Source organism: Macaca mulatta, chromosome 15 (assembly GCF_049350105.2).
Source record: "Macaca mulatta isolate MMU2019108-1 chromosome 15, T2T-MMU8v2.0, whole genome shotgun sequence".
NCBI classification, from domain to species: Eukaryota; Metazoa; Chordata; class Mammalia; order Primates; family Cercopithecidae; genus Macaca; species Macaca mulatta.
In genome coordinates, this window is record NC_133420.1 from 11,929,034 (window position 1) to 12,073,212 (window position 144,179).

The following is a 144,179-nucleotide window of genomic DNA, read 5'->3' on the forward strand; positions in this document are numbered from 1 at the left end:
GAAAAAGTTCTAGCTCTAGAAGCCATCTGGGCAATGGTTTAATGTCTTTTTTCTTTTTTCCAGAGAGTTTTAAAATACAGGAAAACGTGTGTGTTCATTTGGCTGCTCTGTGCCCGCACACGTGCAAACTGTGCTAACAGGTTTTTCCATGTTTTGCTGAATTTGCCAGCTTGCCATAAACAGGCTTCCATGTCTTAATTGTCTATAAAGAGCACAGACACACAAAAATGCAGATCAAGACTAGGACAGACACGTCCTTTGTTCTTTGAGTAAATACTGCCAATGCCCAAAATACTTTCTCCATCACACTATCAATAAGGAATTCAAGTTCCTTCCAATACCATGAGTAACGTCAGTGATAGACTATGTTTAGCCATAATGACCCATTAGCATTCTTTTTCCTCTAAAATGTTGAAATAGTAACATTGAGTGTGCACTCACGAGGTGCCAGTCTCTGAGTTTGATCTCATTTGGATCTCGTTGAAATCCTTTAAGATCAGTGCCATATTCTCTCATTTTTCATAGATGAGGAAACTAAGGCAGAGAAAGGCTAAGTAAGTTGTCCATGGTCACAGGTATTTAGGAACTCTTCTCTAAACTTTCAAAAGTTAACTACTCCCACTATTACACATGGTTTTTGTTTGTTTTTGTTTTTTTTGAGACAAGGTCTTGCTCTGACCAGGCTGGAGTGCAGTGGCGTGATAATGGTTCACTGCAGCCTCGACTTCCCAGGCTCAAGTGATTCTCGCACCTCAGCCTCTCCAGTAGCTGGGATTACAGGCATGAGCGACCACACCTGGCTAATTTTTTAATTTTTATTTTTTGTAGGGATGGGCTTTCACCATGTGGCCCAGACTGGTTCCAAACTCTGGGCTCAAGAGATTCTCCCAGGTCGGCCTCCCAAAGTGCTGGGATTACAGGTGTAAGCCACTGTGCACAGCCCTACAAATGTGACTTGTACAAAGTCAGAGCAGTGAGCAGGAAGAGAACAGAGACTTCAGCGAGTCTCCTGCCTGTGGCAACGCCATATCCCTCCTCCATACCGTAATGTGTCTACACCCACCAAGCTCCTAGACGTTGAAGGCAGGCCAGCTCAGAGACGAAACAGCAGTCAAGAAAGAGAAGATGCAGACATGCGTCTTGATTTCGGCTCGAGCGTGCCTCTCTGCCCTGCAGCTGCACAGGCAGAAACCAGGGGCCGTGAGTCTCAGGCAGCGTGTTTGGTTCCTGGCTGGTAATTTTTTGGGAGACCATCCCATACAATTAGTGTTACACTTCTCAAAAAGGAAGTGTGAGTTTTATAGAAAAATCGATTCCATTTGGGAGAAAGGCCTAATAAAACCACAAAAGGATAGCACATTCATACAACAACAAATTCAATTCATCTGTCACAAACTGAAATCCCAAAGCCCTCTGGGCACACAGCTGTTTTTCTGAGCTGAAATTCAACTCCAGTTGAGAAACAGGTCAACTTTTCTAAAAAGATTCTTTTTCACATGCCTTCAATAAAAATTCCTTTCCCTCACTTGTCATTTTCCAGATTTAATGACTCTGTTGGCCTTTCTCTCATTTAGGCCATGAACACTGACTGCATGTCTGCTACGGCCCGGACTCCAAGGGAGGCACCCTAGGGAACACAGATGACCGCAGCACAGCGACAACCTCAAGGAGCACACACGGGAAAGGCAAGATGATACAATCGAAGACTTCACACAGAAAAGAACTTGGCATCCATACCCCGTCCCATTTCTAGAAAACAACGATGCTAACTTAGGAACATTTACCGAACAGCCTGCAGTGTAGAGGCAGCACGAGGGGGCTCCATGCAGGGAAGAGCACCTTCAGAAGGGGGCGTGCAAGCAACGTGGAGGCAGGAGACGCCCCCATGCACAAGGGCCAGCCTGGGGGCCTGCAGAAATGGCCATGCATCTGGGAAGAGGGAGAGAGGACAAGATACTTAAATGCTCCAAAACGAATAGAAGCCTCCCAAGAACCTCCCCCGAAATGGGGCAGGGATTTACAAAAACCAAACCGAGCATGCGCAGTTACCTGAACATAGCGCCACCAGAGCGTGCTATCAAGGAAGAAACAGGGTCACTAGAAGCCTGAGCCTCTACTCCCAGCTCTGCGACTCATTCACCCGATGACCTTGGTGAAGGCTCTTAGCTTCTGTGAGCCACAAGAGAATCACAGGAAAACAGAAGATATGAAAGTGCTCTACCTTTTTCACAGAACTGCTGAGGGAATAAAATCAGATAACGGATTTTAAAATTCTCTGTGAATTACAAAGCAAAATGCAACCGTATGAAATCATTCTTACCATTAATAACAGCACTGTCAAATTAAGAGAAGAGTTAAGACCACAGCATTTTCCATCCCCCGACTCCCGAGAGAAATAGTGAGTCCAGCCAATGTATTTGGGCAACCCCAGTATCTAGGCTTTGAGAGTCTCAAACAGCTCATGAACTCTGACAGTATCACTCCAGCCCAGTGCTCATTAAGTTCTCCAAGACAGACAACTGACATAAAATACTACAGCTTTTTCAGCTGGACTTGAAGCCCTCCAAGCTCACAGCACAGCTCAACAATGAAGAAGAGGTTTTCTGCCACTAGACTCAAAAGCTGGCTTTTGTAGATTCCCATAGAAAGAACATTCAAGGCCAGGCATGGCGGCGCATGCCTGTAATCCCAGTAATTTGGGAAGCCGAGGCAGGAAGATCACCTGAGGTCAGAAGTTCAAGAACAGCCTGGCCAATATGACAAAGCCCCATCTGTACTAAAAATACAAAAATTAGCCGGGCATGCTGGCGGGCACCTGTAATTCCAGCTACACAGGAGGCTGAGGCAGGAAAATCCCTTGAACTCAGGAGGTCGAGGTTGCAGTGAGCTGAGATCACGCCACTGGACTCCAGCCTGGGTGACAAGAGCGAAAGTCCATCTCAAAGAAAAAAAAAAAGAAAGAGCATTCTTTTTTGCTGATGTTAAATTTCCTGTGCTTAACACAGAGAAATCATACCACACTGAAATCCTGAAAAGCATATCATAAAAAGCATTTAGTGACTGAAAAGACATTCAATATAACCTGTAACAGTGAGTTCCCCTCCTCTTTCCAGCCTGCTCCACTAACGCTGTGACCCTTAACAATGCTTTCACTAACACAGAGGAAAATTAATAGGACCGCTTACCCCTCTCAGCTGACAGCTAAACCACTGTTTCTCCCTGGGCTCACTAAAGATGACCTTTACCCAAAACCAGGCTGCAACGACCCTGTAGATGTTGACTAACAATTTCAAAATTCCCATATTCTTTGTCCACTCCTAAGGAAGATGAACTGAAGCCAGGTGTCTCCAAGTCAGAACTAACAGAGGCCTTAAACATCAGATGGCCCATTCCTTTCTTTGACAACCGGGGGATCTAAAGCTGAGCTTATGGAAGAAAACAGCCTGTTTAGTAACAAAGCGAAAACCAAAGCCTAGTCACCCAACCTCTGGTCCGGAACTCCTGCAACAACCCAGCACCCATACAGGATGAGTCTCCCTAACCAGAAAGTCCAAAATCCACAACTTTTGAGTGCCGACGTGACGCTCAACGAAATGTTCATTGGAACAGCTCAGACTGGATTTTTGAATTCAGAATGCTCAACCAGCAAGTATAATACAAATATTCAAAAATCCAAAAATGTAAAGAAATCTGAGACACTTCTGGTTCCAAGCAGTTTGGATGAGGGATATTCAACGTGCATTTTTTTTTTTTTTCCTCTAATGAAGGAAATTAAAAACGAGGCCCAAGCAAAGTCATTCAATCCATACTAAAGTCATTCAATAGTTTAATTAGTACCCATTTAAAGTGAAGTTCTACCCGCAGATATTTAAAAGGATGAATACATACATGCCTATAATTCCAGAACTTTGGAAGGCCGAGGTGGGAGGATCACCTGATGTCAGGAGTCCAAGACCAGCCCGGTCAGCATGGTGAAACTCCATTTCTACTATAAATGCAAAAATTAGCCAGGCGTGGTGGCACACACCTGTTATCCCAGCTACTCGGGAGGCTGAGGCACGAGAATCGCTTGAACCTGGGGGAAGCACGTTGCAGTAAGCCGAGATCACACCACTGTACTCCAGCCTGGACCACAGAGCAAGACTCTGTCTCAAAAAAAAAAAAAAAAAAAAAAAGAAAGAAAATTTAAATTGTGTTTTCACATGGAGCCCATGTTCCCAGAACACAAACCGTGCTCTGTGCTCCAAGGGCATGCAGGGTGCCCCTTTATCTTAATGCTCACCATATTCCATGGCAGCCATTGGCACGTGCCCTCCATCACACTAGACTTCCTGTGCATGAGGCAGGGATCATATATTATTACCTTTCTGTCCCCAATGTCTGGCCTAGAAGACACTCAGTAAATGATTCCTGAACTAAGTCAGTTACTAAGATATGTTAAACTTGTATTAACAAAATTGATTTAATAAGTTTGCCAATGCAGCGTTCATACCACACAGCTTAAATCTCAACCTGCGGATTTATCTTGTGTTCTGCTAGATTATCACCTATTAACATTCAGGAAGCACCTAGTATGTGCTAGGCATTACTAATTGCTGGGGACCTAGCAGTGACAAAACAACATTCCTTGTTCAAAGACAAGTTCTAGTATAAAGAGGAATAGAAGGAACAGGCTAGATTGATGAGAGAGCTAAGAAAAGAACAGGCTGCCATGGGAAGCACCTGGTCTTGTCTGGATGGTACACAGTTAACAAAGTCTGAGTGCTTCGTATAGCGTAAGATCATCTCCTCCAAAGAAGCGAATGAAGCTTTGATTCCCCAGTACCAGAAGTCACCATAAAGGTGTGCACAGCCACATGCTTAGTGTAGGAAGTGAAACCAAACGAACAAACAAAGCTCCAACTTCCAGAGGCAATCGTCCAATTATGAAATCCTCTGGCTACGTTCAATTGAAATTCAAGATATTCAAGAGGCCAATATTTAAGGGATAAATTAACCCAACCACTTAAAACTAAAGTAGTCAAGGGGTAAAGGTATAGTACCTTTTACCAATTTATTAGCTCTTAATATTTACATTTAAATATGACGACGATGGTATAATAACTTTATTAACTAGTTATTATGTGTTAGGCACGAAACTAAGCACTTTACACACACATTTGCACGATCCTGTGAGATGATAATGACCTTTTGTCATCCCATTTCATAGATGAAAGTTAGTTTTATATAAGCTTAAAAACTTGCCCCAAATGACACAACTACTTAGCAAAACCCAGGCAGCCTGGCTCCATAGGCCTTGTTTAAAGAAGTAATATTTATAAACTGTCCAGCACAGCGGTGGTACAAACAAGAGTTCAATAAATGCCTAAAGGGTACTTCATACCCAAAATCGTTTCCCGCCAGTCAAACTAGACTTACTCTGGTTGTGCATAACCAACTGTCAAATTATTGTTCCATGAAGAAAAGGTGGAATCGGTAGAGATCAGGAAAGAGTGAATAACTGCTAAATATACTTGATGGCAGGTAGTAACAGGAGGTGGCATTTAGGCTGTTTCCACATTTGTTTGGGTAACGCTTTTTTTTCACAGTTCTAAAGCACAAGACCCATTCTAAGCTGGTGAAAGCATAAGGCATGTCTATGATCCAGGACTCCAATTCACTGTGGATCAGTGGATCTCAACCTTTACGGTATATCAGAACCATCTGGGGGTTTTTAACAGCACTAGAGCTGCCCAGGCTCCATTCCTACAGATTCTATTTCAACTGGTCTGGAGTAAGCAAGCATGCCTTTTTCACAGCCCCCAGGAGCAGCTAGGTTTGCAAACCACTGTCCAAGATGCTCTCACACTTCCACTCAGTTCAACACACACTCACTGAGATTCTAAGCACTATGAATCGGGCTAAGTTAACAAGTCAGGCTCCACTCCCTAATAATATTGGCAAGGAAACCAACATCAGAGATATATTCCAGTCCAAACCAAACAAATTGCCGGGTGAAAAAAATGCCCTGGCATAGTTTGCCATACAGAGCAGCTTCCTGTATCTTCCCGGTCAGTAGCCTAGAGACTGACTCTGAGCCATGAGAATTCAGAGTCAGAGAAAAATGCCAGTCTGAGGCACCTGCCATACTTCTATCACACCCCCAAAAGCGCCCAGCTACATTTCACATCCACTGTCCTAACAGGGGTTGAAACAGGGAAGAGCAGTGCAATACAGAAAACAGAGCCTGCTGGGCATCAAAAGGCTGCAGAATTCCAGTCCTAGCCCTGCTATCAATCGGTCTGGTCACTTGTCTCTGGTCCTGGTGTGGCCAACAGTTACGTGAGAGGGTGAGGCATAAAAACAGATGTCAGGCAAGCTCCAGCATCCAAAATACATCGAAATTAAAAAGCATTAAGGTGATATCAAGGAATGTATGCCATCAACCAGAAAAGTAACGGAAATATTCCTTTTCCCATTCTTAAGAAATCAAAAGTGGAAGCAGAAAATTGAGCAATCAACCTACTAAGTTGACTGCGGCAACAGAATACACTCACGTATTCTGTTCACAAAAGGAGGGGTGACAGACCAAAAGGAGAACGGCAGAGCGTCCCTCTCTCCTCTGTCCATCCATGACACCAGCACGTGAGTGCGTCCACACGCAGCGCCCAGTCTCCTGTCCCACTGGCGCCAGAGTCCACTTACCGCAAGCCTACTAAGTGCCACATGTGCTAGGATGCTCCCTCATCTCATCACCATAGACATCCCTGCTGGACGTGAGTATGTGACAGACGAAAATCACGGAGGCCTAGGGAAGTTGAGATCCGCATTCCCACTGCGGTGAGGGCGTGCTTGAGAGGGACCCCACGGCTGGGCCCTCCATGCCGCTCTCCTCAGTAATCACTCCCAGACCAGAGCAGCGAGGGGGAATTTTCTTCCTCTCACTATTTTCAGCCCCTTGGCTGACCCAGCATTCCCCAGAAAGCTATCGAGTTCTGGCAGCTCTGAGGCCACAAAGCCACAAAGGCACGGGACACACAGCCCATCTGTCTCTAACGGGTCTTTTACTTTGTCATGCTGATCATTTCTAAGAGCAGATGGGTTAAAAAAGACTTGGCAAGTTACCACGAAATGACCCCTCCACTCCTTCCTGGGGGAAGGCTGACTAGTGAGCAGTCAGGCCGGCTTTCTTCCCCCACTCCCTGCATTCCTGTCCCCAAGGAGCCACAGACAATCCCACCAAATAGAGGCAGGAGACAGCCGCCTCCTTCCTACAGCTGGAGGGGGGAAGGGTCCTCTCGGGCCTTTCTAACTGCATGAAAACCAAACTGTGAGCTGTACTGACCCGGGCCTCACCCATGTTGCAGGCATGTACAACACAGGTGCCCAGTGCTATCATCAGGCAGAACTACGAATGTGCTTTCCATCGTTTTCATACAATGATTCCAGAACCGTTATCCACACAGCTCCACTTCTCACACATACGACGTGCTTCACGGATTACACAGCATGGTCACCATGCCCCTCATCCGCTTCTCCCAGCAGCCTTGTGTGATCCCTTGGGTATGCTTCCTCATACTGAGGTTTGAAACCAAAATTTTCCCAAGAACATCCAGCTAGTGTTAGAACCAGGATATGAGGGCTTCTGATTCTAGAACCGGTATTTGTGCCACTATTCCACATGGGCCCCTCCAGGGATTTCTGCCTGATCTGAAAATGCAGACAGCAAATCCGTCTCTCTACAGTCCTGGGGTTCCCTATAGACAAGAAGTCAAACTTCTAACAGAAAGCTTATACTTATTTGGAAGGCTACCTGGGATATTTCTTTTAAGTTAGTTTGTTCATGTTTTGGAAAGATTTTTCCAATGGCAATGTGGGGCATGAAGTGTAGAAAGGATTCCATGATGAGACAGAGAAACAATTCGGTGGCTCTTACAACCGTTCAAATGAGGCATGAGGTGCAACCAGAAAGGACAGAGGGAAAATGCATTGGAAAGAAATGCAAAATGAAGTCCATTCAGACCCAGGATGGAAAAAAGGGGATTAAGCATGATGGTGGTTTCTAGTTTGAAAGACTGATGAACAAGGATGTCATTAACTACTGCAGAGTGGTATCTGGGGCCTGGGTGCACCAGTTTGTTTAACCATTCACCTGCTGAGCAGTCTCTGGGCTGTTTCCAGTTCCTAGCCTTTATAAATAATGCTGTGATGAACAGATACATATAGGCTTTTGTGTGAACATAAGTCCTCATTTCTCTGGGATAACAGCCCATGAATGTGAATGCTGCCTCCTACGGCAATTGCACATTTAGCTTTTTAAGAAACTGTCAAGCTGTTTTCCAGAATGGCCCTACCATCTTCCATTCCCACCAGCCAAGTGTGAGTGATCCGGTTTCCCTGCATCCTCACCAGCATTGGTCTTGTTACTACTTTTTATTTTAGACATTCTGATAGGTGTATAGTGACGTGGCTTTAGTGTGCATTTTTCTGATGGCTCATGATGTTGCACATCTTTTCATGTGCTTATATGTTATCTGAAATGTCTCTTCAGGTCTCCTATTCATTTTCAAACTAGATGATTTGGTTTCACTGCTGAATTTTGATAGTTCTTTATATATTATAGATATGAGTCCTTTATCAGACATGTGGTTTGCAAATAGTTTCTCCCAGTCTCTAGCTCCTCCTTTCATCTTTATTTTGTATTTCACGTTTTAATCCATGATCTATTTTGAGTTAATTTTTGTACGAGGTATGAGGTTTAGAGCAGAGTTCAGGGTTTTTTTCGTATGAATAATCAGGTAGTCAGTAACTTTTTTTAAGAGACAAGGTCTCACTCTGTCACCCAGGCTGGAATGCAATGACAAGATCAGAGCTCACTGCAGCCTCGACTCCTGGGCTCAAGTTATCCTCCTGCCTCAGTCTCCTGGAGTAGCTGGCACCACAGGCAGGTGCCACCGTAACCAGTTCATTTTTTTAGTTTTTGTAGAGACAGGGTCTTGAGCCATGTTACCCAGGCTGGTCTGGAACTCCTAGGCTCAAGTCATCATCCCACTTATATGGGGCCAGGCAGTGGCACATGCCTGTAATCACAGCACTTTGGGAGGATGAAGCAGAAGAATCACTTGAACCCATGAATTCCAGACCAGCCTGAGAAACAGAGGGAGGCCCTGTCTCTGCAAAAATTTTAAACATTAGCTGGGCATGGTGTTGTACACCTGTGGTCCCAGCTACGTGGAAGGATCTCTCGAGCCTATGAGGCTGAGGCTGCAGTGAGCCATGATCGGACCACTACACTCCAGCCTGGGAGAAAGTCAGACGCTGTCTCCAAAAAAAAAAAAAAAAAAAAAAAAAAATCCTAGAGCATCACCCATATTAAAGACAGGTATTGTCTTTTTCAAATTTAATTACTGTTATATAATGGACATGTAAAATGTCCAGTTTGAAAGTTTGAAAATATATAACTCTAAGTATTCTTACCTTAAAATTCTGATTCCTACCTAAGATATTGCATACTGTTTACATAAGTATCACAATGCCTGGACAACAACTAAAAATGTGTAAGAGTAAGAAAAATGAGCATGTATGCCTATTAATTAAGGTATATTTCCCCCTTATTACATAAAAAAGTCATCACTGCAAACCCCTATGACCGTATCGAAAGTAAACCTACAGTTTTACTTCTCTATATTATAAAATGCAAGGTTAAAACTCAAATACTAAACATTTCCTGAAGCCAAGGGTAGTTTACTTAAAATAAATGCCTAGGGTCTATATCAAAAATATGAAAAAGCTAGCTACTTCATATCCATTCCAATCTAAGTTCAGCTTTTTTTAATTGACACATAATTGTGTACTGTACATATGTATGGAGTACACAGAGTGATGTTATAATACATGTTATGTATGTGATCAGCATAATTAGCATATCCACCATCTCAAACATTTATCATTTCTTTGTGTTGGTAACTTTCAATACCCTTCCTCCAATTATCTGGAACTATATATTCTTTTTTTTTTTTTTAAGACAAAGTCTTGCTCTGTTGCCCAGGCTAGAGGGCAGTGGTGTGATCTCAGCTCACTGCAATCTCCTTCCCAGGTTCAAGCTATTCTCCTGCCTCGGCCTCCCTGGTAGCTGGGATTACAGGCACCCACCACTATGCCGGCTAATTTTTGTATTTTTAGTAGAGATGGGGTTTCACCACGTTGGCCAGACTGGTCTCAAACTCCTGACCTCAGGTGATCCACCCACCTCAGCCTCCCAAAGTGCTAGGATTACAGGCATGAGCCACCGCGCCCAGCCTGAAACTACATGTTCTTGTTGACTATAGTCATCCTATGTTATAGAACACTAGAACTTATTCCTATCCAGCTATAATTTTGTATCCTTTAACAAATTTCTATCTCCCTCTTCCCCCACCCTTCTCACCCTCTAGGATCCTCTGTCTACTTTCAACTTCAATGAGATCCACTCTTTTTTGCCTTCCACATAAGAGAACATGTGCTGTGTAACTTCCTGTCCCTGGCTTATTTCATAATATCTTCCAGTTCCATCCATGTTGCTGAGAATAACAGGACTTCATCCTGTGTTATGGCTGAATAGTACTCCATTGTGTATAAACACCACATTTTCTCTATCCATCATCTGCTGTTGGACACCGAGGCTGATTCCATATCTTGGCTATGGTGAACAGTGCTGGAGGAAACATAGAGGTGCGGATGCCCCTCTGACACTGATTTCCTTTTCTTTGGGTATCTACACTGTAGTGGGACTGCTGGATCACACTGTAATTTCATTTGCAGTTTTCTGAGGAACCTCCATACTGTTTGCCATAGTGGGTGCCCTAACTTACTCTTACTCTTTTTCTTTTTTCTCTTCGAGACAGAGTCTCACTGTGGCCCAGGCTGGAATACAGTGGTGCAATCTCGGCTTGCTTGCTGTAGCAGCCGCCTCCCGGGTTCCAGTGGTTCTCATGCCTCAGCCTCCTGAGTAGCTGGGATTACGGGCACCCGCCACTACACCTGGCGAATTTTTGTATTTTTTAGTAGAGATGGGGTTTCACCACGTTGGCCAGGCTGGTCTTGAACTCCTGGGCTCAAGTGACCCGCCCACCTCAGCCGCCCAACAGTGCTGGGATTACAGGTATGATCCACCGCTCCCAGCTAATTTTTGTGTTTTTAGTAGAGACGGGGTTTCACCATGTTGGTCAGGCTGGTTTCCAACTCCTGATATCAGGTGATCTGCCCGCCTCGGCCTCCCAAAGTGCTGGGATGTCAGCGTGTGCCCCACGCCCAGCCAGCTGCTCTAGTGTATACCCCCCTACAGTGTGTAAGAGCTCCTTTGTCTCCATATCCTCTCCAGCACTTGTTACTTTTTGTCTTTTTGATAATACTCATCCTAACAGGTGAGATGATACCTCACTGCGGTTTTGATTTGCATTTCTCTGATTATAAGTGATGCTGAGCATTTTTTTCACATATTTTTTGGCCATTTGTTTGTCTTCTTTAAAGAAATGTCTGTTCGATTGGGTGTGGTGACACAAACCTGTAAGCCCAGCACTTAGAACGCTAAGGCAGGAGGACAGCTTGAGCCTTGACCAGCCTGGGCAGCATAACAAAACCCTAGCTCAAAAAAAAAAAAAAAAAAGGAAGAAGAAAAAAGAAATATCTGTGTTTGTTCAGCTATTTGACCTCCAAAAACTAAGAGCCCATTTTGGAATCTAACAACCTGCCTGATTCAGAGATAATCTGTGTTTGGTTCTACTCTGCTACTTCTTATGTGACTTTGGGAAGTTCCCTTAGCCACTTTGAGCTCAATTTTCTCAACATTAACCAGGAATAAGTACCACCTGCCTCTGCTGGTTAACGCTGAGGACTGAAAGGCGAACCCCCACAACGCCACATGACAATGCCGCCTGGCGGAAGCCCCTCAATGCGGGACTGGTAGGATCATCTGAAGCTAAGTACAACTTTCCTTTCCACTGTCCCAGGCTCACTCTGCATACGATTAGCAAGGAATAGAGAATAAAGGAAACAGAAATAATTGCTTAATTTTTAATAAGAAATTTTTAAAAAGTTGAGGTGGTGGAAAAATAGGAGGGAGAGGAGGGGAAGGAAAAGCAGTCGGTCACAAGTTTTAGTCCAGGGATCATACCTGGCTTCCTCACTCAGGCAATCACCAGTCCCCACCCCCTGGGGAGGGGTACTTTCTCGGCTGGCTTCACCCACATGGAAGGCACTGCCACAGGTGTTCAGAAACCAGGAGCACCTTGAAATGGGCAATGTGCTTTGGGTAGGAGACCTACAATTTCCCCAAAGAAACCACGGCACAAAAGTGACCCACATAGGAGGCACCAAGGGCTGTAAATACTTGGTGGCAAAAACTGATGTCATACCTGCTGTACAGGAGACACACACCCAAATAAATCTTGCCAAAATAGCAGAGAAAAAAATACAGCAGACATCCAGTGCCATTCTGTTACAGAAATATTTATATCCCAAAGCCAGGGACCTCTCTGAAACACTGTGTTTATTTCCACGTTTCATGGAAGTTGTTTGAGTGCGCTCACGTGTGTGTCAACAAACTTCCAGTCCCTGCTCTAAACCCTGTGGCTCCTCAGCAAAACCCAAAAACAAATATCAGTTTTCCTTCCAAATGAGAAGTTTCCTGACTTAGCGAAACCAGCATCAAATCCACTTATTATGAGATAGCTGATTACAGGCGAAGCCCTCTAGTCCCAGGATGACTCCCCTCCTGCAGGAGCGGGAAGGATGGGCATAGCACTGGCCTGCCAGACCACATCTCCAGGCAGTTTGAAACCATTGCTGCTCAGGTGAACCATGATAAAAATCAAAACCAAGTATCTCTGAAAAGTGTACATGTCAAGAACCAGACCTCGGACCAGACTCAGCAGAAATGGATGTTGCAAGGTTTGTTCAGAGACCTCCTCTCCATGCCCCCTCTCCCCGGGACCTCCCTCCTTGCACTAGGGGCCCAGGGCCAATGGACCTCTCCCTTATCTCTAGCCCAGTGCATTTTCAGGAACAGCTCCCAGACTCTACCAGACCCTGAAATGTATTCACTGAATGCACTATTTCTTCAAATGATCATAAATCATCTATAACAATTGTTTTAAAAGTGTTCTCTCTCTCTCTCTCTCTCTCTCTCTCTCTCGGGAATTCTGTCATGAGTTTGAGCAAGCAGCTTTGCTTCTCTCTACTGCAATTCTATCATTTGCAACATGTTAACAATTACTGTGTTCACCCATAGCATTGTTGTAAAAAGCCTTAAGACCCACTTCATGTAGCCTGCCTGGAGCACAGACGCTGTCACATGGTAAATGCCCACTGACGGTGAGTTATCTGTAGCTATTATTACCCGCCACTCCAGCGAACGAAAGGAGTCGATCAGGTCTCATCGTATCACCATGAAAGGATGTCCATGTAGACTGCGCAGTGGGAGTAGGGGGACTCAGTGTTTATCAGGTACTATTTTGTTTTTTACAAAGTGTACATATATATTTGTAGGTACACTGGAAAAGATCTGGAAGGAAATACACCCAGTGTTAATAGTGACTACCCCAAAGACACATTCATCCAAACACACAACAGAAAAACACTATCTTTCTGCCTTCTATATCATTTGAACTATTTTCAATAAGCATCTATGGCTTTTGTAAAGTTTTTGAAAGGAATTTATTGCAATTTTTTCTGGAGAAACAAGCAGGAGCATGAAAAAGGTGGAAACAGAAGGTAAAATGGAATGGGACTTAATGGAATTGAGTCCAAGCCAGGCTCAGCAGGCACACGAAACACGCACCTCTCACTACAACTCAACACCAGCTCTCTCTTCTCTTGGTCCAATGGCCCAAGACTTAGAGATAAAATGTTTATTGTGATCACATCAATCACACCAAGGAGCTTGGAACCACCCTTCCAAACTCCTCTGGTTCTGTGTACCTGCCCGGGGCTGTTAGTTTTTCTCCTGTGTCTTTGCTGGACTGTAATCCCCTAGTGGTGGAAATGCACCCTGACACTCAGCCATCATCCCCACAACACTCAGCACTGCATAGAGACCAGGGCAGTGATGTCCACTCGGACTGTGATTCCACTTATAAAGCAAAGGACCAGGGACCAGATGCGACTTGTCTTTGGTAACTCACCAGCTGTGGCTTGAACCAGAACAAAGCCAGGTCTCCTGATGCCCAGAAAAGAGCTAGTGCCTGTCCCACTAGAAACGCGGTAAAAATGTTTTGCTTGCTGTGAAAAGATGCACTACTGGAGAAGATGGGTGTAACTTCTCATGGAGGCATTCAGCCCAGATCACCAGGAAACAGAGCTGCCGGATGAGACACTCGGCGCAGACCACCAGGAAACGGGCTGTCGGATGAGAGACTCGGTCCAGATCACCAGGAAATAGGGCTGCCGGATGAGACACTCGGTCCAGGTCATTAGGAAACAGGGCTACCCGATGAGACACTCGGCCCAGGTCACCAGGAAACAGGGCTGCTGTAAGAGACACTCGGCCCAGGTCACCAGGAAACAGGGCTGCTGGATGAGACACTAAGCCCATCCACTGGAAAGGAAATCTGGCTGGGCAGTGGAGGGAAATTCACACAGCCCAATGGCAGCAACAACATGAACAAAAAATACCTGCCTGGAAAGCTATAGCCTGGCTAGCAAATTCGAAACAGAGCCGCAATCCTAGCAGCACACATCACTGCAACACAGGGCTTCAGTCAGTGTGCGCACACTTTAAGTAGAAATGTAAAATGTCCATGTTTTATGGAACAAGGGGGCTATTTGTGTGTGTGTGATGTCAAAGAAAACAGCTGAGAAGAAACTGTTGGCAAGGAAATAGAAATAGGCGCCCTTACACATTGACAGTGAGACAACGGTATGGCCCTAACAGAAGGGAATCCAGCAACACCCATCAACATTTAAAATTCGCAGAACACTGGATCCCACAATTCCATTTCTAGCAATGCATCCTATGAACATATTCACGCAAATATGCAAGAATTATGTACAACTCAGCATTGATTAATCCAAACGGTTGGGAACAACCTAAATACTTACCGGTGGACAACCGTGTTTATCTTATGCCAACATCTGTGTTTTTAAAAACAAGACACATAGGCTGGGCACAGTGGCTCACTCGTGTAATCCCAGCACTTTGAGAGGCTGAGGCAGGTGGATCACTAGGCCAAGATATCCAGACCATCCTGGTCAACATGGTGAAACACCGTCTCTACTCAAAATACAAACATTATCTGGGCGTGGTGGAGCACACCTGTAGTCCCAGCTACTCAGGAGGTTGACGCAGGAGAATCGCTTGAAGCTGGGAGGCGGAGGTTGTAGAGAGCTGAGATCACGCCAGCCTGGTGACAGAGCAAGCCTCTGCCTTGGAAAAACAAACAAACAAAAACTGGCAAGAGTGGTCACAGAGCAGTGATGGGAGTAGGACTGCCTTTCACTCTCCAGGACCTTTTGAATGTCGCTCATATTACGTATTCAAAATATATGACTATAGCAAATATTTTCAAAGTAACTATGAAAAACTGGGAGAATAATAATATCTAACACACAGGACTGCTGTATAATTAAAGGATGAAAAACATTAAGCACTATCAGAGTTCAAAGGAAGAAGGATTAATTCTAGCTTGGATGTCACAGCGGGGATCATGTAAAGGAAGCGAGTATTTCAAGTCTTGAAGGATGGAGAAGATATAAAGAGGCAGAAGTGTGGAGACGATGTCCCAGATGGAGATAAGAACATAGGCGAAGACGATGGCCCAGATGGAGATAAGAACATAGGCGAAGACGATGAAGAGATGAGAAGCTACAAATCCTAAGTGCAGCTCTCAGGCTGCGCTTCAGAACAGGGCCTAGGAAACAAGCTGGAGCGCAAGGCTCATGGCGGGAATGGAAACACTGAAACCCAAACTTGCATATCACGACCTGATCATGAGCCTTGAATGCCAAGCCAGGGAACCTGTCCTTGATCTTAACAATGAAAAATCACTTGGCCGGGTGTGGCAGCTCAAGCCTGTAATCCGGTGCTTTGAGAGGCTGAGGCGAGAGGACTGCTTCAGGCCAGGAGTTTGAAACCACTCTGGACAACACGGCAAGACTCTATCCTTAAAAAAATTTAAAAATTAGCTAGGCAGGATAGCACACCTGTAGTCCCAGCTACTCAGGAGGCTGAGGCGGGAGGATCACTTGAGCCCAGGAATTTAGGGTTACAGTGAGCTGTCAGGGCACGCCTGCATTCCAGCCTGAGCAACAGAGCAAGGGCATGTCTCAAAAATCAAATAAAATGAAATAAAATCACTACAAGTTTGTATAGACATAAAGTATAAAATCATACCCTATATGATTTAATCCAGATATATAATATAAATTAGAGAGGGAGAAGAGAAATTAGGAAGCTATTATAAGAAAACGACACAACTAAGACACAAGCAAGGGCCCTGGGCTCACGGCGCTATCTTTATATAAAGGAATGAACTACCACGTTTATTTTCATGGCATCACCAACTTAGATACAGGATACAGTATTCTGGAACCATCTCTGTATCAGTCAAATCAGATGGCCATAATACCGTAGGCAAATACCATAAAAAACACCATAGGCTATGTGGTTTAAACATTAGTTTATTTCTCACAGCTCTGGAGGCTGGAAGTCCAAGATCAAAGTGTCGGCCAACTCAGTTCCAGGACAGGGACCTCTTCCTGGCTTGCAGACAGCCACCTTTCTTCTTGTTTCCTCACACCAGCGCAGTGGGAGCTCTCTGCTTTCTCCTCTATTTTTTTTTTTTTTTTTTTTTTGAGACAAAGTCTTGCTCTGTCACCAGGCTAGAGTGCTGTGGCACAATCTCAGCTCACTGCAACCTCCGACCCTCTGGTTCAAGCAACTCTCTGCCTCAGCCTCCCGAGTAGCTGGGATTACAGGCACGTGCCACCACACCCAACTAATTTTTGCATTTTTAGTAGAAACACGGTTTCAGGATGGTCTCAATCTCCTGACCTCATGATCTGCCCACTTCAGCTTCCCAAAGTGCTGGGATTACAGGTGTGAGCCACCACACCTGGCCTGGTTTCTCTTCTTCTAAGGGCACTAATCCTGTCAGACCAGGGCCCATGCTCATGACCTCATCTAACCCTAATCACCTCCCAAAGGTCCTACCCCCTAATACCATCACACTGGCAGTTAGGGCTCCAGTACAAGAATCTGGGGGAGACATAAACATTCAGTTTATAACAATGTCTTTTCAATCCTGTTGAAAAAAACAACCAAATGAGTAGGCGACAAAGTACCTTATATATGTAAACAAGTCGGGACTTTTCATATTTCTGCTAACACATTAAGGTCAATTTAAAATGTCTTATAACAAGAGTCAGAAGCAGAGATAAATGAAAGTTAGTTACTCTGCATTTTAGGCGCACATTGAGCTGTCTTTCAATGACATTGTGGTACAAGGAACACTGCTTTCTATTCCTGGTTTTGTCACCAAAAAAGCTGGAACATTTCCCTGTATTTCCATTTATCTTGAAAATCACTGGGCTGACCTAGCAGACCTCCAAGGTCCCTTCCATTCACAAATTCCACAAATAACTTCCTACCAACAGATACTACACAAATAAACCACACTGACGAAGGGGAAAGCTAACACTAGCAAACAATGAGATGCACACAAGACAAGACGTATAGAGAAGTGGATCAACCACAAACTGGTGGACGATGAGCCGGCGGTGGATGAAAACACATTCCCTATCGATGGACAGACAGGCAAGGGCGCCGAGGTAGTATTGTTGAAGACTTCCTATTTTAAACCTTCAAGATAAATGGCCCAATTGTTTATATTCATTCTGATTAAATGTGAACGTGAAAACTTCCTCCAGGGGACACAGACATCCCAATGTATCCAATTTGTCCTTTGATATTTTTACTGACAAGAAAAATGAGGGACTGAATATACAAACAGATCATGCCTGATCATATGTAGAAAGACAGAACTCAGACCACAACCTGTAGCTGCCCACCCAGGAAACCAATCCCCTATCTACAGTAAACAGCCAGGAGGCCAGCCAGGCTAGCACTTCAGACAGGAAGCCAGACTGCTCTCTATCCACAACCCAGAAACTAAGAAACGACTCTGTCCTAGGTGGCCAGGACTTGACTCAAAACTAACAGCCACCCTAACTTTGGCCCCTGTTTCCAGTTAGGATCATTCAGAGAAAGCCAAATATACCCCTAATCAACCAAGGACAGTCCGCTTCTGCACAGCCGCCTCCAGCCCTCACAACAGCCTCCACTGGGAGCTGTTCTTTTCCATCCTGAAGCTTCCCCACTCCTCATCCACCATTCACTTGCATATCAGTCTGTGCCACACGCAAGTGATGGTGCCAACTCCCTTGCCACAGCAGTTCTGAGAAAGTCGCCTCTGCCTGTCTCATGTGGGCAGCCTTCCATTACTTCCCCCAAAAAACAAGTCTTAAATGAGGGGCTTCTCTCTATATGGCCACGCTATACAATTCAGAAGCCCAGCATGGCAGATTCCAAGCCTGGAAAGACCATACACCCCTCAGGTCCTCTTTCCACAAAACACAGCTTCCTTAAGTTCTTCAGTCACTCCCACCAACCAGGGAAGGAACCACGTGTTATGGAAAGATCAAGGGCCTTGACGTCAAACTTCTGGGTTCATCAAGTACTTCATGTTTCCACTTAAGAAATTACATGGCCTCGGCCAGGCATGGTGGCTCACACCTGTAATCCCAGCACTTGGGGAGGCTGAGTCGGGTGGTTCAACCGAGGTTGGGAGTTCAAGACCAGCCCAACCAACATGGAAACACTCCATCCCTACTAAAAATACAAAATCAGCCTGGCATGGTGGTGCATGCCTGTCATCCCAGCTACTCGGGAGACTGAGGCAGGAGAACCACTTGAACCTGGGAAGTAGAGGTTGTGGTGAACCGAGATCACGCCATTGCACTCCAGCCTGGGCAAGAGCAAAACTGAGTCTCAAAAAAATAAAAATAAAAATAAAAATAAAAATAAAAAATTGACGTGACCTTGAACAATTTTCTTAACTTCTTTAAGCCTCTATCTTCATCTTCAATAAAATAATTTTACCTCCAAGATTGCATTAAATGGAATCCCACAGGAAAAACAGCTGACAAATTTAGGGGCCCAACAGCTGTGCACTCCTACTGTCGCCCCACTTTACTCCAAGAGAGAAGCGGAAGATGTCCAGAAAAAGCCTGTTGATCCCTACACCTCAGCATCCTGTGTTCACACAAGGCGCAGTGACATCCAGACTTACCGGGGTCACCCAAATACAAGACATGTTTTGATTTTTCAACTTAGGTACACATGACTTCTAACGTTCACCATATATGATCCATAATTTAGAAGAGATTTTCCTACACTACCCCGTGGTTCTATTTTAGCAGACTTAGATATGCCATAATAGCTCACTCTCTTAAGCCCTCTTCAGTGTCAAAAACAAAACTTTAATCTGTAACACAGTTATCAGCAGTGAAAGTGGAAAAGGTACCTACGAGTCAAAATGACCCTCCGCCCCGCCCCGCCCTACAAAAAGCTGTTCAGGAGGATTTGGGCTGCTTATGAGAATGCTGTCTGTATTCCCAGGGACAGACAAACGCCTACCCTGGTTAGAAGCTGCGCTGCTCAGCCTCCAGGCTAGAAAGCTCCGCACACCCTCTACCCAAGGAGAAGAGAGGCAAATGGGGTGGCCAGGCTCCAGGATGTGCACTGTTTAGTGTGGTTTCTGCAGTCCAGGTCACCGCCATGGGTGAAGCTCTTCCTTCCTTCTTTTCCACCCAAGTGGCCAAGGTCCTACGGCTGCTGTGGGGCCTCTTCCCTATGAGTCAGCCTAGCCATTCCCCTTCCCCATTGTTCTTTTTTTTTTTTTTTTTTTTTTTTTTGAGACGGAGTCTCACTCTGTCACCCAAGCTGGAGTGCAGTGGCATAATCTTAGCTCACTGCCACCTCTACCAACCGTGTTCAAGCAATTCTCCTGCCTCAGCCTCCCAAGTACCTGGGATTACAGGCACCTGCCACCACGCCCAGCTAATTTTTATATTTTTAGTAGAGACGGAGTTTCAACTTGTTGGTCAGGCTGCTGTCGAACTCACGACCTCAGGTGATCCACCTGCCTCGGCCTCTCAAAGTACTGGGATTACAGGCATGAGCCACTGCATCTGGCCGAGTCAGCCCAGCCATCCTGACTTTTTGTTCTGGTAAAATTACTGTCTTCCACGTCTACCTTCCAAGTAGCTCAATCAGAGATCTGGCCCTTGGAGCAGGCTTGAAGAATCCCTGTTTTTGGTCCTCAAGAGGTCCTACCAGGGTCTGCGACAATTCCAAGACTTGTGTTCTTAAAGAGGAAAGAAACCTCACATACACGGCTCTCGCAGAGCTCAGGCGAGCCCGTATCGGAGGCAAGGCTTGGGAGGCGGCCCTAAGGTTTGGGTGTGCCATCTATGATAACAGATAAGAGATCTGAAGCCAGCTGTCTGGGTTCAAACCTCAATTCCAACAGCACCGGCTGTGTGATGTTAGACGACGTCCCCAGCCTCTCTGTGGTTCAGTTTTCTCACTGTAAAAGGGCCACAATAATAGAGCTGCTCTAAAAATTAAGTGAATTGGTGCATATAAGGTATTCAGAACAATGCTTGGTACATGGGGGAGTTCAATAGACACGTATTGAACAGAGTAACTTAGCAATTAGTAAATATACTCATGCAGGCCAGGCGCGGTGGCTTATGCCTGTAATTCCAAAACTTTGCGAGGTTGAGGCGAGACGGTCACTTGAGCCCAGGAGTTTGAGACTAGCATGGGCAACACAGCAATATTCCATCTCTAAAACTGTGTGTAACATACATGTCTATATACACTCAAATGTTCACAGTGTATTTATAGTATACAAAATAGCTGGAATACAGAGTTAACTATTCACAATGGTTACTTCTAGAGAAGGCGGAATGCAAATTTCAGCTTTTTACCCCACACGTATATTCTCGTATCATCTGAAATATTTAAGCAAATTGTATGTATAAATTTGCCCCGAAACACATAGCAGAATAATGTAGTTTTGACTCAAAAATCTTCATATCATGATGGAATTGTCCTGTGAAAGTAAAGTTAGAGAGATGAAAAGCCTGCCTCCAGCCTAAATGCTCGTTCATATGACCTATATTACACAAACCAATGCAGACGCCCCAATCCTTTCCCCACTGTCATAAGAATTTTTCAGTGAACTGCATTCCCCTTTACAAACTAGATGATAGTTAGAGTTACCAGGCAAGAACGTGGATCCAGTTCTGCTTTTTCAAAGCCCAATGTTCCTCCCATAATAGCAATGCATTCTTCAACCGGTCAACTGCCCCCAACACCTGAGCTCTCTGTTGTACACAACTCAACGAGGCCTGGGAGAAAGCAGGTGCAAATTTCACTTACTCAGTAACAACACATCCCACCTGATTCCTCTGCTGGGCTAGTTCTCAAGTCATCTTTTTCTAAGCTTTCATTCGGCTCTACCACACGTACCTAGGCTGGGTAAAACACTTTACCAAGTTTTTTTTTTCGAGACGGAGTTTCACTCGGTCGCCCACGCTGGAGTGCAGTGACGTCATCTCGGCTCAGAAGCCAGCGCCCGGGTCCATGCAGTCCCCTCCGCGGCAGACGCGGGGAGCCGGGGAGCAGTGGGGACCGGCCCCCACCCGCAGGGCGACAGGGACCCCCGCGCAGGCCCACGCGGTATCGCAGCAGGCGCGAAGCCCCCGGTGCCACACGAGGCCGAGACAAAGCCCAGGCGCAAGGACCTCGGATCCCGACTTCGGACCCTGTGGAATCCAACTCGGAGCCGCCACGCCCGGCGTAGAGAACCCCGCCCGGTCCGCAGACTCCGTCACCCGGTCTCACCTCAGGCCGCCCGCTCACAGGGCCCGCTCCTCGCCGCGGCGCCTGGGCCGACTGGAGCGCAGCTGAGCAGCCTACAGAGCGGAGGCAGCCTCAACAATGGAGTCCTGGGGCGGGGCCGCCGCCGCCGCTTCAGCGCGTGTTCCCCGCTCAGGATCCGGCTCGGAGCAAGGAGCTGCAGCTGGCGCGGGGCTGCGGCCGGGACACACACCCTGCAGGTGCACACGGCCCCGCCCGCCGCCCGCCACCCCGCCCCCAGCGGAGGCGGGCGCCCAGGGCCCGCCCCCCGGCCAACGGAGAGCGAGCTGCACGGAGAGGGCGGGGCCTGGGGGAACAAATGGAGGCTGGGCGGGGCGGTGCTGGGACTGGGCGTACCGGGTCCCGCGGGAGGACTGGACCCAAGAGCTGACCGGATCCTGGCCTTCTAGAAGACCCAGCTCAACGTCCACCTGCAGTCTGGTCTACAGGACGCGCTCATCTCAAGCCCAGAACTCAGGCTTTTAGGGCAGAGAGCGAGAGACAGGCTTGCTTTACAAAAAAGGAAACTGAGGTCCAAGGAATAGGATTGCCTGCTACCGGAAGTCACGTAGTCCCATTCACTCGTTCACCTTGTCATTCAGCAAACATTTGGAAGCACGTATGGTGGGCGTTAGGACTGAAGAAGGGCCGGGCGCGGTGGCTCGCGCCTGTAATCCCAGTACTTTGTGGGGCCGAGGCAGGTGGATCACTTGAGGCCAGGAGTTCGAAACCAGCCTGGCCAACAAGATGAAACCCCATCTCTGCTAAAAATACAAAAACTTAGCCGATCGTGGTGGCGTGTACCTGTGGTCCCGCTACTGGGAAAGCTGAGGCAGGAGAATCGTTTGAACCCGGGAGGTGGAGGTTGCAGTGAGCTTAGATCGTGCCACTGCATGTGCTCCAGCCTGGGCGACAGAGTGAGACTCTGTCTCCAAAAAAAAAAATTAATAGATGGGAAGTAGAAGCGAACTTAGGCCTTCCCTGAAGGAGCTCGGCCAAGGAGTACCTGAAATGTCTCTGCATCTCTTTAAGGTCTGATAAAGGAACCAGGAGCAAGCACTAATCACTTCCCTTTCCTGCCTCAGAGCTTTCATGTGTTTGCTGTTCCCCACCCGAAATGCCAAGTACCAATGGTATTTATTTATTTATAGAAATGGGGTCTCCCTATGTTGCCCAGGGTGGTCTCAAACTCCTGGCCTCAAGCTATCCTCTCGTCTCAGCCTCCCAAAGTGTTGGGATTACAGGCATGCACCACTGTCCCCAGCCCTGATCGTCTTTAAAACCTCTTTCCTCATCTTATTTGAGATTCCTGCTTCATGTGCCCCCACACCCTTGGTTTTTCTGTACCTCCATAGCTGCTCTGCCCAACTTGTATATGTCTGGGCTCAGGCCAAATGCCCTTCCATTTGCAGTGGGCACTGCCACAGGAAATCTCATGCCCTTCCGGGCTTCACAAACCATCCACATGCTCTGCTGCCAGCCAGAGACATCCATCCCAGTCAGATGCCCAGCCCTGACCTTTCCCAAAGCCCCAGTTGGACACAGGGAAGCATCTCCAATTTTCCGCGGGCCAAAACAGAGTGCTTTATTAGTGCCCTAACCTGCTCATCCACATTCTTGTGATTCTCTGTAAACAGCCCCTCCATCCACCCAGCTGCTCAGGTGAAAATCTCAAATCCTCCTCCAGTCCTTCCTCCCCGAACCTCTCATGCAGCCCTCTGCCTTCCTAGGACACTGAGCACCCCTCACTCCCAGCAACAGCTGGGGTGCTGTCTGAGTCGCTGCCACCCACTTGGCATGAAGTGTGACCTCTCGCCCGGTGTGGTGGCTTACGCCTGTAGTCACAGCACTTTGGGAGGTTGTGGCGGGCAGATCGGTTGAGGCCAGGAGACTGGGACCAGCCTGGTCAATACAGTGAAACTAAAATACAACAATTAGCCAGGCATGGTAATGCGTGCCCATCGTCCCAGCTACCCTACCCAGGAGGCTGAGGCAGGAAAATTGCTTGAACCTGGGAGGCAGTGGTTGCAGTGAGCCAACATCACACCACTGCATTCCAGGCTGGGCAACAGAGTGAGACTCTGTTGCAAGTTAAAAAAAACAAAAAACAAAAAAACCCAAAAAAACACACACCAAAAAACCATAAAAAAACAAAAAAAAAACAAAAAACGAAGAAGAAGGAGAAGTGTGACCTCTCTGAGGCAAGGCAGTGTCCCACTCTGATTCACTTCCATGTGCAAAACAGGACCTGCACCCTGAAGGCACTCACTCAGGGAGGCTGCTGGGATGGGTGGATGCACAGTTAAGGTCTTCATGGTGGCTGGGGCTGACCCCATCCCCATCGCTTTTCCCACAGACACCTGTACACTCATCACTCCCACACTCTGAAAGCCTGGCCCCTAATCTGATTTGCCTAACAAGCTCCCCAGATGAACAACACATGCTTCCCTACCTCTCCCCTGCTAGGGCCCCACCGTGTTCTGGGATATACTCAGGGATCAGGAGAACAAAACCTCAGGGAGTGAAAGGACATTCCAGGATGCAGGCCTCTGCATCCCCCTCCATGCCCTCACCCCTGCCTGACACACCCTCACCCCTGTACCTGGCCAGCTCCTACCAACCCTTAAATTCTCACCAAGTTCAGTGGTGGCAGCCACACCCTAAAGTGACTGACTTCCCAATAACCTATGCCCTTGCATAGTCTTCCTGACCTTGGGTACGAGCAAAACCGGTGACTGGCTTCTAACCCATAGAGCCTGGCAAAAGCAATCGGATGTCACGGTGCATCACCTTCGCACACTAGAGGGGAAGGTTCCGCCTGCAGACGCTCCAGGAAGGAGATGCTGTGCTGAGAAAGGACCTTTGGAGGGGCTCCCGTAGGCAAGGAAGCAAAAAGCTGGGCCCTTGCCAAGCGGGTCTGAGGAAATGAATTCTGTCAGTAACCTCAGTGGACCTGGAAATGGATTCTGCCCTGGTGGAGCCTCAGATGAGGATGCCTCCCAGCTGCTTGGCGTGAGATCCCAAACACAGGATGCGCTAAAATGTGCTCAACTACTAGCTTGCCAAAATTGGCTTAAATGTGTGTTTTGTTTTAAGCTTCTCAGTTTTTAGTTATTGCCTACAAAAGTGTTAAAATGTGAGACAATAACTTAGGTCCCCTCCCCATCACACATTCTTCTTTCTGGCATTCATCACAATTCTACTTATTGATTTAAAATCTCCCTCTTGACTGGGTGCAGTGGCTCAGGAGTTCCAGACCAGCCTGGCCAACATGGTGAAACCCCATCTCTACTAAAAATACAAAAATTAGCTAGACGTGGTGGTGCAATCCTGTAATCCCAGCTATTCTGAAGGCTGAGGCAGGAGAATTGCTTGAATCCAGGAGGCAGAGGTTGCAGTGAGCCGAGATGACACCATTGCACTCCAGCCTGAGTGACAAGAACAAAACTCTGTCTCAAAAAAAAAAAAAAATTGTCTCTTGCCACTAGCATGAAGGTCCCATGAGAATAAAAATGGAAACTCTTGCTCATAACAGTGTCCCAAATGCCCAGCACGGTGTAGTTCTAGGGCAGTGGGTCGATGGTGGACACTGCTGGTTGGAGGACCCAGCTGGCCCTCCCAGCTGCCTTCTCCCTGGTCAGGTTCCATTATAGAGAACAGAATAGTTTCTTGCCTTTCCAGAGTCCCTCTTAGTGGGGATCGGCCAAGTGACATTGTCTTGCCCCGGGACACATAATTGGAAGTTGGCTGAAAGGTTTCTAGCCGTGGTGTGCTGGGGTGATTTGAACCAGGACATGAAAGCTGACCATCCATTGTTCAGGAATTCTGCAAGTTGATTGTTCAACACATTCAGTACTTAAAAATATCAAATAATATGAACTCGCAAATTAAAAAATGCATTAGACCAGATGCAGTGGCCCACGTCTAACACATTGGAAGCCTGAGGCAGGAAGATCACTTGAGCCCAGGAGTTCAAGACCAGCTTAGGCAAAAAAGGAAGACCCTGTCTCCACAAAAAATTATAAAATTAGCTACGCATGGTGGTTTGTGCATCCAGTCCTAGCCACTCAGGAGGCTGACGTGGGAGGATCCCTTGAGCCATCTGTTCAAGGCTCCAATGAGCTATGATAGTGCCACTGCACTCCAGCCTGGGTGACAGAGCCAGACCCTATCTCAGAAATAAACATATTTCATATATTAATAAATTTATAATAAATGTATATTTATATACACATTTATGTATTGTAATTATATATTTAGACATAAATACATATTTCTTGCTTTATTTATTTATTTATTTATTTTGAGACGGAGTTTAACCCTTGTCGCCCAGGCTGGAGTGCAATGACGCAATCTGGGCTCACCGTAACCTCCACCTCCGGGGTTCAAGTGATTTTCCTGCCTCAGTCTCCTGAGTAGCTGGGATTACAGGCACGCACCACCACGCCTGGCTAATTTTTGTATCTTTAGTAGACATGGGGTTTCTCCATGTTCTCAGGCTAGTCTCAAACTCCTGACCTCAGGTGATCTGCCCATCTCGGCCTCCCAAATTGCTGGAACTACAGGTGTAAGCCACTGTGCCCAGTCTATACGATATATTTATATATTATAATTATGTATATTAATTTTATATAATTATATATAAATATACAAACTTCCTTCCCTTCTCTTGTTTCTACCTACAGTCAGTCCCATGACTTCAAATACTATCTACATGTAATAATTATAAATGTATATTATATATATACATATATATATATTTTTTGAGACGGAGTCTCGCCCTGTCGCCAGGCTGGAGTACAATGGTGCAGTCTCAGATCACTGCAACCTCTGACTCCCGGGTTCAAGCGATTCTCCTGCCTCAGCCTCCCAAGTAGCTGGGCTTATAGGCACCCACTACCACGTCCAACTAATTTTTGTATTTTTAGTAGAGACAGGGTTTTGCCATGTTGGCTAGGTTGGTTTTGAACTCCTGACCTTAATTGATCTCCCGCCTCGGCCTCCTAAAGTGCTGGGAATACAGGCGTGGGCCACCTTGGCCAAAATATTTTTCTGTTTACAAGCATTTTACATGAGAGGAAAGTGCAGAATAAATCATCTGACACTCTACTGTAAAAGAAATCTTTGTGCCTCTCTTCTTTTCATCTTTCCTAAGTGTACATATTACCAAAATGTCTTTAGGTTGAGGTCCCTCCGTGAAAACTTTACAGGGTATTGTGTCCTCAGCCACCCTCCTGTCTTTCTCTAGTCGTGGAATTTTAAAACTGTCTGGGGATGACCCAGGATACCCACAGTGGCCATGTCTATTGGAGGGTCTAGTGACTATCAGCCCCGGGGTCATCTCATCGCCAAGGACAGCCTGAGGTAGGGGGTAGAGTCTCTCAGGGGAGCAGCTGGATGCTCTTGGCCTTGGAGGAATCTCTTGGTATAGTTTTATCTAACATGGTGACCCCTTGGGATTATTAAAATTTTAGGACATTAAAATGAATGGACAATTCAACGTAATGTCATTAAAGTTAGGTCATTAAAACTGTTCCTCCAGCAGGAGCTTTTATTCCTCGGAGACACATTGATGGTCTGCCAATGGGATACTGATATTGAGAGGAAAAGGCAGAAATGATTTCTGCTCTCTAGATTGTCTCAGACTTGTGAAGAGAGAAAAACTGTCCCAAAGGACAAGGAAAACCCACCCCAGAGAGGATGTGCAACAACCTGAACATGAAAATGCACTGAAGGCGCACAGGAGGACAAAGAGCAGTGCCAGTGCCTCCTACGTGGTCACTGAGCACTTTACTGAACAGGATGGGTGTGCCGGGGGACTAGAATGGCTGCCGTGACACTTAGAAAGCTCTGTGTTGGAGTCAGCACTGCCTCTCCCTGAGTTTGTTACCTTGAAAAGGCTTGTCCGCTTATTTGTGTTTCAGTTTTTCATTGACTGTAAGATACATTTTATCAGTACAGTTTGAAAGATAAACATACTATTTCCAAAGAGGCAAGGTAAAATGGTGTATTTTATTTGCTAAAAATTCGTATTTATTTCTTCCCCAGAGTGAGTGTAGTAAGTTTTAAAGGTCTGTTCTTTTTAAGGGTAATTTCAAATGGAATTGTAGGACTTAGCTTTATCAATGTTACTGGTGAAATAAAAGTGTGATAGATAAATTGATCATTTACAAAGATTCACCAAAATGTCAGTTTCCCTCTTGTAGCATGGTGAAGAATTAATGACAGTGGACACATCTGTATCCTCTTATCTGGATATTCGAGGGTTTTGTTTTGTTTTGTTTTCTTTTGTTTTTGGAGACACTGTCTTGCTCTGTAGCCCGGCTGAAGTGCAGTGGCGCCATCTCTGCTTACTGCAACCGCCGCCTCCCGGGTTCAAGTGATTCTCCTATGTCAGCCTCCCGAGTAACTGGGATTATAGGCACCCACTACCACACCCAGCTAATTTTTGTATTTTTAGTAAACAGGGGGTTTTAGGCCTGACACAGTGGCTCAGGTCTGTAATCCCAGCCCTTTGGGAGGCCAAGGTGGGCCGATCATGAGGTCAGGAGTTCCAGAGCAGCCTGACCAACATGGTGAAACCCTGTCTCTACAAAATATACAAAAAAATTAGCTGAGCCTGGTGGCAGGCATCTGTAATCCCAGCTACTCGGGAGGCTGAGGCAAGAGAATTGCTTGAACCCGGGAGGTGGAGGTTGCAGTGAGCCAAGATGTTGCCACTGCACCCCAACCCAAGCGACAATGTGAGACTCTGTCTCAAAAAACAAACAAACAAACAACAGAAAGACGGGGTTTTGATATGTTGGCCAGGCTGATCTCAACCTCCTGACCTCAGGTGATCGCCCTCCTCAGCCTCCCAAGCTGCTGGGATTACAGGCATGAGCCACCATGCCCTGCCCATTGTATTTTCTTTTTATTCCCTAAATTTTAATATGTTTGAGTTTGTCTGTTCCTTTATCACTGTTTTCTTACATAAAAGAAATTCTGCCTAATCCTTCATAAAAAAAAATCTTCCTGTAACTTCTGAAAGTGTTCCGGTTTTATCTTTCATATTTGAATGTATAATAAGTTGATTATGGCTCACGGAATAGAGAAGAATGCAATGCATTTTCCCAAGTAGATGCCAGCCTGGTTTGCCTCATATTTTAAAGTGCATGTGATTTCTTTTTCTATTCTACGGTGCCTACTCTATCATTCCTTAACTTTCCATATAAATGCTGGGTCATTAAGACTTTCTTTTCCCTTGGTCTGCTTGCTCATCTCTCTGCTAATACTGTGCTGTCCTGAATATTTTCGTTTGAAAATCTTAGAAGTATGTTAGACAAGCCATCACTCTTTTTTTAGATGGCTAAAAATCATTAGACATTTGTCATTTTTACTACGTGTGAAAAAGTAGTTTTTCTTGCCTAAAAACAACCTGATTTGGGAATTTATGTGATTTCATAGGAATAGCATCTGGAAGTGATGACATTAATGTCATTTTTAAAAACGTGTGTCGTATTTCCTCTTATTCTTTTCTGCCTTGACATTGTGCAATAGAAATTTTTAAAATTGTTCTATTAGTATTGTCAAATATCAATTATTGGTTTTATTTACTACTCAATTAAATTTAACGAGCCTACTCTGTCTTGGTGTAATCACATGGAATGGGCTCAACTCCCCAGTTAACAAGTGACAGCACGTGTAAAATATTGTCTACCAGGGAAACTCATTGAACACTTAGTGTTCAGACAGTGTTTTGGTGTCTGGTTCCCTAAGCACCACTGCAGTGACACAAAATAATAGACCTTCAGCAGAAAAAGTTTTGGCAAATACATTGCATAAGCCATTTACATGCAGTGAGTCATTCTTATTAGGGTTGGTGGAATCCCTTTCAAAATGTAAGTTACTAATACAAAGATGGAACTTTGCGAGCAGACGTTTTTAAGAATAAGTAGTCTCAGGACTGATAATATTAACTTTCTTATGCACATCAGGTAGGACTTTATTATGACAGATACTAGAAATGTACAAAGTGAAGTTAAAAGGTAACTCCTAGCAGCACATCTTACTCCCTGGATTCTCTAATAAGATGGGTGTTTCTACTTTGCTGTTGCCTTTTTGAATAGTTAGATTCTAGCATTAGTACTGCTGTATGGGAGGGAGTATGTGTGAACAGAGTAAGAGTTGTGACAATCAAGGCACAAAATAAATGCTTGGAAATTTTAGAATCATGCAAACAGCTTATGGATTGAGTACAGATTCCCAGTGCTGTCAGTCTCACCCATCCTTCTATCCCCATGTGTGGAATGTTCTAGGACTCCATGGCTTTTGAGGATGTGGCTGTGAACTGTACCCAGGAGGAATGGGCTTTGCTAGATTCTTCTCAGAAGATTCTCTGCAGAGAAGTGATGCAGGAAACTTGCAGGAACCCGGTTTCTGTAGCTGAGAATGACAACACATTTCACTTAATTACAGAAGTATTTCCCTATCATCAGTGCTATTTGTGATTTGGAATGTGGCAAGGGAATGATTTGGTGAAGAAATCAGGCATGGGCACTGTGTACAATGAACATTAAATCTAGTAATGTTTCTATAGTTTGTAATAATTCATGATAATTTTGTGGGTCTGTATTTTAGGAAACAAATGGAAAGACCAGAATATTGAAGATCACTTCGAAAAACCTGGGAAAGAGATAAGATAACTTGCACTGAGAAGAGGAAATAAAGTCCTCTGAAGGAATCTTAGCTTGTCATGAACTTAAAAACAAGCGATCAAAACAAATGAGAGTCACTTGAAATTTATTTCTTTTTAGAAAAATTTCACCCGAAATGCAATGTACTTCAGTGTAGCAGTCAGTGTTTGGAAAACAGTTTACTTGAAAATAATACTACAAAATTGTGTACATGAATGTTACTAATTTGGTCATAGCCATGCAAGTGGTAGCTGTGTTTTCAGTAGTAACCCATTTACTTTCAAATAATTCAGTCATGGCAAAAAAAAAAAAAAAAAAAAAGCATTTTCCTTGGTATTGGTAGCAGTGTAAGTCCAAGACCTATTAGTAAGTAGAAAGTTATTAAACCAAGCAATAATTACGTGCTTTACATTTGTTTTTACAGAAATCATATGATACAGAGACTGTGTGAAAGCAAAGACGGTAGTCAGTATGGACTGTTGTCAGCCAAATTCCAATGCTTGATCTGAATGAGAACATTTCTGCTGGATTAAAACAATGTGAATGAAGTATTTGTGGAAAAGTCTTTGTACGTCATTCTCTCCTTAATAGGCACATCTTAGCTCACTCAGGATACAAACCATATGGAGAGAAGCACTATAAATGTGAACAGTATGGGAAACTCTTCATTTCTGTTCCAGGTGTTAGAAGACACATGATAATGCACAGTGGAAATCCAGTTATAAATGTACGATATGTGGGAAAGCTTTTTATTTTCTCAATTCATTTGAAAGACATCAGAGAACTCACACAGGAGAAAAACCCTATAAATGTAAACAATGTGGTAAAGCGTTCACTGTTTCCGGTTGTTGTCTAATACATGAACAAACTCACACTAGAGAGAAACCCTACGAATGTAAGAAATGTGGAAAACATTCAGATTTTCTTGTTCTTTTAAGACGCGTGAAAGGACTCACACTGGAGAAAGACCCTATAAATGTACCAAATGTGATAAAGCCTTCAGCTGTTCCACTTCCCTTCGTGACCATGGAAGCATTCATAGTGGAGAGAGACCCTATGAATGTAAACAATGTGGCAAAGTCTTTAGTCATTTGAGTTCCCTTTGTAACCATAGAAGTACTCATACTGGAGAGAAAGCCTATGAATGTAAACCATGTGACCAAGCCTTCAGTCGTCTCAGTTCCCTTCACCTCCACGAAAGAATTCATACTGGAGAAAAATCCTATGAATGTAAGAGATGCGGTAAAGCCTACATTCGTTCCAGTCATCTTACTCGCCATGAAAGAAGTCATGATATAGAGGCTGGGTGTAGTGACTCAGCCTATAATCCCAGCACTTTGGGAGGCCAAGGAATGTGTATTGCTTGAGCCCAGGAGTTCATAACCAGCCCGGATTAAAACAGCGTGAAACAACCTGGGCATCAAGGTGAAACCCTGTCTCTAGAAAAAATAAAATAATGCCAGGCACGGTGGCTAACACCAGTTACTCGGGAGACTGAGGCAGGAGAATGGCGCGAACCCAGAAGGCAGAGCTTGCAGTGAGCAGAGATCGCACCAGTGCACACCAGCTTGGACGACAGAGCGAGACTCCGTCTCAAAACAAATAAATAAAAATAATTAGCTGGGCATGGTGGCACATTTCAGTTGTCTTAGTTCTTTTTCAAGGACATAAAAAGCAACGTTGGGTTGGGGAAAGCCCTGTGCATGCGGATCACGAGGTCAGGAGATCGAAACCATCCTGGCCAACATGGTGAAACCTCGTCTCTACTAAAAATACAAAAAGTAGCTGGGTGTGGTAGCATATGGTTGTAATCCCAGCTTCTCAGGAGGCTGAGGCAGGAGAATCACTTGAACTCAGGAGGCGGAGGTTTCAGTGAGCCGAGACTGTGCCACTGCACTCCAGCTTGGCGACAGAGTGAGAATCCATCTCAAAATAAACAAACAAATAAATAAAGCCCCTTGAATGTAAGAAATGTGGTAAAACATTTACTCTTTCCCATTCCCTCATAAACATGAAAAGGCTAACACTGCAGAGAAACCTTAAGAATGTAGGAAATGTGGCCAAGCCTTCAGATTTTCCTGTTTTGGAAGATTTGGGAGGACTCAGAGTGGAGAAAAGCCTTTTGAATCTAAATTTGTGGTAAGGCCTTCAGTTGTGTTAGTTCCATTTGAAGACATCAGCTCATTCCTGAGAAAAACCCTATGAATGTCCAGAATCTGGGAATGTTTCATTTCTCTCATCCTCACTCAAGGACAAATGAAAATGCACACTATAGCTGGCTGGACCTTGTAAATACAAGAACGTACACAGGATTAAAACTCTAATAGTTTAGAAACTGCAAGAATATTTTCAGTTTTCACATTTACTTGAAACGTCATGTGAAAACTCCCACAGGAAAGAAGTTCTATAAGTGAAGCTTTTCTAATTTGGAAAGCCTAATGCAAATTAGTTATCGTGTAGTGCTTGAAAAAATGTATGAAATGTTACACAAGTTACAAGTATATTGTTTTTTCCGTGACTCATTCTTAAAGAGTCTTGAGAATGCATTTCACCTTGTTTTGCAGGGAAACCTTGAGGTGAGAGTTTTGTAAATGCTCTTTAAGCAGTAGTACTTGAGTTTCATAGATAATGATATTAAGTTTGTTGGTAGAATTTTTGTCTATTCATTTGATAATGTGCTGGATTCATGGTTGAATTTTGATGTTTTTCTAACATGGAGGTAAGTTTAATTTTTTTGTTTCATTATTATCTTTTTTTTGAGATGGAGTCTCACTCTGTTGTCCAGGTTGGAGTGCAGTGGTGCGATCTCAGCTCACTGCAACCTCCACCTCCTGGGTTTAAGCGATTCTCCTGTCTCAGCCTCCTGAGTACCTGGGACTACAAGCGCCCACCACTACGTCCAGCTAATTCTTTGTATTTTTAGTGGAGACAGGGTTTCGCCATGTTGGCTAGGCTGGTCTTGAACTCCTGACCTCATGATTTGCCCTCCTCGGCCGCCCAACATGCTGGGATTACAAGCATGAGCCACCACACCTGGCCAGGTAAGTTTCATTTGTATGTATTGCCCTGTGATTAATGGACCAGTGAATAATGATTGTCAATTGTTGGGATAGTCTTACTAGCCTCATTTGGAAAATTTTGATTATCTCTTGTTCATTATACACATTCCACCTTTCCTTGTTAAAGGAAAAAGTACTCTTGATGTAAAGATGTTTATTTTTTGCTAATACTGAGTTGGTATTAATTCCTAAGTACATAAAGTTTACCATAGAGTATCATCTTGTGAGTTCTTTGCATCTGTTGCCCTTTATTCTTTATTATTTCTGTCTGTTATTTGGATCGTTCACTTTGAATGAAGGAGAGAGGACTGTGATAGGAGGATATGTTGTAACCAATCTGAGGGAGGAAGCATTCAGTCTCTCAGTCACATATGATAGCGTTGGGCTTTTCATCGATGTCTTTGGTATTGTAGTAGATCGTATTACACCATTATGGTATGATGGTTTATATATTGTATTTTAGAGTATTACAGTCTTACCAGTCAGTGTCACATGATTCAGTTCCCTACCAGCCAACAGACAAACCAATCACGTACTCCTGTAGGAACAAAGGAACATCCTCGGCCTGGCGCGGTGGCTCACGCCAGTAATCCCAGCACTTAGGGAGACCGAGGCGGGTGAATCACAAGGTCAGGAGATCGAGACCATCCTGGCTAACACGGTGAAACCCCGTCGCTACTAAAAATACAAAAAATTAGCCGCGCGTGGTGGTGGGTGCCTGTAGTCCCAGCTTCTAGGGAGGCTGAGGCAGGAGAAGGGCATGAACCCGGGAGACAGAGCTTGCAGCGAGCCGAGATCACACCACTGCACTCCAGCAAGGGCGATAGAGCGGGATTCTGTCTCAAAAAAAAAAAAAAAAAAAAGGAAATTCCTCACTTTTTTAATGTGATACCACTCTCTGCTCCCAAGTTAATCCGTGTTTGGGCCTGTGGGAACTTACACCATTCTCCTATATGTAATTAATAACTGATGACTGGTTTTTCTGTTTAGTAGGAGATGTTATGTGTTTAACGGTGCCAGTAAAAGTAGGGTGCGAATTCCTTCCTCACCAGTGGGGTGCATGAGACGGTATTGAAACAATTGACAACACAAATGGAATGGACCAGCCCTCATGAAGGACACCTGCTCAACTTGACCTACCTGCTGTCGGCTGATGGTTCCGTAACACATCAGCAGTCACCTGAGTCAGAACCGTGAGCTGATGATGGGCCTTCCGTTTGGTCTGCACAGTGTTTTGTTTTCTTCAGGTGTTGTCATCTTCTCCCACACTAAAACGCTCTCATCTCCTAGACATGAATGTTTAATTGCACCCCAGCATGACATTGGACCTGTGCTTAGCAGGCGGTTTTGAGGCCCTGGCTTATTAATGCACGGAAGCACAGCAGATAAGCCGACACTTCAGTCCTAATTAGCAAGAATCCGGCTGTATCTCTGTAGTCCCTGCATCTACTCTGGTCACCATCTCTGTATGCTGAGGGCAGCCATGTGAACATTATTAATTATTGTACACTCCAATCAATAGTTATTATGTAGGCAGAAGTAGTGGCCTTGTTTGTTTCTTGTGCTGCTGCTCCCCTTGCCGCTGTCCGCTACACCCTCCTGATCAGGTGTACATCCATGGTGCCTCATGGTTCAGTCACTGATGAGTAATGAAAATGGGAAGAAAGAGTTTGATATTAGCCACTATCGAAGCATATGAAGAAGCATCTCAGCTGCTTGCATTGAAAAATTCCTAGCCAGTGTGTGGGCTTTTCTTATCACTGCTGCTTATCAGCATGTCAAAAGTTGAATCTTCGGATTGCAAGTCTTGCTGGCCTTAGACATAATGGCCTTACTGCATGTGGAGCTAACCCCAGGAAGATGGAGTGACAGTCTCTGGAGGATTAGGTGGTCTCCTCCAATGTGGCTTGATGGGCTCCTGAACTCTTTCCTGTAACTATACAGAGAGTCTACACTGCCAGCGATCGTGTGCCTCAACTCTGTAGATGTAGAAATTAAAAATATTCAAAATATTCTGAAACAGTTTCCATTGAAAGGAAAGAGAAAAGCAGTCAGGTGCCATGCTCTGGTCAAGAGAACTAGTAGATGGCTCACAAGAACACTCTGTCGCTACTGTCTGTGCCTCTGTCACAACAAATATCCTGATCCTTCAGTTTGAAGGGTGCAGGGCCATTTTCCTCCCTTTCCTACTGGTAGTTCTCAAGATAACTGTATGATATGCTGGGAATGCAATATCCTGATAATCTGGTGACATTGGTCAGAACAGCCCAGGCTCTGTTAGAGTCCCTGCTCGAAACAGAACGGCCTTTAACGCTTGTGTCCAGCAAACCACATCGTAGGAGAAAACCCAAGATGAGCTGCTTTCTGGGGTCCCTCAGTTGTAGTGCAAGTGAAGCATTTACAGTCAAAACTCCATCCATCTGCTCTGGATAGCCTTCCTGATCTTGTGGTAGCGGTTCATATTGAATCCTGGACTTCTGTTGTCTTTTGTTTGCTATTTGTAAGTAATAAATTCACTTCATGGAATTTACGTATGAATGTGTTTGGTCTCATTGTACTCAGAAAAGTTGATAGCCATTGCACAGTGAACCCGCTTCATAATTGGTGAAAACACCTATGGCCCCCTTGTGCCACAGCAAGGAGGTTAATTCAGCCAAACATAAACTTCATGTTCGAAAAACCCTGTAGCACAATTATTACCATGTGGGAGGCCTTTAACAATGGTGATGCTGATTTGGAGAACTCTGAAAGAAGAAATTTACACAAATGGATTGGGTACACAGGAGTCCCTCCTAACTTAAAGCAAACCTTGCTCCCCTCTGCCTAAAAAGAGTGGAGAGGCCAAGCACGGTGGCTCAGGCCTGTAATCCGAGTACTCTGGGAGGCTGAGGGGGGCAGATCACAAGGTCAGGGGTTCAAGACCAGCCTGACCAACATGGGGAAGCCACATCTCTATTAAAATACAAAAAGTAGCCACGCATGGTGGTGGGCACCTGTAATCCCAGTCACTTGGGAGGCTGATGCAGGAGAATTGCTGGAACTTGGGAGGCGGAGGTTGAAGTGAGTCAAGACCATGCACTGCACTCCAGTCTGGGTGAGAGGGCAAGACTCCGTCTCAGGGGGAAAAAAAAAGTGGATAAGAACTGAAACAGGTTAAAATTTCACCTAATTGGAAATACAAAGTTTACAAAAATAATATTTCAAATAAAATGCTAAATGAGTGCTCATTGAATTTTATGCCTCCACAAAGTAGGTTGTGAATTAACTTCCACATCTGTTGAAAGCCACCAAAGTTGGGCAGCCTCCGTGTCTGAAATTCACATGTGGCCCAAATAAGAATTATACCTGGGGATACCCAAAAGTTTAAATATGGTATCCACTGTGATATTATGAGGAATTACTGTACATAAAACAGGTTGCCTTCCTTTAACTCTGTAAATAATATTATCTTGCCTAAATTCTCCAAAACGCATCGCTCTGAGTATCCTATAATGGACATAGGTTTCCTGACCAATGAGCAGTAAAAGTAAGTGTGTGCGACTCACCTATGTTCTTATCAAAATGGAAATCTCCGAATCCCACCAGTTAGAACAACATGACAGAATGTCAGATTTTTGGAATATATAGGTTTTCTGTAAGGTTATTAGGTACTGATTCCATTTTTAAAATAGATATCAATATATTTAGATAACCTATTTCTCCTGTGTTTTAGTATCAATAGGTTGTGTCTTTTAATTCATTCAGTTGGTCTAAGTTATAACTTTGCGGTTATGGAAATTGTAATATTCTTTATTATTTTATCATCCATGGGCTTTCTAATATAAAGGCCTCTTTTAATTCTTCTATTATTAGGTTGGTGCCAAAGTAATTGTGGTTTTGGACCGTGAATTTTAAATTTTTATAATTAGACTGCAACATATCTTTATTAATCAAAATAGAACCCATTACAATGGACTGGGCACAGTGGCTCACGCCTGTAATCCCAGCACTTTGGGAGGCTGAGGCGGGCGGATCAGGAGGTCAGGAGTTTGAGACCAGCCTGACCAACATGGTGAAATCCCCTCTCTACTAAAAATACAAAAAGTAACCGGGCGCGGTGGCATTTGCCTGTAATCCCAGCTACTCAAGAGGCTGAGGCAGGAGAATCTCTTGAACCCAGGAGGCAGAGGTTACAGTGAGCTGAGATTGCACCTTTGCACTCTGGCCTGGGCGACAGAGTGAGACTAGGTCTTTAAAAAAAAAAAAAAAAAAAAAAGAAACCATTACATTGAACACATTTTTGCCAAAGAGAAATAAACTTGTTTATTCCATGCTTTCAGGGTTCGATGAACTCTTGGAGAGCATTTTCTGCACCCTGCTGGTTGTGTAAGTGTTTTCCCTGCAAAAAGTTGTCAAGATGCTTAAAGAAGTGGTAGTTGGTTGGCGAGAGGTCAGATGAATATCGCAGATGAGACAAAACTTCACAGCCCAGTTTATTCAACTTTTGAAGTCCTGGTTGTATGACAGGTGGTCACGCGTTGTGGAGAACCGGTCCCTTCATGTTGACCAGTGCCAGCTCCAGGTGCTGCAGTTTTCCATGCATCTCATCGATTAACTTGGCATACTTCTCAGATGTAATGATTTCACCAGGATTCAAAAAGTGTAGTGGATCAGAAGACCGGCAGCTGACCACCAAACCGTGACCATGACCTTTTTTTGGTACAAGTTTGACTTTGGGAAGTGGTTTGGAGCTTCTTCTCAGTCCAACCAGTGAGCTGGCTGTTGGATGAAATCCACTTTTCGTGGCATGTCACAATCTGATCAAGAAATGGTTCAATGTTGTTTCATAGAACAAGAGAAGATGACACTTCAAAAGGATGATTTTTAAAATATTTGCTCAGCTCATGAGGCACCCACTTATCAAGATTTTTCAGCTTTCCAATTGGCTTCAAAAGCTGGATGACCATAGAATGGTCGACATTCAGTTCTTCGCCAACTTCGCGGGTATGTGTAAGAGGATCGAATTCAGTGGTTGCTCTCAATTGGTCGTTATCAACTTCTGGCCCAGAGCCTGGGGCTGAGGCTGCCATGACCACCCTGTTCTCTTCCTTCTGGAGTCCCAAGGAAGCTCCCAGGACTGAATGATCCCCATAAAACACAGTGTACAGGATGGGAGGGCTGGAGGTCAATTACGCCCAACACCTACCACCACAACCAAGAGGCCCCCATAGAGTTTGGCCCTGAGCTGTGTGTCCCTGTGGGATGCAGGCTCCCACGGATACCTCAGGGGATGAGCATGGGTCCTCCTGGCTGACAGAGCCTGGTGGGCACTGGGTGTGTGGGGCCTGTGTAGGTAGGTTGGACAGCACTGGGCCTAGCCAGGGAGCCAGGGACTGGTGTGGCCAAGTTGGGCAACAATATGTTGCCAGAACCGAAACTACAGTGCAATCAGCCCAGCTGGTAGGGAGAAGGAGGCCTGCCTGCCTAGCAGGACCATCCACCCCTGTACTGGCCCCAAGTCCAGACTGCCTGCCTGTACTGGACATTGCCTTGTCCAGGAGGCCTGGGCATGATGGTCAGGTGGTATGTCCCTGGGTTCCAGGCCTTGGTGGTCCCTTGGGAGCTGAGCATCCTCTGGGCAGGAGGAGGGCCCGCGGTCCACTGTTTGCATCGGCCCCTGGGGGTATGCCCCCACCCCAGCTCCTCAGTGCACATGGGGACGTGGCCAGGGCTCCTCACCTGCTCTGTGGCTCCAGCTCTGAGCAGCTCATTGGGTGACTCTGACAGCTTCCTCCCCAAAGCTTGGGTCCTCATCTGTGGGAATGGGGTGTCCCAGGCCCCCTGCAGGCAGGAACCCACCCCCAGCACCTCTGGTGGGCCCTTCTGGGCTTTCTTACCTACTGGCTTGTGAGACCCGGTTGGCCAAACTTGGTGTCCTATTTTTATTTTGGCCTTTTTGTTAGTGTGTGTTTTCTGTAACTACTGCTGTGTAGATCTTCTATTTGAGTTTTAGGTAGAGAATCTTGCCCACCCAGAGGTCCCCCACCCCAGAGAGCCTTCACTTCTCCCGCCACCGGGCTGGCCCTGCCTGTGCTCCGCTTGGTGTGAATGTTGAGTGTGATGGATCCACACGGCTGCTTGACCCTGCATCTCCCTTCTTCTTGCTGAGGCCGGTTCTGTTCTCTCTTTCTCCACCTGAACTGCACTTGAAGCCAAGATGAAGGATGAGAAGTGGTTGCTACGAAGGACCCTCCTGCAGCGAATCTGCTGTGAGGAGGCCGCGCTGGCCCAGCCTGTCATTTCCTTCTGTAAGCTCATTCCAGAGGTCGGCAAGGGGTGGCCTGTCCCTGCCTGCTCTTGTCGCCTGTGAATCAAGAATGGATTTTACATTTCCAACTGGTTGAACAAATAAAAAAATAACACTTCATGACACTGAGAAGTTTCCATGTCCATAAGTAAAGTTTGATGGGGGTGCAGTCATGCCCATCTCTTCACAGGCCACCTGCAGAAGGCTGCTGTTGTGCAGCCATGGCAGAGTTGCATCCTTGAGGCAAAGGTCAGTTGGCAAAGCTGAAAATATCGACTCCTAGCTCTTTAGGGAAACAGTTTCCAGTCCCTGGTTTAAGGGTTGTGTGGCAGAACCCCAGGATCTTGGTCAGTTTGTTCCTCACTCAGGGCCTGCTGTGGCCTTCGCTAGTATGTCTGCAAAGTCTGTGTGTTATGGTGCCTCTCATGGGGCGTTGAGCTCTGTTGTGCTAAATTTCAGGGTGTCTGCCTCATAGTCACCTGTCTCACCAACAGAGACCCTGTGGCCAGATTGAAACTAGTAGGAACTGTTGGTCTTTGGCAGCAAGGATACCTTAGAGCTGAGCTTCCACCCACCCTGAAGTGGTCCCATGACACTCAATGTCTGGGTCAAGTTTGGGGCAGGGCTGGTGTCCTGAACTGCCCTGCGATGTGGATCGTAATAGCCAGTGGGGAGAGGGGGATGCTATTACTCCCCATATCCCTCCTGCAATGTGTGTCCATTCTTAGCAGTCTCTTGTTTTCAGGATATTACGAACAATTTCAAAGGTTGTGTGTAAACAGCCTGCGATAGGAGAACGAATACCATCCTCTGCACCTCCGGATATTAGGAACCATATCACACAATGAGTGTACACTTTTTGGGAGATTTGGGATAATGTCGTCCTGTGTTTCCCTGAATATTTGGAGAAATATCACAGGGTGGCAGTATAGCCACTACTTCTTGGCTGGAACATCATACTTTACCTACTGGAAATTAGGAGCAGTATCACAGACTGGGTGTCAAGCCACTGTCATACTGGAAGTAATATCATGCTCTCCCCCACAAGTCATGAGGAACAATATCACAGCGGGTGTGTACCTTCTCCGGTAGTGGGAGTAGTATCATCATCTCTTCCTTTAGATGACAGGAACAATATCACAGGGTGGGTGTACAATCTGTGTGTTTTTGGAAGCAATGTCATTCTCTCTTCTTCTAGGTTTTACTACTCATATCACAGGTGGGGTGTACACTCCTTGTTATATTGGATGGAATCTCATCCTCTTTCAACCTGTAACTTTAGAACGATATTCCATGGGGTGTGTCCATCCCTTCAATATTGGTACTAATACCATCTTCTCCTTTCCTGGATATGAGAAACAATATCACAGGAGGGTGTACACCCCTTGCAATGTTGGTAGTAATATCACCTCTCCCCTGTTGTTATTGAGGACAAAATCCCAGGGTGGCTGTACGGTTCCTACTTTATTGGGAGTAATATCAACCACTTACCCCCTGGATATCAGGAACCATATCAGACAAGAGGTGTCCACCCCCTTCGATATTGTCAGCCATATCATCTTCTTCCCGTCTGCATATTAGGAATGATACCCCGGTGCTGGGGGCGGTGTACACCCTCTGCGATATTGAAAGTAAAATCAGCCTCTTTCCCGCTAGATATTAGGAACTATATCACAGGTGTGTGTGCACCTTCTGGGATATTGGTAGTACTCTCAGCCTCCACCTCGCTGCATATTAGGAACAATATACGGGGGGCAGGGTGGTTACACGTCCTGCAATGTTGAGAGTAATATTCTTCCCTTTCCCCTGTACGTTAGGAACTACATAACAGGGGTCTGTATGCCTTCTGCGATATTGGGATTAATGTTATCCTCTCCCCCACTGAATGTCAAAAACAATATCACAAAAGGGTGTACACCCCCTGCGATATGGCCAGTAACATCATCGTATCTACCTTTGGATACTAGAAACAACATCACAGAGGGTGTGTATACTCCCCTGCAATATTGGGCATAATGTTATCCTCTCTTCCCCTGGATATTAGGAATGATATCCCTGGTGGTGGGATGTGGAGTACATTAAGAACAACATCACTGGGTGGGTGTACACCCCCTGCGATATTGGGTGTAGTATCATCCTCTCTTCCGGATATTAAGAACAATAACACAGGAGGGGTGTACAGCCCCAGCCCCTGCGTTATTGGGAGCAATAGCATCTTCTCCCCCTCTCGATATAAGGAACAATATCCCAAGGTTGGTGTACATCCCCTGGGATATTGGGCATAATGTCATCATCTCCCAAAGTGGATATTGGGCGTAGTGTCACAGGGGGGTGTACGCCTTCTTCGATATTGGGAGTAATATCATCCTCTCCCCTCAGGATCATAGGCAAAATATTGAAGGGGTTTCACCACTCCTGTGATATGGTCAGTAATATCATCCTCTCCCCACCTAGATGTTAGGAACTATATTACAGGCGGTTGTACACTTCTTGTGATATTGGGAGTCATATCATCCTCTCTCACTCAGGATAGAAGGAACAAGATACTGAAGGGATGGACACCCACTGTGATAGTTTCAATAATGTCATCCTCTATCCCCTGGCTATTAGGAATAACATCATAGAGGGGTGTACACTTTCTTCAATATTGGGAATAATATCATCCTCTCCCAGCTGGATATCAGGAACAAGTCTATTAATTATTAATATTAATAAATATAGTAAAAATTAATAGCAATCATCGATATTAATAATCACAATATAGTATAAAGTAATACTGGTAAAAAATATTAACGATTAGTATAACCATCATAATATCACTATTAACAATAAAATGATATCAGCAATTAATGTTACTTAAATCAATACTAAGTGATGTAGGTAATAAAATAATAATTAATATTAAGAACTAATAATATTGTTAAATGACATTAATATTACTAATTATTTTCAAGCGTCCATAATCATATATTTAAAATAATTATCCATAATTAATAATGGTATCCTATTAATAGTGTCATTGATAATTATTAAAATCGACATAGATGTTTAATAATTAATCATATTATTACTCCTAATACTGCAGGGGGTGTACACCTACCTGTGATGTTGTTCCTAATATCCAGGGACAGAGAGCATGATTTTAGTTTTAATATCATAGTAGGTGTGCACTCACCCTGTGCCACTGATGCTAATATCTAGGGGGTAGAGTATGACATGACTCCCAACATAGCAATGAATGGAAAGCCACCCAGTGATATTGCTCTTAATATTCACGGAAGAAGCCTATGATATTACTCCCAATATCGCAGGGAGGGTACAGCTCTTCTGTGATATGGTTCCTAGTATCCAGAAGGGGAGAGGATGATAATAATTCCAGTATCGCAGGCTGTGTTCACCCGCCCTGTGATATTGTTATTTATATCCTGGAAGGGAGAGGATGATATGACTCCCCATAGAGCAGGAGGCATACACCCAGCCTGGGATATTGTTCCTAATATCCATGGAGAGGAGAGGCTGATATTACTTCCAATATGGCAGAGGATGTACATCCACCCTGTGATATTCTTCTTAATATTCCAAGGCCGAGAGGTTGATATTACTCCCAGTATCGCAGACACTGTACACCTCCGTGTGATACTCTTCCTGATATCCAGAATAGGAGAAGATGGTTTTAATGCCCATATCGCAGGAGGTGAACACCCACTCTGTGATATCTTTCCTAGTATGCAGGGGGAGAGAGGATAATATTATTCCCAATATTGCAGAAGATGTACACATGTCCACCTGTGATATTGTCCTTAATAATCCAAGGCACAGATGATGATGTTACTCCCAATATCACAGAAAGTGTACACCACCCAGTGATGTTGTTCCTATGATCCAGGATGGGAGAGGATGATATTACTTTCAATATCGCATGGAGTGTACACGCCCCTGGTGATACTGTTCCTAATTTCCACCAGGGAGAGGATGATACTAGTCCCAATATCACAGGGATTAAAAACATGGGGGTATACAGTGTCTGTGATACTAGGAGTAATATCAACCTCTCGGCCTTGGAATATAAAGAAGAATATCACAGGGTGGATGTACACCCCCTGCCACATTGGGAGTAATATCCTCTCCCTTCCAAGATATTAATAACAATGTCACAGGGCCGGTGAACACAGCCTGCAACACTGGAATTATTATCATCCTCTCCCCCTCCGGATATTAAGAATCATAACACAGAAGAGCTGTACCCTCCCTGCGATACTGGGAGTAATATCATACGCATATTCCGTGAATATTAGGAGCTATATCACCGGGTGGCTATCTATTCATTGCTATGTTGGGAGTCATGTCATACTCTACTACACTGAATATTAGTGTAGCATCACAGGGTGAGTGTACACTTATTGCAATATTAAAACTAAAACCATGCTCTCCCTCTCTGATATTAGGAAAGACATCACAGGTAGCTGTATACACACTGCAGTATTAAGAGTAATAATATGATTAATTATTAAACATCAATGACTGATTTTAACAATTATTGATGATACTAATAATTAATAGGATACCATTACTAATTATGGATAATTATTTTAAATATATGATTATGCATGCTTAAAATTAATTATTAATATTAATGTCACTTAGCAATGCTAGTAGTTCATAAAATTAATCATTATTTTATAACCAACATCACTTAGTATTGACTTAAGTAACATTAATTGCTGATATCATTAATTACTAACAGTGATATTGCTATTAATTATTAATACTAATCGTTAACATTTTTAACCAGTACTAATTTTTACTATCTTTATTATGATTATTATTATCGATGATTCCTATTAATTTCTATTATATTTAATAATAATAATAATTAACAGACTTGTTCCTGATATCGAGCTGCGGGAGGACGATGTCAGGTGGGGAAGCTTCGTGCAGGTTCCCCATGACAGGGGGAAAGCAATGGAATCCAAATACTGGTCCTTACTTGGGAAGCCAAGAAGGCCACTGGGAGAATGGGAAGGTTGGCAAATGAGGGAAGGTGCAGAGGTGGAAAGGGCATAAGAGTTCCATTTATTTATCACAAAACACAGAACAGGACTGGGCCAGAGACTGAATTCTTCCTGTCTCCTGGGGAAAACCGGATACATGGCCTGAACTTTTTCTCTTCTGCAGGCAACAAGACCCGCAGAGGAAGGCTCCCTTCCAGACCTTTTCTGGGAAACCTTTAGAGAAGCCGCTTCCAAATCGAAAAGAATCCATGGAATCTTGGATTTATCTGAAGGTGAGTGTCACCATGGGTCCCTGTTCTTTGCTCCACTAGGTCACTCTGGTTGATTTTCTTTCAGGTTCTCGTGTGTGTGAGGGGATCGGGGAACCCTTCTTCCCTGCCTTCTTGGGGTCAGGGACTCCACGATCCTTCCAGGTTCATTTGATTCCAGGTGAAGGCATCTGAAGATGCCATATTTCCTGTTGCTTTCTTTCTGTGCAATGATGGCAAGCCTGTCAACAACATCTTCCTAGCAGCGTGAGGAAATTAGTCCCTCAGGGGCCCCAAACATGGAGGAGGCTCACCCTAGGAACATGCATGTTTTCAGAAAAGGCGTCCTGGGAACCCTTGAGCCACCAACCTGCCTTCAGAAGGGCATTAGTCCGTCCCACTTCATGGAAGGCTGAGTGGAGGCGCTTTGATCCAGTGAATGCCCAAGACACAGTCTTTAGAAAAATGGTATTCTTAGATCATAGCTCAAGAGTGCATTTTTCATGGGTCTTGTCCCGATCAGCACTCACGTTAAGGATCTGTTCCTACTTCCAAGGACCGCCTGTCCATACCGTATTAAGAATTTCCTGCTGTGTGCACCTTGTCTTTGGATGTGGTTGATTTCCATATTGGCTCCATGCTGATGAACTTCTAACGTGTGTGGTCTCCTTTCTTTCAGGTTGTAAGCAGGCCAATGCCGGTCCACACAACCAATAAGAGGCCACGCGTGGACCCTGCCCTCACTGATGGCTCAGCTACGAAAATGTCTGACACGGTATCCGTCTTGGCTTCACTGTCTCCCCTCAGAAAAGCCAGTCCGAGCTCCTCGTCAAGTCTCCGACCAAAGGAACGACAGACAGGGGCTGTGGCCGACATCCCTCATCCTGGAGTCAGGCAGCAGGGCCCGGAGCCTCTCGTCGTGGTGAAGCCGACACACAGCAGGCCTCAGGGTGGCAGTTGAGAAGTTTCCCAGGCTGCCTCCAAGCCCCACGGCCTGATCCGGTTCATCAGCCCCCAGGCACAAGACAAACGTGCTGCGGTGACCTCACAGCCCTGCCCACCAGCCGACACACACAGCTTGGGCCTCGGCTCCAATCTCAGTTTCAGGCCAGGAGCCAAGAGAGCTGCCCAGACTCCGACTCAGGCTTGCCTGAACTTCCCCAAGAAACCGAGAATGGGTTCCTTCCAGATGCCCGAAAATGCCCTCCAGGGAGGTGAGCTGGGGGTCCCGGAGACTCTCCAACCTCCGCCAGCTGCAACCGAACTCAGACCAAGTCCGTCGCCCCAGATGAGCAGGGGGACACCCGCCCAGGTGCCCAGCACCAACCGGCAGCCTCTGCACAGCAGACCTTGCCTGCCTACTGCCCAGGCCTGCACCATGTCCCATCACCCAGCGGCCAGCCACGATGGGGCCCAGCCTCTCAGAATGCTCTTCTGGAGACTGGAAAACGGATGGTGGAGCTCCAGCCTCCTGACAGCTCCCTCGTTTCCCTCTCCTGAGAAGCCGGGAGCCTTCCTCACTCACAGCCCTCATGTCTCAGAGAAGTCTGAGGCTCCCTGTGTTGCTGTCCCCCTGAGTGTCCTCTATGAGTACCTTCAGGTTTCCTCCTCAGAGAACAGCGATTCTGACCTGGAGTGAGACTACAGGTGGCCGGGGCTCCATTGCATCCAGCTCCCGTGATTTGGAGGGGTCTGTGGGACTGAGGAGCACAGAGCAGAGGGCAGACTGTGTGTGGTGACTCCCAAGCTCCCCGGCTGGGGTGCTTCTGTGGATGTTGGAGCCCAGGCCAGGCAGGGACCAGATGCAGAGACTCTGCCTCATCAAATTCTGGTGAGGGACATTGTAGTTCGCCGGGATCTCCGGAAACCTGCCACCAGAAGCTTCTGTGCCAGTGATTCGTTGCCTCAGAAACTGGGTGACGGTGACGCGCGGGATTCAGACTTTCGCTGTGATGTCAGTAGGAAACCGGGGAATGACTGTGTGTTTGCTCTCCAGATGACTGAATCAGGGAACAGTTAGGCAACCCCGAGAGATGCAGGCCTTCAGCTGTGCCCCGCCCTGACAGCAGTGTTTTGCACGCTGTGAAGCGTTCTGCGCAATGCGTTCTTGGGGTGTTTCCTCAGCCTCGAAAATTGGGCTCTGGAATGCCGTTAGAAATAGGTGTGTTTAATTTGTTTTGAAGTGAATAAAATTCTCAAAAAAGATGACGTACTCTCTTTTGACTTTCATTCCGTGTTTGTGTGTAACTGATTTTCCAAGGGCTTGAAAATTTCTTGACTTGTCAGCAATCCAAGTCATTATGTCTCCGAAACAGAGTTGATTGAAGGGACCACAGGTCTTCGCAAGACCTGTGACTTCTTAAACATCCACAGGGGCAAGAGAACCTCAGCCCCACTCTACCAACACGCACCTAGTCAAATTCTGCCAAGTGAATCTCACGCACGCTAACACGTGGGGAGGGTTGCTTGCACCACGAGTCCCCATTTGGCTCACGGCGATGCCACGTGTCGGGTTTCACACGTATGTGTTGCACCGCAGTCCATTTCACAGTGGTAGAATAAATGTATTGGCTTTCTGTCGGTTTGTTGGAGGCAAAAACCTGTGATGTTCTTGGTTTTTGGTGGGAGAGTTTCACTCTGGAAAAGAAAATATTCTGAAAATGGAGGTTGTCCTAGATTGTATTTCAAGGTGAGTCTACTTGATGCCAGTGAAGCATATTTTGGCATATAATACATATGGTTGTATTATATTTTGTCTCTATTACCTCATTTTAAAAAACCATTTTGTGAAAAATGTCAGAGTTAGATATACCAATGTTAAATTTCTGATCACGTGTCCAGAAGCACTGGAAAATGCGGCCTAGAATGCAAAATTCCCAGCCACTTCTTTGTTGAACTCTCTGCAGAGCGGCATTACATCCAGGGGTTTTCAAGGTGCACTAGTGTGGCATGAGCTGGTCTTTGGCTTCCTGTTGTAGTTGGAATCGTGCAGATTGTTTAGGGGTGGTGTCTGCTTGTCCCATCTTTCCAAATCATCATTAACCTTTCCTCAGCACCCACATGGACTCAGAACTTACCTAGAGTCACAGGCAGGTCTGGGAAGCTGCCCTTGAGCCTTTGTGCAGTCCATGATGGTTCCATCCTCTGATCCGCTGGGGCACATTCTGCAGAAGGATAGGCTGGCATAAGCTGTCCCTACCTTTCTGAAAATCATGGAGATTCCTGGTACCTGAAGCCACATAGAAATATCTGTGGAGTCTCAGGCAGGCCATGGATGCCATTCACAGGCTCCTGTTCTTCCACTTAATGGCAGCAAGAGTGATTCCTGAATTTTCTAATTGACGTCAAAACATTTTGGTGACTTTGTTGTGTCAATGACCACTCCTGTTTCTGTGGCATCCAGTTCACCTGTAAGGTTTTTGGGGATTATGTGGAAATTCGTGCATTTTTTCAGAGCCTCACTTCATCCTGGATGCTCTCAGGCATGCACAAGCAGATTCCTGCCTTGGTGGCATCTTGGAGCATTGCAGGAGACCCCTTAGGTCTAGGAGGCACTAGGAGGTCCATCAGGAATTGGGAGGGCATGTGTCTGCCCATCTGTAGTGTGAACTTCTATTCACCTTCAGAATGCAGATTCTTCCTGAACTAATAAATTATCTTCATCTTGGTGTAAGTAGCCACAAAAGAATAATTCATACTAACTCCATTAATAAAAATAACTGAAAATCAACAATGAAGTTAATAATGACAATGTTAATTATTATAATATTGATAGTAATAATAAAACAAAGGCATTAGAGATTAGAGATTCCCTTAAGTGAAGGACAATGTGAAGATATAGGGATACATGAGTTGTTTGGACTCAGAGTCCAATGAAACATGTTCCTCAAAGGCAAAGACAAGAAGCATAAGGAAAATATAAAGTTCATGGATGACCACCTGGGCTACTTTGGAACCCATGTGGGAACACTGCAGGCAAAGTGTACCTTGTCCTGGGACTGCCCACCACCCAGCCCCCACTCACCTTCATGAGGTAGGACAGCAGGATAACGGGGAAGGAGTCCATGCAAGGGATGCAAGACTTGTGTCACACCTGATTCAAAGAAGCACTGCTTATGACAGATGTTTCTCTCCTAACACTGTGTCACCTCTAACTGCCTGGCTGCATGTCTGCCATCTGTTCTTCTTAGGTCACAGGAGGGACAGACATTACTGTCCACCTATCTGCATACAGAGCCATTGGAGGACGTTATCCTTGTTGCTTCCTCTTTGAAAAAGGGCAACATACACGGCAGATGCCATTCTCTGTCTCTTTGGAAAACTTTGCCACCACATTTAAGGTTTTCTTCAGCCACAGAAAGCCACCTGCTTCAAAGTCTCACCCTCCACAAGTGGCAAGCACACAATTATTAATGGAGGCAAGGGATGCATAGGTTTTGCCATTTGATTCAATTGGGACAAATAGGGGAGGTCTTCTTAGCTGAACAGCTCTGTCTGTGCGGCCAGTTGACAAAGTCAGGCTGCGTTGCCATTAGACTTGTCCCTTTGCACATAAGGCTTCCCTCCAATCCTTTCCACAGATGTGGATCCTGACATTACTTCCTAATAAACATCCTGCACACTAAACTTCATCTATATCCAGCTCTCTGGGAACCAAACCTGTGACAAAAGTGAAGTTTCTAGGGAAAATATGGTTTCCTTATCAGACAGGGATCAAATTCTGCTGAGCTAGAAAATAAGGTAAAGTCTGATGCCATCTCATGATTTTTTTTATTAGGACATTACCACTGCCAGCAAGAATTATGTGTATCAATTCATGGGGACAAAAATCATATTGGAGTGGGATGAGGTTGTTGTGAGTTGAGGAGAAATTTTGACGAATGAATTTTACCCTCAACTTGAGTTCAGGAGAGGAGATGAAGATGAAAACAGCTGGAAATAAAAGGTGTCCAAAAATATTTTTCTGGTTTTTCAAAAATCAAATTTCAGGTTGGGAGACACTATGTTTAAATTCTAAAAGGATGTAGCATACTGAGAGGAAATAACTATAGATAAATTGTCCTTTTTGTAAATAATACACTTCATGATATGACAGGAGACCAAGGGATACAACACAAATTTGGAGTTAAAGAAATGAACAGACATTCTCGATATTCAGCTGTTATGGTAGAGATGCCAGAATGATGGATGTCCATGTAGCAGTACTTTTTTTTTTTTTTTTTTTTTTTGAGACGGAATCTTGATCTGTAACCAGGCTGGGGTGCAATAGTGTGATCTCAGCTCACTGCACCCTCCGCCTCCTTGGTTCAAGAAATCCTCCGGCCTCAGCCTCCCAAGTAGCCAGGACTACAGGTGCGCACCACCACACTCAGCTAATTTTTGTATTTTTAGTAGAGATGGGGTTTCACCATGTTGGCTAGGATGGTCTCGATCTCCTGATCTTGTGATCTGCCCCCCTTGGCCTCCCAAAGGGTTGGGATTAGAGGTATGAGCCACTATGCCCAGCCCATGTAGCAGTACTTTTGAACTTAATGGCTGAAAGCATCCACCTCCAATTATTATATTTGCAAAAGAGTACAAACCATGTAATGAATTTTAAAGGGAAGACAAGCCTGTGGGAGCTCAACAGCCATGGCAATGTTTTGAACTTCTTTTTATTAAACACGTAAGAAGTAAGTGAAGTTCAAAACCTAACAGAATTGCCAGGAATTATTTGAAGAACTACCAAGATGACTTAGACACTATGAAATCCTTATGATACCCTCTGGTGGAGTTTCCTCCTGGAGCCAGTGATTTTAAGCCAGAGGCAAATGTCTCTGCAGGCATAAGAATTCGACCCAAATGTACTATTCAATTTTAAATGAGATGACAATAAAATTATCTGCTATATAGTAACAACTTTTTTTTTTTTTCTTTCGGACAGAGTCTTTCTCTGTTGCCTAGGCTGGAGTGCAGTGGGGCACTCTTGGCTCACTGCAATCTCTGCCTCCTAGGTTCAAGTGATTTTCCCACCTCATCCTCCTAAGTAGCTGGGATTGTAAGCATGTGCCACCATGTCTGACTGATTTTTGTATCAGCAAAATTATTTCTGGGGTGGAGAGTTAGGGACCTTTATTCTCCCACATCCAAAAACATGTTCTCCAAATGATCTGTCAATAGAAATAACTGATACCTATATTTGCTAACCTATCTTTTTCTTTCTTTACATTCAGAACTAGAGTGTGGAAAAGTTATATTAAGAAGGTTCTCTCAATTTTCAACACAAGTGATGGGCTAGGCACTATTCTAGGTGCTACAGATACACATTCACATACCCACAATAGTTTTGCCTTATTACCTCCTACATTCTAATAATGCATCAAAAGAAAAGTATAGATTAGCTTTTTATTTTTTTGAGATGAAGGTTAATTCTGTCACCCAGGATGGAATGCAGAGGCAGGATCTCAGCTCATTGCAACCTCTGCCTCCTGCGTTCAAGCGATTCTCCTGCCTCAGCCTCCTGAGTAGCTGGGATTACAGGCACGTGCCACCATGCCCAGAAAATTTTTGTATTTTTCAGAAAGACAGCTTTCATTATGTTGGCCAGGCTGGTCTCAAACCCCTGACCTCAAGTGATCCATGCACCTCGACCTTCCAAAGTGCTGGGATTATAAGCATGAGCCATAGTTCCCAGTCAAAGAGAATAGCTTTAAATAGAAAGCATGAAACCAAAAGAAATGTATGTCCATCAATTTTATACTGTATTTGGCCAGGTGCAGAAGATCGACTTGTAGTATTGTAAGGGAATAAGGTCAGTTCACATCTAATTGTTTGGACAAGTCGCCAGAAACCAAAAGTTGGAGGAGTTGTATCTTTTGAGGTGGGTTGCACAGGCAAGCAGCAAGTTGTTATCTCTCCAAAGTCCTAAGCTGTTCTATTTCTCCTACTGTGGAAAAATACATCTCCTACTTGATTTCAATTTATATAGGAAAATGCTTAATAAAACTAATAAGGGCTACATTCTAGGGACACAGCTAGACCACACATATACTGAATCTTGATTCTGGAAACACATCTTGTTCAATGTAATTGGATTTTCATGACAACAAAAATGTAACCCTGACACAATATTGGAGAGTCAAAAGGAAAGGACATTTTGGATTGAAATTTTTTATTTAAAAAATATGTCCAGGCCGGGCGCGGTGGCTCAAGCCTGTAATCCCAGCACTTTGGGAGGCCGAGACGGGCGGATCACGAGGTCGGGAGATCGAGACCATCCTGGTTAACACGGTGAAACCCCGTCTCTACTAAAAAATACAAAAAACTAGCCGGGTGAGGTGGCGGGCGCCTGTAGTCCCAGCTACTCGGGAGGCTGAGGCAGGAGAATGGCGTGAACCCGGGAGGCGGAGCTTGCAGTGAGCTGAGATCCGGCCACTGCACTCCAGCCTGGGTGACAGCGCGAGACTCCGTCTCAAAAAATAAAAATAAAAATAAATAAAAATAAAATAATATATATGTCCTTGAGTTCTATTAACAATAGCCAAAACCTGGGAACAACTCAAATGTCTATCGAGAGGAGATCAAGAAACAAATTATATGCATATTATAGAGCAATATTGGGCAATAACGGGGGATAATCCACTCTATTAATCAATAACTTGGATCAATATAATCTTTCTCACCCTGAGTGGGGAAAGCTAAGCTAAAAAGTGTCCTGTAATATAAATAAATGTACACAAAATTCTAGAACAGACAAACCCAATATAAGCTAAAAAAAATTTAGAAAAGCCAGGTGCAGTGGCTCATGCCTGCTATGCCAGCACTTTGTGAGGTGGGTGGATCACATGAGCTCAGGATTTTGAGACCAGCCTGGCCAACATGCTGAAGCTACTCCGTCTTTACCAAAAATACAAAATTAGCCCAGTGTGGTATTGTGCGCAGGAATAGAAAACCAAATACTACATATTCTCCATTGTAAGTGAGAGCCAAACATTGGGTTATATGTTGTTTAGCTCTCACTTATGTGGAAACAATAGACACTGGAGATTCTTAGAGGGAGGAGGGAGGGTTGAGTACAAGGACTTAAAAACTGTCTATTGAGTATTATGTTCACTAGGTGTGTGATGAGATCATTCATACTCTAAACCTCAGCGTCACACAATACATCCATGTAACAAACCTGCACATGTATCCTCTGTGTATAAAATGAAAATTAAAAAACTAAAATGAACAAACAGATACGAGTAGGAATTTCTCAAAAGAGGAGATACAAATGGACGACATATATATAAACAATTCTTACCCTCTCTAGTCATCACGGGAATGCAAATGAAAATTACCATGAAATATCACTTCACACCTGTTAGAATAGCTATTATCAAAAAGATGGATGATAACAAGTGTTGGTAAGGATGTGGAGAAAAGGGAGCCTTTGTATACTGGTGGTGGGAATGTAAATTAGTATGGCCATCTTGGAAAATAGTATGGAGGTTTCTCAAAAAATTCACAATAAAAATACCACTTTGTTCCAACAATCCCACTTATTTTATATATATATATAAAAAATGGTATTTTTATATGAAGTGGTATATATATATATATATGAAGTCATTGAAATCAGTATGTGAAAGAGATATCTGCACTCGTATATTCTTTTCAGCACTGTTCACAACAGTCAAGATATATGAAAACACATATGTTATCATTCATTCATGGACGGATGAATTAACGTTTTATATATATATATATACACACACATATATATATATATATATGTATGCACAATGGAATATTATTCAGTATTATACAATAATGAAACCCTGTCATTTGTGACAGCATTGATGGATCTGAAGGGCATGAAGTCATGTGAAATAAACCAAACACAGAATGACAAATATTGTATGATTTCACTTGTATTTGAAATCTCAAATAAACTCAGAAGCAGAGAGTAGACTGGAGGTTGCCAGGAGCTGTGGTGCAGGTAAATGAGTAGGTGTGATTATAGTACAAAGTTTTAGATATGCAAACATAAATAAGTTCAGGAGGTCTAATTTACAGCATAGTGCTTTTAGCTATGAATGCTGTATTGCATACTTAAAATATAATAGGAGGGTGAATTTTTTGTTAATTGTTCTTACTAATACAAATAATAATTAGAATGGGAGGGAGAACTTCAGGAGGTGATGATTATGTTTATAATCTTGATGGTAGTGATGCTTTCACAACGTATCCTTATCCTCAAACTCACTGAGATATACACATTAAATAGGTACAGCTTTTTAATGTAATCATATCTCAACAAAGTGTTTTTAAGGGAGGTTGGTTAAAAAATGTAAAAAGGAAAAGTAGATGTTCCTTTGCCCTTCTCCCACGCCTTTTTTCTCCCTGATGTCTAGAATTCAGAAATAATAGGTGGAAATTTAGCAGCCAAACTAGGGTATTTTCTGAAGTATAGCAGAGCAGATACCTGGAAGGGACCTGCATCCCTCATGACATTAGAAAGAATCTGTACTAGCCCTGAATGGTGTAACTACAGGATAATTTTGAGTGAAAAAGAAATCAACTTCTGTCTTGTTTAAGTAACTTCATTCAGGCATTAATTTTATAAACATGTAGAGAATACATACTCCTTATGAGTAGAAACAATGTTTATAAATAAAACAATGGTGATAAATAAAAGAAAATAAAAAGCCTTGAAACAAAGTGGTTTAATAGCTATACATAGTTATTTTGTTGAAAGATTCTGCTGCTAATATTATTCAATATTTTTGTACGCTGGTGCAAGTAAGGAAATTTACATTGTCTAATAAAAATTATTTATCAATTTATAAAACAGTAAACATTTCATAGAATGGGGCTAACAATCTGCATTGCAAAATAACTTTCAGTTGATTTTATGCACAGTAATTATTGAGAATCCCAACAGATCTGGACCTACATAGGTGCTATCAAGACTTAAGGAAGAAAATTTTCCTGACTCTATCCCTACCTCCAGTTATTAACAGATCTAGAGATTCAGAACTCAAATCCAGACCTCCTGCTTCCATGTGCAGTGGCCTTTCACTGTCCTGTTTCGCTTCACTTGTTGAAGAGGATTTGAGAATAAATGACCACGTGATTCAACTCTCTCCTCAGCTCTGAGGAATATAGCCCTGTCCTGGCAAACAAGAAGCTCACACAGTAGTAGAGGAGGCAAATAGACATTCACTAATCTAGCATACAAGCAGTAGGCACTGTACCATAAACAAGGCACTGTAGGGGTTCAGACCAGGAGCAAAGTAGGGATTAGCAGGGCTAGTAAAGTCTGGGAAGTGTTCACTAACAAAATGTCTAATCATTAACTAAACCAAATTATTTCTCAACATGGCCTAATTAATTGTAACTTAATATAAATGGTTGGTTGCTCATAAACCTTAATCTTTTGCCAAAATATTTGTAGCTTATGTTCCCATTTAACAAGGTTTTCTGGTCAAAACTATGCACCCACATCCTTCTAATGAACTTAGTGTCCAATAAAACATGGACTTTCAGTCATCCCATGAAGGTGATTTTATGTACATAGTACATCTCTGTCTGCGAATATGCCTAATGAGGTATGGAAGGACACTTATTATCCAAACAAAGACATTCCACTGGTGCTAGAGAGCTACAGACGGAAGGTTTTTCTGCCTACTGGAAATAAAGCCAAGCTTTCTTCTTCCTTCAGCAGTGAGGATTGCTGTCCTCCTCTTTATCGTTCTCTCTCTCTCTTTTTTTTTTAATGGGCCAAACTCTACCAAATAACAAGATAAACTTTGTGTAAGCCTTGGTAAGAGCAGAGTGTCTGACACCTTATGACCTTATGGTGCTATAATACTCAAAGCAAAAGCAAAATCACCTATGACCAGAAAAGGGAGTCACAGGAAATCTAGAAGACTTATTGGCCAAGAGACCTGCAGCCTCATAGTTCCTTAGCTCTCCAGAAGAACTCTCACGTGAAATGAAGTCAGTGGTGTTTCAAGTGCTTGAAACCCTCGTTACTCTACCTCTAAATGTGAATTAATTAGGCAAGTTTACTAGCAGTTACTAGACCTCAAAAGGAAGAGAATCAGGCATTATTCTACTAAATATTGGTCTCCATAACTCCTCTATTTTCTTTAGGAAAAGTTAGTTAGCCTAAGACATTTGGCATAAGGCCTATGCCAAAGCTATGTTGGGGTCAGCCAGGAAGGATTCCTGGGGGTCTCCTTGAAAATATTACAGTAATCGAAGAAATCTTCAACCTATTGCCCCTCAGTACTGTTGGTCCCTTGTACTTGATTTTTCCCCTTAAGTTTTATTCCAATTTCTAACATTACCATTCCCTCTTCCTTCTCAGCAACTAGTCCTTCAAAGTAGAACTTAAACAATGACCAGACATGGCCCTGCAACAGAGCGTATCCTTCTACGTTTAGCATGCAATCATGAATCACAGGTATAAGACCCCTTGAACAGACGTGGTTTTGGTGACTACATGTAGGACTTACTGCTTTTACCCAAGAAGAGGATCAGACATCCTAAGTAGCTCAGAAATTTTTCTGGAGCTCTTGAATGTGTAGAGGCAAGAAAGATTAAGCAACCTGTTGCCTTACATGAGGCATACTATCTTCTTATGTTTTCTTTTGAATTCAGGATTTCAAGGTTGGGGAAGGAGTGGGAAAGTAGCCATGGACATGTGAGAATGTGGATGATCCTTTTACATAGTCAGGAACGGTCAAATTCTATGCTTTATGTTGTTTGCTAAAAGACACTTTCCAAAGCTTTCAACAGAAAATGTAATGGCACACATGCCTATTCTTGGTGAACCCAGACTTTTTGTCTAGTCTGTGATAGTCAATTTTGAAGGACTGCTTAGGGTAATGAATCCTTCAAGTTGTAAAGATGAAGGGCAGTTTTTGGACAATTCCTATTTTGCTGTAGGAAAACTAATCTGGAAGAAGTAAAAGGGAGAGATTGAAGTGAGAGAGAACGGAGGTGGAAAATGAGTTCAGTTGATCAAATATTTGTTAAGCACCCACTGTATGTCGGGCCCTTACAAGGAAGCAAGCAAAGAACAAAAGCATGTGATGGCCTTGCTCCTAAGAAGCTAGAGACCAGTAACTTGGATTGCTATAGAGCAGAAAAACGTCCACAAGCCCCTACAATACAGCACTGGCATAGGATGAAGAAGAAGTTTCTTTCTATGAGATCAATAGCATACAACCAAATAAGAAAGTCAAAAGTTACACAAAGTTCAAAAACCTAAGGCACCAACCTTTAAGAGATCTGACTGTTGGTGGTGACTTGGGAAGGAAAGTTATTATTAGGATTATTTTAGTACTAAGAGTTTTGAGCTGTCTATCCAATATTTTCATCTGCACCTCTGCTTTGGTAATACTGTGTGTGTGTGTGTGCGTGCGTGTGTGTGTGTGTACGTGTGCCTTTTCATGTGTTTGAAATATATTATCTATCCCACACTCCACATTGGTTTGGGGGTTAATTACATACAGGCTGATCTGAATCTATACTCTTAGGAACGGGGTTAAGCTACTCTACCACATTGTGAAGAGTTGATATGCAAGAGACTCTGAACATCTTATAAATTATCTTTAAAATGTTTCCTTTTTCGTGAAGGGAAGAATAAGTATTTGTAAACAAATGCAAAAATTTCTTTAACTAAATGAAAGAACAGTTAGTTAACCTTGTTGTGATTAGCAGAGAGGATAGCTGCAGACACTATAAAATCACTCAGCAACAAGATTTGACAAAACGTTAAAGATGGCTCTATTTTTCCTGTTTCATACAGGAAAATATTAAGGCCCTGGGAATTGAAGTACTTTTCCCAACAGTGGAGTAAATGTCAGAGTCAAGGCTGTGTTTTACATCTCGGTTTCCCCACACATCCCACCCTATGGTTCTGTTGTGCTGTTCCTTTGTGTGACTCCTCAAAGCCTGGTTAAAGGTGATACCGTATCAAATTGTATTAACTCAGTAGCACAAAACACCAGGGAATTGATTTATAAGAGTATTAACCTTGTGGCATTACTGAAGACCCATCTGATTAGTAGTTATCGAGTAGTCACCCTGGCTAAATATATGGCTTTGATTTTTAATTTTGAAAATGAAAAATATTTTAAAATCTATGTCTTACATCCATATCCCCAGGAAATTTTAATCAAGTTTTAAAACTTCCAAATTTAGATAAACTCATGTTTTTTGTTGTTTTAATTTTCACTCAATGAAAATAGAAAAAAACTAATTGGATAGAACAGCACAGCAGAAGCATTACTTATCGCCAAAAATGGGATGCAACAAGACTGAAGAAGAAAATGCAGGACAGTGCTTAAAAAAGCAGTCTAATGAAAAGTGGGGTCTCCTCAGGGTGTCCTTAGGTAGACATTGCAGCAGAACTGCAAAGTTTTCTTTAGAAGGCTAGGGAAGAGAGGAGGAAACAGAGAAGGGGCAAGAGTGGAAAATAGAATGAGGCTCAGAATACCAAGCGTTAGTGCTGTCCCTATCACCTTCCTCACTTGATCACTGGGTGATCTTGGGCAAGTTTCTTCCTTTCCCTCAGCTCATTTCCTCATCTGGAAGGTAAGTCACTAGACAAGATAGTCTTTGATGTTCATTGTAACTCTAACTGATCTTCCCCAAGCAAATAGCTGGGAAAGACACTGTGCCCACAATATGCAAGACACAAGGTTTACAAGCAAAGAACAAATCAAAACAAAAGATGTTTTAAAACCCCTAATGTCACTTGAATTCTTACAAATAAGCAATGGTACATCATACTTTTACAAAGTCCTTCTGTGATTTCATTTTTAAAATCATTTCAAGTTTTATTTTACTTCATATTAAGATAATGGGAGATAAAGTGTTACATGGGTTCATGCAGGAATATATGTAAGAGACACAAAAATCCACAATAGGTAATTGTTATGTTAGTAGTTCCCTTTACTGAGGGGGAGCAGACAAAAGAATGTTAGAAAAAGCTTCATAAAGTGGATTATATAGAATGTGCTTTAAAAGAGTTTGGTATTTTATTGAGTGGGAAAGAGAAATACGAGGAGTTATTGTTCAAGGGTTAAAGCTATGCAAAATGAGTCAATTACAGAGATAGGCTCTAAAACATAGTACCTATAGTTATTACTGAGGTATTTTGTATTTAACAATTTGTTAAGAAGGTCGATCTTAGGGGTTCTGACAACAACAACAACAACAACAATAAAGGGACATAGGAAACATTTGGAGGTGATGGATATATTATTACCTGGATATTGGTTGTGGTAACAAGAGTAATATCTATGTGCAAATTTGCCAAACTGTATGCATTAATTACGTACAGTGTTTGTATAACAATTTTACTTCAGTTCCTACTATATTACCTGGCAAACAATACTTTATACTTAAAGTAAGAGCAATGATTATTGCATGTGCATGTTGAAAATAATAAAGAAAGCAGGTGACAGTAAGACATCCTGAGTCTTTTGGAAATAAATAGCATTCACCTGCTTTCTCATCCATTGAGATATCACCACATTTATGTACTTGTGTGTCCCTGGAAGTTTCTTGTGAGAGATTTAGTTATTCTCTTTTCGTTAGGCTCTACTAACCAAGAACAAATCACAGACTCAGACAGCATAATAAAAAGGCCCAGACCCACGATGTCCAGAGACTCCAGGCTCAACCCACATTGATGCTGGCCCTTCAGCCATGAGACTCCATTTGCTTCTTCTTATTCTCCTTCTTTTTTCAACTCTTTTATCCCCAGGTAAGTTGGTAGCTGATTACTACAAGGTTCTGCAGATTAGAAGGCTATATCCCTGGCCAGACAAGATCCTAGAATCAGTCCTGTGGGTTCAAGAACCTAATATTTACAGCTTCACTAGGACAATAATAGGGAAAAATAGAAAAGAGACTCATTTAGCAGTAGCTCCTGTTGATAAGATTCCATCCATGTTTTTTGATCTAGTGAGTGGATATAATAATGGATGCTGCTGAAATTCAATCCTGTCAGATCAAACTGCCTACATATAAATTTCCATGTCCCACCAAGGCACCTCAAGATACAAAGTAAGAATACAACAGAATGTGACCTCAATGAGATGTCTTTGTGGGACCTGGAAATTTATATGCAGGCAGTTAGATCTGACAGGATTGAATTTCAGCAGCATTTATTATTATATTTGCAGAGGTTGCAGTGAGACAAGATCGCGCCATTGCACTCCAGCCTAGGCGACAGAGTGAGACTCCAAAGAGAGAGAGAGAGAGAGAGAGAGAGAGAGAGAGAGAGAGAAAGGAAGGAAGGGAGGGAGGGAGGGAGAGAGGAAGGAAGGAAGGAAGGAAGGAAGGAAGGAAGGAGAAAGAAAGAAAGAGAAAGAAAGAAAAGAAAGAAAGAAAGAAAGAAAGAAAGAAAGAAAGCATTAGTGAGGGAGAGTGAGTGAGAGTGAGTGTGTTTGGGCCCCTACTGATGATGCTAAACTATCACAAGCCCACACTCAGCCTTTCAACATTTGCTGGAGATTCACTTGTTTCCTTGTTATCTCCACCAAGGGCAGCTTCCTCCTGCTTCTGCTGCTGCAACTCAGCTAGGCACAAAGCATCTGCGGATCCGTTCTTTTTTCAGCAGGGCTTCATCACTCTGAATTTAAGTTAATTAGCTTTTTTTGAGATCTCAGTTCTGTGTTGTAAAATGAAATCTATGATCTATAGATTATCCAGCTTATTCTCTTTGTCAGGGCAAGAGCATTTTTCTATAACTTTCTAAATTCTAAACAAAAGTAAAAGTTCACTTCTTTTCAGAATCCCCACGTGTCAGAAAGTGTTACTATTATCATCAGTTTAGTGATATTTATGGAATACCAAGTTGACTCTAATATCAGCTTTTGGGTTAAATTCTTTCTTTCTGATATGTAGCCTTTGAAATTTTATTTGCTGCAGATCTCTTGGTAGTGAACAATTTTCATTTTTATCTGTCAATTTCATATTGTGATTTTTGATCTGGAAAGACAGCATTACTGAGTACCCAATTCTGTATTAACAGTTATTTGCTCTCAACATTTGTTGATACTAGTTTACTCATTTTTAGTTTTTGCTTTACTATAATAATCAGATAAATATTATTTCATTATAAATTATCCTTTTTTTCAAAGTTTGTATGGTCTGGTGTTTGGTTTTAATGTTTTATAATTTAACTAAAGTGAGTTTATTTTTATATCATCTGTTAGAAATATATTCTTTGAATCAATGGATTTATACCTTTTCTTAATTTCTTTTTGAGAATCTCTTGAAATGGTGAATCCTTTTACACTTCTCTCCCCCCATATTTGAATTAAATAAATGTTAGACCTTGTGTTTCCATGTTACATTCTGGGTATATCATTTAAACATTTTTTTCTTCACTAGTTATCCTCTTACCTGTGTCTAATATATCATTAATAACTTGCATTTATTTAAAAATTTTTTTTTTGGAGATGGAGTCTCGCTCTGTTGTCCAGGCTGGAGTGCAGTGGTGCGATCTTGGCTCACTGCAACCTCCACCTCCCGGGTTCAAGCGATTCTTCTATCTCAGCCCCCTGAGTAGCTGGGACTACAGGCACCTGCCACCATGCTCGGCTAATTTTTATATATATATTTTTTAGTAGAGACAAGATTTCACCATCTTGGGCATGCTGTTCTTGAACTCCTGACCTCGTGATCCACCCATCTTGGCCTCCCAAAATGCTGGGATTACAGGCATGAGCCACCACGCCCAGCCAGACCTGCCCGTTTTTTCTATCATCTATATTGTTTTACTATTGTTTTTACATCTTTGTAATAGTAGATTGTTTCTTTAAACAATTGATACATACCTGCTTAATTATTTCTCCACATTGACAATTTCAATACATCTAGTTTTAAAGGGTTTAGATATGCTATTCATTTCATTAACTTTTATTCATGGTGTCTTGCTTACCTGATCATTTTTAATACTGAACTCATTGTTCATCCTTAACCTGACATCATTTTATGGTCTGAAATGAGAATGCTATTATCCAGACTTCCTCTGTGAAGCTGACTCAATGCTTTAACTCAATATAGAAGTTTCAGCATTAACAAACTGGAACTTCTGATGGCCCAAGAGTCAGTAGTACCATCATTAGCATTACTCATCATAGCAGATCTTCCCAGAAGATCTGGGAAACCCTCACCCCCTCCATCAGCTATCCAATACAAAGTGCCCACTGCTCAAGCTCCAGTTCACAGACTATTTTTGTGTTTGAAAGAGGAGATATTTTAAGAACTTGCCTAACCATTTTCAGGGATAGAAATGTTTCAAAGAGATCCTCTACTATATATATGTTCTATAGCAGCAGTCACTTGAGAGCAGCTCACTTGCAGTCATGGCCAAAAGCCTAAATCTTTCTTTCATTCTAGTCACACCTATTTTGTATCTTTTGGGGATATCTCAGATTCAGATGCATTCATAGTATTCTATGATTTGCAACACTACTATAGATTCTTCAAAATGTTACAACATTCCAATGGTATGTTGGGAGGTATAGAAGGAGAGGAAAAACAATGGGCTCAAATGTCCTCTGACTTCTCTTCTTACAATATGTTTCATTGTTCAAAACTTTTAGAACTATATTAATACAGCATTGACAGTGGGCATTCTTCTTTTCCTTCTGACTTTAATAGGATTGAAGGAAGTGTTTTGCTATGAAATTGCTATGTGGGTTGTATTCAGATAAATTTTGACTTTATAAAGCCAATATTCTCCTCATTATTTTTAAATGCTTACCAGGATTCACAGTATTATTTTCAGTTCTCCCTGTTTAAAGGCATATTTAAATAACTTGATGACTTGGGTATAGTATATATGTTACTCTGCTACAGAAACAGAAAAACCACCACCATATTATATTCTAAGATACTTGGTACACCAATTGCACCATCTTTTTTTCATCTAAGACATTCAATTCTTCCACAGGTGGGAGCACATGAATTAGCATCATTTACTACTCGTAGCTTTCACTACAGACTTTCAGACTTATGGTGCCTAAAAGAAATAGAATACTTCTAGCTGGGTTTAAAAGCTACAAATAAACATAGAAAATATACACTATTTTGAAAGTATCACTTGAGTGTTATGCATGTATTTCAATATTATATTGCTAATTTTAATTGTCCAAAGTTAAAGAGCTTAAACCTCCCCCTCATGCATTCCTGAATCACCCATTATTCCCACACATACATTGTTCGATACAGCATAAACCTAAGTAAATAAAGATGTGGCAAAATGAAAAAAATAAAATAACATTATACCATTCTCATCTGTGAATGGCATCAGTAGACAAATGTGAATAAAAGTAATGTGATTATAATTTTAAAAATCATATTTAATAGGATCCATTTATTATTAAATGAACATTAGGCTACTTAATGAATAATAAATCTTTGACACAATGAAAACTCTTAATGCAGAGTGAGACCAAAATGAAAGTAATAACTGTTTTTCTCCTAACCCTTGCTTTAGTTGGTCTTTCCACTAGACTGTCACTTTAAGGATATTATAATAGCACAAAGCCACCGGCTTTACCATTAGAGAGATCTTCATTAAATTATCTTTGTTGTAATAAAGGTTATCTGGAGGAAATACTGGTCTGGACACAATAATAAATGTCAAGCTTTCTAATATTTTCCACTTTTAGACACAAATTGAAAGGATCATTTATAATGTCAAAAATATACTTTTTTCTAACTAATCTATCCTATGACTAAGACGCTATTAGCAATTAAAGTAGATAGAGCAAATCTAAATGTGGAGAGAAAAAGTAATTTCCACTTGTTTGAACAGATGAAAGCACGAATAAATTGAAAGCCTGAAATATTAGCTTGGGGGAATAAAATCACTCAGGGGAGCAAAAGCAGGATATACCAGCCTTTAACTCTACACTTCCCCCAAGAAAAAATTTATAGATAGCTATGTACAAACCAAAATAGCGCTGGGAAGGTTCAAGGGACCACTTAAGAAACTATAGCAACACAGTGAAGCCAAAAAAAAAAAAAAAAAAAAAAAAAAAGAGAGAGAGAGTGAAAGAAAAAACAAACAAACAAACAAACAAAAAAAAAACAAAAATGAATAGCCATATAGAAAAAACAGCTCCTGAAATCAGCATACCTGAGACAGCAGAAACATCTTTTTTGGCTAGGAACGAAAAAAGCAGAAAGGGACTATCAGTATCAGCCACAAGGTGGAACCACTATGGCCCTCAGTAACCCTCTCTGGCAGAAGACACTGGCATTTTTGCCCTGCAGTAAGCAACAGCCATTTCTGAGAGAAAATCCAGAGGAAAAGATGAAGATGTACCATCCCCTCCCACATCCCTTTTCCCCCACCAAAAATACCGTGACTGTTGTGCCAAACCAGGATCGGAACTACTACCTTTCTTAATCTGCATGTGTCTCTGACATATGAGCAGCAACCATTTCAAAAGCTCCCACATAGAAACGCTCATACTAAATTTATTCTGTTACTTAAGAGTGTTTATGGATTTACATTCCATTTGTGGACTATCTCACTGGATCTTCTTTCCTGCAGTAAGAGGTGGTTTGGGTGCTGCTGAAGGTCATTGTCTCAATTTGTCTGGTGTTTGCTGAAGAGATGTCTGCAAAGTAGTAGAAGATCAAATTGGTGCCTGCCGAAGAAGGATGAAGTGCTGTAGAGCATGGTGGATTTTAATGCCAATTCCAACACCACTTATCATGTCAGATTATCAAGAACCCCTTAAACCTAAGTTGAAATGAAACTGATGTAAAATAAAAATACATCAAAAGTGAAGTTATTTGCATCTAAGAATATTGAAGTATACATATTAAGTACTTCCATCTTGATAACCGTCTTGTGTTTTCACTTATCAACATAAATGAATAAATACTAATTTCAAATATACCCAATACTATTTCTTTGTGAGTCATTAACAGATCTTAACAAAACCTTTAAAAATGAGAAAACTGTTACTTTTGTTTTCCAAGATGGTGGATTGAAGCATTGTTAGCCTGCCTCTTGCACTTGGAAAGACAAAATGGTGTGTAGAGATTCACACTGAACTTTCTTTCAAGAAGCAACACAGGAACTTAACAGGAAAATTGAAATAAGCCACAGACCATTTGAAAGAAGCAGCAGGATGCAGCTTACACCATAAGCTAGGCAGAAAATTTTGAGTTTCCAGGGTGTGAGAGGGGGATAAACTGACTGTAAGATATACACTTCCATTGGGAAACCTATCAATCTAGGCCATGGGGGAAGGCCTTAATCGTACTCAGGGCTGGAGTTGATTCAGTGAAGAGTGACGAGTATATGAGGAGTGGCATTGGGATGTGCTTTGAGTCTCCAGCACGTTCCCAGTTTCTGGCAGGATGGAGGGAAGCCATTTCTGATTCTACCTCAGAGAGGACCTCCCAGAAGTCTGCCAGCTAACTCAAATGGTGGTCACAGGTTGAGAGAACCTCCCAAATGAAATGTTTGATATAATTTTCTGTGGGGACAAACTCCCCAGGCCAGAACTGAGAGGTGAGTGGGACGTGTGATGCAGCAGCAAGCACAGGAGCTGGATGCCCCTGCTCTGCAGGTGGATCAGGAGGGGTTTGGCCTGAAGGCTGCAGTTACTGTCTCAATAGGAGAGGCTTATGGTATGGGTCAGTTTTGAGCTCTGAGTTTAGACTTCTTGAAACTTAGCTAACTACTCCCAGTGGAACACTGTGGTTGTGAGACCTGCCTCGCCAAGGATGTGGGAGCTGGATGGGGCTTACTGCCAAGCTGCTACTCCCCATTCTTCATATGGACTCTCCTTGTGCAGAGGCAGAGGCAGCTTCACTTCTCTCTGGAAAATTACCCCAGTGGCCTAAGAACTGCCTTCCAATTCCCACTGGAGCCACTGCTTGTCCCACACGTAGAGAGCCAGAGCATCACTTTACCTGACCTAGTTCCCACTTGGTTTTGCTCAACCACCTACCCTGGTAGATTAACACAAATAACAGAAGAAACTTTTAGAAGCCCTTTGGCTCTACCCATTCCCTGAGACACCAGAGTACCTCCCATGGGTAACATAAGGCAAGTCCAAATCTCACCACTACCACCACAGCTGGCAGTCTTTTGCAAGCACCACCTCCTGGCTGAAGGCCAACTGACACAGTCCATTAGAGCATCTTGAATTCAGAACATACAATGTCATGACAGGCCAGGGAGCCTCCTCTGCCCTAATTTGGCTCTCTATCACACATTCACACACACACACACACACACGTCACACACACACATCAACCTACTGGCAAACCGAGGTAAACACACACACACACACACACACACACACACACACACACACACCTGCTCAATTCAGGCCATTATCCCTGATGAACATCGATGCAAAAATTCTCAATAAAATACTGGCAAACCGAATCCAGCAGCACATCAAAAAGCTTATCCACCACGATCAAGTGGGCTGCATCTTTGGAGTGAAAGGCTGATTCAACATACACAAATCAATAAATGTAATTGATCACATAAACAGAACCAAAGGCAAACACCAGACAATTATTTTGATACACGCAAAAATGCCTCTGATAAAATTCAACATCCCTTCCTGTTAAAAACTCTCAATAAACTACGTATTGATGGAACATACCTTAAAATAATAAGAGCTATTTCATACAGCCAATATCATAAAGAATAGGCAAAAGCTGGAAGCATTCCATTTGAAAACCGGTACAAGACAAGGAAGCCCTCTGTAACCACTTCTATTCAACATAGTATTGGAAGTTCTTGCCAGGGCAATCAGGCAATAGAAAGAAATAAAGGGTATTCCAATAGGAAGAGAGAAAGTCAACTTGTCTCTGTTTGCAGATGGCATGACTTCCTATTTAGAAAACCCCATCATCTCAACTGAAAAACTTCTTGAACTGATAAGCAACTTCACCAAGGTCTCAAGACACAAAATCATTGTGCAAAAATCACAAGCATTCCATTACACCAACAATAGTCAAGCAGAGAGCCAAATCAACAATGAACTCCCATTCACAATTGCTACAAAGAGTAAAATACCTAGGAATACAATTAGGAGTACAACGGATGTGAAAGACCTCTTCAAGGACAACTGCAAACCACTGCTCAAGGTAATAAGAGAGGACACAGACGAATGGAAAAACATTCCATCCTCATGAATAGGAAGAATCAATATTGTGAAAATGGCCATACTGCCCAAACGTTATAGATTCAATGCTATACCCATCAAAATACCGTTGACATTTTTCACAGAATTAGAAAGAACTATTTGAAATGTCATATGGAATCAAAGAATACCCCATATAGCCAAGACAATCATAAACAAAAATAACAAAGCTGGAGGCATTATGCTAACTTCAAACTGTACTAGAAGGCTACGGTACCAAAACAGCAGGCTACTGTTGCCAAAACAGACATATAGACCAATGGAGCAGAGCAAAGACCTCAGAAATAACACCACACATCTATGACCACCTGATCTTTGACAAACCTGACAAAAACAAGCAAGGGAGAAAGGATCTCCTATTCAGTAAATGATGCTGGGAAAACTGGCTTGCCATATACAGAAAACCAAAACTTGACCCCTTCCTTACACCTTATACAATAATTAACTCAAGCTGGATTAAAGATTTAAATGTAAAATCCAAAACCATAAAAACCCTAGAAGAAAACCTAGGCAATATCATTCAGGACACAGGCAAGGACAAAGATTTCATGACAAAAATGTCAAAAGCAATTGCAACAAAAGCCAAAATTGGCAAATCGGATCTAATTAAACTAAAGACCTTCTGCACAGCAAAGAAACTATCATCAGCATGAGCAATCAACCTACAGGATGGGAGAAAATTATTGCAACCTACCCATCGGACAAAGGTCTAATAACAAAAATTGACAAGGAACTTAAACATATTTACAAGCAAAAAAAAAAAAACAACCCCATCAAAAGTGAGCAAAGGATATGAACAGAAACTTATCAAAAGAAGACATTTATCCAACCAACAAATATATTTTTTAACAGCTCAACAATACTGATCATCAGAGAAGTGAAAATCAAAACTACAATGAGATACCATCTCACACCCATCAGAATGGTGATTATTAAAAAGTTAAGAAACAATAGATGCTGGTGAGGCTGAGAAGAAAGAGGAACGCTTTTACACTGTTGGGGAAACTGTAAATTAGTTCAACCATTGTGGAAGACAGTATGGTGATTCCTCAAGGATCTAGAACCAGAAACACCATTTGACCCAGTAATCCCATTAGTGGCTATATACCCAAAGGAATAGAAATCATTCCACTATAAAGACACATGCACGAGCTGGGAAGCTCGAACTGGGTGGAGCTCACAGCAGCTCAAGGAAACCTGCCTGTCTCTGTAGACTCCACCTCTGGGGACCGGGCACAGTAAACTAAACAAACGCAGCAGACACCTCTGCAGACGCAAACAACTCTGTCTGACAGCTTTGAAGAGAGCAGTGGATCTCCCAACACGGAGGTTGAGATCTGAGAAGGGACAGACTCCCTGCTCAAGTGGGTCCCTGACTCCTGAGTAGCCTAACTGGGAGACATCCCCCACTAGGGGCAGTCTGACACCCCACACCTCACAGGGAGGAGTACACCCCTGAGAGGAAGCTTCCAAAGCAAGAATCAGACAGGTACACTTGCTGTTCAGAAATATTCTATCTTCTGCAGCCTCTGCTACTGATACCCAGGCAAACAGGGTCTGGAGTGGACCTCAAGCAATCTCCAACAGACCTACAGCTGAGGGTCCTGACTGTTAGAAGGAAAACTATCAAACAGGAAGGACACCTACACCAAAACCCCATCAGTACATCACCATCATCAAAGACCAGAGGCAGATAAAACCACAAAGATGGGGAAAAAGCAGGGCAGAAAAGCTGGAAATTCAAAAAATAAGAGCGCATCTCCCCCGGCAAAGGAGCGCAGCTCATCACCAGTAACGGATCAAAGCTTGACGGAGAATGACTTTGACGAGATGAGAGAAGAAGGCTTCAGTCCATCAAATTTCTCAGAACTAAAGGAGGAATTACGTACCCAGCACAAAGAAACTAAAAATCTTGAAAAAAAAGTGGAAGAATTGATGGCTAGAGTAATTAATGCAGAGAAGGTCCTAAACGAAATGAAAGAGATGAAAACCATGACACGAGAAATACGTGACAAATGCACAAGCTTCAGTAACCGACTCGATCAACTGGAAGAAAGAGTATCTGCGATTGAGGATCAAATGAATGAAATGAAGCGAGAAGAGAAACCAAAAGAACAAAGAAGAAAAAGAAATGAACAAAGCCTGCAAGAAGTATGGGATTATGTAAAAAGACCAAATCTACGTCTGATTGGGGTGCCTGAAAGTGAGGGGGAAAATGGAACCAAGTTGGAAAACACTCTTCAGGATATCATCCAGGAGAACTTCCCCAACCTAGTAGGGCAGGCCAACATTCAAATCCAGGAAATACAGAGAACGCCACAAAGATACTCCTCGAGAAGAGCAACTCCAAGACACATAATTACCAGATTCACCAAAGTTGAAATGAAGGAAAAAATCTTAAGGGCAGCCAGAGAGAAAGGTCGGGTTACCCACAAAGGGAAGCCCATCAGACTAACAGCAGATCTCTCAGCAGAAACTCTCCAAGCCAGAAGAGAGTGGGGGCCAATATTCAACATTCTTAAAGAAAAGAATTTTAAACCCAAGAATTTCATATCCAGCCAAACTAAGTTTCATAAGTGAAGGAGAAATAAAATCCTTTACAGATAAGCAAATGCTTAGAGATTTTGTCACCACTAGGCCTGCCTTACAAGAGACCCTGAAGGAAGCACTCAACATGGAAAGGAACAACCGGAACCAGCCATTGCAAAACCATGCCAAAATGTAAAGACCATCGAGGCTAGGAAGAAACTGCATCAACTAACGAGCAAAATAACCAGTTAATATCATAATGGCAGGATCACGTTCACACCTAACAATATTAACCTTAAATGTAAATGGACTAAATACTCCAATTAAAAGACACAGACTGGCAAACTGGATAAAGAGTCAAGACCCATCAGTCTGCTGTATTCAGGAGACCCATCTCACACGCAGAGACATACATAGGCTCAAAATAAAGGGATAGAGGAAGATTTACCAAGCAAATGGAGAACAAAAAAAAGCAGGGGTTGCAATACTAGTCTCTGATAAAACAGACTTTAAACCATCAAAGATCAAAAGAGACAAAGAAGGCCATTACATAATGGTAAAGGGATCAATTCAACAGGAAGAGCTAATTATCCTAAATATATATGCACCCAATACAGGAGCACCCAGATTCATCAAGCAAGTCCTTAGAGACTTACAAAGAGACTTAGACTCCCATACAATAATAATGGGAGACTTCAACACTCCACTGTCAACATTAGACAGATCAACGAGACAGAAAGTTAACAAGGATATCCAGGAATTGAACTCATTTCTGCAGCAAGCAGACCTAATAGACATCTATAGAACTCTCCACCCCAAATCAACAGAATATACATTCTTCTCAGCACCACATCGTACTTACTCCAAAATTGACCACGTAATTGGAAGTAAAGCACTCCTCAGCAAATGTACAAGAACAGAAATTATAACAAACTGTCTCTCAGACCACAGTGCAATCAAACTAGAACTCAGGACTAAGAAACTCAATCAAAACCGCTCAACTACATGGAAACTGAACAACCTGCTCCTGAATGACTACTGGGTACATAACGAAATGAAGGCAGAAATAAAGATGTTCTTTGAAACCAATGAGAACAAAGATACAACATACCAGAATCTCTGGGACACATTTAAAGCAGTGTGTAGAGGGAAATTTATAGCACTGAATGCCCACAAGAGAAAGCAGGAAAGTTCTAAAATTGACACTCTAACATCGCAATTAAAAGAACTAGAGAAGCAAGAGCAAACACATCCGAAAGCTAGCAGAAGGCAAGAAATAACTAAGATCAGAGCAGAACTGAAGGAGATAGAGACACAAAAAACCCTCCAAAAAATCAATGAATCCAGGAGTTGGTTTTTTGAAAAGATCAACAAAATTGACAGACCACTAGCCAGACTAATAAAGAAGAAAAGAGAGAAGAATCAAATCGACGCAATTAAAAATGATAAAGGGGATATCACCACCGACCCCACAGAAATACAAACTACCATCAGAGAATACTATAAACACCTCTACGCAAATAAACTGGAAAATCTAGAAGAAATGGATAATTTCCTGGACACTTACACTCTTCCAAGACTAAACCAGGAAGAAGTTGAATCCCTGAATAGACCAATAGCAGGCTCTGAAATTGAGGCAACAATTAATAGCCTACCAACCAAAAAAAGTCCAGGACCAGATGGATTCACAGCTGAATTCTACCAGAGGTACAAGGAGGAGTTGGTACCATTCCTTCTGAAACTATTCCAATCAATAGAAAAAGAGGGAATCCTCCCTAACTCATTTTATGAGGCCAACATCATCCTGATACCAAAGCCTGGCAGAGACACAACAAAAAAAGAGAATTTTAGACCAATATCCCTGATGAACATCGATGCAAAAATCCTCAATAAAATACTGGCAAACCGGATTCAGCAACACATCAAAAAGCTTATCCACCATGATCAAGTGGGCTTCATCCCTGGGATGCAAGGCTGGTTCAACATTCGCAAATCAATAAACATAATCCGGCATATAAACAGAACCAAAGACAAGAACCACATGATTATCTCAATTGATGCAGAAAAGGCTTTTGACAAAATTCAACAGCTCTTCGTGCTAAAAACGCTCAATAAATTCGGTATTGATGGAACGTACCTCAAAATAATAAGAGCTATTTATGACAAACCCACAGCCAATATCATACTGAATGGGCAAAAACTGGAAAAATTCCCTTTGAAAACTGGCACAAGACAGGGATGCCCTCTCTCACCACTCCTATTCAACATAGTGTTGAACTTCTGGCTAGGGCAATCAGGCAAGAGAAAGAAATCAAGGGTATTCAGTTAGGAAAAGAAGAAGTCAAATTGTCCCTGTTTGCAGATGACATGATTGTATATTTAGAAAACCCCATTGTCTAAGCCCAAAATCTTCTTAAGCTGATAAGCAACTTCAGCAAAGTCTCAGGATACAAAATTAATGTGCAAAAATCACAAGCATTCTTATACACCAGTAACAGACAAACAGAGAGCCAAATCAGGAATGAACTTCCATTCACAATTGCTTCAAAGAGAATAAAATACCTAGGAATCCAACTGACAAGGGATGTAAAGGACCTCTTCAAGGAGAACTACAAACTACTGCTCAGTGAAATAAAAGAGGACAGAAACAAATGGAAGAACATACCATGCTCATGGATAGGAAGAATCAATAGCGTGAAAATGGCCATACTGCCCAAGGTAATTTATAGATTCAATGCCATCCCCATCAAGCTACCAATGAGTTTCTTCACAGAATTGGAAAACACTGCTTTAAAGTTCATATGGAACCAAAAAAGAGCCCGCATCTCCAAGACAATCCTAAGTCAAAAGAACAAAGCTGGAGGCATCACGCTACCTGACTTCAAACTATACTACAAGGCTACAGTAACCAAAACAGCATGGTACTGCTACCAAAACAGAGATATAGACCAATGGAACAGAACAGAGTCCTCAGAAATAATACCACACATCTACAGCCATTTGATCTTTGACAAACCTGAGAGAAACAAGAAATGGGGAAAGGATTCCCTATTTAATAAATGGTGCTGGGAAAATTGGCTAGCCATAAGTAGAAAGCTGAAACTGGATCCTTTCCTTACTCCTTATACGAAAATTAATTCAAGATGGATTAGAGACTTAAATGTTAGACCTAATACCATAAAAATCCTAGAAGAAAACCTAGGTAGTACCATTCAGGACATAGGCATGGGCAAAGACTTCATGTCTAAAACACCAAAAGCAACGGCAGCAAAAGCCAAAATTGACAAATGGGATCTAATTAAACTAAAGAGCTTCTGCACAGCAAAAGAAACTACCATCAGAGTGAACAGGCAATCTACAGAATGGGAGAAAATTTTTGCTATCTACTCATCTGACAAAGGGCTAATATCCAGAACCTACAAAGAACTCAAACACATTTACAAGAAAAAAACAAACAACCCCATCAAAAAGTGGGCAAAGGATATGAACAGACATTTCTCAAAAGAAGACATTCATACAGCCAACAGACACATGAAAAAATGCTCATCATCACTGGCCATCAGAGAAATGCAAATCAAAACCACAATGAGATACCATCTCACACCAGTTAGAATGGCAATCATTAAAAAGTCAGGAAACAACAGGTGCTGGAGAGGATGTGGAGAAATAGGAACACTTTTACACTGTTGGTGGGATTGTAAACTAGTTCAACCATTATGGAAAACAGTATGGCGATTCCTCAAGGATCTAGAACTAGATGTACCATATGACCCAGCCATCCCATTACTGGGTATATACCCAAAGGATTATAAATTATGCTGCTATAAACACACATGCACACGTATGTTTATTGCAGCACTATTCACAATAGCAAAGACTTGGAATCAACCCAAATGTCCATCAGAGACAGATTGGATTAAGAAAATGTGGCACATATACACCATGGAATACTATGCAGCCATCAAAAAGGATGAGTTTGAGTCCTTTGTAGGGACTTGGATGCAGCTGGAATCCATCATTCTTAGCAAACTATCACAAGAACAGAAAACCAAACACCGCATGTTCTCACTCATAGGTGGGAACTGAACAATGAGATCACTCGGACTCAGGAAGGGGAACATCACACACCGGGGCCTATCATGGGGAGGGGGGAGGGGGGAGGGATTGCATTGGGAGTTATACCTGATGTAAATGACGAGTTGATGGGTGCAGCACAGCAACATGGCACAAGTATACATATGTAACAAACCTGCACGTTATGCGCATGTACCCTACAACTTAAAGTATAATAATAATAAATAAATTTAAAAAAAAAGAAATCTATTGGTCTAAAAATAAAATTGATATGAAAATCAATGTTATTTATAAGCAAATAAATGAGAATTAAAATCAAAAAAAAAAAAAGACACATGCACATGTAAGTTTATTGCAGCACTATATACAATAGCAAAGACATGAAACCAACCCAAATGCGCTTCAGTGCTAGACTGGATAAAGAAAATGTGGTACCTATACACCATAAAATACTATGCAGTCATAAAAAGGAATGAGATCATGTCTTTTGCAGGCACATGGATGAAGCCATCATACTGAGCAAACTAACACAGTAACCAAAAAATCAAACACTGCATGTTCTCACTAATAAGTGAAAGTTGAACATTGAGAAAACAAGGACACAATGAGGGGAACAACACACAACATGGCCCGCTGGGGACTGGGGGTGAGGGAAGAGAACTTAGAGGATGAGTCAATAGGTGCAACAAACCATCATGGCAAAGGATACCTATATAACAAACCTGTACGTTCTGCACATGTATCCCATATTTTTTAAATTTAAAAACAGGAAATACTTATGTACATACATACATACACACACACTTTCTTCCCGGATCTTCATTCCTGGTAAGCCAAGGAACCTGGAGAAACACCAGAATTCTGTCCCTCTGAAAATGCAGGACAGGTCTACCTTCATCAGCATAAAATTTTGGACCAAATGTGGTAACTGCAGGTCCACCCCACAATGAGTAACTGAAAATTGAGGCAGTATTTCAGATCCAAAAAAACTGATGAAGCAATTCGTGACACATTTGGGTTGTTTTTGCCTTTTCCTACTATGAAGAATGCTAGTAGGAAGAAGGAAGAACGGTGTACAAATATCTGTTTGATTCTCTGCTTTCAGAATCCTTTGTTTGTTTGTGTTTTGTTTGTTCTTCCTTGAGACAGGACATCACTCCAGTCAGCCAGGCTTTTCCAGTCTGTAATTTTTGTTCTTTCCTTTTGTCAAGTTTTAGAAGATTTTATTTAATTTCTATTGAATTTTAAGGCTTTTTAGATGTGTATGAAAACATTATCTCACATGCTGTGTGTTACATTTCATTTATTTTCATCGTCCCTTTTTTATTTTATTATAGTTTATATTCTAGGGAATATATGCACAAAGTGCAGGTTTGTTACATATGTATACATGTGCCATGTTGGTGTGCTGCACCCATTAACTTGTCATATACATTAGGCGTATCTCCTAATGCTATCCTTCCCTCCTCCCCGCACCCCACAACAGGCCCTGGTGTGTGATATTCCCCTTCCTGTGTCCAGGTGTTCTCATTGTTCAATTCCCATCCATGAGTGAGAACATGTGGTGTTTGGTTTTCTGTTCTTGCAGTAGTTTGCTGAGAATGATGGTTTCCAGCTGCATCCATGTCCCTACAAAGGACATGAACTCATCCCCTTTTATGGCTGCATAGTACTCCCTGGTGTATATGTGCCACATTTTCTTAATCCAGTCTATCATTGATGAACATTTGGGTTGGTTCCAAGTCTTTACTGTTGTGAATAGTGACGCAATACACATATGTGTGCATGTCTTTATAGCAGCATGATTTATAATCCTTTGGGGATATAGCCAGTAATGGGATGTCTGGGTCAAATGGTATTTCTAGTTCTAGATCCTTAAGGAATTGCCATGCTGTTTTCCACAATGGTTGAACTAGTTGATAGTTGACAGTTCCACCAACGGTGTAAAAGTGTTCCTATTTCTCCACATCCTCTCCAGCACCTGTTGTTTCCTGACATTTTAATGATCACCATTCTAACTGGTGTGAGACGGTATCTCATTGTGGTCTTGATTTGCATTTCTTTGATGGCTAGTGATGATGAGCATTTTTTCATGTGTCTGTTGACTGCATAAATGTCTTCTTTTGAGAAGAGTCTGTTCATATCCTTTGCCCACTTTTTGATGGGATTGTTTTTTTTTTTTTTTTTCTTGTAAATTTCTTTGAGTTCTTTGTAGGTTCTGGATATTAGCCCTTTGTCAGATGAGTAGATTGCAAAAATTTTCTCCCATTCTGTAGGTTGCCTGTTTATACTGATGGTAGTTTCTTCTGCTGTGCAGAAGCTCTTTAGTTTAATTAGATCCCATTTGTCTATTTTGGCTTTTGTTGCCATTGCTTTTGTTGTTTTAGACATGAAGTCCTTGCCCATGCTTGTGTCCTGAATGGTATCGCCTAGGTTTTCTTCTAGGGTTTTTATGGTTTTAGGTCTAACATTTAAGTCTCTAATGCATCTTGAATTAATTTTTGTATAAGGTGTAAGGAAAGGATACAGTTTCAGCTTTCTACTTATGGCTAGCCACTTTTCCCAGCAGTATTTATTAAATAGGGAATCCTTTCTCCATTTCTTGTTTTTGTCAGGTTTGTCAAAGATCAGATAGTTGTAGAAGTGTGGTATTATTTCTGAGGGCTCTGTTCTGTTCCATTGGTCTATAGCTCTGTTTTGGTACCAGTACCATGCTGTTTTGGTTACTGTAGACTTGTAGTATAGTTTGAAGTCAGGTAGTGTGATGACTCCAGCTTTGTTCTTTTGACTCAGGATTGTCTTGGCAATGCGGACTCTTTTTTGGTTCCATATGAACTTTAAAGTAGTTTTTTCCAATTCTGTGAAGAAAGTCACTGGTAGCTTAATGGGGATGGCATTGAATCTATAAATTACCTTGCACAGTATGGCCATTTTCACTATATTGATTCTTGATTCTTCCTATCCATGAGCATGGAATGTATGGAATGTTCTCCCATTTGTTTCTGTCCTCTTTTATTTCATTCAGCAGTGGTTTGTAGTTCTCCTTGAAGAGGTCCTTCACATCCCTTGTAAGTTAGATTCCTAGATATTTTATTCTCTTTGAAGCAATTGTGAATGGGAGTTCACTTATGATTTGGTTCTCTGTTTGTCTGTCATTGGTGTATAAGAATGCTTGTGATTTTTGCAAATTGATTTTGTATCCTGAGACTTTGCTGAAGTTGCTTATCAGCTTAAGGAGATTTTGGGCTGAGAGGATGAGGTTTTCTAAATATACAATCATGTCATCTGCAAACAGGGACAATTTGACTTCCTCTTTTCCTAATTGAATACCCTTTATTTCTTTCTCTTGCCTGGTTGCCCTGGCCAGAAGTTCAACACTATGTTGAATAGGAGTGGTGAAAGAGGGCATCCCTGTCTTGTGCTAGCTTTCAAGGGGAATGCTTCCAGTTTTTGCCTATTCAATATGATATAGGCTGTGGGTTTGTCATAAATAGCTCTTATTATTTTGAGATATGTTCCATCAATTCTGAATTTATTAAGTTTTTAGCATGAAGAGCTGATGAATTTTGTCAAAGGCCTTTTCTGCATCTATTGAGATAATCATGTGGTTTTGTCTTTGGTTCTGTTTATATGCTGGATTACGTTTATTGATTTGTGTGTGTTGAAACAGTCTTGCATCCCAGGGATGAAGCCCACTTGATCATGGTGGATAAGCTTTTTGAAGTGCTGTGGATTTGGTTTACCAGTATTTTATTGAGAATTTTTGCATGGATGTTCATCAGGGATATTGGTCTAAAATTCTCTTTTTTTGTGTGTGTCTCTGCCAGGCTTTGGTATCAGGATGGTGTTGGCCTTATAAAATGAGTTAGGGAGGATTCTCTCTTTTTCTATTGATTAGAATAGTTTCAGAAGGAATGGTACCAGCTCCTCCTTGTACCTCTGGTAGAATTCGGCTATGAATCTTTCTAGTCCTGGACTTTTTTGTTGGTAGGCTATTAATTATTGCCTCAATTTCAGAGCCTGTTATTGGTCTATTCAGGGATTCAACTTCTTCCTGGATTAGTCTTGGGAGAATGTATGTGTCCAGGAATTTATCCATTTACTCTAGGTTTTCTAGCTTATTTATGTAGAGGTGTTTTTAATATTCTCTGATGGTACTTTGTATTTCTGTGGGGTCAGTGGTGATATCCCCTTTATCATTTTTTATTGCATCTATTTGATTCTTCTCTCTTTTCTTCTTTATTAGTCTTGCTAGCTGCCTATCAATTTTGTTAATCTTTTCAAAAAATCAGCTTCTGGATTCATTGACTTTTTGAAGGGTTTTTTGTGTCTCTGTCTCCTTCAGTTCTGCTCTGATCTTAGTTATTTCTTATCTTCTGCTAGCTTTTGAATGTGTTTGCTCTTGCTTCTCTAGTTCTTTTAGTTGTGATATTAGGATGTCAATTTTAGATCTTTCATGCTTTCTCTTGTGAGAATTTAGTGCTATAAATTTCCCTCTACACACTGCTTTAAATGTGTCCAGAGATTCTGGTATGTTGTCTCTTTGTTCTCATTGGTTTCAAAGAACATCTTTATTTCTGCCTTCATTTCGTTATGTAACCAGTAGTCATTCAGGAGCAGGATGTTTAGTTTCCGTTTAGTTGAGCAGTTTTGATTGAGTTTCTTAATCCTGAATTCTTGTTTGATTGCATTGTGGTCTGAGAGACAGTTTGTTATAGTTTCTGTTCTTTTATATTTCCTGAGGAGTGCTTTACTTCCAACAATGTGGTCAATGTTGTAATAAGTGCGATATGGTGTTGAGAAGAATGTATATTCTGTTGGTTTGGGGTGGAGAGTTCTGTAGATGTCTATTAGGTCTGCTTGGTGCAGAGTTGGGTTCAATTCCTGTATATCCTTAACTTTCTGTCTCGTTGATCTGTCTAATGTTGACAGTGGGGTATTAAAGTCTCCCATTATCATTGTGTGGGAGTCTAAGTCTCTTTGTAAGTCTCTAAGGACTTGCTTTATGAATCTGGGTGCTCCTGAATTGGGTGTATATATATTTTGGATAGTTAGCTCTTCCTGTTGAATTGATCCCTTTACGATTGTGTAATGGCCTTCTTTGTCTCTTTTGATCTTTCTTGGTTTAAACTCTGTTTTATCAGCGACTAGGATTGCAACCCCTGCCATTTTTTGTTTTCCATTTGCTTGGTAGATCTTCCTCCATCCCTTTATTTTGAGCCTATGTGTGTCTCTGCACGTGAGATGGGTCTCCTGAATACAGCAAACTGGTGGGTCTTGTCACTACCAGGCCTGCCCTATAAGAGCTCCTGACTCTTTATCCAACTTGCCAGTCTGTGTCTTTTAATTGGAACATTTAGCCCATTTACATTTAGGATAATATTGTTACATGTGAACTTGATCCTGTCATTATGATGTTGGCTGGTTATTTTGCTCATTAGTTGATGCAGTTTCTTCCTAGCATCGATGGTCTTTACATTTTGGCATGTTTTTGCAGTGGCTGGTATGGGTTGTTCATTTCCATGTTTAGTGCTTCCTTCAGGAGCTCTTGTAGGGCAGGCCTGGTGGTGACAAAATCTCTCAGCGTTTGCTTGTCTGTAAGGATTTTATTTCTCCCTCACTTATGAAACTTAATTTGGCTGGATATGAAATTCTGGGTTGAAAATTCTTTTCTTTAAGAATGTTGAATATTGCCCCACCCCTCCCTTCTGGCTTGTAGAGTTTCTGCCGAGAAATCCACTGTTAGTCTAATGGGCTACCCTTTGTGGGTAACCTGACCTTTCTTTCTGGCTGCCCTTAACATTTTTTCCTTCATTTCAACTTCGGTGAATCTGACAATTATGTGTCTTGGAGTTGCTCTTCTAGAGGAGTATCTTTGTGGCGTTCTCTGTATTTCCTGAATTTGAACGTCAGCCTGCCTTGCTAGGTTGGGGGAGTTCTCCTGGATGATATCCTGCAGAATGTTTTCCAACTTGGTTCCATTCTCCCCCTCACTTTCAGGTACACAAATCAGACGTAGATTTTGCCTTTTCCCATATTCCCATATTTCTTGGAGGCTTTGTTCATTTCTTTTTACTCTTTTTTCTCTAAACTTCTCTTCTCACTTCATTTTATTCATTTGATCTTCAATCACTGACGCCATTTCTTCCAGTTGACCGAGTCGGTTACTGAAGCTTGCGCATTTGTCATGTAGTTCTTATGTCATGGTTTTCAGCTCTCTCAGGTCATTTAAGGACTTCTTTACATTGGTTATTCTAGTTAGCCATTCAGGAAATCTTTTTCCAAGGTTTTTAGCTTCTTTGCTATGGGTTCGAACTGCATCCTTTAGCTCGGAGAAGTTTGATCGTCTGAAGCCTTCTTCTCTCAACTCGTCAAAGTCATTCTCTGTTCAGCTTTGTTCCATTGCTGGAGAGGAGCTGCATTCCTTTGGAGGGGGAGTGTTGCTCAGATTTTTAGAATTTTCAGTTTTTCTGCACTTCTTTTTCCCCATCTTTGTGGTTTTATCTACCTTTGGTCTTTGATGATGTTGATGTACAGATGGGGTTTTGGTGTGGATGTCCTTTCTGTTTGTTTGTTAGCTTTCTTTCTAATAGTCATGACCCTCAGCTACAGGTCTGTTGGAGTTTGCTCAAGGTCCACTCCAGACCCTGTTTGCCTAGGTGGCAGCAGTGGAGGCTGCAGAAGAGTGAATATTGCTGAACAGCAAATGTTTCTGCCTGATTATTCCTCTGGAAGCTTCGTCTCAGAGGGGTACCCGGTTGTGTGAGATGTGAGGTGTCAATCTTACCCTAGTGGGGGTGTCTCCCAGTTAGGCTACTCCAGGGTCAGGGACCCACTTGAGCAGGCAGTCTGTCTGTTCTCAGATCTCAAACACCATGCTGGGAGAACCACTACTCTCTTCAAAGCTGTCAGACAGGGACATTTAAATCTGCAGAGGTTTCTGCTGCCTTTTGTTTGGCTATGCCCTCTCCCCAGAGGTGGAGTCTACAGAGACAGGCAGGCCTCTTTGAGCTGTGGTGGGCTCCACCCTGTTTGAGCTTCCCCACCACTTTGTTTACCTACTCAAGCCTCAGCAATGGCAAGCGCCCCTCCTCCAGCCTTGCAGCCTCCTTGCAGTTAGATCTTGGACTACTGTGCTAGCAATGAGGGAGGCTCTGTGGGCGTGGGACTCTCCAAGCCAGATGCGGGATATAATCTCGTGGTGTGACATTTGCTGAGACCCTTGATAAAGGACAGTGTTAGCGTGGGAGTAACCCAATTTTCCAGGTGCTGCGTATCACGGTTTCCCTTGGCTAGGAAAGGGAATTCCCTTCCCCCTTGCACTTCCTGTGTGAGGTGATGCCTCGCCCTGCTTCGGTTGTTGCTCTGTGTGCTGCATTCACTGTCCTGCCCCCACTGTCCAACAAGCCCCAGTGAGATGAACCCGGTACCTCAGTTGGAAATGCAGAAATCACCCGTCTCCTGTGTTGCTCACGCTGGGAGCTGGAGGCTGGATCTGTTCCTATTCGGCCATCTTGGAACTGCCTCTCATCGCTCCTTTAATGAACAAAAGGTTTTAGCTTAGATATCTTCCTGTTTGTCAAGTTTTTCTGATTTTGACTTTTCCAAATATGCTGTCATATACAAGAAACCCTTGGATATAAAATTCCATGAATATTTCTCTTTTCTTGCAGTCATCACTTCGGTGGATGTCATCAATTAATCTCTGGGTTATAGCATGTTTTCTTGAAAGTGTTCTGCAGTCTATTTTGGACATTGAGAATTTCATCAAACTTAAGTGAATATTTCTACAAATTGAACGCATAGTCCCTTTTGATGCTTTAGTATTTGCATATATTGCTTCCACAAGACCATTTCATGCAAAGACTTGTCTTGTCCCCACAGCCAGATCATTGCAACATGATATAGAATCAATTGGTCAAAAATGGGAAGGTTATCTCTGGAATGTCTATTTGACTCCATTGATCTCTCCATTTTAATTAAGACACAATATGCTGTGTTAATTACATAACATCACTGCACATTCTCAAATCAAAAAGTGTAGTTCCAACTTCTTGTCGTTCAATTGCGGAAAGAATGATCTTATCTCCCAGATGCACATGCTTGGAAGTACTTCTCAACACACACACACACTCTCACATCCAGACACAAAGATACAAATACACACACAGACACAAACTGTTTAATACGTACACAATTGTTAACTGGCATTGTTTTACATGAAATAAGGCAAATGTGTAGCCACTGTCCTAACTCAGTTCCACTCCTATCATATTTGCCCATAACACTGATTAGTAAATCTGATTCAACTGTTCTATAATCACAATTTAAGCTGTGTCCATTAAATTCCCTGAGGAATGCAAAAGGATACAACCTAAGACACAAAACTTAATGGACTGCTGATATTTCATTGTTAAATTGGGTAATTGATGGGTAAATGTAGTGGAACCGGTGGGTGGGCATTAGTTATATAAGGGGTGAAGCAGCAAGATACTTCATTATTAAAAGGTGTTTGAAAGAAATTGAAACACAGGAGTGTGTGTATTCAGCTGAAATGATATTAGAAAACCCGGAAATAAATCTCACTTGGGGTGTTAAAAAATTGCATTAGGGGAGATTCTGGGTCAATCGTCCAACTGTGCAAACTGGATCTTGGAAGCAGGATCCCTTTCCTGCAATGAGACTTGTTTATTGGTGGTGGTGTTTCAGTGGAAACGATTTTAGAGAATGGCCCCTTCCTTTTGTGTATCTGCTGATTAGATTTCATGGCTGATTAGATTTCATGGGAAATCTGGGGTTTTAAACTCTATTTAAATGTTAACATAATTCATTCAAATGACAAAAAAATCAACAGGTTCTTTGATGTGGAATCATCACAGATCCCTTTCTTCTTAGGTACAGTTATTAAAGTTGACCTACCAGAGTGAAACAATTATGGAGAATGGCCCCTTCCTTTAGTGTATTTGCTGATTAGATTTAATGGTACATTTATCATTAGGTATAGTGATCAAAGTTGACCTACGCAAGAGTAGAGATGTCCAGGACAGAACTCAGGACTCTGTAGAATCACAGAATCTTGGATGCAACACTGTTCAAGCACATAAATATGCTCATTCAGAGTGTTTCGGTGTGACATGTGTGTGAATTGCAGTGTAATGAGCATGACACGCAGACAGGTTATCAAGTGGACTCACCTCAAAATCAGTTATGGGCATTACAGAACACTGATGCCAAGTTCCCGGATCCAGAGGAAAGAAACTCCAGCATCCTGTGTAAAGCCACGGCATCTGGATTTCTCATGCTTCTGGGGATCATGCTCCTGAAAATAGTGGCTCCTTCCTCCTTGTGGAGCATCTTTCTCAGCAGCGCTCATTTCTTCTTCCAGGACTCTGTCCAACAGAAAGGGGAAGCCTTCTGATAGAGCACACCTGACCCATGAAAAGAAAAGGGAAAGAAAGGAGGCCAAAGGTCACACTCTCCTCATTCCACCATCCTCCCTAAAATCATCCTGATTTCATGGGCCCTGAGACCGGGGATGCTTCTGTACACCTCGAGGCCTTGCCACCTGGCCTAAATTCTATTCTCTTTCTCATTATCTGAAAAATTTTAAGAAAATCCCTAGAGCCAGGATCTTTATTCCTAGTAAGCCAAAAGTCCCAAAGAAACACCCAAATTCTGTCCGTCTTAGTTTGGGAAACAAGTCTACCTTCATCAGCATGACATTTTCCACCAAATGTGGTAACTGCAAGTCCACCACACAATGCTTAACTGGAATTGGAAGCAACATCTCAGACGATGAAAAATACATGCAACAATCCCTAAGACAAATGGTTTATTTTTCTCTTTCTTACTAAAACAACCGCCAGTTTTAACAATGGTATGCAAATCTCTTTTAGACGCCCTGCTTTTAAATCTCTATGTTTCCTCCTGAGACATGGACTCACTCCCATCACCCAGGCATTTACAGTGTTTAATTCTGGTTATATGCTATTCTCAAATTTACAACTATTTATTTCATCTCTCTCAAATGTTGATCCATTATCACATACGTATTAAAATATTATCTCCCATGCTGTGTGATATGTTGTTTTTATATTCATCCTTTCTTAAATGAACCAAAGGTTTTAGTTGGATTAAATTGTGATTAGTCAAGTTTTCTGATATCATGATTTCTTAAATTGCGGTCATAGGACCTCAATCACTGGAAATAGAATGTCATGAGTATTTCTCTTTACTTGCAATCATAAATACGGGGAATGTCATCAATTGGTATGTCGGTGATTGCATGATTTCCTGAAAGTCTTTCACAGTCTAATTTGGGCACTGAGTATTTCGTCTAAGTTCAGTGCATGTTTCCAACACTTGATGCTTTATGATTTCGGTATATAGCTTCCACAAGAGCATTTCCTGCAAAGACATGTCTTGGTCCCCACTGGTAAGTCATTTCACTCGAACACAGAATCAATAGGCTGAACATGGAAAGGTTATCGCTAGAATACTTATTAGACTGCACGGATTTCTTCTTTGATATTAAGGAAACAAATACACTATGTTATTAACTGTACTTCATTGATGATTCTCAAGTCAGAAAGTACAGGTCTGACTTCCTGTCCTTCAATGCCTGAAAGGATGATCGTAACTGCCAAAAGCACATAGTTAGAAGCACATCGCAGCTCAAACACACACACACCCAGACATATAAACAAAAACAAAGAAACACTCACATGGGCATGATTCCGCATGCCCACAAGTTCACGCAAGCAAACACATACACACAAACACACACATTGTTTTGTAAGGACAGAATTGTTCCCTACCACTGTTTTAAGTAAACTAACGCATTCCCCAGGAGTTTTAAGTGAACTCCCTGGGGAATACAAGGGGACATACCCTATGACTCATTCTTTAACTGAGCGCTGATATTGGATTGGTGCACCGCGTACCTGATGGGTGGGTGGGGTGTTCGCGGTAGGCGGGGGTGAGTTATATAAGGGCTGATGCAGCCAGATGACGCGTCATTTGAAGACTCTCTCGGAAGAGATAGCGTCTTTCTGCAACGTGTGGTCTCAGCAGAAAAAGCTTGTGATCCTTGCTCCTGGCGACATGGAGGCCGATTCACTCCACTTGGGAGGTGAGTGGCAGTTCAACCACTTTTCAAAACTCATATCTTCTCGGCCAGATGCAGCTTTTGCTGAAATTCAGCGGACTTCTCTACCTGAGAAGTCACCACTGTCATCTGAGACCCAAGTCAACCTCTGTGATGATTTGGCTCCCGTGGCAAGACAGCCTGCCCCCAGAAAGAAGCTTCCTCTCAGTAGCAGGAGACCTGCTGCGGTGGGGGCTGGGCTCCAGAATATGGGAAATACTTGCTACTTGAATGCTTCCCTGCAGTGCCTGACATACACACCGCCCCTTGCCAACTACATGCTGTCCCAGGAGCACTTTCAACTTTGTCAGCGTCACAAGTGCTGCATGCTGTGTACGATGGAAGCTCACATTACATGGGCCCTCCACTGTCCTGGCCACGTCACCCAGCCCTCACGGGCATTGACTGCTGGCTTCCATCGAGGCAAGCAGGAAGATGCCCATGAGTTTCTGATGTTCATTGTGGATGCCATGAAAAAGGCATGCCTTCCCGGGCACAAGCAGGTAGATCATGACTCTGAGGACACCACCCTCATCCACCAGATATTTGGAGGCTGCTGGAGATCTCAAATCAAGTGTCTCCACTGCCAGGGCGTTTCGGACACCTTTGACCCTTACCTGGACATCGCCCTGGATATCCAGGCAGCTCAGAGTGTGAAGCAAGCTTTGGAGCAGGTGGTGAAGCCCGAAGAACTCAATGGAGAGAATGCCTATCATTGTGGTCTTTGTCTCCAGAAGGCGCCTGCCTCCAAGACGTTCACTCTACACACTTCTGCCAAGGTCCTCATCCTTGTATTGAAGAGATTCTCCGATGTCACAGGCAACAAACTTGCCAAGAATGTGCAATACCCTGAGTGCCTTGACATGCAGCCATACATGTCTCAGCAGAACACGGGACCTCTAGTCTATGTCCTCTATGCTGTGCTGGTCCACGCTGGGTGGAGTTGTCACAACGGACATTACCTCTCTTATGTCAAAGCTCCAGGAGGCCAGTGGTATAAAATGGATGACGCCGAGGTCACTGCCTGTAGCATCGCTTCTGTCCTGAGTCAACAGGCCTATGTCCTCTTTTACATCCAGAAGAGTGAACTGGAAAGATGCAGTGAGAGTGTGTCAATAGGCAGGGAACCAGGAGCCCTTGGCGCTGAACACAAAGACAGGCGAGCAACGCAAGGAGAGCTCCAGAGAGAACCCTGCCTCCAGGTACCTGACTTGGAGGAGCACTTGGTGGAAAGAGACACTCAGGAAAGCACCTTAGACCATTGGAAGTTCCTCCAAGAGCAAAACAAAACCAAGCCTGACTTCAACGTCAGAAAAGTCGAATGTACCCTGCCTCCCAACGTGCTTGTGATTCATCCATCAAAATACAAGGGTGGGATGAACAACCGTCATCCTGAACAGCAAAGCTCCCTGCTGAACCTCTCTTCAAGGAACCTGACACCTTAGGAGTCCATGAACACTGACACACTTATTTCTCTGCAAGGGAGGACCAGGAGATCCAAAGGGAGGAACAAACACAGCAAGAGGGCTCTGTTTGTGTGCCAGTGATCTCAGGAAAAGTCTCCACCCAAACGCAGGAGTGCATGTGCACACACACTGACACACACACACATACACGTACACACACACACACCCACGAGGGGGTTCACGCACGCACACACACACACCATCACATCACATACACAGTCAATCCGACATAAAGTAATGAGGAGCCCAGGTTTCTGTCTACACAAGAGGGACAACTGGATAGTGATGGCTGCGTTTCAGGATGAGCCCAGACATGGCAAACATCGAGTTTTGCAGTCGTGAGTCTTCTGAACCTGTGGAGGCAGTGTCTGTGTGTTTGTGTTCATGGTAGATGACATTCAGTGTGAATTTCTGAATATGACATATTGCGGTGTAGGATTGCGCATGAGGTTATTGCAGGGGACGGGGTTGACTATTTTCTCTTGGGGTGTGTTTCATTCGTCAGTTGTTGGTGAGCACCAGAAGTTGAAATGTTGCGAACGTGGGACTTCTGTGGATCCTTCTCCCTACCTTGAGTAGTGGAAACTGGGACGCATTTGAAGAGAGGAAGGGTGTTCTTCTTTTGAACCTGCCTCGCCGTTTTTACATTGCTTGTTGAATGGACCTCAGGCACCCTAGGACTTGTGCCCTTGGTGGAACCCACAGAATGCTGGAGACAGACAGACAGACACACTTGCCTATTGAATGCTGTCCATTTCCAATGAATTGAAGCAGAAAATCATCCCACTGGTATGTGAGTCATTTGGAAGTAAGTCGTATTGATAATAAAGGAAATCAAACACAGGAGCGTGTGTGTATTCAACTAAAATAAAATCAGCAAGTACTGAAATAAATCTCATTTGGTGTGTATCAAAATGGCATTTGGGAGATTCCGGGTCAATCGTCCAGCTGCAAAAGGTGCATCTCTGAAGCACAGTCCCTAAGCTGCAATGAGACTTGTTCATCCGAGGTGGTGTTGCAGTGGAAATGATTGTGGGAAATGGCCCCTTCCTTTTGTGTATTCGCTGATTGGATTTCAGGCTCCGTTTCTCGTTCGGTACAGTGATCCAAGTTGACCAACCCGAGAGTAAAGATGTCGAGGGCATAACTCAGGGCTCCGTACAACCACAGAATCTTGGGTGCAACCCTGCTCAAGCACACAAATGTGCATATTAACAGTGTCTCTGTGTGACGTGTGTGCAAAGTACAGTGTGATGAGCATGACTGGCAGACAGTATGTTGCCATCGTATGTCCCCAACCACCGGAAATAGAATGTCATGAGTATTTGTCTCTTCTTGCAATCATAAATTCGGGGAATGTCATCAATCAGCCGGTCGGTGATTGCATGATTACCTGAAAGTCTTTCACCGTCTAAACTGTGCATTGAGTATTTCATCTAACTTCAGTGCATGTTTCCAACACTCGATGCTTTATGATTTGAGTATCTAGCTCCCACCAGAGCCCTTCCTGCAAAGACTTATCTTGTTTCCCACTGGCAAGTCATTTCACTCGGATATAGAATCAAGAGCCTGAACATGGAAAAAATCAAGAGGCTGGAATGTCTATTGGATTCCCCGGATCCCTACACACACACACGCACACAGGTGTACAGTCATTTCTACATAACATAATGTGGTCCTCAGGTTTTTGTCTATGTAAAAGGGACAACTGGTTAGTGATGGCCGCATTTCAAGATGATCCCATATCTAATATGTTGTTGTGGAGTTGTCAGTATTCTGATCATGTGAAGGGACTGTCTCTGTGCATGTGTTTTCACAGTAGATGACATCCTGTGTGAATATCTGTAGACTACATTTTGAGGTGTAGGTTTTCCCCTCAGGTTACTGGATGAATTTGAATTTATTGTTCTGTCTTGGTTTGTTTTGATTAGTCAATTGGTAGGCGAGAGTAGGTGAAATTTTGCTAAAGTGGGATATAGGTGAATCATTCTCGTGAATGTGAATAATTGAGACTAGGATGCATTCGTAACATTTGAAGGGTGTTCTTACTTTTTATTCCAACTTTTTTGCATTTGTTTTCAACTGATCTCAGGTGCCCTGGGTAGAACCTAGGTAATTCTTGGAACAGACAAACAGATGCTGCTAATTTTATGGTGTGAGTTTAAGTTTAATTTAAAGGGAAAATTTTCTCACCAGTATGTAATTCATTTTCAAATAAGTTATACTTATCATCAATGGAATAATACACAACACACTGAAATGTGTGAGTATGAAACTACAGTCAAATTAGAAAGTTCTTAAATAAACTGCATTTCATGAGTAAGGGATGGAATTTTCAGAAATTCGAGATCAACCATCCAGCTGTGAAATCTGTGTCTTTGAAGCAGTATCCCTGTCCTGAGAGTTGTTTTTCTCTGGTGGTATTTCAGTGGAAACTACTTTGGGGAATAGCCCCTTCACTTTTTATATTTGCTTGTTACTTTTCATTGTAAATCTGCGTTTTTAAACTGTATTTAAATGTTAATAGAATCCATCCCAATAAAACATAACCAACAGATCTTCTCATTTCTAATCATCACAGATCAATCTCTTGTTAGTTATGGTGATCAGTTTACTTACCTGAGAGTAAATGACACCTGGGCAGAACACAGGGCTCCATAGAAGTACAGAATCTTGGGTCCAACCCTGTCCAAGCATCAAAATGTGTATATTAACAATGTGTCTGTGTGAATTGTGTGTCAAGTAAACTGAGTTTAGTAAAACTTCCAGTAGATTATTAATTTGGCTCACTTAGTAATCAGCGAATGAGCTTTACAGAGTATCAATGACCAGTGCCTACCCCGTAGAGATAAGAACTTCCAATGTCTTGTGTGAAACCATGGCATCTGGATTGCTCATGATTCTGAAGATAATTCTGTCCCCCATGGTTTCAGAATCACGGCAGGAGGTGGAAACAGATAACACATCAGTCCCTTGCTCTCTCTGCTCTCTTCACTCAGGAAAAGTCTCACTGGGACCAAGGAAAATCCTATCGTTTCCTAGGGAGAAAGATTTTTCTCAGGAGAGAAAATGGTGACTCCTTCCTCCCTGTTGAGCCTCTTCCTCAGGATTGCCCCTTTGTCTCTCCAGGACTCTGTTCATCAGACCTGAGATGCCCCCTGGTTGAGCACATCTGGCCTATGAACAAATAAGGGGAAGGAATGGTTCCAAAGACTGTACTATGCTCACTCCACCATCCCCTCTGAAACTATCTGACTTCATGAGCCCTGGGTCAGAAGCTGTTTCTTTATATCTCTAGGCTTTGCCTCACAGCCTAAATCCTGCCCCATTTCCTACATCTTGTAAATTTTGACAAAACCTGTAGAGTCTAGATCTTTATTCCTGACAGGGCAAAGGGAGACACACGAGAATTCTGTCCCTCTGAGACTGCAGGACATCTCAGCTTCCATCAACATGAAATTTTGCATCAAATATAGTTACTGCAGGTCCACCTCACAATGAGTAATGGAAGTTGAGACAACATCTCAGACCCTGTACAGTTTTTGATCAAGCTCATTTAGTTTGGCAATGCTTTTACTCTATAAATCAGTTGTGAAAACACTTAGGATTCATGTTATTTAGTCTTTTAATCAGTCTGTTATTATTTTCAATGTATTTACTACACATTAGCTTAATATTTCTGATAAACTTTGTTGCAAAATTCTCAATATAATAGTGGCAAACCAAATCCAGAAATACATCAAAAAGCTTATCCACCAAGATCAAATCGGCCTCATCCCTTGGGTGCAAGGCTGGTTCAACATATGCAAATCAATAAATGTAATTCACCACATAAACAGAACTAAAGACAAAAACCCCATGATTATTTCAGTTGACTCAGAAAAGGTCTTTGATAAAATTCAACATTCCTTTATGCTAAAAACTCTCATGAAACTAGGTATTGATGGAGCATGCCTCAAAATAATAAGCGCCATTTATGACAAACCCACAGTCATTATCATATTGAACAGGCAAAAGCTGGAAGTATTCCATTTGAAATTTGGCACAAGGCAAGGATGCCCTCTCACCACTCCTATTCAATAAAGTGTTGGAAGTTCTGGCCAAGGCAATCAGGCAAGAGAAAGAATAAAGCATATTCAAACAGGAAGAGAGGAAGTTGGACTTTCTTTTCTTGCAGATGGCATGATCCTATATCTATAAAATCTCATCATCTCAGCCCAAAAGATTCTTAAGCTACAAGCAACTTCAGCAAAGTCTCAAGATACAAAATCAGTACGCAAAAATCTCAAGCATTCTTATACACCAACAATAGACAAGAAGAGAGCCAAATCACAAATGAATTCACATTTACAATTGCTACAAAGAGTATAAAATACCTACCTAGGAATACAGCTAACAAGGCAAGTGAAGGACCTCTTCAAGGAGAACTACAAACCACTACTCAAGGAAATAAGAGAGGACACAAACAGATGGAAAAACATTCCATGCTCATGGGTAAGAAGAATCAATATCATGAAAATGGCCATACTTCCCAAAGTAATTCGTAGATTCAGTGCTATTCCCATAAACTACCATGGACATTCTTTACAAAATTAGAAAAAAATACTTCAGAATTCATATGAAACGAAAAAAGAGCCCATATACCCAGGACAATCCTAAGTAAAACTAACAAAGCTGGAGGCATCCTGCTACCTGACTTCAAACCATATTACAAGGCTACAGTAACCAAAACAGCATGGTAGTGGTACAAAACAGACACATAGACCAATGGAATGGAATAGAGATATCAGAAATAAGACTGCACATCTACAACCATTTTATTTTGGATGAAAACAAACAATGGGGAAAGGATTCCCTATTTAATAATAAATGGTGCTGGAAAAACTATCTAGACATATGCAGAAAACTAAATGGACCCTTCCTTATACCTTATACAAAAATGAACTGAAAATGGATTAAAGATTTAAATGTAAAACCCAAAACTATAAAAATCCAACCCCATATAAAAGTGGGCAAAAACTGGGTGCAGTAGCTCATGCCTGTAATCCCAGAAGTTTGGGAAGGTGAGGTGGGCAGATAACTTGAGGCCAGGAGTTCAAGATCAGCCTGGTCAACCTGGTGAAACTCAGTCTCTACTCAAAATACAATAAATTAGCCAGATGTGGTGGCAGGTGCCTGTAATCCCAACTACTCAGGAGGCTGAGACAGAAGAACCACCTGAATCTGGGAGGTAGAGGTTGCAGTGACCCGAGATTGTGCCACTGAACTCCACCCTGGGTGACACAGCAAGACTCTGTCTTAAAAAGCGAAAATAAAAATATTTTAAAAAGTGGGCAAAGGATATGAACAGACACTTATGCAGCCAACAAACATATGGAAAAAAAAGCCCAACGTTACTGATCATTAGAGAAATACAAATCAAAACCACAGTGAGATGCCATCTCATGCCAGTCAGAATGGTGATTATTAAAAAGTCAAGAAACAACAGATGCTGGTGAGACTGTGGGAAAACAGGAACACTTTTACACTGTTGGAGCGAATATAAATTCAAACTCTGTGGAAGAAAGTGTGGTGATTTTTCAAAGACCTAGAATCAGAAATACCATTTGACCCAGCAATGCCATTACTGGGTATGTACCCAAAGGAATATAAATTCTCGTATTATAAAGATACTTGCATGCGTATGTTCATTGCCACACTATTCACAATAGCAAAGACATGGAATCAACCCAAATGCCCATCAGTGACAGACTGGATACAGAAAATGTGATACATATACACCATGGAATACTATGCAGCCATAAAAAGGAATGAGATCATGTCCTTTGCAAGGACATGGATGAAGCTGGGAGCCATTATTCTCAGCAAACTAATGCAGGAACAGAAAACCAAATACACATGTTCTCACTTACAAGTGGCAGATGAACAATGAGAAAACATAGACACAGGGAGGGGAACAACATACACTGGAGCCTGTCTGGGGGTGAGTGAGGAGGGAGTGCGTCAGAATAAATAGCTAACCCATGTGGGGCTGAATACCTAGGTTACGGGTTGATAGGTACAGCGAACCAACATGGCACACACTTACCTATGTAACAAACCTGCACGTCCTGCACATGTATCCTGGAACTTAAAATGAAATAAAATAAAATTTTTAAAAACTTTATTTTTTCTAAGTCGTGTTTGCAATTTTCAATGTGAACTTTCTAGTAGACATTTATCATATATAGAATTATATAGTTGATTTTTGAACTATGGGTCTGCCATTATTTAAAATGCAAATTCTTTATGAGTGTGTGTATATGTACACATATGTGTGTATATATATTTGTGTGTGTATATATATGTGTACGTGTGTGTGTGTGCAGATAGATAGATAGATAGATAGATAGATAGATAGATAGATAGATAATGCTCCTGGTCTTCTGTTTGAGTAGGCTGAGAAGGAGGAGGGGGAGGAGTGATTGTTCTTGCAGTCTCAGAGGTAGCTAGGTGGAAGAGAATCTGTACAAATGAACACATGAAGTTCTCATTTGTAAGTGTGATTTAAATAATTGTACACCTGGACATAGAAGTGGAATGATAGACACTAGAGATCTGGAAGGGTGAGAGGGTGGGAGGGGCAAATAATAAACAATGGTTCAGATATCTGGATTCCTTGATCCCAAATGGTGTACAATTATTTCTCTTTAATTTGTGTCCATTTACCAGCAAGTTTGAGAGGAGTGAGCCAAGCTCAGAAAGGCATTCAGCTCTAAAATCAGATGTGCATGGCAATGGGCAGAAGTACCCTCTCCCTTTCTCAGAACAAATCCAAGCTTCCTTTATACCCCTTACGTACAGGAAAGTTATGTTCCAAAATGTATTTCTGCTGGAGGCAAAACATTTTATATTTTATGAAAAAAAAAAACTTGTAACTTGGTAGAACTTAGAAATTAATATTGGAAAAACAGTAGGGCACTCTCTTTGGGACTTAATCTTTGAGACACTTCAGCAGCATATACAGCTTGTAATTCGTCCTGAGAAAATCCAGATAGTATAAACTTCAGAATGTTCATGAGGAACGGAAAAGTACACATTTACTCACATATTTTACATTAAAGTTTATCAAGGGTATAAATTCAAAAATCTGTTTTACTATGAACGTTCATATGAAAGTACAGACATTCACCTAAATTTTCCTGAAATTATTTAAAAATTAATTTGTCATTGGTAACAGAAACTTCCAAACATCTCCTTTTTACAAGTTTCATTATCCATATTTTCTCTAAAATATTCAGAAGTAGAAAAAAATATATAGATTAAAATAGCTCATATTTTTCAAATTTAAAATAATTGTTCAGTAACTGGGAAGAAAGGTTTACACAAATTGGAAATTCTGTATGTATATAGAAATTAATAAGATGAGAAAATTATGGCAAATAATAGGGGGCTTTAATAAGTTCATGCAAAATAACAATTATGAAAAAACTATGCATGAACTTTTAGCTTTTGCATCAAAACACACATATGCTAGTTTATTTTAACTTTTTTAAATTTTTGAGACAGGGTTTCACTCCTCTCACCGAGCTTGCAGTGCAGTGGAGCAATCTTGGCTCAAAGTAACCTCTGCTTCCCAAGTTGAAGCGATTCTCCTGCCTCAGCCTTCCAAATAGTTGGGACCTTGTCTGGTTAATTTTTGTATTTTTTGTAGAGGCTAATTTTTGTATTTTCTGTCGAGGCAGGGTTTTGCCATGTTGGCCAACCTCCCAAAGTGCAGGGATTACAGGCATGAGCCACCATGCCCGGACCTGTTTTAACATATGTGAACAGGATTTAAAACATCAGTCTGAAAGAGCCACATGAATTCTGCCGAACTTGAATTCTGCCAAACCTGAAATAAGAACAAACATCAAATTTATGGGGAAGCTACAAAAAACGGTGAAATAAATTATTCTTTATGAAAAGTCTATGGGAAAAATGACCTGAAGGATCAGTCGTATACAAACGGATACCTGATTCTAAGAAGAGGTAAGACAATGTTGAAGATGAAGCCCACAGAGGAGGGGCACCCATTCCAATTTTTGAGAGAAAAAAAAATTGTTTCTATGCCCTAATTGAGGAGAACTGACAATTAACGAGAGATATTATAGCCAACACCACAGACATCTCAATTGGTTCAGCTTACACAACACTGACTATAACGTGAAAGTTGAGAAACTTTACATTTGATGAGTCCCGAATACCCTTGTGCCTAGATCAGCTATGGACAAAAGCAGAGCTATTAGTGACTATTTTGAACAAGCAGAATCAAGATCCTGAAGCATTATTTTGAAGAATTATAACAGGGAGTGAAATTGACTTTATCAATAGGATCCTGAAGGCAAAGCACAATTAAAACAATGGCTACCAAGAGGTAGAAGTGCTCCAGTCAAAGCAAAAGCAAACTTCTCAAAAGCAAAAGCCATAGAGGTTTTGGGGATGCTCAAGGCATTTTGCTTGTTGACGTTCTGTAGGATCAAAGCACCATAATATTTGCTTAGTAGGAGAGTTCTTAGAGAAAATTAGCAAATACTTTTGCAGAAAAGTGCCCTGTAAAGCTTCACTAGAGAGTCCCTCTGCACCACAACAACACTTCTGTTCCTTCCTCTCGACAAACACCAGTAATTTTGAAAGAGTTTTCATGGGAAATTATTAGGCATCAACATTACAGTCCTGATTTAGTTTCTTCTGACCTTATTTTTCCTAATCTTGAAATAACTGTAAAGGGCACCCATTTTTCTTTAGTTAATAGTAGAAGACTGCATTGACATGGTTAAATTCCCATGACCCTCAGTTCTTTAGCAATGGACTGAATGGTTGGGATCATCCCTTAATGCAGTGTCTTGACCTCAGTAGAGATTATATTGAGAAATAAAGTTGATATTTATATTTTTATTTTTAATTCCATTTTCACTGACATTTTTAAATCCCTTCACAATTCGCGTTTGTCTCAAAGGTATTTAAATTTAGAAATCATATCAAGTGAGGTTGGTGCCACAATGGCCGAATAGGAACAGCTCCAGCCACCAGCTGCCAGCGTGAACAACACAGAAGATGGGTGATTTCTGCATTTCCAATTGAGGTACCGGGTTCATCTCACTGGGGCATGTTGGACAGTTGGTGCAGGACAGTGGGCACAGCCCAACGAGTGAGAGCCGAAGCAGGGCAAGGCATCACGTCACCTAAGAAGTGCAAGGGGGAAGGGAATTCCTTTTCCTAGTGAAGGGAAACTGTGACACAGAACACTGGAAAATTGGGTCACTCCCACCCAATACTGTGCTTTACCAAGGGTCTTAGCAAACAACACACCAGGAGATTATATCCCATGCCTGGCTCGGAGGGTCCCAAGCCCACAGAGCCTCTGTCATTGCTAGCACAGCAGTCTGAGATCTAACTGCAAGGCGGCAGTGAGGCTGGGGGAGGGGTGCCCACAATTGCTGAGGCTTAAGTAGGTAAACAAAGCAGTCAGGAAGCTCGAACTGGGTGGAGCCCACTGCAGCTCAAGGAGGCCTGCCTGTCTCTGTAGACTCCACCTCTGGGGACAGGGCATAGCTAAACAAAAAGCAGCAGAAACCTCTGCAGATGTAAATGTCCCTGTCTGACAGCTTCGAAGAGAGTAGTGATTCTCCCAACATGGAGGTTGGGATCTGAGAACTGACAGACTACCTGCTCAAGTGGGTTCCTGACCCCCGAGTAGCCTAACTGGAGAGCCTAACTGGGAGTAGCCTACCGGAGTGGACCTCAAGCAAACTCCAACAGACTTGAAGCTGAGGGTCCTGACTGTTAGAAGGAAAACTAACAAACAGAAAGGACATCCACACCAAAACCTCATCCATACATCAACATCATCAAAGACCAAAGGTAGATAAAACCACAAAGAGGGGGAAAAAGCAGTGCAGAAAAGCTCAAAATTCAAAAAATCAGAGCACCTCTCCCCATCCAAAGGAACGCAGCTCCTCACCAGCAACAGAACAAAGCTGGATGGAGAATGACTTTGACAAGTTGAGAGAGGAAGGCTTCAGTTGATCAAACTTCTCAGAACTAAAGGAAGAACTATGAACCCAGCACAAAGAAACTAACAACCTTGAAAAAAGATTTGACGAATGGGTAACTAGAATAACCAATGCAGAGAAGTCCATAAATGACGTGATAGAGATGAAAACCATGACACAGGAACTACATGACAAATGCACAAGCTTCAGCAACCGACTTGATCAACTGGAAGAAAGAGTATCAGAGATTGAAGATCAAATGAAGCAAGAAGAGAAATTTAAAGAAGAAAGAGTAAAAAGAAATGAACAAAGCCTCCAAGAAATATGGGATTATGTGAAAAGACCAAATCTACATCTGATTGGTGTACCTGAAAGTGATGGGGAGAATGGAACAAAGTTGGAAAATGCTCTGCAGGATATCATCCAGGAGAACTTCCCTAACCCAGCAAGGCAGGCCAACATTCAAATTCGGGAAATACAGAGGATGCCACAAAGATACTCCTCAAGAAGAGCAACTCCAAAACACATAATTGTCAGATTCACCAAAGTTGAAAAGAAGGAAAAAATGTTAAGGGCAGCCAGAGAGAAAGGTTACATTACCCACAAAGGGAAGCCCATCAAACTAACAGCAGATGTCTTGGCAGAAACTCTACAAGCCAGAAGAGAGTGGGGGCTGATTGTCAACATTCTTTAAGAATTTTCAAACCAGAATTTCATATCCAGTCAATTAAGTTTCATAAGTGAAGGAGAAATAAAATCCTTTACAGACAAGCAAATGCTGAGAGATTCTGACACCACCAGGCCTGCCCTACAAGGGTTCCTGAAGGAAGTACTAAACATGGAAAGGAACAAACAGTACTAGCCATTGCAAAAAGATGCCAACATGTAAAGACCATCGATGCTAGGAAGAAACTGCATCAACTAACGAGCAAAATAACCAACTAACATCATAATGACAGGATCAAGTTCACACATAACAATATTAACTTTAAATGTAAATGGGTTAAATGCTCCAATTAAAAGACACAGACTGGCAAGTTGTATAAAGAGTCAAGACCCATCGATTTGCTGTATTCAGGAGACCCATCTCACGTGCAGAGACACACATAGGCTCAAAATAAAGGGATGGAAGAAGATCTACCAAGCAAATGGAAAACAAAAAAATGGCAGGGGTTACAATCCTAGTCTCTGATAATACAGACATTAAACCAAAAAGGTCAAAAGAGACAAAGAAGGTCATTACATAATGATAAAAGGATCAATTCAACAAGAAGAGTTAACTATCCTAAATATATATGCACCCAATACACGAGCATCCAGATTCATAAAACAAGGCCTTAGAGACTTACAAAGAGAGTTAGACTCCCACACAATAATAGTGGGAGAATTCAACACCCCACTGTCAACATTGGACAGATCAACGAGACAGAAAGTTAATAAGGATATCCAGGAATTGAACTCAACTCTGCACCAAGCGGACCTAATAGACGTCTACAGAACTCTCCACCCCAAATCAACAGAACAAACATTCTTCTCAGCACCACATTGTACTTATTCCAAAATTGACCACATAGTTCAAAGTAAAGCACCCTTCAGCAAGTGTAAAAGAACAGAAATTATAACAAACTGTCTCTCAGACCACAGTGCAATCAAACAAGAATTCAGGATTAAGAAACTCAATCAAAACCACTCAACTACATGGAAAATGAACAACTTGTTCTTGAATGACTACTGGGTACATAACGAAATGAAGGCAGAAATAAAGATGTTCTTTGAAACCAATGAGAACAAAGATACATCATACCAGAATCTCTGGACACATTTAAAGCAGTGTGTAGAGGGAAATTTATAGCACTAAATTCTCACAAGAGAAAGCAGGAAAGATCTAAAATTGACACCCTAACATCACAATTAAAAGAACTAGAGAAGCAAGAGCAAACACATTCAAAAGCTAGCAGAAGGCAAGAAATAACTAGGATCAGAGCAAAACTGAAGGAGACAGAGACACAAAAAACCCTTCAAAAAATCAATGAATCCAGAAGCTAGTTTTTTGAAAAGATCAACAAAATTGATAGACCGCTAGCAAGACTAACAAAGAAGAAAAGAGAGAAGAATCAAATAGATGCAATAAAAAATGATAAAGGGGATATCACCACCGACCCCACAGAAATACAAACTACCATCAGAGAATACTATAAAAACCTCTACGCAAATAAACTAGAAAACTTAGAAGAAATGGATACATTCCTGGACACATACACTCTGCCAAGACTAAACCAGGAAGAATTTGAATCCCTGAAGAGACCAATAGCAGGCTCTGAAATTGAGGTTATAATTAATAGCCTACTACCCAAAAAAAGTCCAGGACCAGAAAGATTCATAGCTGAATTCTACCAGAGGTACAAAGAGGAGCTGGTACCATTCCTTCTGAAACTATTCCAATCAATAGAAAAAGAGGGAATCCTCTCTAACTCATTTTATGAGGCCAGTATCATCCTGATACCAAAGCCTGGCAGAGACACACCAAAGCAAGAGAATTTTAGACCAATATGCCTGATAAACATTGACACAAAAATCCTCAATAAAATACTGGCTAACCGAATCCAGCAGCACATCCAAAAGCTTATCCACCATGATCAAGTGGGCTTCATCCCTGGGATGCAAGGCTGGTACAACATACTCGAATCAATAAACGTAATCCAACATATAAACAGAACCAAAGAAAAAAACCACATGATTATCTCAATAGATGCAGAAAAGGCTTTTGACAAAATTAAACAACCCTTCATGCTAAAAACTCTCAATAAATTCAGTATTGATGGAACGTATCTCAAAATAATAAGAGCTATTCATGACAAACCCACAGCCAGTATCATACTGAATGGGCAGAAACTGGAAGCATTCCCCTTAAAAACTGGCCCAAGACAGGGATGCCCTCTCTCACCACTCCTATTCAACATAGTGTTGGAAGTTCTGGCCATGGCAATCAGGCAAGAGAAAGAAATAAAGGGTATTTGATTAGGAAAAGAAGAAGTCAAACTGTCCCTGTTTGCAGATAACATGCTTGTCTATTTAGAAAACCCCATCGTCTCAGCCCAAAATCTCCTCAAACGGATAAGCAACTTTAGCAAAGTCTCAGGATACAAAATTAATGTGCAAAAATCACAAGCATTCTTATACACCAATAACAGACAAACAGAGAGCCAAATCATGAATGAACTCCCATTAACAATTGCTTCAAAGAGAATAAAATACCCAGGAATCCAACTTACAACACATGTGAAGGACCTCTTCAAGGAGAACTACAAACCACTGCTCAATGAAATAAAGGAGGACACAAACAAATGGAAGAACATTCCATGCTCATGAACAGAAAGAATCAATATTGTGAAAATGGCCATACTGCCCAAGGTAATTTATAGATTCAATGCCATCCCCATTAAGCTACCAATGACTTCCTTTACAGAATTGGAAAAAAACCACTTTAAAGTTCATACGGAACCAAAAAAGAGCCCGCATTGTCAAGACAATCCTAAGTCAAAAGAACAAAGCTGGAGGCATCACACTACCTGACTTAAAACTATACAGCAAGGCTACAGTAACCAAAACAGCATGGTACTGTTATGAAAACAGAGCTATAGACCAATGGAACAGAACAGAGCCTTCAGAAATAATACCACACTTCTACAACCATCTGATCTTTGACAAACCTGACAAAAATAAGAAATGGGGAAAGTATTTCTGGGAAAACTGGCTAGCCATAAATAAAAAGCTGAAACTGGATCCTTTCCTTACTCCTTACACAAAAATTAATTCAAGAGGGATTAGAGACTTAAATGTTAGACCTAAAACCATAAAAACCCTAGAAGAAAACCTAGGCAATACCATTCAGGACATAGGCATGGGCAAGGACTTCATGTCTACAACACCAAAAGCAATGGCAACAAAAGCCAAAATAGACAAATGGGATCTAATTAAACTAAAGAGCTTCTGCACAGCAAAAGAAACTACCATCAGAGTGAACAGGCAACCTACAGATAATATCCAGAACCTACAAAGAACTCAAACAAATTTACAAGAAAAAAACAAACAACCCCATCCAAAAGTGGGCAAAGGATAAGAATGGACACTTCTCAAAAGAAGACATTTATGCAGCCAACAGACACATGAAAAAATGCTCATCATCACTAGCCATCAGAGAAATGCAAATCAAAACCACAATAAGATACCACCTCACACCAGTTAGAATGGCAATCATTAAAAAGTCAGGAAACAACAGGTGCTGGAGAGGATGTGGAGAAATAGGAACACTTTTACACTGTTGGTGGGACTGTAAACTAGTTCAACCACTGTGGAAGACAGTGTGGCGATTCCTCAAGGATGCAGAACTTGAAATACCATTTGACCCAGCCATCCTATTACTGGGTATATCCCTAAAGGATTATAAATCATGCTGCTATAAAGACACATGTTCATGTATGTTTACTGCAGCACTATTCACAATAGCAAAGACTTGGAACCAACCCAAATGTCCATAATGACAGACTGGATTAAGAAAATGTGGCACATATACACCATGCAATACTATGCAGCCATAAAAAAGGATGAATTTGAGTCCTTTGTAGGGACATGGATGTAGCTGGAAACCATCATTCTCAGCAAACTATCACAAGAACAAAAAACCAAACACCGCATGTTCTCACTCATAGGTGGTAACTGAACAATGAGATCACTTGGACACAGTAAGGGGAACATCACACACTGGGGCCTGACGTAGGGTGGGGGGAGGGGGAAGGTATAGCATTAGGAGGTATACCTAATGCAAATGCCAAGTTAATGGGTGCATCACACCAACATGGCACATGTATACATAGGTAACAAACCTACACATTGTGCACATGTGCCCTAGAACACAAAGTATAATAAAAAAAATCATATCAAGTGTGAAATAAAGAAAATTATATAGAGAGAGGGAGAACTGAATCTATAAATATGCATATTTGTGTACATACATCCATATACATACATATGTGTGTGCATGCAGTAATTTTATTCTCCTAAAGCAATGCCTCTGCCTTCCACCCCCACTGTACATGTCCTAGTCCTGTGATGTCCCTAGAACTGAGCACCTGATTTCCTTCTCTGCCTCCCACATGAACAGGGAATAGAAATGGAAACTACACTCTGTGGTTACTGTTGTGAAAATCCATGTCCCCCACAGGCTAGTTTGGCATCTTACATTCCAGTTCCCATTGTAAAAAAAAAGCAAGCAACAAACAAAAACTACAAAAGAAAAAATGAAATATTTGAAAGTCTACAGCCACAGAGGTTCCGGATTCACCCACCACCCACAGTGACCTCCGCCGCCCTCCAGACCTGAGGGCAGTTGTGCCTGAACAGCCTGCCTCTTCACCATCCATGAAAAGAGGTGACCTTAAACTTCAATAGATTTTACTCTGTTCAAAAGGAAGCAGGTCAACATTCAAAGTCAGTGGTCTGGCAACTCTAAACTTTGGCCAGAAAGTATTGGAAACATTTAACGTGCAGTGGATGAAGCAGCCTGGCCCCACTGCACACAACACACTCGTGGGGACTCAAAGGAGGATACTCAAGATCCGCTGGGTGGAAGTGAGGACAGACCCAGAAACACAGGGGGTAGGGGGGTCAAACCAGGAAGGCTCAGGCCCTGACCTCCTCCTAGGCCCTGCCCCTCCAGAACTTGCAGTTTTTTCTGACCCAGAAGTGGATTTCACTGATGGAAAAGAAGTTCAGTTTTTCTGGTCCAGCCCAGTAAGCTGCTCCCGTCGCCCAGCCTTCCACACCCCTGCAGACGTCACAATGCCTACTCCCAGTAACCCCACAAGGGAGCTGTGCATCGCCTAGAGACGGTCCTTGGCCTGCAACCCCGCGATGGGGTCCAGGGTCTGTGTCCACTTCTGGTTAAAATTGCTCTAAGGCTGGTCGCTGTCTTGGCCTTCCCTGCTTCCTCTCTGTTTACTTCTCCCCTCCTCACCCCATATGAAGCTTTTACTCAGGAGATGGATTATCGCCCCTCTTCGAATATCAAGGACACCACCACGACACCGCACTGTCTCCTTGACCCTGGGATTCTGCAGACCTCAGTCTTCCTCTGAGGTCCCCTCACTCCCTACCTCATTTTTTCCATCCTTCTGGGGCCTGGGTCTGCTATACCTCAGGCTTCCTCTTCACAGTCACAGACGGAAGGAGCCCCCTTCATCCTTGGGCTCTGGCCACAGTTCACCTGCTGCAGGACACTCAGTGGCTTTCAGTAGTTCATCCAGACATCCAGATGGAAGTGGGATTTCCTGGAAGAAAAGCAGGACCCCAGAATTACACTGAATTCTAACACAAGAGCCCAGAGTCCCCTTCTGCATGGGACATTAAGCTGCAAACACTACATAGGCACTTAATGCTCAGCTGCCCTTTTAACATCTGGTCCAGTTGTGTCCCTCCTCCTTGGAATATCTCAGAAAATATATCTCCACATAGAGTTGTTTAAACGCATCATCCTATGTGATTCCAGACCATCGGAGGTACAATGGGCCCTCACCAGAACTTCCACTCTGCTTGGAAGACTTAGAAAATCCTAGGGCTGCTCAGAGGGTCAGATTCCCATTTCTGGGTTTCAGAAAAACTTCAGTCTTCCCCGGACAAGTGAGGAGACAGAAAATGTCTAGTCTCTGGCACATCTTTTGCAAGCAATGGCGGCTCCCAGGAATCAAAACTATCAATGAATATATTTTTGAGACTCTGGTCAAAAGAAGAGTCATTCTGCAATTTCAGGTAGGATGGAATGGTTTTGTGGCTCCTGAGGTGATTGTGAAAAGATCTGGACCCTCACAAGAACCATGGAGGACATTTCTGACATTTCCAGACCAGGAGGAGTGACTGATGGACCTCCAGTGTTACTAGGAAAACTTTTTGTTGGACAGCTTTGCTTTGGCTTTCAGGCCTTCACATAGGTTGCTTAGATCATGGAAGTGCTTCTGCATTTCTGCATAGGCTCAGGATGCCTTCTCAAGTCGTCCCTGCAATTATGAGACAGTTTCTGTCTCCAGAGGTCACTTAGAATAACACAAGAGGCTTCACCTTCAAAGGGACACCAGACAATATAGCCACAGTTCAGCCAAGATTATCTGTGTTTACATACCTGTAAAGTAACACTCCTAGTTACCTCCATTAACGTGGACATCTTTCATGAATAGAGAAACTCTAGTGATTGTTATATAACAGCTGCCACAAAAATTAACCAATAAAAATAAATGATAAATGAAAAATATTTAATAATTATGATAGTGAACGCAATGACCTAAATAGTAAGAATTTTAATACTGGTGACAATATGAACATAAGGATACAAAAATCAATGTGGAGATTCTCCTAAATATATGAAAAGTTCACAAATTGGGTCCTCCTTGTGTAATTCGGAGTCAGGGTCAAAGAATTTCACTATGAAATGTGTTCCATGACGGCAAACATGAGAAACAGGTGAAAGGAAAGCAAGCCACAGGAGAGCATGGGCTAATAGGACCACTTGTGTGCAAACCTCTCTAGTCAAGGACTACCAGCCAGAGGTGAAGAGAGTTTGGCTTGTGTCTTGCCTACCACTGGGCACACAAAAGCTTTCAGTAGTGCAACCAGATGGCTGGTTTGGCCTGGCTCCCTGCAAAGAAGACATGTATCTCATCCCCACCAGCCCATCAGTCCTGGAACTCAGAATCCTACATGCATTAAACATGAAGCTCCAACTCCATAGCTGACTTCACCTCCTTACTGTCCTTCTGCCATCTGGTGTTTCAGGTGCTCTCCAGATCTGGACTTCGTGGCTCCCCTACCTTTATCAAGTGAAGTCAGGATGTATCATTCTCAGAGTTCTCCTGCCAGTCCAATTTGAAACTCACCAATACAGGCATACCCTGGATGCACTTCCTTGGAATATTTAGAAAACAATGAGCTTGCTCGGGGGTGGTGTGAGCTCTAGGAGTAGAGTTACGGTTTCCCATGGAAACCTGAGAGGACTTAGAATAGTCCCAGAGGCCTAAGCAGTCCAATCTGCCCTGGAAACATCAGGAATGATATACTTGGTCTTCCTGAGGCTCCAAACTTTTTCTAAATAAACTCAGAGGTTACAGAACCATTTTTCTCTCAGGAACTGAAGTGGAGTTATTTGCCTTCTGCCAGCATCTCACTTTTTTTATTATCTAAGTTAGCTTTTGAACCCAGAAGTAGATATTCGTTGTATTTGATTTACACAGGGAGCTTCCTAGAATGCCCATGCGTCTGGATACTTTCTGCATTCACTCAGGTATTCACAAAATGCTGCAGTTCTGCTGAAAATCTATGAGATGATCATTTGATCACCCGAGCAACTTTAGAATGTGTCTTCTATGGAAGCCCTGGAGCCTCCCTTCTGGTATTTCATCCATTGCTGGTACTGAGTACCCAGGGTGAAACCCTCCATCAGACATTGTCAGTAATTCCAGTATGGAGATGGCACTTACGTGATGGGGCTCAAGAATCAGATGGTAGAAGACCAGCCAGGAGGTGAAGTCTCAGTAGGCTTGGGGGCTTAATGTTCGATGCACACCAGACTTCTGAGACTCAGGAAGCGGGTGTGGATCTGTCTGCCCAGTGCTTCTCATCTACAGCCTGGACCAGCCATTTCTTGGGGCGAACTACTGAAAGTTTTTGTATGACCTGTGTCAGGCAGGACTCTGGCCAGACCCTTTTCCATAGTCCATTTGTAATGTATTTCCACGTGGCACAGGCATCTCCACTTTTGCCCAAGCCCTCGTGTGGCTCAGAATTATTCTCCCTACTGCCACTCTTCTTTGCCATCACAGAAGATATTTCAAGATGCAGCCCCAAGCCTCTCCCTGTAATCAATAACATGAGGGCTCATATGGGAACAATGCCACAGGCTTACAGGAATATGCTCTTAAATATCTGCTTTTTTATTATTCTCTTCATTAAAATGACATTTATATCACACCATTGTGATTGCTATTAATATTATTATGTGGGTACAGTTCTTTATCATGGATAGATTTGTGGTAGTTATTAGGCAATGTTGAATAATTTTGTTTATGTTCTGAAGACTGTTGAATTTGCTGAAGATGATTAAAAGACAACCTGAAAACATACATACCACAGCAACCCCAAGACTCCTACTGTACCAGCTGGTGTCCTGTAGAAGAATGGGCTTCCTGACTTATTCTTTTCTTTTTCGGGCAAGTACCTATTCATACCAGCATAGGAGATGGATGAAGTGCACCCTGGTCTTGCCATGGGCTCAGAAAGAATTCATACATAGGCTTTATGTGCTAGGAACTCTATGTGTAGGCCTGTGAGCCCTAGAATGCACTTTCTTTCACCAACTAGTCCACCTAAAAGTTTTCTAAGTCAAATTCCCCCTCCGTGCTTGGATAGGTCATGAATGGCTTTCTGTTACTCACCTAAGATGAAGGGATACCGCTAAATCAGGTTTGTGGCCAAGAAACTTTTACCTGGAGTGGCAGGAGAGGGACTACCTGTTCACCAGAGTCTCTGCAACATTTTCTTTTTCTTCTTCTTCTTTTTTTTTTTTTTTTGCGATAGAGTCTCACACAGTTGCCCAAGCTGGAGTCCAGTGGCACAATCTTGGCTCACTGCAACCTCCGACTCCCAGGTTCAAGCGATTCTCCCACCTCAGCCTCCTGAGTAGCTGGGTTACAGGTGCATGCCACCACGCCTGCCTAATTTTTGAATTTTTAGTAGAGACAGGGTTTCAGGCTGGTCTCAAACTCCTGACCTCGAAATCTGCCCGCCTCGGCCTGCCAAAGTGCTGGTATTACAGGCATGAGCCACCGCGCCCAGCCTCTGCAACATTTTCTAAGTCAGTACAGTAGTTCTTTGAGCCACTTTTTCAGTCAAAGAACTTGTGAAAAAGTCCTCCAAGAACTTGTGACCTTCTGGAAATTGTCAAAATCTCTACAGGTGTCCAGAGTCATTCAGAGCTGTATTGCAAACCAGACTGGGTTCCACCATTAGTAAAGCAAATGCAAAATATGCCATGCCCACCAAAAAGAACCCAGAAGCCATGGTATTTAGCTCTTTCCATCTTTCTTGCCTCCTGCAGGTGGGAGAGTACTGAGTATGATGCCCTCCTACAGCCTCTGGAGGACATGCCAGTGCCTAGAGGTACCAGTAGAGAGGGACCATGAAAGAGCAGATGACAGTCAGGTGGCTGGGAATGACATTGTCCTGGGGTTTTTTGCTTGTCATGAACTCGGCCGCTGGGCAAATGTACGGGTCTGGACACGTATCTTCTCTGGATCCCTGCCCCATCAGCCAGCTATCTTATCTCCTGAAAGCTGGTAGGTGTTGGTCAGCATGGTGTTGCAGGACCAGGGTTATATTAACATTCCCTCTTAGGCTGAAACAGCAGAAGTTAACACAGGAGTCCCCAGGTATGCACATGCCAACCTCCAGATTGTTTTTCTTCTCGTTCTAGATGTTCATCCTTGCTTTCTGGGACTTGAAATAACCCTACACCACCAAATATTTATGCCTATTATCCACTTAGGGAAAACTTGTATGTCCCAAGTCCATAGGGTTAGTATTATTATCAGTATTATAACCACTAGTACTAGTATCATGATGATCATCATTCCTGTTAATATTCATCAATATTTTTATTAGTACCATTGTTAGTATGGATTTTTCATTATTGTACAGCAAGAAATATAGTTTATCCATTCACAAATGGTGTTCAGTTACTAAAGATGACCACAAGGCATGCTCTGCAGACATATACACACACAGCTGTCCTGGAGACCCAGCTTTGCCACAATTGCTCTTTTATAAGATGAGCTCCCCCAATACCCACCAGTTTTTCAGGACTCGACCTGAGCTGGTTGGGCTAGACCTGGAAAAGTTTCCTATTCTCAGCTGTACCTGGAAAAATTTTAAAGACTCTTCCAAGGCCCAGTAATAGCTTTTGGCAGCTTCCAAGACCAGAGAGGGTTTCTTGGCCATTCAGAGCCATTCAAATATTCTAAGTAAACTCAAGGAACCAGAAACCCCACTTGCAGTCATGAAATACCAGTGAATGGCTTCTGTGACTCTCTTCAAGTTTTTCAAAGATAACTGCCTGGAAAGGCTGGCCAGGAAGTCACCCAAGCCCATCCCTCTGCAGGATGTTCTATGTCAGCCAGGGACCCAGTGAATTGCCATTGAACAGAAGGGAGGAACAGAGACAGCATGCCTGAGCCTCTGGAAACATTCTAAGTGCCCTTGTTGGCCCAGAAAAGACTGGTGCTGCCATACGAGGCACAGATATGACAACCTAGCCACTCTAGGAACCACACAAGATTTAAAGGCTCCCAGGAAGTCCAGGAAGGGCAAACATGGCCTTTTAGAGCCATCAGATTTTATTCTAAGTCTACGTGGGAGACAGTGCACTTGGCTTCATAAAAGCACCAGTGGAGGTGATATCGCTTGCCCCAGTATCCGGTCTTTTCCACCTCATCTCAGAGCCAGGCAGCCACCATTTCCCAAAGCTGCTGTGCAATGAAAGGAGAATATTCTAGGTGCTCTCCTGTGCCCACGAAATTCTGTGGCTGCACTAAAGGCAGGGGTTGTCCTCCGGAATGCTCTTCAGGAATCTGACAACACTAGTCAAGATTAGAGAAGTTCAATTCAACGTCATACAAAACCAATCACAAAAAACAAAAAAAAGCATAGTGAGACAAAATGATGAACACACCTGCTAATAATCATGAATGACAATAACAACAATGATGATCTTAGTGATAATGCCACCAACACTGTTAATGGCAATAACAATAAACCTGAGGTAATGGGTGTTAGGGTCCCGATTCACTGATGTGAAGGATGGTGCCAATTTCTGGCCCTCCAGAAATAAAGGAAAAGTAAACACCTGAAGGAGGAGGAGGTGAACCTGGAGCTCCCGCCGGCCTCTGGGCGCTCCTTGGTGGAAGGAGAGGGACTTGGTCCTGAGCCTGCCCAGGATCCACCCGCACCAGAACTCGGGAGTCCCAGTCCCTGGATGGGCTCAGTCCCACCCAGGCCAGACGCCCCGGAGCCCCGGAGCCCGGGTCCTCCAGCCCTCGCTGCCGCCGCTCCTCGCGGAGCCCGGGCCCCCCGCGCCACCTCAACCTCAGCGCGGCTCTGCGAGGGCAGCGCCAAGGATGCTCCGGGCCCAGCGGGGGCATCCTGCCCCAACGGGATACTGACGCCCTGAGGGCGCGGAACAGCGCGGCCTGTGCAGGGCCCGCCATCTTGGGCCTTGCAAAAAGAGCTGCCTCTTCAACGCCCCCACCCGGAACCTCCCCAGAGGCCCCAGCCCCAAAGCCAGGGCGGCGGCGCCTTCCTCACCCTGGGTAAAGAAAACTCAGGTCCTCCCTGGAGACCCGGCTCGCCGCGGCAAGCAGACCGCGCATGCGCCCTGCATGGCCGGACCGATGGGTTTCATTGCCCTTTGCCGGCCATGAGGTGGCAGCACAGGACGTTTGGCCTTTACTGCTTAGCGGTGGACCTGAGTCTGAATCAATGAAATTCAGGTATGGATTATTCAGTACCTTTCTTTTGGAAGATCAAATGGAAATTGAGTACGATATCTTGTGCTTTAATTAAAGAAGATGGGAATAAAGAAACAAATTCGAAAGTTAGTATACAAAAGTCGATTGATTCCCTCTATGTGAAGGGAAGAAGAGCTTGAATAAGAGAAGCATTCTGTGTTATGCTTTAATGCTGGAGAATTGCCACCATGCATTTGTCAAATCCCGTAGAATTTCACAGCACAAATAGTACATCTTAATGTGGCTCAGGACTACATAGAATGTCAGCCACAGTTTGAGGGTAAATTACATATTTAATTAAATAGATTAAACAATAAATAATGTTATGAGCTCTACCTGGACACAATCCTTGCCTCTCCAACCAGTTTGCCAAGGGCTCGAATTTCTTGCTCGTTATCCTCACACTTGACATAAACCCTGGCTGCTGAGTAAAATCAATCACTTGTGGAGATTTTTAAATATAATGATGTGTCAATTTCAACCATGGATAAGGCCATTTAGCCTTAGTAAGGCCTATCGTATTAAGATTGTGCCAGTTTTGCAAGATTTCAAGTCATCATCCCACTTATTATTCAGGAAACGTTTTCTCTTGAGTTTTAGGTTCAGTACTGAGGCTCCTTGATGGACAATACATTTTCCAATTCTGAGGACAAGGCAGAGGAGGCCCCGTCTGTGAGAACTTTCATTTTGCTTCTGGAAAAGTACATTGAATCAAATATAGGAAAGGCTTGCATGGTGGCTGACAGGTTCGGCTGTTTTAGCATGCTGGTGTTTTACCTTCTGGACAGAAGTAAAAGGAACACAGCTGTGTCTGTCTCTGTGTAATAACTCAGGACTTACCTGAGTAAACTCTGGGGTGTCATGAGATGAACTGCTACCTCCACTTAGAGAGGCTTCAGGGACAAAATTTCAAGAGATTTCTGAGGGATAGAAGAGCAGGGCTGCCTTATTCTCTGATCCCAGGTAACTACTCAGAGACAGAGGCAAAGGCTGGGGACACCCAAATGCATATACTAGGTGTCTTTGATCCAGCCTCCGTTTCCTTGCTAAATCTATGCAATGACACACTGAGAAATCTGGCAAGTGGGGCTGAAGATCCCTGATGTGTCAGTTCCAGGGTTGGATGGAAACAAGTGGTTTTATTGGACATGGAAGTAAAGGGAGGTGAGCTGTGAGGAAAGAGCCGTTGAAGTCTGGGGAGACTCAGAAGTTGGGGTAGAATCTCGACCCATAATCCGAGGAGTGCAGATGCAAATCAATTTGTTAGGGCTGCATAAATGAAAGAAGGACTTTACCAACACACTAAGTTTTTCCAACAACCGATTGTATTCTTTGAATATTTGTAAGTATTGATATTTTGGAAATGTTTAATGAGATTTCATATATAATTATGCATTCAATTTATGCCCAGGTCACTTTGCTATTATATGTTTATGTGCTGCATTTTTATGAATAGACATTTTCTCAAATTTCTGAATTATTTTGCCAAACTATGTGTTAAGAGTTTTTTCTAGAGGTCCACCTTCTTGACTCACTTTTCTGATGAGAAACCTATCAGGTTTCTCCATGGTGATTTTCAATTTTAATAGCTCCTCAATGTGAGAAACTTAATGTTAACTAAGAAATGAATTACCCCTAAAGAATCTTCTCCTTTCAAGATGCTAACCGTGTTTTGTCCAGTGTGAAATCTCACATGTGCCACAAGCGTTACTCTGTGAAGAAAGGATTTCTCTTGATTTTTCAAGGCATAACTTCTCCAGTAAGAAGTGTTTGGTATTCCAAGAGAATTCATTGCCCTTGGAAAGACTTTCCCTTCTTATTTAGCTTATAAAGGATTTCCTCTCTTATTGTCCATTTTAGCAGCATTTTATCACTGTGTTTTCTTGTGAACATCAAGCCTAGTGCTTGGCTGAATGTTTATTCACAGAAAATACAAATAAAGGCTTCATCCAAGCAAAGTTTTCTTACATTATTTGGCAACAAATTGCACATAAAAACATTTTCACACTGAACGCAGAGCTAGAGATTCTCTACCTGGAAGTCCCACACGTTTTAAGTTATTAAAACTGTTGCTGAAGACTTTTCGTTTATTATGTTGACAGTTTCAGCTCTCTCGTGTCATTTATGATCAGATCACTAACAAGCCTTTGGTACATATATGTCATACAATTTCTCTTCCATATGAATTTATTGATGTGGACTGAAGAATAAAGGTAACTGAAGTAACGTCCATGTTGATTATAGTAATTCTTCAAAATGTGAGTCCTTTGGCATGTTTAGATGTTACAACTGCAGCTGAAGTCTCTTCCATATTCCTTACATTCGTCATTCCTAACACCATGTCATCTAAAGTCAGAATATGTTCTGAAGACATTTATCATTTTCTCTCCAGGGTGAATGTTCTGATGTTATTTAAGATTAGTACACTGACTGAAGGCTTTCCCACATAAATGGCATTCATATGGCTTTTCTCCAGTGCGTGTTCTCTCATATCATCTAAGGTCAGAAGATAGACTGAAGGCTTTCCCACATAGAAGACAAGCATGTGGTTTCTCTTCAGTGTGAATTCTTGTGTGTCCTCTAAAGCCAGAGGTTTGACTAAAGACCTTCCCACTTTTATCACATTCATAACGCTTTTATCCAAGGTGAGTTCTCTCATGTCTTCGAAGATTAAAGGTTTGAATAAAGCCTTTCCCACACTGATGACACTTATACGGTCTCTCTCCCCTGTGAGTTTTCTCATGTCTTCTAAGGTGAGAACACTGAGTGAAGGATTTTCCACATAGATGACATGCATATGGCCTCTCTCCAGTGAGAGTCATGTGCCATCTAAGGTGAAAGTAATTAGTATAGGCCTTTTCACATATATTACATTGATATGATTTACCTTTAGTATGAATTTGTTTATGTGGTTTAAGGAACAACTGATTACTAAGGGATTTTCCACACTGTTTGCTGATGTAGGGTTTCTTTCCACTCTGAGTTAACAAACGCTGAGTCATTGTGGAACTGTGAGTGCAATCTTCTTCCAAATCATTACATTCAAAGGGATCCTCCAGAATGAGAGAGTTCTCCTTTAGGGACAAAGATTAAAAGCTCTTAATGATTTACCAACATACATTCATTTCACCACCTTTGAATTCTAGACCAACTATTCAGTGGTAGAGCCCAGTTGAAATCTTTCCAATGTCACTTGTGTGAAAGGAAATTAAATTTTGGCACCCCAAACTCATTGAACCAAAGGGAAAAATCGAGCTGGGAACAGGGTCACACAAACCTGCCTCCTCCTTCTGGTTCCTAAATAGTATGGCTACAAGATGAAAAGCTACATGCCTCCCCCATATTTTGCCCACAAGGAAATTCCTCATGAGCTGTTAAAGTTACACCATGGCAATGCAAACTGACAGCTTGTCTTTATAGGCGCAGTCATCCCCAGTTCACCAGACACAAATGCATATCCGATTGTTTCCCTGCCCCATTTTGCCTATGTTGTCTTATATAAAATGCAGCTCTCCTGCATTATTCCTCTGCCTCATTTGTTTATGTCATCTTATGTAAAAAAAAAATCCAGATTCACTGAGCCAGAAAAATGCATGAATATTTTTTTCTACGCACCTTTTACATGAAAATTGTGTACTTCTCAATATCCCACCCTTTCCCCCTTTAAATTTAGAGAAAATCATCTTTGGAGAAAGGTATACACCTGTCCCCCAGGTACATGTCCTTAACTCTGGCAAATAAATCTCCTAAAATGATTGGGACTTGTCTCGTCACTTTTCTCGATTGACACTTGCGTACACATTGTCTCCTGCAGACACAGATATTTTCTCTTTTGTAAGATCCCAACTGCAGAGTTATTCCATTGATTGTGATGATATCAATATCTTTCAAAGTCTGAACATGAGCAATGTATATGCACTTGTTCTATTTTAAAGATCTCATGTTATGGTTTAGAACACAGGTCACTTTATTCACTGAATTCAAACTATCAAATATTTTTTTGCTTAGAAAGCACTTAATGCCAGCCTAATTACGCTCAGGTGACTGTGCGTCATTACTAACTTAACCCATTACCAGGTCTTTAACTTAGATGACTGGTGTACACAGCTATAAAACTCACCATTGTCATACCGGTGGATGCGTCTTTTCTGATAGGATGCATGAATATCGTGTGTTTTTTCTTAAGGGCACTTTCCTTGTCTGAAATAATTGAAAAATAAATTGTTACCTTGGTATTATGGTAATAAAATTCTTTGAAAAACCCCAAGGCCCTTTTACTTTTTTTCGAAAATTGACACTTAGAAGTGGCAAATGTGTCAAATGAAGAAAATACTTCAATAGAAGAAACAGATTGTACAGCGTCAGCAATTAGAAAAGTGCTTTAAAATTAAAATGTTAAAAGAGATAAAATGGAGATGAGATATCAGGCAGGTAAATAGAGGGATAGTCTTCACAGGGGTATCGGGAAAAGAGTCAGCATGTGACAGTTTAACCCCAACAGGTACATGAATTATCCTTTTCCCGAAAGTAAAAGAAAAGGCAAGAGGACACAAGAGTAGCATCTGACATATGAACAAAATGATAATAACATCTAAGGAATTCTGCTCCAGTAGCTTAACCTACATTTTAGAAATTACCACTCATTTAATAAAACTGCTAATTAATATTTGACTGATATTATTCATTGAAAAAGCACTTTCTCCTGTTAGAGCACAGGACCTTGTTCCTTACCCAGATTCTGGCCTTGGAGAAATTCTCTTCCTTCCCACCAGAGCTCTTTTCCTTGCTCCAGCTGCAAAGTTATATAGGATTTGCTTATCTGTACCCTGTTAGTGGAAACAGTACATGTGTTTTGAGTTCACTGTCAATAAATGTGCATTATCACCAACTGTAAGGCAGGCTACTGAGGAAGAATAAAAACAGTGAAGGTCAGCTCAGGCCACAAGACCTAGAACACAGAAAACTCCCCAGGATTTTTCTGACCCAACGTGAGACTAGAAAATAAATCCAAACAAAAGGTCCATCAGGAAAAGGAAATTCAAAACAGTCAGGACCTATGAATGCTGAGTCCATGCCTAAGTTCCAAGACACAATGCATAATACACAGTCTTTTCAGAAAGAGATTAATTAAACCTCTGCACAGTATGTTTATTATTATTCTCATGCAGAACAAAAAAAACATTCGATTTACAAAAATAATTGGTGTTCTATACAGAAAAGATATTGCTATTGTTTTCACTAATTGGTCTCAGCCTAAGCATAGCGACTGAAGCAGAAGAGTTATTTAGAAAATATTTAATTTAATACATTGAAAATATTCATTAAGTTCCTAGGTCTGTTCTGAGTATTAGAGACTGAGTACCAAGGAAACCATGAAATCCCTGTCAAGATTACATTCTAATTGCGTGACACACTAAATAAAACAAAATAAAATAAAGATATTTCTTTAGACAGATTTAGAGAGCTCAAACTTTTTTCAGATAAGATCTGTGAGAGAATCAGAGAAGAGATTAGAGTGAGATATGGGGAAGCTGTTCCAACACTTATCGAATGAATGAGTCAATGTGTGTCTACATACGTATGTGAATGTTGAGGGACTCACCGAGGGACACCAGGTGACACACGTTTTCCAGCATTACATCTCTGTACAGCTTTCTCTTGGATGTGTCCATCATGGCCCACTCTTCCTGGGTGAAGTCAATAGCTACATCTTCAAAAGTCACTTTGTTCTAAAACATCACAGACATTTTAGTTTAGACAGAGAATCCCTTTTAATGTCCAGAGGAGGAAGGCTGAAATGACATAGGTAGGAGCTGGGTATGCAGAACACTCCGTGTTTTAGGTTCCAGCCAGTTCATTCTCAATACTAAGCTGGTATCTGCCTTTCAAATTCACTCACAGAGACATACCCACTCTTACTCCATTAAACTTTCCTATGAAGAAATATAGCATGAGATGTGGCATAATATAGCCCAGATATTTTTTAGTAATGTGTTAATCACCTGTACATAACTGATTATAAAATTTTCACTTGAACCTTCATAAATAAAACAAATTTACCACGAATTTCAAGTAAATTACAGATTTGTCACAAGGCAAATAACCATGATTTACTACTTTTTAAACACGACCGTGATTAAATGAATTATTTCGCTAGATAAAACACAGGTTTCTCACCAATCAAATGGTTAAAAGACCTATTGTGTGTTTTGAATAATCTAAAGAAGTAATAGAAAACATGTTTCCTATCTAGCAAATATTTATTAAATACAGGTCATTGGTCCCTTATTCATTAAAAAGTTAGAAAGTGATGAACCAGACTCCAGCATTCTTCAGAACTGAACAAGTTTTACACAGAATATAGGATTCAATTCATACATATAGTCACTCTAATGTTATGCAATTCAGGTGTTCATGACAAGGCTTAAAGACAGTCCAGCCGCACAAGACAAGACCGCTGAGGCTGCTATACTGAGGAAGTCTTAGTCTGATGATTCCTGTGATATGAAGCCTCCTGTTCTCAACTTTCTCTGATCAACCCAAACATCAGTTATCACTGCCTCTCTTTTAACTTTACCTTGTCACTTGGCTCGTTCAAGGATAAAAAGGCCTCTTTACTGTTTTGTTTTTTTCTAACCAGCCCTTATAGAGCATTTCCACAGAACCCTAAATTGTACTATATCTACTATATTCCTTCTCCTGAGTGTGCAACCATAATTAAGTAATTGTATTTCTTATATGTTACTTTCAGTTACCAGAAGGCAAAAATGTTAATTATCAAAAGGCAAAACGAATGGGGATAAGAATAATAATGACTTCTTTAGTTGTCCTTTTGCAAAGTTTTTAAAAGCATAAATATATTTTATCAAACTCTCCTTTTTCCTCAACACTGTGCAGCTCTTGCCCAAGGCCTATCACACGGGATTTATTGAACTCAGCTGCTAGAACATCAGCCTCATTATTGGGCTGTGATCTTCTGCTCTTCACGCATCTCTATTGCCTGCATTCATCACAATCCTAAGTCTACGTCAGCCAACGGGACAGTTAATGGGTCAATTATTTCCCTATGAGGTTATAGGATGGATAGAAGAAAAAGAAATACATAAATGAGACCTCCATGTCATTTCTTGTAAATAGCCTGCATAGGGGCTGGAATAAAGTAGTGTAATATTAGAAATTATATTGATAATTTAGGAATCATTGACACATGATACCCAACCTAGAGTCCTGAGAAAACTTAATTGGAGGCCAGATACCTGAAAGTCTCCTGATTGCATTTGGAACACCCAGGGTGGGTGGATTTTGCATCATAAAAACAAACAAAAAAAGAATAAAAATGAAACACCCATGCAAACTGGAGAAAACTGCCCATTTGCCAGCAATATGGGTATAATTTCAGTAGAAAGAGCCATCCCCCACTCACTAGTGAATGCATTGTCAAGAACTCAGTTTCTCTCTGTCTTCTTCTGGATTTCCACTTGCAGACGCTTCAGGCACTAAGAAAAGCTGAGGTTGGAGAAAGAACACGTGAGACACCAGCCTTGTACATAATTTTCAGACCAACCTGTGATGAAAAGCCAGACCTTCACTGAAGGGTGACACCACCTGCACCACAGCCTGACCAACAGTCACAAACACACAGAGGCCTCTCCTCTTTTCCCATGGTCAAAATTAGGAAGCCTATGACTGTGGTTTCTGACAAAGAAGGAACACAGATATCTTATGAATGAGAGCATCAAAAGCACTGGGTTTTGTATGTGAATTGACACAAGTCCAGATATTCAATTCCCTCACTGATTTTAAAACACAGGGATCCCTGACTCCGCCGACATGTGGAATATGATTTCCACCTGTAGATAAACACTGTGGGATTTCTCAGATTTTATTATCCCAGCTTTATGCCCTAGCAATGTTTCTCCAACACCAATCACAGCCTTCTGAAACCTTACTCCACTTTTACTTTCTCTCAATTTTGACTTTTGTATTTCCCTTTGGAACTCAGAAATCAATCAAGTAAGAATCTGTTTTAGGGACAAGCGCGGTTGCTCTCGCCTGTAATCCCAGCACTTTGGGAGGCCAAGGCAGGTGGATCACCTGAGGTCAGGAGTTCGAGACCAGCCTGGCCAAAATGGTGAAACTCCATTTCTACTAAAAATACACAAATTAGCTGGGCATGGTGGTGTTTGCCTGTAATCCCAGCTACTCAGGAGGCTGAAGCAGGAGAATTGCTTGAACCCAGGAGGCAATTACAGTGAGCCGAGATCCTAACACTGCACTCCAGCCAGGGCAACAGAGCAAGACTCTATATCACACACACACACACACACACACACACACACACACACATACACACACACAAAATCTGTTTTAGGATGGGGATAATCAACTCAGGAATTTATTTCACTTGGAGGGTCAACACTCCCATCCTGCTGATCTAGCCCTTAAAATCCCCCGCATCAGAAATTCGCAGCAGTACCCTGCGTCATGGTGTTTTTGTCCTGTGTATACAGTCACAATCCTCTAGGATGCTCAGAAAATACAAAATGCCTTAGGGCTGAGAGAAATTTAGCAGCTCAATCTGATATTTTACTAAGGTGGTATCTAAAATTCTTGCAATCATGGTTTATATTAGTCTTTGTTAGTTGCAATATCTCTGATTATCATGATACATATTTGCTGAGAAATACTGATGTTCATGTGTATATTCATACATAGATATGTAGGTATATAGATGGATATGTTTATATGAACGCATGTGTTTGAGATGGGGGAAAACATGCATATATTATTTCCCTGCTAAAAATATAAAAATAATTAAATATATTTTATGTACAAATGATAATTATGTGTCATAAACAAAAAATTAACTGACCTATTTGTACGTGAAATCCAGGAAAAATAAAAAGGGTAGCTTTGTATTAATTGTGACATTGTGCTTACAGATATACACAAATTTCCTTATTTAACCCTTATAATAACCCTGCTGATTATAGTTTATTTACCAGTTTAATAAATGATCAACAGAGTTTGACAAATATGACAAAATTACAAAACTGGAAAATGACACAGCAATACTTTTAATTATAGTCTGCCTTGTCACTGCCTCTTCTTGCTTTTTTACAAAATTACTCCCCTAACCAAGGTTCTCTATGATTCTGGGGACTCCAGGATTTAGACCCCAGTTCCCAAACTTCACTGTGTTTATTTTTACTGCCACATTTTAATGCACATTTACAGACTTCAACAAGCACTTTTCAATATCAACTTTTTTCTTATTCCTTGGACTATTTCCTACATCTGTTCATCAAGACTCCAGTAACATATGACTCCATCTGCCTGTCCCTTCCATGAATGTACCTGACAGTACATGTATTATGTAGTCTATAATTCAAGCAGAACAGATATTCCTTCAAAACAGTAAGGTATTAGAGAATGCCTACAAAGCTTCAGTGAAACCAGCTGTAACCCTTAATACTATTACCATGTAAACTCTTCCTCGAATATCAAAATAAGATTTGGACTTTAGAGAATATCTGTGTGTGATTATAACCCAAACATGAACTAAAAGTAATTTCAATGGTCATATACAGACTGTGCCAGGGACAAAAAAGGACAAATATTATAAGAAAATTAAAGCATACTTATTTCCTAAAGGACTCTTGTGTGGAATCTATAAAAACTATTTCAAGATATAGAGATTAAATATATTTCAAAACACATACATACACAAGCAATCTTTAGGAGAAATTTTTTAAAACTTATGTTATGAGTCTAAAATTTTCATTAATTCATGGAAAAAATGTATTGACAAACTTCTCACCAGAGCAGGAATAACAACTTACGTATTTGGTGACTTCAAGATAAGAGCCTGCACAGCTTAGTATCTCCCTCCAGATCTCTCTCTCTCTCTCTCTCTCTCTCTCTCTCTCTCTCTCTCCTTTTTTGTTTTTTGACAGAGTTTCACTTTTGTTGCCCAGGCTGGAGTGCAATGGTGAAATCTCAGCTCACTGCAACCTCCACCTCCCAGGTTCAAGCTATTTTCCTGCCTCAGCCTTCCAAGTAGCTGGGATGACAGACATGCGCCACCTCGCTTGGATAATTTTGTATTTTCTGTCGAGACGGGGTTTCTCCATTTTGGTCAGGCTGGTCTGGAATTCCTGACCTCAGGTAATCCACCCGCCTCAGCCTCTCAAAGTGCTGGGATTACAGGAGTGAGCCACAGCGCCCAGCCCAGATCTCTTAAAAAGTCATGAGGAAGGAGCCATTCTGCATCCTCAATATTCCCTTAATATTTTAAGGACACTCATAACAACTAAGAGGCAGACTTGTGACTTCCTAGCCCTTTCAGGGCTATTTAGGCACACCTTAGTGAAGTATTAGGAATGCAGTATTAGGTCTCAAGTTCCTGGACACCAAAACCATGTTCTCCAACAGATCTTCAGTAAAAATAGCTGATGTCTATATTCTTTTGCCTGTCCTTTCCCTTCCTTTTAATTCAGAACTGCGGTCTTGAAAAGTGCTATTATTTAGTAGGTTCTCTCAATTCTCAACACCAGCACTATACAGTGTTGAGTAACATCTCAGGTGCTAGGGAAACAGCAGCCGACATTCTAGCAATGCACAAATAGAAAAGCAAAGATCACCACAGAGTAAAAGAGAATAGATTTTTTAAAAGTATGAAACCAAAACGAATATATATCAGATTACACTATAAATGGAAAATCCTATTTTCTTGACTGGATTGCAAGTCAAAACCTCTCATGGCTTCCAACATCCAATATATTCAAAGCAGTTCAGGAATGGTGAAAGTGGAATGGAATTTAAAATTATTCTAAGGTTGCATGTGTGAAAGCACCATGCCCTGAAACAAAATATTTATTTTTAAAGTGCATAATGAACACTGCATACAAAGTTTGTGTAACGAGAGAGAAAAAAATCTCACATTTTTTAAAAAGGAATATGCAACATATTTACATATAATAAAATAAAATTAAACTAAAATAACAACAATGAAAGACACAATCTGACCTCTGAAAATCAAGGGAGAAATCTCTTTTAAATAAACTTGGCACAATTTTTAAAGTAAGTTATGAAAAATAATAATACCTGAATATAGTATGTAAAAGTACCAACACAATAAAGCTAAAACAATATCCGTGGAAAAATTATTTGCTGTAGATTACTTTTAAAAAATGATCTAAGTCCTTTCCTGAAGAAGGTAGATGAATGAAATTTAAAAATTGCCTGAGAAAAATCTGTGAAAGGAAATGAATATAGAGAAGCAGAATATAATTTAACTATAAAGCACACAAATAGAATTTAAAAATAAGGCCGCGTGCAGTGGCTCATACCTGTAATCCCAACGCTTTGGGAGGTGGAGGCAGGCGGATCACCTGAGGTCAGGAGTTTGAGACCAGCCTGACCAACATGGAGAAACCCCGTCTCTACTAAAAATAGAAAAAAAAAAAAAAAACTGGCGGGCGTGGTGGCACATGCCTGTAATCCCAGCTACTAGGGAAGCTTAGGCAGGAGAATCGCTTGAACCTGGGAGGCAGAGGTTGCATTGAGCTGAGATCATGCCATTGCACTCCAGCCTGGGCAACAAGAGCAAAACTCTGTCTCAAAGAAATAAAAAATAAAAATAAAATAAAAATAAGTGGCAGCCAACATGCCCAACATGATTTTCTGTGATGAAAGAAATTCTCTGTATCTACATTGTCCAATGCAGTAACTACCACACATATGTAGTCACAAAATTTCTACTTTGGCCACAAATTGGGCTATTACTACTAAGGATATGCCATTTAGTTATTTAATTATAATTAATTTACAGTTTATAGCCACATGTGACTAGTAGTTACTCTATTGGTCAACGCAGATCTAGAATCTTGGAGAAGGCAGTTAAAATAATGAGATATGGTCAAAACAAAAATGGAAAAGGCGCACAAATAGTGAACACAGAATATGAGAATGTGAAGTAACAAGTCACACAGTAAAATTTAATAATGAGATGCTTCCTTGATGGGACACATGTCTAATGATATTCAAGGCTTGTCTTGTTACAGGTAGAAGAACAGGAGCAGGGCAGGAGAGGGCTCTTCCCCTACCCACTAGAAATGTCAGGTGATGGTCTGTTAATGATCACTTTGCCTCTAAAAATGACAATTAGGCAGCACCAGAGAGAGGCCATTTCCTGGTGGTCTACACCTGTTAACATCAAAAATGTTAACTAAATGCAGACCCCAGGAAGAAGCAACTTCTTGGGCATTTATGTTAAGAGACAAAAATGGCAAAGCATAATCTTCTGGGGACACACTCCACTGGAAAAGGAAAGAAAACTTCAGATGGACATGAGCATAACTCCCTAAACGCACCGTGCATGCTCAATTCCAAAGGGTAAGGAAAGCACTGTGCATGCCGGAAACTCTCCCTAAAGGAAGAATCATGGGAAAGAGGCAAGCCCATCCCAGGATCAAGGTTAAAGGCCCTTCTCTTTTCTCTCTTGGACCTTCAGGCATCCACTTGGGTCTCTTCCAAGAGAATTTTCCTTTCCTTTCTGTTCTAAAGCCTTTTTAAATAAACTTCCACTCCTGCTCTGAAACTTAGCCTCTTTTTCCGCTGTATGCCCCTCAGTCGAATACTTTCTTCTGAGGAGGCAAGGACTGAAGTTGCTTATGGACCCATGCAGATATGCTGCCAGTAACTCGTATCTCTTCTACTGGTAACAGTATCATTGTAAGGGAATGAGACCAGTTCACATCTCAGTGCTCGGAGAACTCACCAAAAATAAAAAATTGGAGGATGCTGTGAACTTATCTACCTTCCAAGGCAAGTCCCACAAGCAAGAAACAAGACTCTCTTCCCCCAAGGTCTTAAACTCTTCTGATGTTCCTTCTCTGGGAAAACGCATCCTCTGATTGGCTTCCCCTTATATAGGAAAAAACAATTAATGAACCTAATCAGCACTACATTCCAAGAGACATGCCCTGATTGCACAGATACTGAACCTCATCAAAACTTCATTCTGGAGACACACCCGGTTCAATTTGATTGGATTTTTGAGACAACTACTAAAAACCCCACATCAACTTGGAAACCAAAGAGTTGAGGCTATTTTGAAGGAAAAATAGGAAGATTCATTCCTTTTTTCATTCATAAGTACTTTTTTATTTTATTTTATTTTTTTTGAGATGCAGTCTTGCTCTGTCGCCCAGGCTAGAGCGCAGTGGTGCGATCTCGGCTCTCTGCAAGCTCCGCCTCCGGGGTTCATGCCATTCTCCTGCCTCAGCCTCCCGAGTAGCTGGGACTACAGGCGCCCCACACCACGTCCGGCTATTTTTTGGTATTTTTTTTAGTAGAGACGGAGTTTCACCCGTGTTAGCCGGGGTGGTCTCGATCTCCTGACCTCGTGATCCGCCCACCGCGGCCTCCCACAGTGCTGAGATTACAGGCGTGGGCCACCGCATCCGGCCTTATAAGTACTTTTGAGTGTATTATATGTACTAGAAAGCATTCGCATTCATGGGGTACAGCAAGAAACCAGACAAACTGGAGTCTTATGGAGACTCTATATTCTAAAATTATTTGGAAGTAAACTGGATTTGAAAACAAATGGAAAGTGAATAGATCTAAAAAGTTTCAATATTCATGATGATGTAAAAAAATAAAATATATTGCAGAAATGAAGGCAGGAAGTGTTAGGGGGCATATGGTACTTTTAAGGCCATTGGTATCCTCTGAAATTCAAGCAGGCTGAATACATTTGCATAACTAAAAGGAAAGCAGATGCTAATAGAAGACAATGAAGAAAGAGCCTGAAAGACATTTCAGAGACCTTGGCTGGTGGCAGACCCTCCGTTCAAAGGTCTGGAGGCCTATAAGGGAAGACTGGTTTTGTGGGCTGGGCCTAGGGCTGCACCACCCAGGGCAAGCGCAGGACAGTGCTCACAGCATTCTACCTCCCAACCACTCCAGCTCCAGCCATGGCTAAAAAGGCCCCAGACACAGTTTGGATCACTGCTTTGAGGGTGCAAGCCATAAGCCTTGGCAATTTCCATGGGATATTAGACCTGCAGTTGCACAAAGTACAGGAGTGCGCTGCTGATAAAGACATATCCGAGACTGGGCAATTTACAGAAGAAAGAAGTTTCATTGGACTTACAGTTCCACGTGGCTAGGGGGAGGCAGAAGGCGAAAGGAATTTCTTACATCACAGCAGGCAAGTGAGAGAATGAGAGCCAAGAAAAACTGGTCTCGCCTCATCAAACCATCAGAACTCGTAAGACTTATTCACTACCACGAGAACGATATGGGAGAAACTGCCCCCATGATTCAATTATTTCCCACTGGGAACCCTCACAACATGTGGGAATTGTGGGAGTACAATTTGAGGTGAGATTTGTGGGGGACACAGAGCCAAACCATATCAGAAGCCTTCACCTGGATTTCAAAAGATGTATGGAAAAGCCTGTATGTCCAGTAGAAGCCTGCTGGGGTGGAGACCTCATGGCAAATGTCTACTATAGCCGTGCAGAGGGAGAATATGGGGTAGGAGCCCCCACAGAGTCCCCACTGGGGCACTGCCTAGTGGAGCTCTGAGAAGACGGCCACCATCCTGCAGACCCCAGAATGATAGATCCACTGACAGCTTGCACCCTGAGCCTGGAAAAGCTGCAGGCACTCAACGCTAGCCCTTGACAGCAGCCATGGGGACTGACCCTTGTATCCAAAAGAAAATAATTGTTCTACCATAAAGACATGTGCACTCATATATTTATTATAGCATTATTTGCAATAGCAAAGACATGAATATTTTCTCTATCATTGGATAGAGAAAATGTAGTATATGTACACCATGGAATACTATGCAACCATTAAAAAATTATGTCCTTTGCACCAACATGGATGCAGCTAGAGACCATTATTCTAAAATAATGCAGGAAGAAAAAACCAAATACCATACGTTCTTAGTTATAAGTAAGAACAAAGCGCTGATTACACATGGATGTAAAGATGGCAACAACGGATACTGGGGACTACAAGAAGGGGAAGGGAAGGTGGGGACCAAGACCTGAAAAACATATACACCATGAAATACTATGTTTTCTACCTGGATTACAAGATCATTCATACTCCAAGCCTCAGCATCACACAATGTGTCAATGTAAAACCTTGCACATGCATTCACTGAATCTAAAATAAAAGGTGAAATTTTTAAAAAATAGGTGAAGATCTGAATAGACGTTTCCCAGAAGAAGAGATACAAATGGCCAACAAATATATGACAAAATTCTTACCATCTCTAATTGTCAGGGGGATGCATACAAAAACCACCATGAAATGTCACCTGACACCTCTTAGAATAGCTGTTATCGAAAAGATGAATAGCAAGTATTAGTGAGGATGTGGACAAAAGATAACCCTTGTATACTTGTGGTGGAAATACAAACTACTATGGCCATTTTGGATAATAGTATGAAGGTTTCTCAAAAAATTTTTAAATAAAACTACCTGCTGATGAGGCTGTTGAGATATAGGAACACTTTTACACTGTTGGTGGAATATAAATTAGTTCAACCATTGTGGAAGACAGTATGGTGATTCCTGAAAGACCTAGAACCAGAAATATCACTTGACCCAGCAATCTCATTACTGTGTATAAACCCAAAGGAATATAAATCATTCTGTTATAAAGATACATGTACACACATATTCACTGTAGCACTAGTCACAATAGCAAAGACATGAAATCAACCCAAAGGTCCATCAATGATAGACTGGATAAAGAAAATGTGGTACATATACACCATGAAATACTATGCAGCCATAAAAGGGAATGAGATCATGTCCTTTGCAGGGACATAGATGGAGCTGGAAGCCATTATCCTCAGCAAACTAACCCGGGAACAGAAAATCAAACACTGCATGTTCTCACTTACAAGTGGAAGCAGAACAATGAGAACATATGAATACTGAGAGGGGAACAACACATATTGGGGCCTGTTGGGAGGCAGGTGGAGGGAGAGTATCAGGATAAATGGGTAATACATATATGCATTGGAATATTATTCAGTGTTACATAATAATGAAATCATGTCATTTGTGACAACATGGGTGGACTTCAAGGGCATTATGTTATATGAAATAGGCCAGCCACAGAATGACAATTACTATATTATTTCACTTGCATTTGAAATCTAAAATAGACAAACTCACAAAAGCAGAGAGGAGAATGGTGGTTGCCAGGGGCCCTGGTGCAGGGGAAATGGGTAGATGTGGTTAGAGCACAAAGTTTCAGATATACCATAGAAGTAAGTTCTGGAGGTCTCATTTACAGCATAGTGCTTAGAGCTAAGAATACTGTATTGCATACTTAAAATTTGCTAAAAGGGTAGATTTTGTGTTCTTACTAAAATTTCTTACCAGTAATAATAATAATAATGGGGGGGGGGACTTTAGGAGGTGAAGGATATGTTTCTAATCTTAAGGGTAGTGGTGTTCATGATGTATACTTACCCCAGACTCACTGAGATGCATACCTTAAACATGTACAGCTTTTTAAATGTAATCATAGCTCAACAAATTGGGTTAAAAAAATAAAAAGGGGGGTTGGTTAAAAAATTTAAAAGGAGGGGTAGATGTTCCCTTGTTTTTCTCTCTTGGCTATTTTCTTTCCTGGTGCCTGGAATTAAAAAATGATAGGTGGGCATTTAGCAGCCAAACTGGAGCCTCTTCTAAAGTACAGCAGAGCAGACAGCTGGATGGGGCCTGCGTCCCTAATGAATTTGGCAAGCATCTGTACCAGCCGTGATAGGTGTAACTATAGATTTAAGTGAGAAAGAAATAAACTTCTGCCTTGTTTAAGCCACTTTGTTCAGACATTAATTTCATATGCATATAGAGAATATATGCTCCTTATGAGTAGGAAAAATGTTTATGCCATATGGTTCGTAATGGGTATTCCGCAATGTAGGATGATGCTGATTATGATGACAATGATGACAAACAGCATGAAATAATAAGTAATGAAAAAAAGTGGCTTAATAGTTGTATATGGTTACTTTATTTAAATATTCTGCTGCTAATATCATTCAATGTATTTGTATGCCGGTGGGAGTTTTATTTGATGTAGACTAAGAAAGTTTACATTATTTAATGAAAAATACTAGATCAATTTTAAAAAACAGTAAAAATATCATGAGATGGAACTAAGCATCTGTATTACAAAGCAACTGTCCCAGTTGATTTTATGCATAATAATGATTGAGAATCCCCTGATCTAGATCCAACAGATCTCAACCTTTATAGGTGCTATTAAGGAAGCACCTAAGGAAGACAGTTTTCCTGACTATATCCATACCTCCAGTTAGTAATAGATCTAGAGATCTAGAACCCAAATCCAGACCACCTGCTTCCATGTGCAGTGGTCTTTCGCTGTTCTGTTTTGTTCCACTTGGTGAAGAGGATTTGAGAATAAATGGCCACATGATTCAACTCCCTCCTCTGCTCTGAGGAATATAGCCTTGTCCTAGCAAGCAAGAAGCTCATACAGTAGTGGAAGAGGCAAATATACATTCACTAATCTAACATACAAGGCAGTAAGCACTGTAACATCAACAAAGCACTTTGGGGTTTCAGATCAGGAGCAAGTGGGGTGATTAATTCTTAGCAGGGCTAGAAAAGTCTGGGAAGTGTTCACTAACAAAATGTCTGGTCATTAACGAAAGCAACTGGTTTCTCAACACAGTCTAATTTATTGTAACAATATAAATGGTTGTTTGTTCATAAACTTTCATCTTTTGCCAAAATGTTTGTAGCTTATGTTCCCATTTAACAAGGTTTTCTGGCCAAAACTGTGCATCCACATCAGTCCTCCCATCAAAGCAATTGTGCATGCATAGAACACCTCTATCTATGAATATCCCCAATGAGGTACAGAAAGGCTCTTCTTATCCAAACAGAGACATTCCACTGGTGCTAGAGAGCCATGGACGGAAGTTTTCTCTGCCTCCTGGAAATGAAGCCAAACTTTCTTCTTTCTTCAGCCATGAGGATTCCTGTCCTCCTCTTCACCATTTTCTTCTTTATGAGCCAAGTTCTACCAGGTAATAAAATAAACTTGGTAAGAATGGAGCGCCTAACACCTTACAGGGATTCAGAGAAATCACCATCATCTATGACCAGATAGGGGATCTCATAGGAAATCTGGAAGACACATCAGTCTCTGGCTCCCTGGTTAGGCCCAGTTCTGTCCAACCCACCTATAGAGGCCACACACAGCCAGTGCCCACCAGGTCCTGTCAGCCAGGAGGACCCGTGCTCATCTCCTGAAGTATCCGTGGGAGCCTGCATCCCACAGGGACCCACATCTCGGGGCCAACCTCTATGGGGGCCTCTTGGTTATGGTGGCGGGGGAGGGTAGTTGACCTCCAGCCCTCCCATCCTGGACACTGTATTTTGTGGGGATCATTCAGTCCTGGAAACTTCCTGGGGACCCCAGAAGGTAGAGAACAGGGTGGTCATGGCAGCCTCAGCTCCAGGCTCTGGGCCAGAAGTTGATAACGACCAATTGAGAGCAACCACTGAATTCGATCCTCTTACAGATACACGAGAAGTTGGCGAAAAACTGAATGTCGACCATTCTATGGTCATCCAGCATTTGAAACCAATTGGAAAGCTGAAAAATCTTGATAAGTGGGTGCCTCATGAGCTGACCAAATATTTTAAAAATCATCCTTTTGAAGTGTCATCTTCTCTTATTCTATGAAACAACAATGAACCATTTCTCGATCAGATTGTGACATGTATAAAATCGAGAAAAGTGGATTTTATACAACAGCCAGCTCACAGGTTGGACTGAGAAGAAGCTCCAAACCACTTCCCAAAGTCAAACTTGTACCAAAAAAGGGTCATGGTCACGGTTTGGTGGTCAGCTGCCGGTCTTCTGATCCACTACACTTTTTGAATCCTGGTGAAATCATTACATCTGAGAAGTATGCCAAGTTGATCGATGAGATGCATGGAAAACTGCAGCACCTGGAGCTGGCACTGGTCAACATGAAGGGCCCAGTTCTCCACAACGCGTGACCACATGTCATACAACCAGGACTTCAAAAGTTGAATAAACTGGGCTATGAAGTTTTGTCTCATCTGCCATATTCACCTGAACTCTCACTAACCAACTACCACTTCTTTAAGCATCTTGACAACTTTTTGCAGGGAAAACACTTACACAACCAGCAGGGTGCAGAAAATGCTTTCCAAGAGTTCATCGAACCCTGAAAGCATGAAATAAACAAGTTTATTTCTCATTGGCAAAAATGTATTCAATGTAATGGTTTCTTCTTTTTTTTTTTAAGACCTAGTCTCACTCTGCCGCCCAGGCCAGAGTGCAAAGGTGCAATCTTGGCTCACTGCAACCTCTGCCTCCTGGGTTCAAGAGATTCTCCTACCTCAGCCTCTTGAGTAGCTGGGATTACAGGCACTTGCCACCACACAGGCTACTTTTTGTAATTTTAGTAGAGACGGGATTTCACCACGTTGGTCAGGCTGGTCTCAAACTCCTGACCTCCTGATTCACCCGACTCAGTCTCCCAAAGTGCTGGGATTACAGGCGTAAGCCACTGTGCCCAGTCCATTGTAATGGGTTCTATTTTGATTAATAAAGATGTGCTGCAGCCTAGTTATAAAAATTTAAAATTCACGGTCCAAAACCACAATTACTTTGGCACCAACCTAATAATAGAAGAATTAAAAGAGGTCTTTATATTAAAGAGCCCATGGATCATAAAATAATAAAGAATATTACAATCTCCATAACCCACAAACTTGGCAAGTTAGACCAACTGGATGAATTAAAAGACACAATCTGTTAATACTAAAACATAGGAGAAATAGGTAATCTAAAAATATTGATATCTACTTTAAAAATGGAATCAATACCTAATAACCTTACAGAAAACCTATATATTCCAAAAACCTGACATTCTGTCATGTTATTCTAACTGGTGGTATTTGGGGATTTCCATTTTGATAAGAACATAGGTGAGTCGCACACAATTACTTTTAGTGCTCATTGGTCAGGAAACCTATGTCCACTATAGGATACTGCAGAGCGATGCGTTTTGGAGAATTTAGGCAAGATAATATTATTTACAGAGTTAAAGGAAGACAACCTGTTTTATATACAGTAATTCCTCATAATATCACAGGGGATACCATAATTAAACTTTGGGGTATCCCCAGGTATAATGCTTATTTGAGCCATATGTGAATTTCAGATACGGAGGCTTCCCGACTTTGGTGGCTTTCAACAGATGTAGAAGTTAATTCACAACCTACTTTGTGGAGGCATAAAATTCAATGAGCACTCATTTAGCATTTTATTTTAAATATTATTTTTGTAAACTTTGCATTTCCAATTAGGTGAAATTTTAAACCTGCTTCAGTTCTTATCCACTTTTTTTTTTTTCCCTGAGACAGAGTCTTGCCCTCTCACCCAGACTGGAGTGCAGTGCCATGGTCTTGACTCACTTCAACCTCCACCTCCCAGGTTCAAGCAATTCTCCTGCCTCAGCCTCCCAAGTAGCTAGGATTACAGGTGCCCACCACCACGCCCGGTTAATTTTTGTATTTTTAGTAGAGATGTGGCTTCCCCATGTTGGTCAGGCTGGTCTTGAACCCCTGATCTTGTGATCTGCCCCCTCGGCCTCCCAAAGTGCTCGGATTACAGGCCTGAGCCACCGTGCCTGCCCTCTCCACTCTTTTTAGGCAGAGGGGAGTAAGGTTTGCTTTAAGTTAGGAGGGACTCCCGTGTACCCAATCCATTTGTGTAAATTTCTTCCTTCAGAGTTCTTCAAATCAGCATCACCATTGTTGAAGGCCTCCCACATGGTAATAATTGTGCTACAGGGTTTTTCGAACATGAAGTTTATGTTTGGCTGAATTAACCTCCTTGCTGTGGCACAAGGGGGGCCATAGGTGTTTTCACCAATTATGAAGCGGGTTCACTGTGTAATGGCTACCAACTTTTCTGAGTACAATGAGACCAAACACATTCATACATAAATTCCATAAAGTGAATTTATTACTTACAAATAGCAAACAAAAGACAACAGAAGCCTAGGATTCAATATGAACCGCTACCACAAGATCAGGAAGGCTACCCAGAGCAGATGGATGGAGTTTTGACTGTAAATGCTTCACTTGCACTACAACTGAGGGACCCCAGAAAGCAGCCCACCTTGGGTTTTCTCCCACGATGTGGTTTGCTGGACACAAACGTTAAAGGCCACTCTGTTTCGAGCAGGGACTCTAACAGAGCCTGGGCTGTTCTGACTAATGTCACCTGATTATCAGGATATTGCCTTCCCAGCATATCATACAGTTATCTTGAGAACTACCAGTAGGAAAGGGAGGAAAATGGCCCTGCACCCTTAAAACTGAAGGATCAGGATATTTGTTGTGACAGAGGCACAGACAGTAGTGACAGAGTGTTCTTGTGAGCCATCTACTAGCTCTCTTGAACCATGAGGCACCATGGATGTACACCTCATCAGGAGGGTGTAGGGGACAGCGGCAAGGGGAGCAGCAGCACAAGAAACAAACAAGGCCACTACATCTGCCTACATAATTACTATTGTCTTGGAGTGTACAATAATTGATAATGTTCACATGGCTGCCCTCAGCATACAGAGATGGTGACCAGAGTAGATGCAGGGACTACAGAAATACAGCCTGATTCTTGCTAATTAGGACTGAAGTGTCGGCTTATGTGCTGTGCTTCTGTGCATTAATAATCCAGGGCCTCAAAACTGCCTGTTAAGCACAGGTCAAATGTCATGCTGGGGTGCAATTAAACATTCATGTCTAGGAGATGAGAGCATCTTAGTGTGGGAGAAGATGACAACACCTGAAGACCACAAAACACTGTGCAGAACAAAGGGAAGGCCCATCGTCAGCTCATGGTTCTGACTCAGGTGACTGCTGATGTGTTACGGAACCATCAGCCGACAGCAGGTAGGTCAAGTTGAGCAGGTGTCCTGCATGAGGGCTGGTCCATTCCATTCGTGTTGCGTTGCCAATTGTTTCAATACCGTCTCATGCACCCCACTGGTGAGGAAGGAATGAGCACCCTACGTTTACTGGCACCGTTAAACACATATCTATTACTAAACAGATAAGCCAGACATCAGTTATTAATTACATACACAAAGATGGCATAAGCTCCCACAGGCCCAAACAGGGATTAACTTGGGAGCAGGGAGTGGTATCACATTAAAAAAGTGAGGATGTTCCTTTTTTTTTTTTCCTTTTTTTTGAGACAGAATCTCGCTCTATCACCCTTGCTGGAGTGCAGTGGTGTGATCTCGGCTCACTGCAAGCTCCATCTCCCATGTTCATGCCATTCTCCTGCCTCAGCCTCCCTAGAAGCTGGAACTACAGGGGCCAACCACCATGCGTGGCTGATTTTTGTAGTTTTAGTAGAGACGGGGTTTCACCGTGTTAGCCAGGATGGTCTCAATCTCCTGACCTCGTGATCCGCCCGCCTCGACCTCCCTAAGTGCTGGGATTACAGGCGTGAGTCACTGTGCCCGGCCGAGGATGTTCCTTTGTTCCTACAGGAGTACGTGATTGGTTTGTCTGTTGGCTGGTAGGGAACTGAATCATGTGACACTGACTGGTAAGACTGTAATACTCTAAAATACAATATATAAACTATCATACCTTAATGGTGTAATACGATCTACTACAATACCAAAGACATCGATGAAAAGCCCAACGCTATCATATGTGACTGAGAGACTGAATGCTTCCTCCCTCAGATTGGTTACAACGTATCGTCCTATGACAGTCCTCTCTCCTTCATTCAAAGTGAACGATCCAAATAACAGACAGAAATAATAAAGAATAAAGGGCAACAGATGCAAAGAACTCACGAGATGATACTCCATGATAAACTTTATGTACTTAGGAATTAATACCAACTCAGTATTAGCAAAAAATAAACATCTTTACATCAAGAGTAATTTTACCTTTAATAAAGAAAGGTGGAATGTGTATAATGAACAAGGTATAATCGAAGTTTACCAAATGAGGCTAGTAAGACTATCTCAACAATTCATAATCATTATTCACTGGTCCATTAATCACAGGGCAATACATACAAATGAAACTTACCTGGCCGGGCACAGTGGCTCATGTCTGTAATCCCAGCACATTAGGAGGCCGAGGCAGGCAAATCATGAGGTCAGAAGTTCAAGACCAGCCTAGCTAACATGGCGAAACCCTGTCTCTACTAAAAAGACAGAGAATTAGCTGGCTGTAGTGGCGGGCGCTTGTAGTCTTAAGTACTCAGGAGGCTGAGGCAGGAGAATCGCTTAAACCTAGGAGGTGGAGGTTGCTGTGAGCCGAGATTGCACCACTGCACTCCAGCCTGGGCAACAGAGTGAGACTCCATCTCAAAAAAAGATAATAATGAAATAAAAAAATTGAACTTACCTACATATTAGAAAAACATCAAACTTCAACCATGAATCCAGCAAATTATCAAATGAATAGACAAAAATTCTACCAACAAACTTAATATCATTATCTATGAAACTCAAGTACTACTGCTTAAAGAGCATCTACAGAACTCTCACCTCAAGATTTCCCTGCAAAACAACGTGAAATGCATACTCAAGAATCTTTAAGAATGAGTCACTGATAAAAACAATATACTTGTAACTTGTGTAACATTTCATACACTTTTTTCAAACACTGCACGATAATTAATTTGCATCAGGCTTTCCAAATTAGAAAAGCTTCACTTATAGTGCTTCTTTCCCATGGGAGTTTTCACATGACTTTTCAAGTAAATATGAAAAATGAAAATATTCTTGCAGTTTCTAAACTATTAGAGTTTTAATCCTGTGTACGTTCTTGTATTTACAAGGTCCAGCCAGCTACAGTGTGCATTTTCATATGTCCTTGAGTGGGGATGAGAGAAATGAAACATTCCCACATTCTGGACATTCATAGGGTTTTTCTCAGGAATGAGCTGATGTCTTCAAATGGAACTAACACAACTGAAGGCCTCACCACAAATTTAAATTCAAAAGGCTTTTCTCCACTCTGAGTCCTCCCAAATCTTTAAAAACAGGAAAATCTGAAGGCTTGACCACATTTCCTACATTCTTAAGGTTTCTCTGCAGTGTGAGCCTTTTCATGTTTATGAGAGAATGGGAAAGAGTAAATGTCTTACCACATTTCTTACATTCAAGGGGCTTTATTTATTTATTTGTTTGTTTATTGATTTATTTATTTAGAGATGGAGTCTCACTCTGTCACCAGGCTGGAGTGCAGTGGCACAGTCTCGGCTCACTGAAACCTCCGCCTCCTGGGTTCAAGTGATTCTCCTGCCTCAGCCTCCTGAGTAGCTGGGATTACAACCATATGCTACCACACCCAGCTACTTTTTGTATTTTTAGTGGAGACAAGGTTTCACCATGTTGGCCAGGATGGTCTCGATCTCCTGACCTGGTGATCCGCATGCACAGGGCTTTCCCCCAACCCTCTGTTGCTTTTTATGTCCTTGAAAAGGAACTAAGACCACTGAAATGTGCCACCATGCCCAGCTAATTATTTTTATTTATTTATTTATTTATTTGTTTTGAGACAGAGTCTCGCTGTGTCGCCCAGGCTGGAGTGCACTGGTGCGATCTCGGCTCACTGCAAGCTCCGCCTCCTGGGTTTACGTCATTCTCCTGCCTCAGCCTCTCGAGTAGCTGGCGTGAGCCACCGCGCCTGGCATTATTTTATTTTTTGTAGAGACAGGGTTTCACCATGATGCTCAGGTTGTTTCACATTGTTTTAATCCAAGCTGGTTATAAACTCCTGGGCTCAAGCAATACACACTCCTTGGCCTCCCAAAGTGCTGGGATTATAGGCTGAGTCACTACACCCAGCCTCTATATCATGACTTCTTTCATGGCGAGTAAGGTGACTGGAACGAATGTAGGCTTTACTGCATCTCTGACATTCATAGAGTTTTTCTTCAGTATGAATTCTTTCATGGAGGTGAAGGGAACTGAGGCGACTGAAGGCTTGGTCACATGGTTTACATTCATAGGCTTTCTCTCCAGTATGAGTACTTCCATGGTTACAAAGGGAACTCAAAAGACTAAAGGCTTTGCCACGTTGTTTACATTCATAGGGTCTCTCTCCAGTATGAATGCTTCCATGGTCACGAAGGGAAGTGGAACAGCTGAAGGCTTTATCACATTTGCTACATGTATAGGGTCTTTCTCCAGTGTGAGTCCTTTCATGCGTCTTAAAGGAACAAGAAAATCTGAATGTTTTTCTACATTCCTTACATTCGTGGGGTTTCTCTCTAGTGTGAGTTCGTTCATCTATTAGACAACAACCGGAAACAGTGAACGCTTTACCACATTGTTTACATTTATAGGGTTTTTCTCCTGTGTGAGTTCTCTGATGTCTTTCAATTGAATTGAGAACATAAAAAGCTTTCCCACATATAGCAAATGTATAACTGGATTTCCACTGTGCATTATCATGTGTCTTCTAACACCTGGAGCAGAAACGAAGAGTTTCCCACACTGTTCACATTTATATTGCTTCTCTCCATATAGTTTGTATCCTGAGTGAGCTAGGATGTGCCTATTAAGGAGGGAATGACGCACAAAGACTTTTCCACAAATACTTCATTCACATTGTTTTAATCCAGCAGAAATGCTCTCATTCAGATCAAGCTTTGGAATTTGGCTGACAACTGTCCATACTGACTACCTTCTTTGCTTTCACACAGTCTCTGTATCATATGATTTCTGTAAAAAAAAAAATGACAAGCACATTATTATTGCTTGGTTTAATAATTTTCTACTTATTAATAGGTCTTTGACTTACACTGCTACCAATACCAAGGAAAATGCTTTTTTTTGTTGTTGCCATGACTGAATTATTTGAAAGTAAATGGGTTACTACTGAAAACACAGCTACCACCTGCATGGCTATGACCAAATTAGGAACATTCATGTACACAATTTTGTAGTACTATTTTCAAGTAAACTGTTTTCCAAACACTGACTGCTACGCTGAAGTACATTACATTTTGGGTGAAATTTTTCTAAAAAGAAATAAATTTCAAGTGACTCTTATTTGTTTTGATCGCTTGTTTTTAAGTTCATGACAAGCTAAGATTCCTTCAGAGGACTTTATTTCCTCTTCTCAGTGCAAATTATCTTATCTCTTTCCCAGATTTTTCAAAGTGATCTTCAATATTCTGGTCTTTCCATTTGCTTCCTAAAATACAGACCCACAAAATTATCACAAATTATTACAAACTATAGAAACATTACTAGATTTAATGTTCATTGTACATAGTGCCCATGCCTGATTTCTTCACCAAATCATTCCCTTGCCACATTCCAAATCACAAATAGCACTGATGATAGGGAAATAATTCTGTAATTAAGTGAAATGTGTTGTCATTCTCACCTACAGAAACCAGGTTCCTGCAAGTGTCCTGCATCACTTCTCTGCAGAGAATCTTCTGAGAAGAATCTAGCAAAGCCCATTCCTCCTGGGTAAAGTTCACAGCCACATCCTCAAAAGCCACGGAGTCCTAGAACATCCCACACATGTGGATAGAAGGATGGGTGGGACTGACAGCACTGGGAATCTATAGTCAATCCATAAGCTGTTTACATGATTCTAAAATTTCCAAGCATTTATTCTGTGACTTGATTGTCACAACTCTTACTCTGTTCACACATACTCCCTCCCACACAGCAGTACTAATGCTAGAATTGAACTATTCAAAAAGGCAACAGCAAAGTAGAAACACCCATCTTATTAGAGAATCCAGGAAGTAAGATGTGCTGCTAGGAGTTACCTTTTAACTTCACTTTGTACATTTCTAGTATCTGTCATAATAAAGTCCTACCTGATGTGCATAACGGAGTTAATATTATCAGTCCTGAGACTACTTATTCTTAAAAACGCCTGCTCACAAAGTTTCATCTTTGTTTGTATTAGTAACTTACATTTTGAAAGGGATTCCACCAACCCAAGTAATAAGAATGACTCACTGCATCTAAATGGCTTATGCAATATATTTGCTAAAACTTTTTCTGCTGAAGGTCCATTATATTGTGTCACTGCAGTGGTGCTTAGGGAACCAGACACCAAAACACAGTCTGAACACTAAGTGTTCAATGAGTTTCCCTGGTAGACAATATTTTACACGTGCTGTCACTTGTTAACTGAGGAATTGAGCCCATTCCATGTGATTACACCAAGACAGAGTAGGCTCACTAAATTTAACTGAGTAGTCAATTAAACCAATAATTGATATTTGGTAATACTAATGCCACAATTTTAAAAATTTCCATTGCACAATATCAAGGTAGAAAAGAATAAGAGGAAATGTGACTCATGTTTTTTAAAATGACATTTATATCACCACTTCCAGATGTTATTCCTATGAAATCACATAAATTCCCAACTCAGGTTGTTTTTAGGCAAGAAAAACTACTTTTTCTTACGTAGTAAAAATGACAAATGTCTAATGATTTTTTGTCACCTAAAAAAAGAGTGATGGCTTGTCTAACATACTTCTAAGATTTTCAAACGAAAATATTCAGGACAGCACAGTATTAGCAGAGAGATGAGCAAGCAGATCAAAGGGAAAAAAAAGTGTTAATGACCCAGCATTCATATGGAAAGTTGATCAATGATAGAGTAGGCACTATAGAAGAGAAAAAGAAATCACATGCGTTTTAAAATATGAGACAAACCAGGCTGGCATCTACTTGGGAAAATGCATTGCATTCTTCTCTTTCCATGAACCCTAATCAACTTATTATATATTCAAATATGAAAAATAAAACCAGAACACTTTCAGAAGTCACAGGAAGATTTTTTTTTTTTTACGAAGGATTAGGCAGAATTTCTTTTATGTAAGAAAACAGTAATAAAGGAACAGACAAACTCAAACATATTAAAATTTAGGGAATAAAAAGAAAATAGAGTGGGCAGGGCATGGTGGCTCACGCCTGTAATCCCAGCAGCTTGGGAGGCTGAGGAGGGCGATCACCTGCGGTCCGGAGGTTGAGACCAGCCTGACCAACATATCAAAACCCTGTCATTTTGTTGTTTGTTCGTTTGTTTGTTTTTTGAGACGGAGTCTCACATTGTCGCTTGGGCTGGGGTGCAGTGGCAACATCTTGGCTCACTGAAACCTCCACCTCCTGGGTTCAAGCAATTCTCTTGCCTCAGCCTCCCGAGTAGCTGGGATTACAGGTGCCTGCCACCAGGTTCAGCTAATTTTTTTGTATTTTTAATAGAGACAGGGTTTCATCATGTTGGTCAGGCTGCTGTGGAACTCCTGACCTCATGATCGGCCCACCTTGGCCTCCCAAAGTGCTGGGATTACAGACCTGAGCCACTGTGCCAGGCCTAATACCCCGTGTTTACTAAAAATACAAAAATTAGCTGGGTGTGGTGGTGGCTGCCTATAATCCCAGTTAATCGGGAGGCTGACACAGGAGAATCACTTGAACCTGGGAGGCGGAGGTTGCAGTAAGCAGAGATGGCGCCGTTGCACTCCAGTTGGGCTACAGAGCAAGACAGTGTCTCCAAAAAAAAAAAACAACAACAACAACAACAAAACAAAACCCTCAGATATCCAGAGAAGAGGATACAGATGTGTCCACTGTCATTAATTCTTCACCATGCTACAAGAGGGAAACTGACATTTTGGTGAATCTTTGTAAATCATCAATTTATCTATCACACTTTTATTTCACCGGTAGCATTGACAAAGCTAAGTCCTACAATTCCATTTGAAATCACCCTTGAAAAGAACAGACCTTTAAAACTTACTACACTCACTCCGGGGAAGAAATAAATACGAATTTTTAGCAAATAAAATACATCATTTTACTTTGCCTCTTTGGAAATAGTATGTTTATCTTTCAAGCTGTACAGGTAACATGTATCTTACAGTCAATGAAAAACTGAAACTCAAATAAGCGGACAAGCCTTTTCAAGGTAACAAATTCAGGGAGAGGCAGTGCTGACTCCAACACAGACCTTTGTAAGTGTCACGGCAGGCCATTCTATCCCTCGGGACACCCATCCTGTTCAGTAAAGTACTCAGTGACCACCTAGGAGGCACTGGCACTGCTCTTTGTCCTCCTGTGTGCCTTCAGTGCATTTTCATGTTCAGGTTGTTGCACATCCTCTCTGTTGTGGGTTTTCCTTGTCCTTTGGGACAGTTTTTCTCTCTTCACAAGTCTGAGACAATCTAGAGAGCAGAAATCATTTCTGCCTTTTCCTCCCAATATCAGCATCCCACTGGCAGACCATCAATGTGTCTCCGAGGAATAAAAACTCTGGCTGGAGGAACAGTTTTAATGACCTAGCTTTAATGACATTACGTTGTATTGTCCATTAATTTTAATGTCCTAAAATTTTAATAACCCTAAGGGGTCACCATTTTAGATGAAATTATACCAGGAGATTCCTCTAAGGCCAAGAGCATCCAGCTACTCCCCTGAGAGACTCTACCCCCTACCTCAGGCTGTCCTTGGCGATGAGATGACCCCGGGGCTGATAGTCACTAGACCCTCCAATAGACATGGCCACTGTGGGTATCCTGGGTCATCCCCAGACAGTTCTAAAATTCCAGGACTAGGAAAAGACAGGAGGGTGGCTGAGAACACAGCACCCTGTAAAGTTTTCACAGGGGGACCTCAACCTAAAGACATTTTGGTAATATGTACACTTAGGAAAGATGAAAAGAAGAGAGGCACAAAGATTTTTTTTTTACAGTAGAGTGTCAGATGATTTATTCTCCGCTTTCCTCTCCTGTAAAGTGCTTGGAAACAGAAAAATATTTTGGCCAAGGTGGTTCGTGCCTGTATTCCCAGCACTTTGTGAGGCCGAGGTGGGAGATAAATTAAAGTCAGGAGTTCGAAACCCACCTAGCCAACATGGCAAAACCCTGTCTCTACTAAAAATACAAAAATTAGTTGGACGTGGTGGTGGAAGCCTATAAGCCCAGCTACTTGGGAAGCTGAGGCAGGAGAATCGCTTGAACCCGGGAGTTAGAGGTTGCAGTGATCTGAGACTGCGTCATTGAACTCCAGCCTGGCTACAGGGCGAGACTCCGTCTCAAAAAAGAAAAAAAAAAATATATATATATATATATATATATAAAAATATACATTTAAAAGTATTACATGTAGATAGTATTTGAAGTTATGGGACTGACTGTAGGTAGAAACAAGAGAAGGCAAGGAAAGTTTTTATATTTATATTTATATATAATTATATAAAATTAATATACATAATTATAATATATAAATATATCATATAGGCTGGGCACAGTGGCTTACACCTGTAATCTCAGCAATTTGGGAGGCCGAGGTGGGCAGATCACTTGAGGTCAGGAGTTCGAGACTAGCCTGACCAACATGGAGAAACCCCATCTCTACTAAAGATACAAAAATTACCCAGGCATGGTGGTGTGTGCCTGTAATCCCAGCTACTCAGGAGACTGAGGCAGGAAAATCACTTGAACCCGGAAGGTGGAGGTTGTGGTGAGCCCAGATTGCATCATTGCACTCCAGCCTGGGTGACAAGGGTTAAAATCCGTCTCAAAATAAATGAATAAATAAAACAAGAAATATATATTTACGTCTAAATATATAATTGTAATACATAAATGTATATATAAATATACATCTATTATAAATTTATTGATATATGAAATATGTTTATTTCTGAGATAGTGTCTGGCTCTGTCACCCAGGCTGGAGTGCAGTGGCACTATCATAGCTCATTGGAGCCTTGAACAGATGGCTCAAGCGATCCTCCCACCTCAGCCTCCTGAGTGGCTAGGATTGCATGCACACACCACCATGCGTAGCTAATTTTAAAATTTTTTGTGGAGACAGGGTCTTCCTTTTTTGCCTAAGCTGGTCTTGAACTCCTGAGCTCAAGTGATCTTCCTGCCTCAGGCTTCCAATGTGTTAGATGTGGGCCACTGCATCTGGTCTAATGCATTTTTTCATTTGCGAGTTTATATTATTTGATATTTTGAAGTATTGAATGTGTTGAACAACCAACTTGCAGAATTCTCGAACAATGGATGGTCAGCTCTCATGTCCTGGTTCAAATCGCCCCAGCACACCATGGCTAGAAACCTTTCAGCCAACTTCCACTTATGTGTCCTGGGGCAGGACAATGTCACTTGGCCAATCCCCACTAAGAGGGACTCCAGAAAGGCAAGAAACTATTCTGTTCTCTATAATGGAACCTGACCAGGGAGAAGGCAGCTGGGAGGGCCAGCTGGGTCCTCCAACCAGCAGCGTCCACCATCGACCCACTGCCCTAGAACTACACCGTGCTGGGCATTTGGGGCGCTGTTATGAGCAAGAGTTTCCATTTTTCTTCTCATGGGACCTTCATGCTAGTGGCAAGAGACAATTTTTTTTTTTTTTTGAGAGAGAGTTTTGTTCTTGTCACTCAGGCTGGAGTGCAATGGTGTCATCTCGGCTCGCTGCAACCTCTGCCTTCTGGATTCAAGCAATTCTCCTGCTTCAGCCTTCAGAGTAGCTGAGATTACAGGATTGCACCACCACGTCTAGCTAATTTTTGTATTTTTAGTAGAGATGGGGTTTCACCATGTTGGCCAGGCTGGTCTGGAACTCCTGAGCCACTGCACCCAGTCAAGAGGGAGATTTTCAATCAATAACTATAATTGTGATGAATGCCAGAAAGAAGAATGTGTGTGATGGGGAAGGGACCTAAGTTATTGTCTCATATTTTAACACTTTCACAGGCAATAACTAAAAACTTAGAAGCTTAAAACAACACACACTTTTAAGCCAATTTTGGCAAACTAGGAGTTGAGCATATTTTAGTGGGTCCTGTGCTTGGGATCTCACGCTAAGCAGCTGGGCTGCATCCTCATCTGAGGCTCCACCAGGGCAGAATCCATTTCCTGGGACCCAGTTGACAAAGGCCCAGCTTTTTGCTTCCTTGCCTACCGGGCCCCTCTAAAGGTCTTTTCTCAGCACATTATCTCCCTTCGGCAGCGCCTGCAGGCGGAACATTTCTCTCAAGTGTGAGAAGATGACGCACTGTGACAGTGACATCCGATTGCTTTTGCCAGGCTCTATGGGTTAGAAGCCAGTCACCGGTTTTGCTCGTACCCAAGGTCAGGAAGACTATACAAGGGCATAGGTTATTGGGGGGTCAGCCACTTTAGGGTGTGGCTGCCACCACAGAACTTGGTGAGAATTTAAGGGTTGGTAGGAGCTGGCCAGGTACAGGGGTGAGGGTGTGTCAGGCAGGAGTGAGGGCATGGAGGGGGATGCAGAGGCCTGCACCCTGGAATGTCCTTTCACTCCCTGAGGTTTTGTTCTCCTGATCCCTGAGTACATCCCAGAACACGGTGGGGCCCTAGCAGGGGAGAGGTAGGGAAGCATGTGTTGTTCATCTGGGGAGCTTGTTAGGCAAATCAGATTAGGGGCCAGGCTTTCAGTGGTGGGTGCGAGCGTGGGAGTGATGAGTGTTCAGGTGTGTGTGGGAAGAGCGATGGGGATAGGGTCAGCCACAGCCACTATGAAGACCTTAACTGTGCATCCACCCATCCCAGCAGCATCCCTGAGTGAGTGCCTTCAGGGTGCAGGTCCTGTTTTACACAGGTCCCAGTAGCTGGGACCACAAGTATGCGCCACCACGATCGACTAAGTTTTTGTATTTTTAGCAGAGAAGGGGTTTCATCTTGTTGGCCAGGCTGGTTTCGAACTCCTGGCCTCAAGTGATCCACCTGCCTCGGCCCCACAAAGTACTGGGATTACAGGCGCGAGCCACCGCGCCCGGCCCTTCTTCACTCCTAATGCCCACCATACGTGCTTCCAAATGTTTGCTGAATGACAATGGAACGAGTGAATGGGACTACGTGACTTTGGGCAGCAGGCAATCCTATTCCTTGGACCTCAGTTTCACTTTTTGTAAAGCAAGCCTGTCTCTCGCTCTCTGCCCTAAAAGCCTGAGTTCTGGGCTTGAGATGAACGCGTCCTGTAGAGCAGACTGCAGGAGGACGTTGAGCTGGGTCTTCTAGGAGTCCAGGATCCAGCCAGCTCTTGGGTCCGGTCCTCCCGCGGAACCCTGTACGCCCAATCCCAGCGCCGCCCCGCCCAGCCTCCATTTGTTCCCGTAGGCCCCGCCCTCTCCGCGCGGCTCGCTCCGCATTGGCCGGGGGGCGGGCCCTGGGCGCCAGGCTCCGCTGGAGGCGGTGCGGCGGGCGGCAGGCGGGGCCCTGTTCCCCAGCGTAGTGTGTGTTCCGGCCGCAGCCTCGCGCCAGCTGCAGCTCCTTGATCCGAGCCGGATCCTGAGCGTGGAACACGGGCTGAACCCGCGGCAGCGGCCCCGCCCCGGCACTCCATTGTTGAGGCTGCCACGGCTCTGTCGGCTGTTCAGCTGCGCTCCAGTCGGCGCAGGCGCCGCGGCTAGGAGCGAGCACTCGGAGGCGGCGGTCTGAGGTGAAAACGGGTAACGAGGTCTCTGGACCGGGCGGCGGTCTCTGCCCCGGGCGTGGCGGCTCAGAACTGGGCTCCGCAGGGTCCGAGGTCGGGATCCGGGGTCCTTGCGCCTGGGCTTTGTCTCGGCCTCGGGTGGCATCGGGGGCTTCGCCCCTGCTACGATACCACGTGGGCCCGCGCGGGGTTCCCGGTCGCCCTGCCGGTAGGGGCCGGTCCCCACTGCTCCCCGGCTCCCCGCGTCTGCCGCGGAGGGGGCTGCATGGATCCGGGTGCTGGCTTCTGAGCCGAGATGACGTCACTGCACTCCAGCGTGGGCGACCGAGTGAAACTCTGTCTCGGAAAAAAAAAAACCTGGTCAAGTGTTTTACCCAGCCTAGGTACGTGTGGTAGAGCCGAATGAAAGCTTAGAAAAAGATGACTTGAGAACTAGCCCAGCAGAGGAATCAGGCGGGATGTGTTGTTACTAAATGAAATTTGCACCTGTTTTCTCCCAGACCTCGTTAAGTTGTGTACAACAGAGAGCTCAGGTGTTGGGGGCAGTTGACCGGTTGAAGAATGCATTGCTATTATGTGAGGAACACTGGCCTTTGAAAAAGCAGAACTGGATCCACGTTCTTGCCTGGTAACTCGAACTATCATCTAGTTTGTAAAGGGGAATGCAGTTCACTGAAAAATTCTTATGACAGTGGGGAAAGGATTGGGGTGTCTGCATTGGTTTGTGTAATATAGGTCATATGAACGAGCTTTTAGGCTGGAGAGAGACTTTTCACCTCTCTAACTTTACTTTCACAGGACAATTCCATCATGATTTGAAGATTTTTGAGTGAAAACTACATTGTTCTGCTATGTGTTTCGGGGCAAATTTATACATACAATTTGCTTAAATATTTCAGATGATACAAGAATATATGTGTGGGGTAAAAAGCTGAAATTTGCATTCCCCCTTCTCTAGAAGTAACCAGTGTGAATAGTTAAGTCTGTTTTCCAGCTATTTTGTATACTATAAATACACTGTGAACATTTGAGTGTATATATACATGTATGTTACACACAGTTTTAGAGATGGATTATTGCTCTGTTGCCCATGCTAGTCTCAAACTCCTGGGCTCAAGTGACCCTCTCGCCTCAGCCTCCCAAAGTTTTGGAATAACAGGCATGAGCCACCGCGCCTGGCCTGCATGAGTATATTTAGTAATTGCTAGGTTACTTTGTTCAGTACGTGTCTATTGAAGTCCCCCATGTACCAAGCATTATTCTGAATACCTTATATGCACGAATTGACTTAATTTTTAGAGCAGCTCTATTATTGTGGCCCTTTTACAGTGAGGAAACTGAACCACAGAGAGGCTGGGGACGTCGTCTAACATCACACAGCCGGTGCTGTTGGA

At 42.3% G+C, this 144,179-nt stretch overlaps 2 protein-coding genes, 1 long non-coding RNA gene and 3 pseudogenes across 3 annotated transcripts in view; 3 read left to right on the forward strand and 3 right to left on the reverse strand.

The window, feature by feature from the left end:
• Positions 1 to 25,519: 25,519 nt before the first annotated feature.
• On the forward strand, positions 25,520 to 31,982 carry LOC106996237 (uncharacterized; annotated as a pseudogene).
• A 27,926-nt stretch (positions 31,983 to 59,908) lies between these two features.
• Positions 59,909 to 64,984, forward strand: LOC144334838 (beta-defensin 109-like; annotated as a pseudogene).
• Positions 64,985 to 83,200: 18,216 nt separating this feature from the next.
• LOC144334839 (uncharacterized) lies at positions 83,201 to 102,958 on the reverse strand. The gene is made up of 3 exons (XR_013405080.1): positions 102,825 to 102,958; positions 89,239 to 89,304; positions 83,201 to 83,396 (listed from the first exon to the last, which is right to left on the reverse strand). It is a non-coding gene; the product is annotated as an uncharacterized LOC144334839 (long non-coding RNA).
• Positions 85,111 to 86,598, forward strand: LOC114675428 (ubiquitin carboxyl-terminal hydrolase 17). The gene has a single exon (XM_028842689.2). The coding sequence runs from the start codon at positions 85,111 to 85,113 to the stop codon at positions 86,596 to 86,598; it is 1,488 nt and encodes a 495-aa protein (XP_028698522.2).
• Positions 102,959 to 111,726: 8,768 nt separating the features above from the next.
• LOC144334698 (zinc finger protein 705B-like) lies at positions 111,727 to 116,669 on the reverse strand (annotated as a pseudogene).
• A 17,447-nt stretch (positions 116,670 to 134,116) lies between these two features.
• The window catches only part of LOC114675750 (uncharacterized), a 13,758-nt gene continuing 3,695 nt past the window's right edge, over positions 134,117 to 144,179 (reverse strand). The window contains 6 exon segments of the mRNA XM_077966399.1: positions 134,117 to 134,766; positions 134,769 to 135,008; positions 135,011 to 135,063; positions 135,478 to 135,535; positions 135,731 to 135,857; positions 142,341 to 143,031. Of these exon segments, the coding sequence (XP_077822525.1) occupies positions 134,117 to 134,766; positions 134,769 to 135,008; positions 135,011 to 135,063; positions 135,478 to 135,535; positions 135,731 to 135,857; positions 142,341 to 143,031 (1,819 nt within the window).

Bases quoted from the DNA above. Each gene is read 5' to 3' on its own strand.
- LOC114675428 (XM_028842689.2), top strand. From the start codon at position 85,111: ATGGAGGCCGATTCACTCCACTTGGGAGGTGAGTGGCAGTTCAACCAC.